General features: G+C 46.0%; 6 protein-coding genes, 1 long non-coding RNA gene and 1 other non-coding gene across 9 annotated transcripts in view; 5 read left to right on the top strand and 3 right to left on the bottom strand.

The window, feature by feature from the left end:
* ZHX1 (zinc fingers and homeoboxes 1) overlaps window positions 1–12,280 on the top strand; it is a 17,355-nt gene extending 5,075 nt beyond the window's left edge. For both annotated transcript variants that reach the window (XM_088533302.1, XM_088533303.1), the window contains exon 2: window positions 9,413–12,280. In XM_088533302.1, the coding sequence (XP_088389428.1) occupies window positions 9,630–12,245 (2,616 nt within the window). In that variant the 5' untranslated portion in view covers window positions 9,413–9,629 and the 3' untranslated portion in view covers window positions 12,246–12,280. The remainder of the gene's footprint in view (window positions 1–9,412) is intronic.
* Window positions 12,281–12,401: 121 nt separating this feature from the next.
* LOC104574344 (uncharacterized) lies at window positions 12,402–18,955 on the top strand. Its single transcript, XR_728955.2, has 2 exons — window positions 12,402–12,745; window positions 17,477–18,955. It is a non-coding gene; the product is annotated as an uncharacterized LOC104574344 (long non-coding RNA).
* Window positions 18,956–23,289: 4,334 nt separating this feature from the next.
* On the top strand, window positions 23,290–29,961 carry CUNH8orf76 (chromosome unknown C8orf76 homolog). The gene is made up of 6 exons (XM_088533341.1): window positions 23,290–23,406; window positions 23,707–23,802; window positions 25,731–25,874; window positions 26,653–27,167; window positions 28,736–28,868; window positions 29,674–29,961. Exons 1-6 carry the CDS (start codon window positions 23,290–23,292, stop codon window positions 29,878–29,880), a joined length of 1,212 nt encoding a protein of 403 aa, XP_088389467.1. The 3' UTR covers window positions 29,881–29,961.
* Window positions 29,962–32,946: 2,985 nt separating this feature from the next.
* Window positions 32,947–39,783, bottom strand: SACK1A (scaffolding CK1 anchoring protein A). The gene is made up of 4 exons (XM_010221607.2): window positions 39,211–39,783; window positions 37,119–37,286; window positions 36,216–36,340; window positions 32,947–33,472 (listed from the first exon to the last, which is right to left on the bottom strand). Exons 1-4 carry the CDS (start codon window positions 39,781–39,783, stop codon window positions 32,947–32,949), a joined length of 1,392 nt encoding a protein of 463 aa, XP_010219909.2.
* Window positions 39,784–42,129: 2,346 nt separating this feature from the next.
* Window positions 42,130–42,202, top strand: TRNAM-CAU (transfer RNA methionine (anticodon CAU)). The gene has a single exon. It is a non-coding gene; the product is annotated as a tRNA-Met (tRNA).
* Window positions 42,203–43,854: 1,652 nt separating this feature from the next.
* TBC1D31 (TBC1 domain family member 31) lies at window positions 43,855–64,747 on the bottom strand. The gene is given in 22 exon segments (XM_088533301.1): window positions 43,855–44,007; window positions 44,709–44,825; window positions 45,948–46,098; window positions 46,653–46,847; window positions 47,870–48,010; window positions 49,769–49,861; window positions 50,566–50,701; window positions 51,702–51,854; window positions 52,435–52,667; window positions 53,605–53,784; window positions 54,338–54,471; window positions 54,911–55,044; window positions 55,267–55,413; window positions 55,516–55,595; window positions 56,347–56,523; window positions 57,719–57,919; window positions 58,154–58,313; window positions 58,737–58,888; window positions 61,891–62,069; window positions 63,887–64,002; window positions 64,552–64,711; window positions 64,714–64,747. Coding segments are annotated over 22 exon segments (3,198 nt in total). The 5' UTR covers window positions 64,727–64,747; the 3' UTR covers window positions 43,855–43,861.
* Window positions 64,748–66,627: 1,880 nt separating this feature from the next.
* DERL1 (derlin 1) lies at window positions 66,628–81,690 on the top strand. Its single transcript, XM_010221605.2, has 8 exons — window positions 66,628–66,867; window positions 67,737–67,848; window positions 71,203–71,267; window positions 72,853–72,879; window positions 76,770–76,865; window positions 77,576–77,628; window positions 78,754–78,864; window positions 80,638–81,690. Exons 1-8 carry the CDS (start codon window positions 66,715–66,717, stop codon window positions 80,774–80,776), a joined length of 756 nt encoding a protein of 251 aa, XP_010219907.2. The 5' UTR covers window positions 66,628–66,714; the 3' UTR covers window positions 80,777–81,690.
* A 13,516-nt stretch (window positions 81,691–95,206) lies between these two features.
* ZHX2 (zinc fingers and homeoboxes 2) lies at window positions 95,207–101,761 on the bottom strand. The gene is made up of 2 exons (XM_010215855.2): window positions 99,176–101,761; window positions 95,207–95,287 (listed from the first exon to the last, which is right to left on the bottom strand). The coding sequence occupies exon 1, from the start codon at window positions 101,664–101,666 to the stop codon at window positions 99,180–99,182; it is 2,487 nt and encodes an 828-aa protein (XP_010214157.2). The 5' UTR covers window positions 101,667–101,761; the 3' UTR covers window positions 95,207–95,287; window positions 99,176–99,179.
* Between the last annotated feature and the right edge of the window lie 39,742 nt (window positions 101,762–141,503).

Here is a 141,503-nt window from a genome sequence, read left to right as displayed (position 1 = left end):
CTGAGTCTTGACAAGTGGCTTTTTTCTTTTAATTCTCTGGTTCTTGGATTCCTCCAGGGGGAAAAGAAAAGGCCTGCTTAATATTAGTTGTTTGTTTCTTTTGGGGGAAGGAGGAGACATGAGGGAAAAAGAGTAATACAAAGTAAAATAAACCTACTGCGCACATACTAAAGAAAGATATGTGTGCAAATGCCTGGAATTATATGTTATATACATATGATGAGTGAGAAGTTTTATGTTATTGAATAAACTAAAATTTCACTTTAGAAACGCTTGCTTCTAAGCTTTCTGCAGCCCAGGTGCGTGTGGCACGAGCGTGTCCGGGGGGATATCTGAGGAGATGTGGGGAATATCGTTCCTCTGGATCCGATGCGGGTGAGGAATCGGTGCGCGCGGGCGCTGCCCCGGCCTGGATGCTGGGAGAGCAGCGCTGGGGGCAGCCGAGCTGGGCCGGGGGTGCAGGGGTTGGTCCTTCCCGCCCAACGCGGCGCAATGAGAGCGCAGCCGCAGCCGTTCCGTGTTGGGGTACCCTCTGTGGCAAATACTAAAACAAAACATCAGCTTGGGTCCTTGCTTATCCTGCTGATTTCCACCGGAGAAGCCGATGCTTCTAATCAGGGTCCTGAGAGGCCGTGTTTTTGCAAAATGCAAAACCTTTCAGGAGAGGAAGTTTTAAGATTTATATAATCCCTTTGGATATTTAATTTAACCCCATAACTACTTGGGAAGCAAGGAGTCTATTTTGGTTACCTTTGTCCTGGATTCGGCTCTAATATCTAACGTTTAAGTGAAGGGGGGGCTGATCTTTCTTCTTAATGATTCATGCTGCCTCAAAGCACAGTGGTTTCTAGTTGTGTGCTGCCTTTCCCACTGGGGGTTGCAAACAAAAGAACAATAATTCCAGACTCCTCCTTCAGTTTCCAAGAGAACCTTAGCAGCTCAGGGATAGCTTTGAATTTTAAAAGCATTTTTTTCTTCCGAATTATGTATTGATTGCCCACAAAATAGCAGTGCCATCATATGCAGTTTAAAACAAATGCATGATAGTGCTCGTTTGCTTTTTGTGCTATTATTTTTTTTTCCTAGCAGCAAACAAAAAGTAGAGTCTGTTCCCATAAACTGGTCTTGCAAAATCTTTGCAAACATTTGTTAGTCTAGACACCAAATATTCTCACCCGGCCTCAGCTTGATGATGGGAGGGGAAAAAAAAATCAAGCTAATATTGTATTTGGCTGTCAAAAAAAAAAAAAAGAAAAATAAATAAATAAATAAAGGAGAGGGGGAAGGGTGTGGGAAAGGGGGTGAAGGAAAAATCCTCGCCCCAGGCTCGGGAACCAGTAACGTTTTGCAAGGTCTGCCCGCAACAGCAGATGCATCTTATTCCCACGGGCTTCCCGGGCCTGCCTGTTCTCTCCTGCCGAACTTGGACACTCTGATGAGCAGTCTCGTTGTGCACCACACCCTCAGCCCTCCCCGCGCTGCTTCACTTCGCTCCTCTCCACGATCACGCTGGACTTGCTGGTCTTGCCTCCCCTTGTCCCTCTTCCTGTTCCCCTCCGCAAACCCTTTGCCGACCGCGTTAACTCGGGAGCGTTTGCGGATGTGAATGGGAGTAGCTGACAGAAATCAAAGTGGTTTAAAACAGGGATTTAACCACAGCTTAAATCTGCAAGCAAGGAACCTTGATTTAAATACTGCGTTTTAATCTCAATTCACATTTACGTTTGGGATAGCTTTCTTAAATGGCACACATCTTCATTGTTCGATATCGTGGTTTGCAGAATCTTATTTACTAAAGAGGTAAATTATATCCGTGCTTACCAGTCCTTTGTCTTAACATATGCTTACTCAGACTCTTTAATTTTAAAATTTGTCATTTTTGTGTCAAATGGTGAATTATGCAAATCTTATTTTTCAGTTAATGATTAGTTCCTGTTACTCACAATTTATGTCAGACTGCTTTCAGTTTGAAATTAAATTTTAATTAACAATTCCCCTAAACAGCATAACATGGCTGCATTATTAATTAAGCTACTGTAAATGTGTAGAATACCTAAGGATTCATTTCTTCAAGCATGGCTTTGTTTTAAAGCCTGCTGATACATGAGACAAAATATGACACTTATTCATACTTATTAAGCTGATGGTTTCTGTGATAACATATCCAAGTCCATTAAGATTTTTTAGGCCTGGTAAACCTTGGGCCCAAACATGAAAGGAGGCTGCTCATTGATTGCCACCCACACAGCCTTTTCACTAGGAATTGTCTATTTAAATAAGGCGAAAAAAAATGTGTATAAATCAAAACTGTCCTTTTTTAGTATTTTTTTTTCTCATTACTCTTATCCTGTTAATGAAAACCTAAGAGCTTACAGTGAGAGCAGTACCTCAGTTATTCAAAACCACTCAGCAGTGCTCTTAATGAGGGTAACTGTTTTAGTGTTGATAAGTTAGATAATACTCATATGAAGGAATATGTGTAGTATATATTTGAAATGTTAGTGTAAATTAAAATTCACAAAATGTTTCGGATTCCAACTGATTTTTTGTTTTTTTTGCTTTGCTTTTTAGGGGCTTTTAAGTTGCTTCTTGGATGTATTTTTAAATACACAGTGTGTTTATTTATAGAATTTCAGTGTCCATCCTCATTCAAAGCAGTAAGAACATGATTTTGACCCGAGGCTACCTATGCAGCTTTAAACTACCTATGCATTTCAAAACAGAACAAACTGGATTTTTTGATTCAGTGTTTAAATTTAAAGGGCCTCATAGCTGTTCATCTTAATAGCAGTGTTTTAATTAACTAGTTATTTTTTACTTAAACTCTGTTGTGAAAATGTTGTGGGGTTAATCTAGTCCATGAAAAACAAAAAGTGAAACCGAGTGGTCTGTTTTTTGTGATCTTCTTATTTACTTTTGCTGTCGCGTCAGGGCCCTGTGCGGCTCCTGCAAGAGCTGCTCCTTTAGCCCTTCCCGACTCTCTATTGCTCGAGTGTAACTCGAGCACGGAGCCATCGCTTGGCGACTTCCGAACGTGCCCTCATTTCCAGATTCAGCTCACTATTCCCATTCTCACACTGGCAATGCTACGAATTCCTCTGTGCTTTCCCTTGTCGCTGGCCCCGTTGGCAGGAGGCAGCGTTTATCCACGTTGGGAATGCGGGAAGGAGGGGGACCAGTGTGTGTCGCACGTGGAATAACATGCTGTCTCCCACAGAAATCAGCAGCAGGACCCGCCAAGGAAAGGACAGGGCTCAGCAGGGGCCTGGAGTCCAGTCGTGGTTGCAAATAGAAGTGCTTTTGCTTTTGGCAAAGGTCAGCTTGGTGCACGGTGGCATTTTAGTAGGTAGTTGGGTCCCGCAGAGTGTGTTTATGCAGGCAGCTTGCTCTGCTAGTCACAAGCTGAAACATCCCCAAGTCCTAGAAACAAGTAGGAGGGGACTTCTGAGGATCACCTAGTCCAGCTCCCTGCTTGAAGCCCGGTTGCCTTTGAAGTTAGGGTTGCTCAGGGCTTTGTCCAGACAAGCTTTGAAACCTTCCAAGGATAGAAATTCTTTTAAATCTCCCTGCAGATCTCCACAACCTGTGCAGGCAGCCAGAGTCTGTCCAAGCCAGCACTGAGGTGCTGTGATGCTCTCATTACTTTGTCCCCAAAAGGATGTTCATCCCGAGGAAACACGGAATGGAGAGCACCTGCTTTGTTACTTGCACCATGCCGTAACATTCACGTGCAGCATCCCAGGAATGTGCTGGGATTGCTGTAGTCCTCGCAGTAATTTGGGGCTGCCCTGGGAATACTCGCTTACTGTAAGTGATTGCCTGCACACGGAGAGGGAAACTTAACCCTTGGGCTTGTGTTGTGAAAAGTGCTGCTACGTGCATGGAGTTGGCTGGGTCAGGGTGGGGAGTATAACATTAAAATACTTCAGAGCCACATAAACCATCCCCAAACTCTTCCCAAAATATCAGCTTGTGTTTTGGGCTTTCCCAAGCCTCCCTTTGGCTTTCAGGAAGACTCGGGATGGGGAGCGGGTGGGTGTGAGGCTTGTGGGCGATGTTTGGAGAAGCCTGTGTGAGTGGTTGAGGTGTCTGGAGAACAGTTGCTGATGCATTTTAAGCACTAATCTTCACCTTGAAGAGTGTTAAACAGATCCATACTGTGGAATCATGGTGTTTTGCTTTTCAAGATCCTTTCCTTGGGATCCTTTGCAGGTTACTTACATCTTGGGTCTCTCTCCTGAGTAATTTTTCCACCCGTGTGTACATAGGGAGTGTGTAGCTGTGCACATCACCTATTGCAAGTCCTATTTTCACCTTCTTATAATCTTTTAGATGAGAATTTCCTGCACATTGTTCCCATTTAGAGCCTGGTTTTGTTCTGATCTTTGAATTCTGGGGGGGGACATTCAGCTTTTTCAAAGCTAGCAGAGAATGTGAAGGGGAGCAAGGAAGGGAAAAGAGGCATCCTCAATGTTAAAAACTTCCCCTTTTCCTGAACAGCTCTGCACCTCAGGGATTTGCCATAGGGAACTTGAAACTTGGCAAGGATCTAGCCCTGAGGCCTGAGAAATGCCTTTCTCCTTAGGGATTTTTTTTAAGGCAGCATTGTGGGCTATAAGGCATCACCTCCTTTGGCTTCCAAGAAGGAATTGCAGGACACTTTGCCACGCTCTCTCCGTGGTGCTTTTCTGCCTGGCGCGCACAGGTGCCGGCTGCTTTAAACCAGCTGCATTTGATGAATCCTCCTCCACCAGAGGCTGTTATTTTGGCTGTAATTTTTGGTAGCTCATTTGGAGGGCAGAGAGCTCCAAGGCCCATGGGGAGAAGATGTCCCATTGCTGCGGGGAGGGCAAACACGGAGAGCGGCCGCGGGACAGGAGCTCCGGGGCGCCGGGAAGGCCGGGCACCTCCAGCGCTTCCACGCGAGGGCCTGGGAAAACTGAGCTCCCTAAGAGCTTTTCAGCTAAAAAAAAATATGCAGATATGTTGAAAGGAACATTTTGTGAAGTTGTGTCTACGCCAGATTGTTTCATTTTAAAGAAGGAAATCCCGAGAGAACAAAACCTTTTGTTTTGATGTTTTGACATTTCCAGAAGAAACTTTTTTTGATAAACAATTTTTAAAAGAAGGAGTTTTCCTCTGTTCAGTTGCTTTCGAAGCCAGTATGAAATAAACATTTGGGGGTTGGATTAAATGTTTATTCAACCCCAAACATTCTTTTAAATATTCTCAGATTAATATATGTTTTTTAATATATGTAACAGTACAGAAAACAAAACAAAGCAGAGCTGTAACTATGCAAAAAAAGGGAACTCGGCTGTGCTGCTGTGTATGGGATATGGTAAGTGTCTGCATTAAGCGGTGTTGGTCAGGTGTGAGGTTCCCCTTCCAGAAGAGCGGCCCCGAGACACGCGGCGGCCGCGCGCGGTGTGAGCGGGGCCGCTGCGGACGCCGGCGCGCCGGGCTGGCCGCGCGCAGGAGCTGCGGAGGGCAGCGGCGGAGCGGAGCCGCGGCCGTGGCGGGCGGTCCGGCAGCGCGGCTTTGCCTGGGGCTTCTCCCGCTCCATCCGTAGCATCCGCAGGGGCAGGCGTAAAGCGCAGTTATGTTTTCACGTGTCAAGAACAGTAGCACAAACGACCGTGCTCGTTGTAGGGGCACCTTGTTCGTGTTCTTGCAATCACATTATTTGGGTTTGATTGTTTTTCCCCCTTTGCCTGCCTGCTGAATAAAAGGGTCATGCAGCAAGCAAATAAAAACAACCCTTTCTGTAATCTCATTTATCCCTCGTTGCATTAGCTACCTCTTGCTGGGCGGGGGAGAAGAGGTAGGTAAAAGTTTGTGTGAGAAGCAGCTTTTTTTATGTACATCTCCTACTTCAACCCTTCAGCTTATCCCTCTCTGAGCTCTGAGGCAGCAGGTTTCTCTCTGCATTTAGAAAATGTTTATTTAAAGCTTTATCCAAACCTGACAGAGAGAGAACTTTGGGTGTTGAATTTCACTCTGGAGAACAAACCTCTGCTGAAATAACAGTTAATGAATTGGGATCGTTAACGGTTTCTGTTCCATTTGTGAACAGCAGCTTCCTGAGTGACTGCCTGTTCAAAGACATGACTGAGGCTTCAGAAGCGTGTGCTTGTACCTAGATTTTTGTACTGCTGGGAATGGTCTGTTCTGTGGATTTGTTTTGCTGGGAATGTAGCCCACAGGAAACCTGAGGTAAAATCCCCAAAGGGAATTGCAATAACAAGTAATATTTGGAGGCTAAAAGTGGAACTAATTAAAATTTCTTTTCTCCAAATTCTTTCAATACTCAAAAATGCCGCTGTTGACACACTACCACCACCCAAAGCATGTCGTGACAAACCGAATGGCACAGTGTGACTTCAATATTAACACTAAGGGATACAACTCAGGGCTCAACAGGAAGAGGAAAGCTGAAATGATACCGAATCGTGATGCAGACCTTATGTCACTGGCCCTCAAGTATTTAAGGGACCAGCCAAAGCACCTCTGAGCTGTTAGTGGTGGCCTTTAAGAATTCATGAAGGCTGGGATGGTCCCAGGGGGCTGGAGCAAGCGTGATACCTGCTCTTAAATGAGAGGCACGAGCAGGAGAGGAGTGGAGAACACTGGGGGATATACAGATCAATCAACTAGATGTTTCTCCACAGAGAGAATTTACCAAAAAACACTCTGGAGCACCTAGACAACAAAAAAGTTCATTTAAAAAAAAAAAAAGTGGATTGACAGAAACAGATTTTGTTAAGACAAAGGCTTGTTTTTTGTTTGTTTGTGTTTGCCAGAGTAATTTGCCTACTGAAATCAGCTAACAGGGATGCTGCAACGCTTGCTAAGCCAAGATACCTGGGTCAGGATCCTGTGGGGAGGTGACTTGGATGAAGTGACACATAAGGGTGGCTCGTAGTCAGCTCGATAAACGACTCAGCTTTGGGGTTTTGGAATCCCCCAGTAAACTGAGGGAGCGTGTGAAGCAGACGCTGCAGATGGAATAATCCTGCCAGCAGCAAGAAGAAGGGGGACTGGGGTTTGCAGAGGACAGAAGGCTGCAGGGGTCGCAGGCACGTCGCTGCGCTGAGATTGTAGCGAAGGCCGTTGTAGCTCTTCATAGCCCTGTGTTGACATAAACACAGGTTTTTGGAAATTCAACATCCTCTTGGGGAAAAAAAAAAGCCTTGGGAGAGTGTGAACGAACCTTTCTTCATCTGAAACCTGCTCGCAGCAAAGAAACGTGTTGCTTGGTTGGGAAACGTCAGAGGGTCAGGATCATCTGCCTGTGCGCGGGAGCCACACTTAGCCACAGCAAATCAAAATAGGGATGTGTTACAGAGATTCAGCTTATATCTATTATATATGTATATGTATCTTGAGCGTCCTCAGCGCTGCGTGCCCGGTTGGTGATGCCTTCCCTTAGCTCCCGTCAGCTCTGAGCCACGCGGGCTGCCGGGGCCAAGACCCAGCGTCGCGCAGCGCGGATGAGGCCCTGCAGCTGGAGTCGGGAGCCCTCCGATAGCTTCGGACAATGGGCATTTCTGGCATTTCTGAAATTTTACTCAAGATGGCCGAGGGATTAGGTAATACCACCCAGCTCTGCCCCGGGAGAGTTACTCAACACTCGGTCTTGGCAAGTGCTGTCCTTTGTGAAGAGCCGCGAGGCCGTGTGGCCAGCGGCTCCCCCATCCCGCAGGACGGGGACACGACGGGATCCGGTTCCTTCGGCCTCCCGCTTCTCTCGCTGCCAAGGTAAACGGCAGGGCTTGCAGGATGTGCTTTTATGTACGTTGAAATAAATGTCTTTCAGGCTTGCGCACAGTTTTACAGACTGCCAGCGCTCCGGCTTGGGGGAGAAGGGACCTTTCAAGCCCGCTGCTATTAAATACTTGTTGTTCTGGGGTGAGGATTCCTGCAGGAACTCAGCGTGAAGAGCCTATCAGAGCAGGCTGTGCTTTTGCAGGGAGGCACAGAGCTGGTGCAGGTAAACTCGGAGGGTCACTGTTTAAAAACATGGAGGGGGATTATCATGAAACAAGTGAGGGGCAACCCACACCTTTGAAAAGAGTTTACAGAACAGCTCTGTGTGGCAGCAACACTATGTGGATGAACATTTTTTTTTCTAAACAAAATGTGAAGCTAAGAATTATTCATTTCTTTCCCATCCGCAGCCTCTGCCATCCTCATAATCAAAAATAATGAATCATATTACCATGCTGTAGAAAACAGTATTTCTTGAGTCTGCCTTTCTTCCTTCTGCCCTCTTCTTTTCCTTTAAAACTGTGTCACGAGCCAAACCAGCCTTGGGTTTTTAACCTGTTAAAGCATCTGAGACAGCCAACAGAGGTGGCTACCAAGTGTTTTTCTCTCACTTGAGCATGCAGCCACCTCGAGAAGCAGATGATGTTGCACTGCCTAAAAAATGACATATCTTAGGGCTTTCTGCTCTGAGAGATCAGTGTGTGATTTTATTTCAAGAAGAAAATTATTGCAGGGTTTACAACCCTCTGTGGTAGTTTCTGTGTTATTTCCAAGACGCTGACTGTGGCCCCTGTGGGATAAAATGCACTCCAGTCTATGCTATTTAAGAATATACTTATTCTCTGAGTTTGTTCGGGTCTCCGTTTTATTTGGTATCTATTTTTCTAACAGAAAATACAGAATTTCGTTTGGCTTCTGCTTACTATTTCAGTCTTAATGCGTTTTTCTGGTACAGTTCTCTCAATCATGTCCCCGTTAATGCACAGAGCCATGAAAATAGATTTTAGTTAATTGCCATGTGCCAGCAATCAAATTTTATTGGTCTGGCTTGGTGGTGAAAGGGTGAGTGACATTTGGGCAGAAAGAAAGGATCTTCTGCCTTCAAGCAGCATCGGTTTGTCTGTTCTGGGGCCGGGGAGAGAAGCCCCCCTGCACTTGCACGTACCCACTTCGTGCAGCAGAAAAACCCTCTTAACCTGCCTTTTCACAAGCTCTGGCATGAAAACACGAGCAGGGGGTGGCAGAGGGGGGGCTTTGGGGAGGGCTGTGGGGCTGGTGCCCACAGGGCAGTTGGGAGAAGCAGCTCAGACAAGGCCGCCCGCAGGCAAAAGCACGAGTGACCTCAGCGCTGTGCCAGGCTGACGGCTGCTGAGGAAAGGGAAACGAGACCCAGCTCCTCAGTTTATACCATCCCAGATTTTGCACCTTTTACTACATTAGCGTGAACTTAAAACAAATTTCAGACTATTTTACCTTACCTTATCTTTGAGCGTCTCTTCTTGGAATGGGGGCGCTGGTTTCAGGAGACACGCGGTGACAGGTTGAACCCCTAAGGGCTGAATTACTTGTAGCCGTAGTCTGTAGTAGAATAGAAATTAGTTATTTAAATTGAACTAATCACGCTGTCTCTATTTTGCTACAGGTGGTGGATGTGGACTTTAAAACAGTGTGTCTCAACATTTCATCCTCAACTATCTATTCTTAATCCGATTGCACTATAAAAGAAAAGCTGCTAATGGGATAAATGTTGAGACGTCGCAAGAACTGACTTGAAGTACCCAAAGCCATTACTATAACCCAAGAAGAGCTCGGAGCCGAGTGTGCGTCCGACTGCTCAGTGCCGTTGTCGCGCAACAGGCATGGCAAGCAAGCGGAAGTCAACCACCCCGTGCATGGTCCTGGCCAGCGAGCAGGACCCGGATCTGGAGGCGGCGGCGGGCCCGGAGGGAGCAGCCCCCGCGCTGGCGCCGGCCGAGCAGCCCCCGGCGGAGAGCGCCGCGAGCGACGAGGACGTCCCCGACGGGGGGGATCCCGACAATCAGAAGAATTTGAAAGTAGAAGGAGGCTATGAATGTAAATACTGTACTTTCCAAACGCCAGATCTCAATATGTTTACTTTTCACGTGGATTCGGAGCATCCCAACGTAGTATTAAATTCATCCTACGTTTGTGTAGAATGCAATTTCCTTACCAAAAGATATGATGCGCTCTCAGAGCATAATGTGAAGTACCACCCTGGCGAGGAGAATTTTAAATTGACCATGGTGAAACGTAATAATCAGACAATCTTTGAGCAAACAGTAAACGATCTCACTTTTGATGGGAGTTTTGTTAGAGAAGAGAATGCCGAGCAGGCTGACCCTTCTGAGACCCCCTCCTCAGGCATCTCGATTAGCAAAACGCCTATTATGAAGATGATGAAGAACAAGACGGAGACTAAGCGCATTGCTGTTTTCCACAGTGTAGTCGATGACATTCCTGGGGAGGAGAAGGGAGCTGAGGAGGAGCCGCACGCGGAGGAGGTGGCAGGACAGCCGCCCGCGGCGCTCCCCGAGGCCAAGGGCAGCCCCGCGGCCGCCGGCAGCGCCGCCGAGGTGGCTCGCGCCGTGGTGACACCGGCCGCCGTGATGCCGCCCGGGGTGGCCCAGGTCATCACCGCCGTCGCCGCGCCGCAGAATCCCAGCCTGATTCCCAAAGTCTTAATACCTGTAAATAGCATTCCAGCCTATAATACTGCTTTGGATAACAATCCTCTTTTGCTTAACACCTACAACAAATTCCCTTACCCAACCATGTCAGAAATCACTGTTCTTTCCACCCAAGCTAAGTACACAGAGGAGCAGATTAAAATCTGGTTTTCTGCCCAACGCCTGAAGCACGGCGTGAGCTGGACCCCGGAGGAAGTGGAGGAGGCGAGGAGGAAGCAGTTCAACGGCACGGTGCACACCGTGCCCCAGACGATCACGGTGATTCCAGCGCACATCTCGGCCAGCAACGGCCTGCCCTCCATTCTGCAGACGTGCCAAATAGTCGGTCAGCCAGGACTCGTTCTCACCCAGGTCGCGGGTGCGAACACGCTGCCGGTAACAGCCCCGATAGCTCTGACCGTGGCGGGAGTCCCCAGCCAAACGCAGCTGCAGAAGGGTCAGGTTCATGCTGCCCAGCCCAGCGCGGAGACCAAGCAAGTAGCTGCTGTTCCGGCCCCCCAGCCTGTCAAAAATGAAGCCACGCTGCTGAATCCCGACTCTTTCAGCATCCGAGCAAAAAAAACGAAGGAGCAACTGGCAGAATTAAAGGTCAGCTACCTTAAAAACCACTTTCCTCAAGATTCAGAAATCATTAGGCTGATGAAGATAACAGGCCTGACTAAAGGAGAGATCAAGAAGTGGTTCAGCGATACCCGCTACAACCAGAGGAACTCCAAGAATAACCATGGGATTCATCTCAACAGCGATTCATGTGCCCCCATTGTCATCGACTCAAGCGATGAAATGAACGAGTCCCCAACGGGAGTCACCGCACAGAGCAAGGCTTCGTGGAGTGCCTTCCCCGACTTCACCCCGCAGAAATTCAAAGAAAAGACGGCCGAGCAGCTGCAGGTCCTGCAAGCAAGCTTCCTGAATAACCCCGTGCTAACAGATGAGGAAATGAATAGGTTAAGAGCCCAAACCAAACTTACCAGGAGAGAGATTGATGCCTGGTTCACAGAAAGAAGGAAGTCTGACGTCTTGAAGGAAGAGGGAGCTGACCTGAATGACAGCAACGCCAGCAGCTCGAAAGAGGAGGCTGGAGAAACGTCTGCAGGAGATGGAGCAGGGCCAAAATCAGGGGGTTCCTCTGCAAGCAAAGTTGTCAAAAAATCACCGGAGCAGCTGCACCTCCTTAAAAGTTCCTTTGTCCGCACACAGTGGCCGTCTCCACAGGAATACAACAAGCTGGCAGAGGAAACGGGGCTCCCAAGGTCAGAAATCGTGAGCTGGTTTGGAGATACTCGCTATGCCTGGAAAAACGGTGGCTTGAAGTGGTATTATTACTACCAGAGCGCCAATGCAAACAGTCTGAATGGACAGGGCTTTGTGAGGAAGAGAGGGAGAGGAAGACCAAAAGGGAGGGGGAGAGGAAGGCCTCGGGGGAGGCCTCGGGGAAGCAAGAGGTTAAATAGCTGGGACAGAGGAGTGTCTGTCATAAAGTTCAAAACTGGAGCAGCAATCCTGAAGGACTACTACATGAAGCACAAATTCCTCAATGAGCAAGACCTTGATGAACTTGTAGCCAAATCTCACATGGGATACGAGCAGGTCAGAGAGTGGTTTGCAGAAAGGCAAAGAAGATTAGAGCTGGGAATAGAGCTCTTTGAGGAGAACGAGGAGGAGGATGAAACGCTAGAAGAACAGGAAGAGGAGGAAGAAACGGATGACAGTGACACGTGGGAGCCTCCGCGGCACGTTAAGCGCAAGCTCTCCAAGTTGGATTGATGTGCAATTTGGGGGCCAAATACCCATGGACTGGGTTCAACGTCAATGAAGAGCCAAACAGTTGGCAGTGGCCTTCTGGTTTAGCAAGCACTTGCTTCGTAGCTTCCTTCGGCCCAGGCAGGGCGCCCGTAGCGGCCTCCCTGCGCCAGGGCTGGACGCGCTCAGGCCTAGCCTAGGACACGGAGGTGCCAGTCGGCTCCCGCTCAGCTCCTCCTCTTCTGCGTCGCTGACGGGAAGCTTCAGCACTCACGGGACTGCTTCTCAATATTTAATTGCCTTATGTTGTTTAATTCCAAAAAAAAAAAAAAAGACACATTTTTCCAGTGTTGTAGGAGGCCGTTGCTCACTCACGAAGGAGGAAAACACAAAAAACCTAAGATGTCTTTGTGCAAACGTCACTTCACCTGAAAGGTTTCAAGGCCTGGGTTTGTTTCTTGAGGAAAGAATTCAAAGGAAAAGAGAAGGGGAAAAGTGTGACAAAGGAATCAATGAACCTAGGGGTGAGGATTGCTTGGTTTGAGAAAATGAGGTGATATTGGCACCTCTCGTGTATATTCAGAGTGTTTGGGGTTTACAGAGCTTGTGCTGAAATGTTTCTTGTTGATAATTATGAGCTAACCGGATGGGTTTAGAACCAGAAGATGCTTTTCGTTAAAGCCAGTCAGTGTAACCTACATCAATTTAGTTTAAACGCCTGACAGACTTGATGTAGTTGATAGCAAGATTTCTCTTTAGCTTGTACATTCATTCCTTTGTTGGAAAATGTTGGGAAAAGCATTTTTGTAGCCAAAAAAAAAGTAATTCTTTGAAATATTACACTGCAGTTTTATGGTAAATATGGAGGTGGGGAGGAATTGCCTAAAAGCTGTTCAGAGTTGTTTAGGGTTTTGTAAGAATACACAGATAGAGAGACAAAAAGTGTCTTTGGATGCTAGTAGGAGCAGTCTTCACGCAAGTTAGGCAATACTCTGATTTTTAGTTCTCAAGGAAAGTTAAGTGATAGGGGTTTTGGATGCTTAGGAATGATGAACAGTATTATTTAATTGTTCTTATTCAGTAGCAGCCCAGTTAAATAATTTGTGTGCAAGTGTAACCAAAATTCATCCTAACGGGTTCCGCTCACCACTGCGCTGGTTGCTTGTAGGGCTGTTGAGTGAACGCACTTATTTTTAGAGATGAAGCTTGAGCTATGTGAATTGAACTCCAGAAATAGCTTAATCCGATGGAGAATATATTCTGCATCTTAAATAAGTGTCTTAAAAATAAATAAATAACACTTGGTGATCCCAGGACTATAAAATGGACTAGATGATCTCTAGAGGTCCTTTCCAACCTTAACGACTCTATGAAAATAGTAGTCCCAAGACTATAAAATAGTAGTAGGGCTTGTATAGCCACCTTAAAAACAGTGGAGCAGATTCCCAAGAGGAATGGTGAGCAGTGGTTGTCCAAGGAAGAGCAGTGTGTGCCCTGGCTTCTGCCTGCCTTTCTTAGGGATAGGTAATGTTAGATTGAGGTGTCCAAAGAGGGAGCTGAGCTGGTGCTGCTGCTGCCAGCATTTCTGCTTTTCCATTGGCAGCAGTAGAAAGTGTTCCAGCAGCTTCCACGTGCTCATCTCTCAACATCTTTGTCAGCTTAAGTTTCTGTTGACCACTGAGAGATCAGCTTAGAGAAAATGGGTCCCAATATTTCCATATTTCCAAGAACCTAATCTAGAATTGCTCTTTTTTTCTCACTGTAATAAGCAATTGTCAAAAGCCCAGGACAGCCCTTTCAGTCATGATTTTCTGAAGCAGAGAAGCCTGCATTGGATCATCTTTTTCTTGCTGCTTATGGGTGAAACCCAGGTCAGAACAAGAAGGGGGAAAAAATGTCTGACAAAAAACTCTGTCATCCTTCCCGAGTGCTGCTCTCACTGGGGACATGTGTGGTTGCGGGAGGATGCTCTGCACTGTGGCTCTTGGTTTGGTGTCACGAGGTCGGGCTGTGAAACCCTGGCTTCAAGACTGGAGAAGGGAGGGACAAAGTGGCCTTTTCCCTTGGTGCTGATCCCTGCGAGGAGGAGCCTGGCAGCCCTTGGTTTAACATCAGGGCCAGGCAAGAAGCACGACTGTTTGGTCCGTGTGTTTGACGGGGGTCCCATGAGTCTGGATGTAAGTGGTAGAGGAGGGAAAATCCGCCCTTCTCAGCATCAGCTGCTAAAAGCAGTGAGGAAATATCCCTGTTTGGCACGTAATTGTGTGGATGAGGCTGTTGCAGATGCTAGCAAGGAAAAAGTCATGTTAGCTTCAAGCTCTGCTGGGGATACAGGGTCAAAATTCAGGGCTTGCTGAGTGGGAAAGGACAAAACGTGGAGGGAAAGACATGCTGGTTTTAATTTTTGTAAAAATATTAAATCCCTTATCTTCTTGGAAACATGCCTCTAGCAAGCAAAATCTGGAGTCGGCTTAATTCTTATGGAGCGCAAGATTTAATTTTCCCCTCCCTTTTTGTTAGCAGAGACCACATTTAGCTGAGCATTGAATCTAACCTTCTTTAAAAAAGAGGGGGAAAAAGTAAATATCTGAGTTAATTATATAATTAAACTGGGACATTTTCCATTTTGGCAGTGTTCTGTGAAATAACACTCAAATACAATGGTAGGTCTTAGCATGTCTGGTCTGGAAAACACAGGAAGAGGAAACACATTGTTTATCAGACTAAATATAGTTGGCTGGAAGTCTCCTTCCATTAAAATGATCAGAGAGGATGGCTGCTCGTAGCCTGGGTCACATTTTAGCTGCTGTGAATGTTCTAGTTCTGCATAACAGTAGTTGCAGGGATGCCATCCTTTTGCAGAGTGCAGAATTTCCATGAAATAACATGCCGGGGGTCAGTTCCTGAGGGATGCAGATACCTGCATTTCCTTCAGGCTGGATGCAGGCTGGAAGCCTGTGTTTTCTGTAAGTGGATCCAGCTAGGAGCTAGGCTCTGGGGAGCAGCATTGGGAGTGAGGTGGGGAAGCCGCTTGGCTTTGCTCAGGTCTCCCCTCGGGGCCGCGGGGGTTCTCGGGCTTCGCTGGCCGCTCCGCTCTGGAGCGTGAACAAGGGCTGCCCCGGGGCTCACCCGGGGCTTCCTCCTCCGTGCACCTTCCTGCCAAGGGCACCGCGTCCCACTGGGCCACTTACTGCTTCCCTGCATTCAGCTCGTGTGGGAATAAAGATAATCCTGAGCCAGGTGCAGGGAGGGAGAGGAGGAGACAGTGGTGTCAGAACGAGGGGAGGCATCTGCAAGTGAGGGTTGCATCAGCTTCAGAGGGCAATGAGAGAGCACGAATCCATCTACGTAGTGCTCTCCCCTCAGTATCAACCTGCCAGTGACCCCCAAAACCAGAGTTAGTCGTGGAAAGAAAGTCAGACCTGTCCCTGCTGGAAGGTTTGAATGAACTGACACGGGCTTGTAAGAAGTGGAAAGGAAGGATGCTCTGGATGCACTGACTTTGGCTTGCCCTGCAAAATGCACTTGCCTAAAAGCAGCCAAAACAAGTCGTACTCTTGCTGTTCAGACAGAGTAAGTAACTTAAGTTCTGCAGTCACTCATTTTTAGCACCCAGAAAGCTCTGCTTTGTTTTGAAGGCAAAGAGAGGAAAGGTATCTGGTACCTCATGATTAGAATTTAGTGGATTTTCTCTAATGCACTACAGTAAATGAGGCCATTCCATTTTTGAACTATGTCCAGGACCATTTTTAAACGTGTTCTTTCACAACACTATCCTTCCCAGCTGTAACTTGGATTATTGGGAAGGAAGCTCACTGCGGACACATAACATTAAATAGTGTTTTCAGTGCATGATTTACTGACTTGGGGCAAAAGCCTTTTTTTCTTCCTACTCACCAAGGAACTCTGAGTCAGGCAAGAGCACTTCCTTTTCCTCACGGATTAGAGAAGGGATTTTCTGGAGCTCGTACAAGGTGATTCACAGCCGAGTGCAGCCCTGCAGGCCAGGAAGCCCAAAGACGGCGGCATCCAGCTCCTCCGGCTCCCTCCGGATGGGAGCACAGCAGAATCTGGCACCGAGTCACGGGCTGCGGAGTGACCAGGCTGCAGTCGAAGCAGGGGACATTTTCCCTTGTGCACTTGGAGAGGGCTCCACGTTCACGTCGGGTGGCAGCGCTGCCTTCTGTAAATGGGGCAGTTATCAGTTTGTGCTGCCCATCTCAGTCCCCTGACTGTACTCGTATCTCCTGAGGAGAAAAGATAAAACATTAAGTGTCTGTAATATTAAATATCCAGGCCCTAGCCTGAATGCGTAGAGTGCAAGAAAATACAGCTATTTTATTTGATTTAATTTCCTATTTCTTGGAGGAATCACTTTGCCTACCTTATATACTATTGGAAGGAGGTTATCGGTGATCAGAGAGAAAACAAGTTGTTCACAATGACTGTGATAATTGTATTAATTAGAAATGGGAAAGACTAGTAAAGGGCTCAGTTGCCCATGAAGACCAGTGCTGGGTCACTCCAAGGTTTTGATATCCTGGGACAAGCAGATTTAGCAAGTGGCATGACACAAACCTCTTGGGTCAAGTTGCTTGTGCTTATGTATTAAAACACTGTAGGGAAAGACTTGATAATGAAATAAGTTGTAAAAGAAGATGAAAAAATCCCCTTAACGGCTATTTATAAACACCCAATAGCTCAAATTTCTTTATTATTTTCTCACTTCTAGAAAAGGGAGAGTTCTGGAGCACAGAAGATGTACTGCCAATATTTTCAAGTTAATGGCTTGAGCTGCTGTTTTTTTTTTTCTTTTTTTCCTTCTGCTTTGTAGAGAATCTGCACTTTCCCCCTCAATACTCCCTGCAAAAAGTGACTTTCAGAGCCCTGCAGAACGTAGCGTAGCTGAGGGCCTGGTGATGCTTTCCGTGGCCTGCAGCAGGGTTTGTGAGGAAGACTCCGTGCAGGGATGAAGGGCCGGTGCCCGCAGCGCTGGGCGGCCCTGCCGGGGCTGTCGCCCCCACTTCCCACCCGATGCCTTCTGGGGACTGTGATTTGAGCAGTGGCGGGTAGAGCAGCTGATCCTTGTTTGTAATACACGGCTTAAAGAGGACTCGGGGTTTCTGAGGTATTACAGAAGATTTCTAGATAAGCACTGGACTTTGCATAACTTAGAATGTGTTAAGATACGTAATATTTGCGTAATGTTTGTATCCAATTGATCAAAGTATTTCCTTATGCTTATTCAATACTAGATACCTATCATGAAAGTTCCCCTAAAGAATCTGCTAGAGTGAGAGAAGAGCTCAAGTTGCCACGACTCCGTCTGTGATACGAAAAGAGGAACCACAAGAGCTTCATTTTGATTTTGAAATGTTCCTCTCCCCTTCGGTTCCAGCTTACAAAAGTGTTTGCGGTTTTGCTCGGTTGATTTTCTGCATGTGTACTTATAGTTTGTATGGAAATGCACTAAAAATGAGTTGCCCTACCCGGGAAGGCTTTATATTGTATAGAAAATGTGGCACTAGGTACTGCTCTTCACGTGCACAGGAGAGTTAACAGGTGTCAGTCTCGTTTACAGAAATGATGGAGCTTTGCAATTCCTATAATATATTGCAATATATTTAAATGTCCTGTTTGACATGTGAAATGAAATTAAGTTAATGCGTTGTAATGTATTTGAAGTACGAGGAAGACGATTCACTAACAACCAGCAAGGTTTTCAGAAGGTGTCTGGTATGTAGCAGTCTGTGTGATCTGTCTGGTGTACCTGATGCTGAAGGAAGCGACAAAACTGTTACCGTTCAGATGAAGAGTTTCTCTCGGCTGATGCAATAGCTTACAGTGTCTTTCCTTCGTAGCTGCCCACAGGGGCGAAGGGGAAGCAATTCTTGAAACAGTTCAAGATAACTGGTTAACTGTGAATGGGCCTAATCTTTGGTGAAACCAAGAACATTTTTGGACACACACAGGACTTGAATACTCAAAAGGATTGGAACTTAGTGTTGTGCCAAAGTTAAACTACTGCAGTTGGCAGAAGTTCTGCACTGTAAATACAAGACTGATTAAAAGACAGCTTGTAAAAAAAATCAAATTTTAATACAGTACGTTTTTATTCTCATACACGATGGAAACATTCTGTTTTAGACCTTTTTTGAAGAGGCTTCCGTGACCACTAGATTTTGTCCTCCTATATTTTGTTTGGCCTATTACTATATGTTCTAGTAAGATGGGCTTTATTGCCTGTGTTCTTTGATATGTGATTAAGCTTATAGCTTTGAGTGACCAAACATTTTACAGAGTAAAAGTTCTTAGAAACAGTATAACGTAACTGATATTTCTGTGTCTTATTTATCAGGCTCTGCACAAACCTGGAAGGTTGTGCCGGACTTGTACAACTCATATATGGGAACGCAGCATACTTCTGACATTACAAACCTAAGCCTTTGTGGCAGTAAGGATCTTGTCTTTGGATTTATTTTTATTATTTTGGGGGGGTAAAGAAACAAATGCTGCTGTAAAATATTTGTAATATTGCCATTATTGCTTTCTGTAGCAATTACTGCTTTTGCTTCAACAGATAAAACAAATCAGAGAGAGAAAAGAAAAAAACAACAAAAAAGAAACCCTGAAAGATGCTGGTGGAAGCAGGCATCCTGGGAGAACTTCTGAAAATAAACTTTGTACCAAAAATTTGAAAGCAGAAATAATGGAATAAATTTCTCCTTACTGCGTGTGTGTGTTTTTAAAAGACCGTGTGGAAAGCGGGAGGAAGCACGACCGTACGGAAACGTCCTGATTCGCACCGTTTCCCCCTCTTGCGCAAAACCGGCGCTCCCGGCTCCTTGGGGTGCTGGTCACGTTTGGGGACCGGCCGGATGCAGCTGCCGGCGCAGCGGGGCTCGCTCACCGTGTCCGCAGCCTGGGGCTGCTCAGGGCCGCGTTCCAAACCCTGGGGACGGGGGGCAGTGACGGAGCGCTCTGCCCCACAGCCTCGAGCGCCGGGGCCGCTCTTCAGAGCGCCCGCGGTCCCTGCGGCCGTGGGGCTCCGCTCGCTTCACTGCGTGAGGAAGGAGCGAGCGGCGGCTTCGCGCGAGCCCCGTCCCCGGCCTCGGGGCAGGCGGGAAGCGGCAGCCGGAGGGAACCGCGAGCTGCCCGCGCTTGCGCTCGGTGCCAGCCTTGGTCTTTGCCTGGTTTCACTCAGTTCAGCAAAGAAAATAGGAAAAATCTTTACCCAAGGAGCTGCCAGCGCAGGAGGGAGTTGCTGAGAAGCGCCGGATTATGCATTTTTATACAGTTCCCTTTTTTATTTAGTGCTTTATTAGCGATTCTGGAATGCTGCAATTTAGACTGTTTTTCCCAGCTGGCTTGTGGGCGGCTTCCCCTCTCCAAGTCCTCCCTTCCCAGCCCCTTCCGTCTTCCCTTCGCTTTCATACAAGCATCGAACAGCGTTTTTAAGGATTTTAAATACAAAGCCACTTTGTGCACTGCCTTATTTTTCTTGTTTTTTTGCGCCATTCACTGATCTCTCCAGTGGTGTTAAACTGCTCCCTGCAGGGTTGCATTGCAACCCGGCTGGTGGTGGCCTCCGTCTGCTCCACAGCGGTTTCTAACATTTTGGGTTGTTAAATGACTTGTTGCACTTCCCATCTTGTAAAATGAAACCTTTGAATATATTTATATGTTTCACTTTTGACTATATTCATATGTTTCTACTGCAATAATGTTGAACTGTTGGTATTGTGAATGATTCCTTTCCCATGTGTGTTTCCTTCCAGGCTCGGGGCTGAGCCCATGTTTATTATTTTGAAATATTTATTTGGTAGACAGGGAGAAGAAAAAAAGGAGACAGAAAAAGGGAGGGAAATTGTTTGTCTCACATAGCTGATTTGTGTCTTTGGGTGAAAATAAAGGTCAGCGTTTGGCAGTAATTCTCTTTTTCAGTGATTTTCAGTTTCCTAAATGAACTCCAGCACCAGAGCAAGACCTGCCCAGAGGGACTCTGCAGAGGAGCCTCCGGTGCCGACGTGTCCTGCGCCGGAGGCGGCGACGCCGCAGATCCCGGCGCGAGGGCGGCTGCTCCCGCCTGGAGGAGGCCGGACGTTCTCCCGCCGGCAGCGGGGTGCTCAGAACTGCGCTCGCCAACGTATGTTTTTCACCGCTTTATTCCCCCTTCTCCCGATTACTGGAAGCGAAACCAGTTTCAAGCAAAAGCCTTTTCTGCGTTTCGTGCTTGCTCGTGCAGCGGGGCCTGCCCCGTTGCCTTTGCAAGCGTGAAGCCAGGCAAGCTGCATTTAATAGCTGTTTCCACGGGACCTTTCCAGCAGGGCAGAAGCTGCCTGGGAAACCAGGCACTGGAGCACCAAAAAGACGACGTTTGTTTCCCTTGTAGAGTAGCCCCCGTCAGCCTCCATATGGAAAAAGAGACTGAGACTGGAGAAGATCACCACTTGTGAGGATCGTTCTGGGGCACTCTGGGACCCTGGATCTATTTTAGGAGTAAGAAGCTGTTTCAGTTCCTCTGCCCTCGCTCAGCACTGGGCTGACCTTCCTTTATGGTAAGGCTGCAGGCCTCGGGGCTGCTTGGTCACACAGGGCTCAACTGGCTTCTCACCCAGCTGAAGGTTCATCACCTCCCTTCATCATGAAGGGAGGTTCATCCTACTGCAACCAGCACCATGTAAGGCGAGTCGGAGAGACACGGGGGCAGGAAGACGATGTCTGAAAATAAAGAGCCGCGTCTCGCTCTTCATGACCGTGTCTAGGGAGGAGCCTCCCTTGTGGCTGTCAAGAAATAAAGCTAATCCTCCCCCAAGGTGTGAATATTTCACAGCATCTGGAAGAACCCAGCTACGGCTTTGGGAACCGCTCCTGCTTTGAGGATCTCCCCGATGGGCCTTACTGCTCTCCTCACTGCAGGCAACGCTCTTGCGTGGAGGAGGGACCAAGGCTCTTTTCCTTTCTTCCAAGGGCAGCTCCCTTCCAGCGTATTTTATTGAAACCACAAACCCTGTGAGAGCTGGACTGCTCCTCCAGTGACACGCGTGGGCAGCGTCTGCCCAAACGGGGCCCTCGCTGCTGATGGGGGTTTCTGGTTTCTGCACGTTTGATGGTTGCGAAGCCCTTGCTGTGTTTCCCTTCCTGGCACAAGGGGTCTGGCTGCGGGGAGGACCCAGGGGGCTCTCACAGTACCAATAAAAACATCAGTAACTAACGACCCGCTGGGGGAGAATTCCTGCAAACTCACTCCGCCTCGGAACAGTCGGGAAGGCTGGGAGAGGAAGGGCTGCCAGGATTTGGACAGGCTCTGCGTGTTTTCATTTCCTAGCCCAAAGGTGCAGGCTCCAAAGCAGCACCACAAGCCACTGCCTATGGCCGGGGCTGTCCCTGCTGCCCGGGCTCTTCCTGCGCTCGCCCTGATGCCGCAGGATGAAGCACGGCGGGTGAGGCCGCCCGCAGCAGCCGCTGCCCACGCTCTGTGAGCGGCTACAAAAGCTTTGCTGATGCACGGGAACTCGTTAGGCAGCTGCCGCTTATGGAGCCCTCATGTTTTATCCGTGTGATTTCCACACGCCGAGATGGTGGTTCAGGGCGGGCAGTGAGACCTCGGCTGCCTTTACAGGGAGGTTCTCCTGTGTCTTGTTTTTATCCCTGAAATCAGGTCCACATGGAGCAGCGGCGGCAGCGTAGGCTCTCAAAGGGCTGAGATATTCCCAGACCCTTCCAAGGTGCCTTTTCCAGGGATGTTGCTCTCCCCTCCGCAAAGCCAGAGCTAAGGGCACCGCTGCAAATCACACTGTGCACATTGAGGCGAACAGCACAGCGGGAGCTCGTGTTCTGGCAGCTGCACCGACGACTTGGGTCCTGTGGGAGAAACGGAGCTCCTCGGCAGTGCTGATGAGGCACAGGAATTTCCTAAAGTTGCACTTTTGCATTTCTATAGCTAATATACAAGGAGCCGTTTAAATGGCTGAGGGGAGGCAGGGAAAGGAAAGAAGCAGGAAAGGAAGAAGAGAAGAAATCTCCTGCCCAGGACTTATGACTCAGACGCTGCAGTCAGCAGCTGGGCCCGCATGTGGGCTCGCAAATTGCTTTACCAAAGTCATTCCCTGCACTGCAATACAGAGCCTCCACAGCCCGCGCCGGCGTCCTCGGAGGCCTCCGCAATCCCAGCCACATCCAGGCAGCTCCGGGATGCGCCCCTGGGCGCGCTGCTTTGAGGGCTTTGCCGGGGGTTTCCCTCCTTCCCTTTGCCTTGCTCCCGGGGCTCGTGCTGCACTGGGGAGCTTGGCGTGCCGGGGTGCTCCCATCGTCGCAGCGCCCCGTGCTCAGGGGCGTTTATTTGCCCGGCGTAACAGCAAACTCCAAGAACACCTCAGTGCCCTTCTCCGATCAGATCTACCTGCTGAAGTTTACTTTCTACCCCAAGGACTTAGGTCAGCTGAGGCCAGAAGCAGTCACAGCTATGCTGGCATGGAGAAGTATGTTGAGCATATAGCCAGTCAGAAAGAGAAAAAAACATCAATCTAAAAGCAGGTCTTTCAAATTTACCCTGCAAGGAGAGCCTTGGCTGAGGCAAATTCATCACTCCCTTTTTCAGCTGACCCTCCCCAAATGTGCACAGCAACCAGAGGTGCCAAAGCAGGCCTGTCTGGAGGGAAGGCCTGGCAGAGCGGTGGGACCAAACGCAGAGCGTGGGACCAAAGCACAACCCACTGAGCGCGCGGCAGGGTGCGGGGAACGCCCGGGAACGGCTTCAGCTTGGTGCCGTTGACCTGCTACAGCCCGAGGAAGCGCCAGGAGCGGCCTTACGTCCCCTCTTCCCACAGCGGGGCCGCGTGGGCGCCGGGCGCCCCTCGCCCGAGCGGGGCTCGCAGGGCGGCCCTCAGCCCCGGCCGCGCCGCCGCCGCCCTCGCGGCGCTGCCCTCACCCAAGATGGCGCTGCCAGCACCGCCCCTCAGCTCGCGGCCTCCTCTCGGCGCCCGCGCCGCGGCCCAGCAGGGGGCGCGCTATCCCGCAGGGCGGGGCCGCTCTAGGCGGCACTCTATGGTGCGGGCGGGCCGCGGCGATGGAGCTGCCGCTCGGCTGCGAGTTCGAGGACTCCGTGTTCGCGCAGAGCAAGGAGCGGGGCGCGGGCGGCGGCGCCGCGGGGCCGCCCTACAGCGCCAAGCGCTGCGAGCCGCGGGTGAGCAGCGCCGGCCGCGGCGGCGCCCGCCACCGGCCCTGGCACCGGCCCCGGCCCGGGGGGACCGCGAGGAGCGGGGCGGGGCCTGGTGGGCGGAGCGTGTCGCGATTGGTGGGGCGGGGGCGGCGCGGTGCCCGCGGCCGTGCCGGGCCGGCGCGATCCGGTGCAATCCGGCCCGGTCCGGTCCGGTCCGACCCGACCCGGTGCGGGCGGCGGGGGCTTCACGGGCGCCGCGCTCAGGACGATGGTTGTGATTTTTAAACGCCCCCCTCCCTTGCCCGTTTCCCGGTGTTTTCGCAGTGGTTTTGCAGCGCGGCGGGCGGCGCCGAGGACACCGAGCTGCTCACGGCCCATAAGTTCCGGGGCGACCTGGCGTTCCGCGAGCGCCGGTTCGAGGTACTTCCATGGCGCCCTGCGGCCCGGGGCGAGCGCGGCGCCGCGCAGGAGGGGCCGTGGGAGGCTGCATGCAGGAGACCGGGCGGCCTCCCCGTGAGGAGCCCGCGGCCTCCCCGTGGGGATCACCCCGCGGGTTAAAATGCATCGGAGCTGCAGCAGATAACGTGGTTCTGCCCAGCTCTCACAGCCAGGTATTCCCCTTCCTTGGAGTCTGCCAGGGGTTGACATTAGCCAGCGCAGCAGGAACCGCTCTGCGTACCCAGAGCAGGGCTGGCCGCACGTGTCCGTCCGAGCGCTCCGTGGTGCTCGGAGCTGGTGTTGGTGATGGCAGCGTTTGTGACCGCGATCACAAACGGGGGGCAGCCGGTGTCTCGGCACGGCCCCGTCACGTCCTGCTGACGCTCTCGGTCGCAGCAGCCCCCGGCTGTGCTGAGCCCCCCGGCCGCTGCAGCGCAGCCGATGGTCGCGATCCACAGAGACTGACGGGTGGTTTGAGGGCCCCGCCGTCGCTTGTCCCGTTTCCCTGTTGCCTCAGCGTGCCCTGGGTGATACCTTGTGCCTTTGGGGCCGGCCGTGTTCCCCTTTGCTGCTCCTGCCTGCTGTGCTCCTAGCCCTGTCCTCACTGCTCTCTGAGCTCTGCAGCCTCTGCAGTCCTAATTCCAGGGTCCAGTTCACACAAGCTGCAAATCGGCCTCTCCTGCTCATTTCAACTCTGAGAGCTTCTGGTTCCAGATAATGCTTTGCATTGCAGGCTCCCTAATGTCATGTCCCTCAGGTCAGCTTCTGGACTTGTGGGTTTGTTTTCACCTCGGTTTGCACTGGCTCCTGTTTCTTGCTGTTATTTCAGTCTTGCTGCCACCGTGGCTATGCGTGACAAATCTGTTTCCCATGTCCCCACTGAGGTCCCTTGTACTGGTGATGCAGGATCTACCTGCAGGTCTTTTTGCCAGTTCACTGCCAGGGTTAGATCCCTGGCTTGTAACAAGGCAAACGGGAATGTCCTGCAAACTTCCTCACATACCTTTGCCCCAGGGCTACTGCACTTACTGGGCAAAGGAAATCTCTTGCTTTTGCTTGAGAAGGAATGTGAGCTTTGTGTTTGCCAAGGAAAAAAATAGGTTCCAGCCATTATGCTGGGAGGTGCCTAGGGTGTATTGCCTGTAAGTTGCCTCTTAGAACCATTCAAGTTTGCAAGAAATAATTAAACATTCATTTGGAGAGATGAGAGAAGGAGCCCTGCTCTTTAGTTGTCTTGTCTGAGCACTCACACAGAGGGAGAAGAACCAAGACTCCATTCTTACCTTCACTAAATACTTAATATAATGTATTCAAATGTTAATTGGAGCCCTGCCGTGTGCCCTGAGCATTAAGCCATGGAGTATTGCTCATTCTTGTCTTTTTCCTTGGCCCAATTAATATTTAAATATTTCATGCAAATTAGAACCACCTTACAGGAGTGATGGAGAGTCACCATCCCTCTGCCTTGCAGGTTATTCATGTGAGGGACACAGAGTTTCAGACCTTCTCCCTGAGAATATTGGAAACCAGGTGCCCCAGATTTGGGATGAGCACTCTGATTGCCAGCCAGGAGAGAGGTGCCTTGGCTCAGGATCTGCAGGTGAACTCCTGGAGCCCCTTCTGGATCCAGCCTGGTGGGGGAAAAGTGTCTGGGCTTAAACATGAGCTGGGCCCGAGGTTGCTGTTCCCCGCCCAGACATGGGTGGTCCCTTTGGTGTCATCCTGGCCTCGTTGCTGCCAGCTGGGGGTAGCTCAGTCTGGAGGAAGGAAACGGGGGCTTCAGCTCTGGAATTGTCCTTGTAAGTCTTTTAGCTTATAGCTCTGAACAAAACATACTGTCAGGCTTGCCTTTAAGTAAATAAATATGTCTTTTGCTTGTTTTGCTTTTCGTTTTGTCACCACCTTCCTAGAGAGCCTTGTGTGAGTACTCGAGCTGCCTGCTGCTCCTGCCCCACAGTAATGTTGCAATGAGAAGAGATGTCCAAGAGGGCCAGGCCCGGTGTCTGGCTCGCCTAGGAAGGCACAAGGAGGCTCTGGATATTGCAGAAAAACTGGTAACGAAGCTTTCCTTTATACTTCTAACCTAGAAATATTGCTAGTAATTTTTTTATGTGCAGCATTTTCTGGAAAAAGAGGCTTTGCGTGGAAAATCCTGCAGGATGTTCAGTGCTCGGAGTGTTTGGTAAACAGAGGGTAACTGTCACTGCAGATATAATCACTCTTTAGAAATCAGAACACCCTGTACCACAATGAGCTGCCTGTGCAAGGAGGCTGGCAGTCCTGGAAGGAATTAAATATCATGCTCTGCTAGGCAGAATTAATGTAATGTAATTGGAATTATAAGAAAGGGGATAAACGGGTGCTTAAATCTTTCCACTATAAAAGTGACAGGTCAGAATTTCCTTTTATTTCCGAGCATACCCTGCCAACCTGCCACCAAGAAGAGTATCTAACCACAAGCAGAGTTTTCCCCCCTAAAGGAAAATGTCCAGATGCTTGGCAATCTGCTGAGATTTTGCTGTTTATTGTATATAGAAGGTGTTCATGCTGCAAAGAAAGGCAGCTGTACAAAGCTCTACATGCAAATGATAATATTCAGGGACCTTTTTGTCTTTCGGCCTTGGACAGGGCAGCTAGGAGAGTGCTGTCAACTTGATCATGCATGACCTGTGCCATGTTGTGTTATTTAAAATATTTAGCAGAGTTGACACGGTCCTGTGTGATTAAAAAATTACCTTTAGAGATACTTGTGTGTCCTTATTCAAAGAGGCATTTTTGTAGGCAATGATGTGGTCCTACGGCTGGTTCTAATTTATTTTCTTTTGTTTGTAGAGAAGTGGTGCTACTAATACAGATCACCTAACGACTGTTCTCAACCTGCAATTTGCCATTTATCAGGGCGTGGAGAATGTAGGAAAAGAGATTACGTGTCTGCAGCAACTGATCTGCTTGCACCCCTTCAACCCCTGGTACTGGAAGTCTCTTGCTGAAGCCTACACGAGCCTTTTGCAGAACCTGCCTCCATCATTCACTCCAGAAACGAAACTAAGTCACTCCGAAGAGGTTGGAATAAGTGACAGTAAATTCAAAGCAGCGACTGGAGGAGGGGGTAGTTTGCAGTCTCTCAGATCAGAGAGCCAGAAGGAATGGTTTTGGCCCAGCCTTGCTGTAGAAACTAACAATCAGAATCCAGTAACTTGTAGCAACAGGCAAATAATAAAGGAATTCTGCACTTCCGAAGAAGCTGAAAGAAGGGACCAAGGGAAACGAAAAGCATCTGAGCCCTGGGAGCAGGACATTTTGAAGAAAGCTGGGGTAAAGGCCTGTGCCTCGTTTATTAGAGCAAGGTAACTAAATATTTTCTTAAGATGGTGTGGGTGTTTTTTCTCAACCCAAAAAACAATTTTAAGCATTTTATTTCCAGCCTTAATACTGCGATTTTACATTTTCAGTTTAAATATTTGTTTCTTTATCAGCAGCACGAACAGAACCCCCCTATTGCTAGAGACCTAAGGAATAAAGGCCACCAACGTGGTAGTTGTGAACAACTTACACTTCAGTGGCAAGGGTAGACTCTAATGTCACATGGAGTTAATAAAGTGTTTTTTAAATGATTTTAAGATATGAATCTTTCAAATCATTATATATGAAAGTATTTGTTCTCCAGCAAATACCCCTATTAGAGCATGACTACTTTCTGCTCTGATATTAAAAACACAGCAACTGAGTTCTCCAAAAGGGAAGACTGGCCAGTCTGCCTTGTAGGAGAGAATATTTGAGAGAAAAAGGGTTATTTTAATAATTCCTCCTAGTTTGCATGTGGATGAGTTGGAAAAGTGAGCTCTGTGACAGCAGACTGACAAGAGTGCATTAAAATGCTCTTACTTTTTCTTCTGTTGCTTGCTAATATTCTTGCACAAATCAAATGAGCTCAAACATAATCTTTCAAAGAGATAATTAGGAACCATATTTTATTTTTTATTTTCATTTGTTTATTTATTTTGGTAAAATAATCTTGCTTCTAGATAATGTATTAATCATTGCAAATGTTAAAGGCATTTTATGAACTTCTGCAAATATTTACACTGAGCACCTTGAAACTGTCCTATGAACGTGAATTTTAAGAAATTTAAAACCATCTAAAATTACTTCTGACTGTGCTGTGACTGAGAGGATCCCTGAACTGTTGAGAAGTTCAGTGGATTTTACACTGATACAGGACAGTGAAACCCCTGCCCAGGGCTTATGCATTAAATAGGTTTTCTAATATACTCAAGTTTACTGAGTTTAAGTGAGATGTAAGTGTTGCATAAACTAATGAACAGGGTAAATTTCATCTGAAAAATATTTTTATTTAATATTTATTTATTTTTATTTACTATTTATGTAGTTAATAGGATTCTGTGTTAAAACACTGTGAGTAATTTAATCTTTCAGTTTTGCCAACAAAATAAAAAAGAGAAATGCTTTATTTTGAGATTTCATTCTTTTTATATTGAATGGCTGCAAATTTTGAAGCAAACGTGTGCAGGAAAAATCCTTTCCATTTTTATTGCTTATTTCCAAATCAAAAGTTCACAAATGGCTTGTTGGCTCAGACTTGTGATTTTTGATATACATAACGCTCAAATTAAGACTTGTGTTGAAGACTTGAGTCTTCTGTTATACAAATACACATCTGTATTTTAACATCTGCTTCATTTAACTTCAATAAACGTGGTAACGGTGGTTGTACTTTTATCACAGCAGTCGTGTAGCACAACCCTGGTGGATTCATACACGTGTATTGGTTTGCCTGCAGTTTTGGCAGTCAGGGGGAAACACTGTTTTCAAGTGTTACGTTTTAGTCCTTTGGGGGGTTGCTGCCTTGCCCTGTTGCCAGCGGTGCCTTTTCTAACTGTCTGTCTCATTCCAGGCTTTTACTTCAGCTCGCCCAGTTGCAACAGGCGTCCTTTGTTCTGGAGAAAAACACCAGGAGTCAGAAAGAGATTGAGGACAGAGTGAAACACTTGGGTTTCACAGCGAGCTCCATGCAGGCCATGACCCAGGTAAGGGCAGGTCTCGTCACGGGGCCGCGTCCTGCCGAGGCGCCCGAGGCAGCTCCCATTCCAGCTCCTTCGCTCTGGAATGGGAAGGAGGCCTCAGTGAGGGCTGAGGATCACTAAACACTCCCTTCTTTCAGCAGATCCCCCCAAAACAGGGACATTCTCATATATATATATGTATATATTTAATTCATTCTGTCCAGGGCATGGGTTCTAGTTTTACAGAACTACAGAAGAGCAGAGTAATATTGCATAGCTTTATTCATAAAAATTAAACATTTGTGGGGCCATTTATGGAATTTCTGACACTCAAAGGGGCAGAAGGGAGTCAGTGAGATTCTCACTTTCCTGTCACAATTAGGGCTTTAAGTCACTAAAAGCCAAGTCACTGCCAAATTGACAGGCAGTCTTTGGGATTTCATCCATGAGAGGGCAGTAGCACGCAGAGGATCTCTGATTTTGAAAAGATTGGGAAAAGAAACTCCTTGCCCTGGTCTGACGGGGTGGTACTGGAGGGGAGCTGGTGCTGGGGCTTCTGCCTCTGCTGGGGAAGCAGGATCCCCACCCTGGGGCAGAGCCAGGGGCTGCCAGGGGCTGTGGGAGCCTCAGGCTCCCAGTTTGCAGTATTTATCGCAGGAGGCAGCACACGAACAACTGGATCAGGACACGGGAACTTCCCCTCGCTGCTTCCCCTAGCTTTTCATGTGAAGAGACTTTTCATGTACAGACCTTTTACTAATGTAATACTGCCTGTTTTCCCTACAAGTTATTTTCTCATTTCCCATCTCCTTCCATACCCTGTTGGCAGGTTATGGGTGCGGATCTTCTACCAGAAAACATAAAAGAGGAGTTTCAGGGAGAGGTCAGGTGCATGGACTCCTCAGCGCTGTCGTCACTGGTTGCCGCGTCTGCTACAGAATTTGAAGCAAAATGGTTCAGAAATCTCCAAGATGATTTATGTCACTCTGACACACAATTTTATTCAGATTCATGTAGCCCATCTTCAGTAATTTAAAGGTTTTATTTTATTTATTCTCTTAGCTTCAGGTGATGATGGAGTGATATATGCAATAAAGTTCATATTGTATTTTTTAAGTATTCTTATTCTGTGTGTTTTTATCTTTTCAGAAAATATATATAGTGTATATTTTTATTTATATGTATATATATATACACACACAAATACACACACACACATATAAATCTCTGTCTCTACAGTCTTCAGGTCCTAACAATTTCTTCCTCCTCCTTTAGACATAATTTGCTGTGATTTCATGTTTTCCTTGTTGTTTTGCTTGCAGTACCAAAGGGTGCAGAGAGAAATAACTGGCAATGGAAAGGTAATTCAGTGTACGCAGCACTTCGTAGCTGCTGCTTCTACACAGACCCCAAAGCCTGGAGATGCTGGTTAGGAAGTCTTGGGGCAGCACCTGGTACAGACAAGCTTCATGCTAAGCTGCCTGCACAACCTCTCCAGAAGAGCGGGATGTTGCCCTGGGCTGTGTCGAGCTCCCTTTGATGGCGCGGTGACTCAGTGCCATTAAACCACATCCTGGGCAGCCTGTTACGCAGGGCGCCCCGGCGAGCTCACCCGGGCGAGCGCTGGTGCACTGAGCGCCTGCCGGAGCGCTCGCCCTGCTCACACGTGTGCCCTCCTGGGCACAAGTCATCCTCTGTATTGGCTGTTAATCTTCCTCATGATTTGGCTCCCCAAAAGGAGGCAGGATTTGCAGCGAGCTGTTGGAGCAGCAGAGGAAGCACCGAACGCTGCCACCCGCTGCCTGGGATGTCCAGAACCCTCTTCCTTCCATGCCTGGGCAGATGCTTTGGCTTGCGGCTGCCCCTTGGGCTGGCAGCACAGACTCCGTCCGCGCCTGAGTGTGTCACGGAGAGCAAGGCCAGCTCCTCGGAACGGGCAGGATTCTCTCAAGCAGAACAGTCAGCTAAGACGTTGCTGTTAATCCTCCAAGAAAACCACGTGGAGCTCGTTCTCAGTGTGTTGCACAGTTACTGTCCCAAATAGGCCGGGCTGGTTGCATCAGGACTAGCAAGTAGTCGCTCATGCCGTTTGCTTGTGTGTGTCTCATCTGAGCTACTTGGGTTCCTCTGCATTTGATCGGCTCGCTCTCTTCACCCCACCTTTTCACCCCACCTTTTCACAGGTAGTTTCTGCAGCTGCCTGGACCCGCACGGCTCCGTGACCGCTTAGCGATGGAGCCTGTGGGAGCTTGTCAGGATTTTTTGGCACAGTTCCCTGCTGAAATTGTAAACTCTGCTTGTTTTGCATCAAAACTGAAATTCCATTCATTTGGCGTTCCAGTTCAGCTGTCGTCTGAACTAGCACAAGCTGTACCCTTGCTCCAGGGTTGAAACGAGCTGTTTTTAACTCACTGCGCTCCTCGGCGGTGACGAGCCGGTCCCCTCCGTGCTCCCGCTCAGCTGCGTCCTGCACAGCTGCTGCTGTGGGCAACGGTCCAGGAGCTCCCGTGGGCGTTCGGTGGGTCCCGAGCAGAGGAAATGGAGGTTTTGGAGGTGTCTGCAAACCTCTCCCCTCCCTCACCATCCCAGTTGGCCGCCCCAGCAACAGCACTGGGGAGCTGAACCAAATCGAGAAGAAACATCTTACCCGGGCTGGAGGCATGTGGATGTTTTACTCTGTTCCTGTTGATTTCAGAAGCAGCAAAATGTGTTTCCTGCCAAGTTGAGTCACTTAGCTTTGGGAAGAGGAGATGCTACGGTGTGCGAGGGAAGAGAAGACGAAGGAAAAAATGATTCTCAAGGGGCATTTAATGAGAGTCACTTTTCTTTTTCTACAGGAGTGGTTGCCATGTTTGGGAAACAAAATAAGATTGTCATAGGAATGAAAAAGTCAAATCTTTTACCCCAGGAATCCTAAAAACGATGCTATGTACAGAGATTTACAATTATATGCAACAGCTTATTGTTCATTCTGGACTCCAAAATGAGATTCCACAAGTGGAAAAAAAGCCCTCCCTGCAGCTTGTGCTTAGGTTTCTGTTTCCACTTGGATTTGGATGAAATCTTGATACAATGCTGGTATAAGGAGTTACTGATAAATTAAGCATCTAATAACTTTCTGATTGGTATAGAAATCCTTTATTTCTGCTCATTAATTTTCTTGTAAATATTTCATGGCTCCCACCAAAGTTCGTGTCATTTTCCAGGTTGTCAGTGAGTTTTTCTGCTTTGCAGGTGCTCCAATTCAAGTTGCCGGTCCTCCGGAATTCCCATTTATTCAATGGGAACTACAGCTACCCAGTTTCTCTTAAAAAGAAAAACATCAGAACCTGGAGGACCTCTAGAGTAGAGCATCGGTGTCTCTAAGGTGATGTCCAGTGCCCACGAGCAGCGTTTCTAAGATGCAGAAAGCCCTCAGGTGGATCTCAGTCCCAGCAAGGGTTGTCAGCAGCGCTTCGCTTCTCCATGAGGCTTCGCTTTCCAGGCTGACTCCGTGGGAGGTTTTGGAGTAGGGAAGAGTGGCCCAGGTTGGGTGCCTGGGTCACTGCTGAGCGTGACCCTGTTGGCAGTCACTGGCCGGTGCCCTGCGTCACCCGGGCTCTTGGTCATGGTCCTTTTGGTGCCTCACAGGCCGGGGGAGCGTGTGATGGTGACGACAACACGTTGGTTCTGCCACCATGGTGGCTCTTCGGCGAGGAGATCAGACACTTGAGTCTGCTGCACCGGCGCCTTGCACAACTGTGAAAAATCTGCAATAATAAACTGAGACTTAACCCTCTTTCAGGTGCCTGGCTGCATGAAAGAGTTGACCACCCGTGTCACTGAGTTACAAACACACTTCCTAGAGCAGGGGCTGGGTGGCAGCAGCTTTACATTGTCAGCAGCCTTGTGTATGTGCGTTCTTAACCGGGGTCACGCTACACCCAAGGTTTAACTGAGCTTTTTAATTAGTGGAAGAAGCCTCCCTAAGGACCGGAACAAAACAAGAGCCTTGAAATCATCCTCCTTTGACATCGTACAGGATTTCTATATTCCTCCGTGCCCAAGCAATTGCCACACAGGTCCTCGCGGCGCTCGCTCGCGCTGCGGAGCCGGGCGGATGTTACACAAACAGGTTGGCTTTGTGAAGGCACCTCCAGGGCGAGTTCAGCCCTGTCCTGTTGGGCTCCTCCTGCCGGAGCCGGATGGGTCTGTAGATGTTCATGTTGTTGTACAGAGCGGGGGCCGAGTCGTAGTGGGGCTGGTAGTAGTTGGCCGGGAGGGCCGGCGGCGGCGGCGGCGTGAAGGACACGTAGCTGTGGAAGGAGTTGACCCTGCGCAGCGGGGACTGGGGGGCGAAGCTGCTGCTGAGCAAGGGCAGCGGCGGCCGCCTGGGGCTGCCGGCCGAGAGGCTGCTGAAGGGATCCGAGAGGGTGTTGGCGCTTCCCGGGCTGCTGTCGGAGGGGCTGCGCCGCGCGGCCCAGGCCGTGCCGAGCAGGAAGGGCCTGGAGCGCGGCGGCGACTTGGGGCCCCTCACGGGCTTGGAGAGCGCGTAGAGGTGGCGAAACTCCTCGTCGAAGAGCTCCACCACCTGGCCCGTGAACTTGGAGAGGAGGTTGCGGTGGACCTGGCCGCAGAGCCACGTGAAGCTGCAGGGAGGGAGGGCAGAGGGTTAGTGTCAGCGAGGGTCCCGCGGGAGGAGCCGGAGCTCCGTGTCCGTGCGAGGATGGGGATGGTGTCGCAGCTGCGATTTGGGCCAGCTCCTGTCAGCACTCTCGGACCCGGATCACGCTTTGCTATTGCAGCTGCCTCTATGGCTGTCAAGGAACCTTGGAGCGTCGAATAACCTCCTGGAGGGAGGGTGAAAAGCAGCACCCAGAGCCCCCTAGCGCTGTGGGGCCCATTGCCTGCAAGGGAGCTCGGACCCCTGTGTTAGGTGCTTATCCCCACGTGCCATGCCGAAACTGAGAGCTTCCCATGCAAACACATAGGTTGCCCCTTCTCTGCAGGCTGCCATACCTGTTTGGAAGTAAATCCCACCCAGTACACTAGAAAAACGGCAAAAATCCTGTGCCTGTTTTCCCTGAGTTGCTGAAGAGAGGCCTACAGAAAGCTCCCCGTCTCTGTAATTTCCCACCCCTCACAGCAACCCCCCGGCCTGGTTTTGCACTGTGAACACGGCTGCCGTTGCCCCAGGGTTGCTGAGAGCCGCCCTGGCTGGCGGGGCGCTCTGCAGAGCTCCTTCCTGGTGGCTTTGACCAGGCTGTGGGCACCGGCGGGCCTGACGGGCGCCCGGAACAGAGGCACGAGGGGGATCTGCCCGTGCAGGGCCCTTTTGTCGAGGGATTGGTTTGGACAGAGGTTTTTGCACTGCTGAATCACTGCTTCGGGAGCGGGGAGGGGAGCCATGTAGAACAGAGTCCATGGAGAAATCAAAAACCACCACCAAGAAAACCCCACAACAAACCAACCAGGGAATGAACAACCCCCTTGGCCCCGCGCTGGCGGTTGGATCCCGCGCGTCCCTGCAGGGATGGATTCGTGGCCGAGCCGCCCTGCCCAAGCCCTCGCACGGGCCAAGGGCAGAGTTGATCCGTACCCCGAGTTCCTGGGAGTTTCCCCATGGGCTGCTGGAAACGGGTTGGCCCCGGTTTACCCCACGCCGCCCCAGCCCTGGTGGGCCGCGTGGGGCACAACCAAGCGCTCGCTCACACTCACACTCACCCGAGCAATGGCTCTGTAGCAGGTTTTTAGAAACAGCTCCCGAGCGGGAGATGCCGTGGATCTGCTGGAGGGTCCTTTGCCCCTAACAGTCACTCACAGCCAGTGTCAGCCCTCTCTGCTGTCCATAAGACAAATGGATTTTGTCCCCACATGCTTCGGCTGCAACCAGTGAATCATGGATGGATGGAAAGGCTGCTTGATTTCCCCAGCCCGCTCCCCTCGTCGACATTATAGACCCAGCTAAGGTGGAATATGCCTTTGTAGTCATGCCGAGAGCTATTCGAATACCATTGCTAATAATTACAGTGCAGAGGGGTCCCTTTTCCTCCAAGTTAAAATCACTCTTGTTTCTACCTGCAGAAGCCGGTCAGGAAGATTTCAGGTGTAAAAGAAAACTTGCAACTGAATAAAGTGAGAGCCAGCAAGCCCATAAAAAGCCACGTGGCAAGAGGCAGCTCTAACCCAGAGGAACCCCCAGACCAGTGCTGAGCTTGCTGAGCTTAAATGGTGCAGAGATCTTTTTCTCAATGTCCCCTCTGCCTGCTTGCTGAATAGGAGCTTATGTTGTTGGGTAAGTCCCCTGGGGTTAGGAGATCCTGCAATAGCACTGGAGAATGACAGGAGTGACTGCACAGGGCTTTGAGGGTTGTGTTGTTTTTACAGGAATGAAAAGAGATGGCAAAAGGAAGCCTCTTGGTAGAGAGAACGTCTTGTTCTGTCCCTCTCCTTTCACACATCCTGTCCTTCCCTTCTTCCACTCGTATATAAATCTGCTGTTGCATTTTGGTGGAGGTTTAGAAAAAAACTGAAAGCTGAGAGAACAACACAAAACAGAGTGGCCAGTAGAACCTACCCTGTGTGTTCCCTCGTTTGTGTCTGATGGTTCATTTGGGGTCTGAGTTTGAGCTTCCGAAGGACACAGCTCAGGCATTTGTTAAGCTCATCTGGGTAGCCTTGAGACTCAGGAATTTTATTTATTTGATCCAGGCTCAGAGCCTCAAGTCTGACAACTTTTGAATCATAATTAAAATCCCAACTGTTGAGTTTCTACATTTTGTATCTGGAAGAACCAGAGCAGCACAGAAATGGAGAGTGTATCTGATACTACAGATCCAGCTCGCAAAGAAAAAGTTACAACGATTACATAGAAACTTTCTGTCTGTGAAAGAAACACAAGAAAAAAAACAGGATGTCTCCAAAGTATCTGTTTTCCCTTTAGTCACTATACTTGTCATATGAAGAACAAACCTTTAGATAAGCTGAGTGACATATGCTGCATTAAGGGATCCTGAGGGAGATGGGAATGTGTCTCAGCTTGTGAGAGCCTTTCATGACCCAAACGGTGAGGAAAGCCTAATATTAACATGCACATCGGTGCCAAACTGCACTGGCAAAGTCGTTTGCATCAGTCTTGAACATTTAAATCAAATGCCATGTTCTGTAAGGATCTCACATAAGCTTTAAAGCAAGTTAGAAATCATGTTAAATGGATTGTTGAATATTATATAAAGAATGGGAGGTTTTTTATTAACCTCCCCGCCCCCGCCCAAACTCAGCTGTACAATAGCTTTCCTTGGCACTTTCTTTGTGAAGTAATACATTTAAAAAAGATTAAATAAGCAAACAATAAAAGGTCCCACAGACATGAGCCGCAATGGTTGGTCTCACCTGTAAGAGCCAGAGAGCACGTATCTCCAGTCAGAAATAAGAAACTTTTCTTGTATTTGTCCTGCAAATTTCCTGCCTGATTTGGCACAGTAAACCTCTCCAGTAACGCTGCGGACTGAAATATTCTAGTAAAGAAAAAAATAATGCAGAATTAATTAAAAATACTAACAGAATTATTTTTAAAAATTAATTTTTAATTAAAAAACAGAAGGAGAGGGCCCTTTTTCCCCTAGTCTCTAGCTCCTCACGTCTTCATACTGTCATGAGATCCTCATGATTTTTCTAAGGTTACATTTGAAGGTTTGGGGACAGCAGAACCCTTGTCAAGCCTTCTCTCCTGCTCATATTATTTATCTCACGCAGGAGATAAAGCTGCCTGGAAACCTGCACAGCCGGAGCTGCAGTGTCAGCTGGAGACCAACGCTGCCCCTGCCGACGTGAGACACGTGTCCAACACCAGGACCTCTCTGTCACTCCACTGACAGCAGCAGCTGGCACAAGAAGTGACCTGATAGTTTTATGCTGCCTGCAGTACATGGCAGCAGGGCAAAAACCTCTGCTCCCCTCATCCCGCATGGATGGTCTGCACTTCTGCTCATATCCATAGGGATCCGATGTAGGAGCCAAGGCCCTGCAGGAGCAGCACCAAGGAGTCAACTCATACATCTTGGAAACCTCCTTATTGTAGCAGCCCACCTGCACCAAGCAGCACAGCACCGGGACAGCCTCAGGCTACTCCAGGGGACTGTTCCTAAAGTCCCAACTTCCTTCAGTTTCTTCTGGCACAGATGAAGAAGGACTGAGCTAACAGCCAGACACTGGCTAGATATGGGGCATTATCCTCAAGAAAAAGCTTTAAAAACCTCGTTCTATCACACTTCAAACACCCGAGGGAGTCAGTACCTTGAAGAGCTCCTCAGCGACCTGCAGCTTGTCACACATCTCGGAGAAGAGCTTGATGTTGCCGTGGTCCAGCAGCAGGTAGACAAACACCATGCGCTTGTTGGCCGCCTCCAGGAGGTCGCAGAGGATCTCGGTGTCCGTGAACACGTCCATGACGATCGCGAGCACCTGCGGAGAGCCGAGGCCTCAGCAAAGGGGCTCACACAGCTCCAGCTTGCCCCTGGAAGGTCCTGGGTCTTTATTCATTTGTATATATGTGTATATATATATTGAGCAAACACAAGCCTTAGAATGCGTATGTGCATATTTCTGTTTCTCTCCCTAAGTGCCTGATTCAGTAAGATTTGTTGCTTCACTCTGTTCATCGTATAGCTCCTATATAACATTCATGCTTTAGTGAGGTTATTTTAATGAAAAAACACAGCAAAACCCGGGAACTTGCAGGCGAGATTTCAGCGCTTGGGCGCGCGTGGAAGCCGTAAGCAGAGGACAGGGCCACAAAGGTCCTCCATGGACCAGGGTGGGCAACCCAGACAATCTCACTCATGCTGTGAACAGCTTCGAAAGTCAACCAGATACCCACAGTTACTGTGAAAGCCTTTTGCAATAATATGTACAACTGCTGCCTCCCTTTAGTCACCAGAGCCCTGGACCAAGCCCTTCAGCACCGCTAGACACCACAGTGTCTAGGCTGGCCCCTTGGGAGATGCTGTTTAATAAAGGCTGCCACTGAGACACGCTACTCGAAGAGCAGTTGTCAGAGGTTTCCTGCCTGTCAGTGCTATTCTAGCAAGCTCTTGCAGTGTAAATTAGTTTGCTAAGAAGGCCATGTAAGACTGGGTAGAGAAGTGTAGGTTTATGTTACGCTTTTCATTTTTTTCCCCTACAGATGTTCTCTCAGGATGAAAAATGGGACCGGATTGAAGTATCAGCTGATGCTTATCCTGCTTTTCCCCTGCTACTTCTTTTGTCATTGCATCTTGGTGAGGCTTTGAGCTGACCTGTAATTCCCGTGACATGCTGAGCAAGCAGAGCACGTGAGAGGGGGCCTGCGAAAGGGGCATCTCCCCTCTGCTCCCCCTTTAGCACCATCAGTCCCAGCGCTTGCAGGAGGATGAAGCCAAGACACAGAGTCTGGGGGACTCCGGAGCTTGTGCCAGAGAGTGGCTGCTCCAGAGGTCTCCTGCTCTCACCCCTTGCATTTCCCCAGACAGCTGAGATTTGAAATGGAGCTTTGGAAAAAAAAAGGAGTAATAAAACGGTTTGGTGTGACTGAGATAAAACAAACAGGTGCTACGAGTGATGACAACGTTTGAGAGCAAAGTTGTGAGGAAATCCAGCAAGAAGGCAGAACCTCTTCCCAGAAATGTAACCTTGTCCCTGGTGTCACTGGGGGGCTCTCTCCCCGCCCTGGGCTGAGGCTCTGCTCTCGTAGGTGCCTTTACTTGCAGAAAGAAATCCCTGAAAGCCGCCCTCCGCTTCAGATGTGCTCCCACTTTGACCCTGTAAAAACTCCGTGGGGGCTCCACAGCCACCACTGCCCAATCAGGAATCCTGAACTTCCCTGCTCGGCTGTGAGCTGAGCCTCACATTTATGCAAGGGCGAAACTCCCCGATGCTGATGAGCAGAGCCCTGAAATGTCTAATTATTGTTTTTTTTTTTTTTTTTTCCATAAGGAAGGGGAAGTAAAAACTAGAGAGTTGTTGCTCCCACACCTGAATGTCTGTGACAAAAGCGTTTTGTCACCCAGCAGCTCTCGGCCAGCAGTGTGACCCTCACGGGACCCTTTCCCTGATGCCTTTGCTGCTTCTCACTGCCGTTTACACACCAACAACAGTAGTTGTATAACACAGCAGCGGCCTCCGAGCATGCGTTCAGGGGAGAAAAAGGGATTTCTGCTCTTTTCTAAAGTCATCGTCGCAAGAAGAGCTGCTACGAGGGTGAGGAAGCACCATATCAGCTCTGAAACGACCCCTGAATGTCGCTGTCCCCGTGCGGGACCGGGTGCACTTTGGCCTGACACCGTTCTCCCCCCTTGCTGAAACGGGGAGGTGAAGGAGCACGGCGGGAGAGGGGTTTTTCTCTCCATACCTGCGTGGTCTTGTTGATGTAGCGGCGGATGATGTCCCTGATGTTGCTGTTCTTCTCCGTCTGGAAGTACACGGTGGCCGTGGACTTCTCCTTGAGGTAGGGCTTCTCGGCGGCGCTCCACGTGTGCAGCAGCGGTGGCTCGCTGCTCTCCGACGCCGTGGGGAAGTAGGTGCCCGACGGCAGCGACGCCGCCTCGCTCTGCTGCCTGGCGCCGGCCGCCCCGTCGGCCGCGGGCTCGCTCGCGTAGTACGACTCCTTGGCGTGCTCCCTGATGTACTGCGCTTCCACGGAGGACAGGAAATCCACCTCGCCTTCCTTGCCCAGGGTCTCCAGGTAGGAGTCCGTCCCCCCGTCCAGGAAGGCATCCGTGGCCAGCCTGATGCTCTCGTTGTGGCTGAAATCCGCTTTGGCCAGCTTAAGGGACTGGTTCTTGATGTCCTCCAGCCTCTTCCTGATCTTGCCCGTGTGCCTGGAGTGGCTCATGGTCCGGTGGCGGAGCAGCCGCTCGGCAGGGTAGCCCGCGTGCGTGTGCACCACGCAGGCCGCCCAGCCCTTCTCGTCCGGAGCCTGCATCCCGGCGCGCGCGCGCTCCGCCGAAGGGATTAATGATGAACAAAAACAAAGAGATCTTGGTACCTCGGGCAAGTTCACGCTCTCCGATCTTGTTGGTACAATTATCTTCAAAAAAGAAAAAAAAGAAAAAAAAAAAAAAAAAAAAGATCTCGCTGGCTTCTCCGAGGTACTTCAGCAACAAATCTGTTTCCAGATGGGACACAAGCACAAAGCTGATTAGATTGCTTATCTGAGAGGCACCCACCTTTCCCCACGGGCATGCGGAGGATTCAAGTCCAATTAGCAGGGCTGTCTGATTCGGTTCGTTCTGCCTCCCTGGCGCATTCTGGGGAAGGCGCGAGCGAGGAGAGCGCTCAACCAAAAGCAGGGTGGCTTCCAAGCATCCTTGCACAATCTTCAAAACAGCTCCAGGCTCCTCGGGCTTCCCATAGGGTTCATTGCAGAGCGAAAACAATTCCGATGGGCAGCTGGGACAGAGGCACCAGCCATGGTCAGAGCTTCAGAACAGCAGAGGGTGAGGGACTCCTGTCCAGACCTACATGCTGCCAGGCAAGCGTAAAAATAGCCTGAAATTTGTCACTGTGTCCCGTCCGTAGCACGTTGCTATTACCATGGACGATGCACTAATTTATTTCTTTAAAGCTTTGTGACTACTCCGTCCTATTAAAAGAAATAAATACCCTTTCCCAAACATCCTGAATATTATGTGGAGGGAGGGCTGTGAGCCAGCCTCAAAGCATCAGCAATACAAACACTCATCATCTGATTGTGCACATTTTGTTTCTTTTCCTTTTTTTTTTTTTCCCTTAAGTTGCAGCTTCTGGAGTCACGTTGTCATACTGGAAGCTCAGCTGCTGTGTCATTATAAAGACTAAGACGTTTCTCAGCGGGGGCAAGGAGCAAAATACCTTTGGGGAGCCAGGCTAACTGGTACGACCGCACGGAGATGAGGTAAGACAGGGTGTGAGAGCAGCACGCATTAGGTATTCCATAAATACCTGTGTGCATGCTTTGACACCGAGGCACGTGTGACACACTTCTGTCACGCAGGCAGCGCTCACCCTGGGCTCTGCGAGTCTGCTCCGCGCTGGGGAGGGCACCGAGGTGCTGCAGCTGGAGCATCCACGCTCGTCCTGCTGCTCACATGGGGCGAAGGGACCTAAGTGCAGTCTGAGCCGGGGCTGGTGTCCCTTGCATCAAGGTGCTCCAGAGCAAAGATGTTTCCAGGGCTGTGTAATCTGTTTTTTTTTCAGGAGAGCTACAAGCCCAGATTCTACACCAAATGGGGCTGCCTGATGGGAAAAAAGTAATTGTGTATTAGCATGACATAAAGATATATATATTAAAATAGAGAGGGATAAGATGTAGTTCTGGTTTTTAAGCTGGGGGCAATGAAAGCCAAGAGAGAGGTAAGAGCTGGAGTTCCCCTCACTGCTGACCATGAGGCTTCAAAACCTCCCCCCTGCCCTTCCCCCAGCCCGGCACCTGCCCGCGGCTGTGTCAGGCACAGCAAAAAGTCATTAATTACCTAGTGACCTGCTAAGCGCAATTATGCTGGAGACGAGGCCGCGTAATTAACGTGACGTGCGCGATCGCGCCCCGCCAGCGCCGCGGCGGCCTCCCGTGCCCAGCCGCGCTCTCACGGAGCCCTCCGCACCCAACCCCGCGCGGGGTCCCACGCTGGGGTCCCGCACTGGGGTCCTTCCCTGGGGTCCCACGCTGTCACCTGGGGTCCCACATCCTGGGGTCTCCACCAGCACCCGGAGGTCCCCCACATTCAGCCCAGGGCCCCACAGTTTCACCCTGGGGTCCCGGACAGTCACCCAGGAGCTCACACTTCACCAGGGGTCCTAAGCTGTGACCTTGGGGTCCCACAGTGTCACCCTGCGACCCCACCGTATTACATGATGGTGCCACAGTGTCACCTGGAGTCCTACACCATCACCATGGGGCCTCACAGTTGTTCTGGGGTCACACACAGTCACACACAGAAGCACAATGGGGCCCTATACTGTCCTCGGGACTCCACATGGTCACCTCGGGTGTCCCAGAGTGTCACTTGGGGTCCCGCCCATCACCTCAGGGTCCCAGAGCGCCACCTGAGGTCCCCCCACCATCACCTCAGGGTCCCAGAGTGTCACCTGGGGTCCGTCACCATCACGCCGGGGCCTCGCGGTCGCTCTGGGCTCCCACACGGCCACCTCGGGGGCCGCAGGGGCAGTGTCGCCCCCAGGTCCCCGCCGAGGAGCCCGCGGCCGCCGAGGGGACCCGGCGCGGCCCGGTCGCCTCCGCAACGGCCCGGGCGGCGCCGCCTCCATGGGCGGCGCGCGGGAATCGCCACCAGCCGCCTCGTTAGCGCAGTAGGTAGCGCGTCAGTCTCATAATCTGAAGGTCGTGAGTTCGATCCTCACACGGGGCAAAGGCGGGTGACTCTTTTTCTCTTCTTCTCGCCCAAACTGGAGGCAGGGCGGCCTCCGCACCACGGATGGTAAATCCGAGCTCCCAAACGCGCCGATACAGCGCGAACCACCGCAGAACCGCGTTATTTATTGATTATTTTTTGATGTGTGGTCTATGAAGAGGCAGTTCCAGCTCACAGGCCTTTGCTTCCTGCGTTCCAGAGGGCTACTGAGTGAAAACCAAGTGTCCCGGCAGGTCAGAGGTGCAGTCTGGCCACGTTAACTAACAGGGCAGGCCAGTACAAACTGCTGCAGAAGCACAAAAAAGCAGCGGTTTCCTCCAGGAAAAGCGCTCTGGTTTGTGCACCCCGACACCTGCACGTTTCAGCAGTACCTATGGCCCAAGGTGCTGGCCAAGGAATTTGTTTTTCAAAAATATACATAAATAACCACACATCAAGTCCAAGCAGCTGCAGGCCTTGGAAAATAGGCACTTTTTTGCATCAGTTACTCACTATAATCTCCAGCAAAGATCTTTGCCTAGAGTTTTTCTGCTCTTTGGGAAAATGCGTCTTCCCCAGATTCTACCAAGATTTTTCCCAAAGGATCCTGCCTGCCCTTCCTGTGGTTTCCCTTAACTACCACTGGCTGCCGACTCCAGCAGTGAGGACACTAATAATGATATCGATCTGTGGAAATCCAGGATCCCGTTTCTCGAAATGAAGGGAAAAGCTAGTCAGGTTCGAAGGAGCGGGACAGCATGGAGACGCACTGAGAAGTTTAGTGCATCAGACTGAAAGGCCCGAGTCCTTGTACCGCTTCACACGGTGGATCTTCTCCCGCATCAGTGTTGTGGGTGGTGATCCTGAACGATTCCTTTTATTTTACTGTGCCTTTCCAGACGGAGTTGTGTGGCCTTTCCTGACACAGCCCGAGCACCCCCGAGGTCCCACCAACAGCCACCACCAGGCCCCCTCTCGCCCACTTGTGAGGTGACACAGAAAGATGGGTGAGAAGGGAGTTGATAGCAACATGGGTGAGAAGATTCTGGAAGAAGATGGATTGATCAGGGCAAGGCTCCGTCAGGCAGCCCGGGATCAGCCCCTCTAAAACCTCTCTTCTCTGCTCACCTCACTGCTCCTCCCCAAATCCACTTCCCTGGAACATTTTGTCTTCCTTATGTAAAAGAATCCTTGTGTCCACCTTGTTTCCTCCTTTACAAAGCCCAGGTTGGCAAGTTTCCTATAGCCAAACAAGGCCCCTTTTCAGTACCTGACCACTCTCTCTGTGAAGGCTTTTCAAGGCTTTTCTCTAGCAGTAAACTTCCTTGCTGCAGCTCATAGATTCCAGTTAAACATCACTAGCAAATGCAATAGTTTAAGTGCCTTTTATTTTTTTGGGGGGGCACTGTTTTGACCTGAACAGATTGTGTACACAAATACCATTAACAATTTAATAGTAAAAAATGAATTTATTTTAGAGGAAAAAAATTGTAATTACAATTATTTAAAAAAAAAAAACAGAAGGCTGCAAACACCACACGTTTTTCTACCTTGCATTTTATTTTCATATAAAAATATTTCCAAAAACCTTCATAACAAACAATCTATGATTAGACCTTGATCGCACTATACATGTTTAGAGTTTCACTGATTGATTTGAATGTAGAGCAAACCATCTCAGGGAGTCCACTCTGTAGCTGCTAAACAAGCTGGGGAGCGTCTAGTTCGAGCCTGCAAAGTCAGCCTTTCTCTGAGCTGCCTCACTTCTAACATCAGCTCCCTCTCTTTGCACGCCAGCTCTTCTCGCCTTCTACCTAAAGGCACTAAGTGCAAATGACACAGAGTTAGTATTTCAGCTAGCAGTTTTGCAAAACTATCATGAACTCTTGCTGGAAAACAAACAACCTCTGCATGGAAACACTGTGTTTTCTCCCTTGGTGCAGTTGTATTCAGAGCTGCAAAGGGAAGAGTAATTCTCCCTAAGTGTTTTGGAAGTGGTATCGTGGCTGCTCTGTTTATTGTCACAGGAAGGTCAGATCTTGAGGAGATGCTGTGACAGGTCAAAAGATACATGTTTCCCCTTGCAAAGAGCTTCGTACATAAAATACATATGATTTTAAAATGCACATTCGCCCTAATGGCAAGGACAACCTGGCTCTAGAATCATTTAATTCTAGACTAGTTCCTGACTATAACTCTCAGTAAGATGCAAGACAGTTCTCCATCTTCTCAACATCCCCAAATCACAGACAATTATTAAAAGAAAAAAAGCATCATGTAAAATGACCAGGACAGGGACTAACCTAGCGTGAGGATATTCCCATAATGGGACACACTTCAGGCACTTCCTACCTGTTCTGTTCCTGGCAGCACACAGATTGTTTTCAGGTGTGGAACAGAAAACAGCAATAAATTGTTCAGAGTCCACTAAACACCCCGCGGTTAATAATGACTCAGTCAGCCACCTAGGTGTTCAGGACACTTTCGACACGAGAAGAAGGAAGGTCCTAACTTAGAAACTTACCACGTGACGATGACTCTGAGGCGGATACATCATTGAGACAGACGTTTCCAGACCCTGGCACCTGCTGCAATCCTAAACCTGTCTCTGTAGGTCCGGCCGTTAAATCACACTGTCTCTCTGTGACAAATGCAGAGAAGGCTTCTATGTAAATTGTGTTCTTTTTTCTAATATATTTTCTAGCTTGCGGTGAAGCATTTCTTTTCCAGGAAACAAAGCTGGAACAATCACTTGCTTCAGCTAATGGCAAGTCCAATTTGCTCAGAATCCAAAGTCAACTACTTTAGTCTATGGACCAAAACCATACATCACTGTATTTCATTTTAAGAAATTACAGCTCTATATTACTGTTTCTTCCTATATAATTAATCAACCTTCTAACAGATGGTCACTAACTTCAAGCAGAATATGGCTACTCATACTTGGAGTTTTAATAGGAGACACCCTTTTTAATAAGGCAGCTGCAATTTACTCCATATTAAAGTATTAGGCAAATTAGGGCAATGTCTGAATAACTTTGCCCAAAGCAATACTAATCATTTCACACAGTCCTGTGTGTGCCTTTGAGAGATGGGGAAATGGGAAAAATCTTTATAAAACCACGCAAAGAAGAATGCCATTCAAAAAGAATGTACCGGCCAGTCCTGGAAGTGAATGCTTTAAATTCTGCAAACACACACAGCAAATTTGCTTGCTGGTAGTGAGCTTGCTTTTCTATGGAAAATTGTTGTACATCTATCATGGGAAGCCCAAACTGTAGCTATTTTCAAGTTGAAAACAGAGTTACAGCTTGAGATTTCTGTTTTGATTTAAATAAAAAATAGTGCAAACTACTGTACATCCTCTGTTCTTTTGTGTACCCAGAAAATATTACAAAACAGCAAACTGGGAGAAAAATTATCTTAAGTTTTGGAGATGCATGAAGGAATCACTGGCAACCAGAATCAAAACACTATACAGAAGTGTTATAGCTATACAGAATGGTCAGCTAATTTTCCAGACACGATCATTTATATGGCTGCATCTCATGGGTACCAAACTGAGACTCCTTTACAAGTCTGCCCTCCTATATTGGGTTCATGAAAGGATAGTCCCAAAAAGTACCTATAAAAGTAAAGGAGTTAGACCTGAGTTTACCCCTAACCTTAGACACCTAATTTGTCTTCAGTTCATAAATCTGGGTCTTCACATCAATGTCCAGTATGCTGAAACACAGGAAACCTGCACTCTCTATATGCTTACCAAGACAGCCATCTTCTTCCTGCAGCTTTCCAGACAATTCTAATGCACTCTTCATTTCATCTTCTAAAAACTGCTTCCTGTGTTCATCTGCAGCAGCAGCTGCCTTCTGCTCTGCCTCCAGCTGAGCCTTCTTCTGCCTAACTTCTTGCCTCTGCAAGAGAGATATTCAGCATATATTCAATAGATGTATTACATGGAAAAAGCAACAAGTAAATCCACCTGAGTTATCATAGGTTAGATTTCATTCTTAAATCAAAATGTATACTATAACACTGAGTGAATGCTTTCTTTCTTTCCTTTTTTTTTTTTTTAACTTTTCAATTCAAACAGCTAGAGAAGGGTAAAAGGCTTGGATTAGGAAAAAAAAAAAAAAAAAAAAGAGGAGCAAAGACTTAAGAAAATGCTACCAGATCCTCACTGATTTTCTCTGGCGCTTCTAGAAACTTCCATCAGGAATACAAAAGAAGAGTCCTTACAACAAAATAGCTCTGGTAAACTCCTTTCACAGCATGCGATGGGCAAAGTGTGGTTACACTTTGACTGTCCCATTTAAGAAAATAAATAAGAATATTGGAGATCTTCCAAACCCGCCTGGATGCCACCCTGTGCCATGTGCTCCAGGTGTCCCTGCTGGAGCAGGGGGTTGGATTGGATGATCTCTAGAGGTCCCTCCCAACGTCAGCCGTTGTGTGACTCTGTGACCACCTTTTTCTCCTCGGCCTCCCTCAGCGCCCTCAGCAGCTGGGCTTCCTTCACTCGGTTGTCATGGAGCAGCTGGGCGATCTCCCTGTAGCCCTCCTCCCGCTCCTCATCCTCGCGCCGCAGCCTGCGCGACGCCTGCGCCCGCCAGTCCGTGTCAACGCATTGCTGCTCCGCTTTGGCTAAATCTTCCTCAGCTACCTAACAAAACATGTTTCTCATGAGGAATGCATTTATTTCAAGCACACAGCCTTACCTATACACGAGTGAATATCTTTTCCTGCCAAAAGGAGTTGTCCCTCTGTCACCACTTCAGCTGTCCCCACTAGAAGACTGAACTGCACTGACACTCCTCCATTCATCACAGCACGTTGGCTTCTCGAGAAGTAGTTTTTTTTTCTGCTTCTTTTCCATCCTTCTTATCCTTTCCTTTACTGAGGGTGCTTTTTTTTTCTCTCTCTCTCTTGAAATGAAGCAAAAATCCCCTCCATAATTTGGGGGATTTTGCTTTGCTGGCAGGGACTTTATCTGACTTTCAGGTGCAATTAGCATCAGATTTGTACCTGAATGCCAATACTTCCGCCCACACCCATCTGCTTCCATAAATTGCAGGCTGCTTACAAAAATTCAGACCCATATGCTTATTTCTAGACAAAATATAAATGCAGATGCCAAGCATATGGGCAGTGGGCTAGCTACAACTATTTTTCCAACTGTGCAGTTAGAAGTTCTGAGCTTGAAAATCTGAACAATTCCTAATGTGAAGCTATACCCAGTCATTATTGTGATCTCTAGGAGACAGCTTCTACAGCTGAGTTTCCTGCCAGCTACTGCCAACTGCAAGTTCCCTTGAGGACTTACTTCTGTTTTGTTATGGTTACAAATAAAACATGCTCCTTAACAGGAAAATAACTTATTACGAAGAGCACTCGAATCTCATTTGCCATCCTAACTGCTGGAAACTAAAGAGAAATTTAATATTTGAGACAAGACTATAGAAATTCTCTATTATATACAGCTGTTTGAACACTCTAGTCAGATTTTTGAAAAGCTCGAGTGCAAGACAAACCCAAAACTTTAAACACACCAGCATTACCTATTAATATAGGAAATATTGGGAAATAAGTTTAAAGGAACATTCTCACAATTTTATCAAATTAGTAAATATTGCTAATTAGTACACTAACTTCCAAAAAATACATGTTAAGTCCCAACTTTTTTACCATCTGAGCTTTCTGCTTTTCTTCTCGATCTACTTCCACCAATTTCTGAACAAGATGATCTTCCAGATCAGCCTTTCTTCGACTCGCATCTATCTCTCCTTTCACTTCCTGCATTACTGTCTCTTGATCTTTGATAAGATGCTACCAAACACACAAACACAAATTAGAGTCACTGAACTATTACTTCATATTTGTAATTCTGGTTCATTAACATTTAGTAAAACTGCAATAAGCTGTATTTTTAATATATACACACACATCTCATCCCACTGTATATATAACCTACTGCAGATGTTCAAAAAAATGATATTCCCTGCTGTTTTATCCACTCGAAATTACACTGTGCTGGAGTCAGCACAGTGTTCTCCCAGGTTTATATGGATGTAATTCCACCCAGGGGAGCGTAGTAGAGCCTAAGAGCAAAACTCACCATAAATGAGTCAGATTAATCACAAAAATATTCTGTACTTTGACAGTGTATTTTAGCCAAAACCTCAAAACACTTCACAAATATAAAACATGATTCACGGTACAGGGACTTGTCACAGACACGTGTGTAGCTTGAATGAGGAGCTGATCCTGCCAAAGCAGGATGGATCAGCAGCAGATCAAGAAATAGAATTTTAACTCTCACCACCTTCCCTTGGCATTGATCTGGGAACATCTATACACTTTTTTTTTGCAGACATGATCCCTTTCTGGTCCCAGTGGAGGCAGCTGTGCCAGGTTGGATACAGCCCCTCATGATAGCAGTAAAGCAGCTTCCAGGCACGTCAGGGCATGGACAGAGAAGCCCAGTCTACAAAGTCCCTTATGGACAGACACATATCCTCAGTTGGTCAAATAACTGCTCCCTTTCTAGCCTAAAGAGGATGATCATTGTAGCATTAATTTTCTTAAACAGCTGACTTCACATATACTGTTGAGTATAAATAAGCTCAGCCTGGTTTGCATTATGTAGCCACAATACAGCTGGCTGTGTGTTTAATAAACAAGATGAAATTTAGCCCAGATTGTAAAGAGCCATATGGACAAAAGCTTTAAAAAGTCAAATATAAGAAGAAACATACTTTAGAGTAGGAGGTAAGGTATTTTGGAAGACTAGTTCTGATGCAGTTGGATCTACATGTATGCAAGATGGGCATAGACAGCTGTAATTTCTAGACGTTTAAGCTACCATTTCTAATTAAAATCAATGTTATTAAAGCCTTCTATTGGCAGCCCTGCTTTTCAACCATTTACAGCAATTAACTAATATTTAACTATATATTTAAGCAATATTTATTGATTTAAAAATCTTTATTACTAAACTGATCTCTCTGAATCATTAAAAACATCATTACACACAGAAAAAAAAGGAATTTTCTTTAGGGACATGATTAACAAAGATGTTTGAGGAAAGAACTACATCTTCCCCTCAATACAGCCATTCCTTTTTGCTTAATTATGTTGTTGGCAAATAGATATTCTTTGACCAGCTACACTGATCCATTATACTGATTTCTCCAGAAAATGCAGATATACCTGGTTATCACGGAGTTTATGGAATGATGAGCATATTGTTACAGGCTTATTTGGAATTTAAGTGTTCCTCACTTCTCTTTACTAGATGAGCACAAATATATACAGATTGCAGCAATAAAATGACTGCTGTGAATAGAAGAACAAAATGGGGAAGATAAGGGTATTTTCTCCCAGAAAAATGCATAACAGTAAGTTCTTCTAATTCTATTATTAACACAAGGTTTATTCTAAAAATGGTAGCAGAGGAAAAAAAAAGAGAAAAAAATCCACTTTTTTTTTTTCCCACAGTGGCTGATTGAACAAATGCAACTAAATCTGAGAACTGCACAGGAATAGCCATTAAATATAAATATCTGCATAGTTTCCTGTGCTTACCTGTTCGAAAAGCTGTCTTTGAGACTCAAGTTCCATTTGCCTAACTTCAATATCTTGAGCAACAGCAGCTGTTTCCTGCTCTCTTATAGATGCCTTGAGAAGAAAAATAACCCATGAAAACACCGTACAGGAAAAATACTTAACCTTAAAAAAAACCCCAAAAAACAAAACCAAAAAACCCCAAAAAACAAAAGCCATGTCCTACCTCTAAGTTGACTTTCTAACATGCCATGAATACTGAAAAATAACTGATATAAAAAGTACAAGGCTAATGAATCTTACAGTCCCCTGACGGTGCTCTGAAAAGTGTGGTGCTGAGACACTGCAAAGGGCCTGCAGAAGATCAGTTTGGGCCCTCAGGCCTCAAAGGCTCTGGCTCCATCCAGTGCATCCTGGTGCCGGAGCCGGGAGCCCAGCAGGAGCAGAGTCAGGTCTCAGCAGTGGCAAGTGGTGCCTCCCAATCAACAGCAGAGCTCATTTGCAGTCTGGATCTACTGCCCGCAGACGACTGAGAACTGGCTGGTCCTTTAACGGGCTCACAACTCAGCACTGCCAACATATGGATGAATTTGGCTTTTCTCAGGAATTTGGCAATTAAATCAATCCAGTGGAGCATAGCAAGTGCCAAAGACGACTGTTAAATGTGCACTTGCTACATAAAGCCATCCATCTCATGCTAAATACATCTCCATGCTCACAAATCACAGTATCTCAGCTGGAACTTGAGTTGTGTATTTTTGATTGTTTACTTTTCTTGATAAACCTTCAAGAAAAGAATTGCTTGAGCAATACTGAACCTTTCTTGCAATTTCATCTTCAAGTCGTTTGAGCTCCATCTGCCGCTGATCTTGTTGATATTTCAGAAAACGTCGCCTTGCAGCATCCAGCAACTGCAACTCCTTTACTTTCAGTTCTCTTTTCACAGCAGCTAGTCTTGAAAGCCAAAATAAACACAAACAAGGAAACCTGTATGTCTAAAATGTCAACGTCAAAGAGTGTAAGTTTGCACTGGAGTCACCCACTAGCTCCTATGAGCTAATCTCTAACTTGTAATGCTTAGGACAGATGCTTTCCTTCTGTAACTGTCCAGTTTTCATTTACAAGACAAAATTAAAATCATAGATAAACAGAGGTCCTTTAATGGCAGCCCCTCCCAATTAACCTTTGAAAACCTGTGTTCTGCTACCATCACATTTTAATAAGCAATAATTTAGTACTGCAGGGATCCAGAACTGGATACTATACCTTAGTGCCAGTGTCTTGGTACCTTTTTCTGCACAAAAACCTATGTTTATTTGTAAAATATCTAACTGCTTTCAGGAATAGGTACACAATCTTGTGAACTAGTTGCAATGAAAGGTCACTGCCCTCTTAAAAAAACACCCAACTGAAAGAAAACAGAAGCTCAAGAAAAATACTACTTGTGGTTGATCTATGGAGATGTAGAATCTCTCTTCACAACTGCAGAATGCAGGGACTACTGCATTAATTTCAGTACTATGGCAACTCCTTACTCCGCAACTGAGATGGTTAAAAGTCTTTTTTCTAACTCCATTAACCATGGAGGAATATGTACAGGTCACTGACACTGTCGAGGACTGTTACATTCGCAGTCTTAGTCTGGAGTCAGCATGCAAAAAGTCAGCAGTTGGTGGCCCAAGAGCAGTCACAGTCTGAAGAGAACGGACAAAAGCTGGGAGCTGAGACAAAAATACCAAGTGACTTGGCCTCTGCTCTGCTGTATTTCTTTGGGCAAGGCAGTAATACAAACCAGATCACTTTATTCCCACACCAAAATCCAATCTACCAGACCACACACTTTTCCCATATTATAATTTATACAAATTAGTGGTGATTTCTCCTTCACTCGTGGTTAAAAATATAATAGCAGGATATTGTAGCTGAGCCCCTAATACTTAATATGTAGTAGTACCTCTGCCTCTGTTCTGCCAGCTTCTCTTCTTCTTCCAGCAGCATTTTTCTCCTCTGTTCCTCAGCTTCTTGAAGCAGTTCCTGCCTCCGATACCAGGCTTCATCTTCTGCCTTCCGTTCCTGCACTTTAGCTTCCAATTCATGCACCAACTGTCTAAATGAAAGATCACACACATAAAGCCAGACATTAAGAACTGATGACTTTACAAGCAAAGAACTGCTGAAATATGATATCATGAAAGAGCATGGCATCCCCGCTATGTGCTGATAAAAGCATAAAGGAGAGCTATGGTACCAGCCGGTACAAACAGGGCCTTGCAGCCCAGTGCAGAAATGAAGCTTCTTCTCATGTTCTTAAGGCAAACTGACTTGTAACGGTGCCAAGGTAATCAAGGTAATTTCAGTGGTAAGCTGGTAACTCCTGGCCCTTTGACAAAGCTACACATTACAAGGCTAACGCAGATTTAGGTTCTGAATTCCAAGTTTTCAAGCATGAAGACTTTAGGCCAAATATTTTCTGGGAATTTACAAATACTTTTGGTTTAAGATATGACTGGCAATTTAACTTAAAAACACAGCAGGGCAAATTACTCATTTTTTGTAGTTATTTAAATCATTGTCCCCATTTTTTTCTTTATTATTTTCTTCCTTCTCAAGCATACACATTAAAATAGAAAAATGGCACTACATCATATCTATCAATTTGCCATGGTCTTCAGTTTTCCCATTAATACCTCTCTCGTAAGTACGTGATCTCATCCTGTCTGATCCTCTCTCGTTCCTGAGTTTGATAATCCACAATGAACTTGGGATATTTATTAAATACAGGGTACTGCCCTTTTGTGAGCGGCATGAAGTCATCCAGCATACGCTGTGGATGGATGTCCACTGGGGTAGACTCCATCAGGTGATAAGCTTCTTTAATCACGACATTAATGTCCAAGTTGTTCCGATGATGAAAGAAATACTGCAAGAGACATGGTTCTATTTGCATTCTACAAAACATTACGCAAACTTTTCATATGCCTTACAGGAACAGTTAAATAAATTGGAAAAGCCTATATTCCAAATGTGGATGATAAAGAGGTTATTAAGTTAGCCCATTAGTTAAAACCATTAGCTAAAAACTACTGTCTCAACTGACTTAATCTAAAACTTTTCAAGTTTGAAAAGCATCCTCTGGCTCTTTTTCTTCTCTCCAAACTACATTTACACAAAAGATGTGGAAGTCTAGGATGTGATTTTTAGAGTATTCCAACTGCCTAGACAGACACTTTTACCACTGGGTAAATCTCAATGACTTTTGACGTTTAAAAGAAAATCTGTCTATCGATTATTGAAATAATATGACAATAATGTTTTCCATGTGATGTCTGAAAAACTGATTGCTGAAAAGCATTTTTTTCAAATTTCATTTTTTTCTTTGCCTATAAAGATATCATCATACAAAAAATGCTCTTTCTCTCATGTAAAAGCAAAATGTAAGTTCTTGCTTCAAGGAAAGTCAAGTAATATTGTTAACTCTGCAAATCAGAAGGGAAAATAATGAAATAAGACAGAACTATAGTCTTTTATCTCCAAAGTCAGTTCTAGATTCCCAAGCAAGACACATAATAATTTTGTGGTTGATAAACTTCCCACATTTACAAAATGACTTCTAGTGGCTTTAGAAACCTCGTGAAAGCTTAAAGACAGTCATATTATATGAAACTGCAGAAAACTGCTCAATAGTTTTAATTTATAGCACATTGGCCAGGTAGTAAATGACATTGTTCAGACATGCAATAATATTTTAGTATGGAATTGAAACATTTCTAGTTAACTTCCACAAAACCAGATGTGATGGCTTACACCTTTCTGTAGCTACAATTTCAGATGACTGTCTTGAACTGCAAGATGCTTACCTCAAAATCCTCTATTTGATTACAGTGAAGCAATGCAGCTCTGGAGCATGTAACGTAGGCAACAACAATCATTAGAAAGTATGAAGGATGGTTGGAGAAGATATTATCAAAGACTTTCAGCCATTCCTCTCTGGTTAGAACCTCAGAGAACAGTGTTTCTAGAAGAGGCCAGGCATAAACCTATATTATTTGGGAAAATCAACAAAATAACCTGTTAGTGGTATTTCATTATTCCTTTAGCTGGAATTATATGAAATGTTGTTGTCTTATAATACAAATTTATTTATGAAAGACAAACTGGAACTAAGCCAGAAGATTTGAATAGAGGAGGTGTAAATCTTCCACTTATATTTGCAAAGCTAAAATCATCCCTAATGATAAACATATATAATTGTGGCATTGCCTCATTTACTAAATTCATTCACCACACCTATGTCCACCTTCCAAAAAAAGAAAAATAAAATGCGTTTGTAATTCAACCAGTAATGTTTCAAACAATGTGCACTTGAAAACAAAGCACTTCTATGAACTACAGTAGCAGGTACATGAGGATTTATCTTCATGCAAAAGGAAAAGGTGCTGGAAAGTGGTGAGATATTTGTCACACACACATGACCATTAACTATTACTCAACAAAAACACCCTTGAAAGGAAGCACATCAAAATAGAAAACTAGTGCACTAATCATTCACTGCAATGACATTTCGTATACAAAATTTGGCTAGAATTTTACCTGCGAAGTCACACTGTATTTTACCAAATGCTGAAGTAGCTCTTTGTCATGATGTGCCAAAATATTCTCCACCATACTAAGGACATTAACTGGAGGATTGGGAAAATACTCAAACCAGTGCTGGCAAAAATTAACTACAAGAGAAATAACACAATCCATTATAATCCAGAGTGACAGACTCCTGACAATGCTTTAGGTTTGATTGCAACAGCTGCGAATTTTTAAGAGAGAGTCTTTGGCAGCAAAGCCTGTTCAAAATGCTCCCATTCCTCCTCTTCTTTACAATATATTCCTAACCCATTGCTACATTTTACTGAATAGACTTTAAAAATACTGTTACACTGCTAAGTTCTTGCTGGAAGCAGTGCAGAGGCAGTCTAATATCTTGTTTTGATTTACGAACAGGTTTTGGTTTTCAAACACACAGCCACTATATATTAATTCCTGGTGAGCATATTTAAGAGGGAACCTCTGGTGACTTGTCAGGAAAACACCTTATTCAGTTTATCAAGAAAAGCTTATTTGCACAAAAATATTTTTCAGCAAATTGGATTTTTAAACATCTTTGCTTACCTATTACAGTAGCAACAACTTCAAAGCAGATCAGCTGGTTGTTCTGAAACAATTTTACAAATGGGAATGCTAGCAAAGGAATATAAGGTGTCTCACCAAAGATAGCAGACCAGTGAGCTAGAGCAGATAAGGTCCTATATATATAAACAAGAAAAAGAGTAGAAGATATTAGGAGTAGAAAAGAAAAATATTACATACATATTATAACTGTATAGAGGACTAAACTTTAAATACATAGATGCTGTATATACAAGTAAAAGTACATTAAGGCACTACTATTTCACTTTACTCTTTCATTACAACTGCTTCCAGCTGGGGGGTATACTTCAAATCAATCCATGAAAATATATGTTTACCTCTGTAAAACTCTCAGCAGTTTCCTACTTTTAATGGGATACTCGTTCTGAATATGCACGAAGGCACTGTGGGTGCCTTTATCTATCAGGCTGCTGAACGCTACGTGGTTTTCAGGAAGCTGCAATAAGGAACGCCAAACAAACATCCTGCAATTAAAATAAGGACTTGGTTGAGCCACTTCTCTTTCATAGGCCAGGGAGCACAAGCAATTTGCTTTTATGCAAGGACAGACATGCACACAGACCTACCTGTATTTCTCTGGATATTCTCCAAATCCTTTCAACAAAGCCTGCAGACGTTTCTTGTTTAATCCACCTGGCAACTCATTCTAAAAAACAGGAAATTAACAATCAGTGTATGTACGTATTTCTGCTCATAATCTTTTTTCTTTCTTGTGTTTTAATTGATGATATTATCTAAACATTGAAGGTCCATGTTAAAAAAAAAAAAGTTAGGTATATTGCTGTTGCATCATTTTAGATATTTTAACAGCAACATTTGCTTTCTACTGTAGTCACAAAGCAGCAGCCACCGATTTCAGTCAGAAACAGATGAGACCCCAAATGACTAAACTCTATAATAGCTATAGCCAAACTATATTAACATAAGGAACGGATCATTTTGTGATGAATGCTTCTGTAAGGAGAATGTATATAACACTCAGGATAAAGAACCAGAGAGAAAATAGTGCAGTGATGAGAAAAGGGAAAGAAATGGAACAATAATGTACCCCTAAATAATATCAAAAATCATGTGGTTTCTAGACAGAAGTTTTAGGAGTGTAGTTTGCTAGCAGAGAAGCAGAGCAGTTTTAACAAACATCCACACGTGGTTCTAGTAACTTCAGATACCCCTAGCTGGCGCAGCAGAAGCTCCACAGCCCTGGCTCTGCCACGTGATGCAGCAGTATGTGCTAAGACAGCGGAAGAAAGAGCTAAAACTCCCCTAATCCCCTCTCTGTTCAAGCGTTAACAGTCAGCCAGTGCTTGAACTTGCTTCCCAAAGCAAGCAGATAGTTTTCTGCAATGTAATTCAAATGCTGCCGGCTGGAGAACACAATATTTGCAACTTTTTCCTACCTCTTTATTTTCAAGCGATGCGTTTGCTTGTGGTTTCAGTGTTCTGGTTTCAATTTTGCTTCCTCTGGATTTCCAAGGGCGCTCTGACCTTCCCGAAGCCACCCTCATTGTAAGTTTATTTGCCCCTAACTTGCTCTTGGACCAATCTTCCACTACTTTGAACAGGGGTGGTGGAGGCTAGTATTAAATGAAAATAACTCAGTTAACATCTGTGAGAAAGCCTAAAGGTCATTCTAATATGATATTTACTCTATTTTACATGCAATGTTCTTGAGCCCAATAGCCGCAGCAGGAACAATAGATAAATATTTATAACAGAAAGAAAAATATATGGACTGCAAAATCCAGAGTAAGTACTCAAGTGAATAAATGTGCTGTAATAACCTAGAAAGACTATGAGAAGGTTTACGTAGCTTCCAAACTCCTGCTCAGTCATCACATATATTCTTGTTTCGCAAACACTAAAACACAATTGGGATAGCACAAGTGTATCATGTATTCGGCTAATTTACTTTCGTGTGTTTCTCAGTGTTACAGAAAGATCTTTCTATAGCACCAGTTAAAAGAGAATACAAAAGACCTTTACAAACTTTAATTAACCTTCACTGTCAGGTAGGTATTAATTGAATTGTGGAGATTGGGAAAGCAAGTTACAATCCCAAATCATGTCAGCCCAGCAGCAAAAGTGCAAATGAAATGTATGCCTGACCTGCAACCTCGTACACACTCTTCCTCAGTGCAAACTCTTTTGTTGTACAAAGCTGGTTACTTCAAAGACATGGTGATTAAAGATACATGGAATTCTGGATTTAGAAGCTAGGCTCTCATTAATAAGTTACTTTAATAAAATAAGAACTGGTATTTAAAATGTTTGTTATTTAGGAAGGATTAGGAAGATGATTGTGCCATAATGACGTATTCTAGTATCTAATAATGCATTAAAAATAACAAAATCATAGCTAATAAATAAATAAATAAATAAAGACCAGACAGCTTGTACCAGAAAATAAAAAAGCATCAGTTGCAAACTACTTCTGGAAGAAAATGGAATAGAAGCAGCACAATCCTCTCATCTCCACCCCTGCTCCCCTCAATAACATCATTACAAAGAATAAAAATGGTCCACATAAACTGCTGTAGAAAGAAATCCCTCCTGAAAACAGAATTACAGGGATGTACTCTAAAAGCATCACATTACTTGCCACTACTTGGCAACACGATGGGAACTCTGCCTATCTTTGTAGTTTTAAACACAGCCCTCCAAGACTTTTAAGCCAATGATATTAGCAAACTCTTTCTGAAATGAAAATCTTGCAGACAAGTATGATATTTAATGGCATTTCCTATTGTTACAAGAAATGTAAAACACTACCTTATTTACTTCTTGAGTCAAAGCTTGGACACTGTATAGGTTAAGGCTTCCATTTTCCATTACTGCTGCAATATAACGTCCATTGGGGCTAATTGCTGCTGCACTAATTCCCTCCTCGTAACTCCCAATTTCAAAAAGAAGTTTGCATGTCTCTATATTGATAAACCTCATAATATTGTCTTGACTCAACACTCCAAGGACCTACAAGATAAAAGGATCCAACAATGAGTATTGACAATGCAAAGCAAAGAGGAATATCAAAATCTGAAATTCCATTCAAATAAGCTAAAAGGTGGGTGAGCAAATATTTAAGGTAGTGAGGTTTTTTTCTATAGCATATTGCCCAGCCCCTTACTGTCCCCAAAACCCCCTCACAGTGCACGTGCTGAATCAAATAAACAAATATTCCTGTCTTAAGCTCTGCAAAAAACTGACCTGATTAGAGCCCCCATCAAAACTATCAGGGAGGAATTCCAGATGACGGACAGCCCGAACTTTTGTAGGCATCTGGATTATTCTCACCAACTGCTTTGATTCTAAACACCATAAGTGAAGATGATTGGATTTTCCGCCAGCTACAAAAATCCGGCCATCTCTGGATCACAAACAAGGCAAAGTTTCCATCAGAATACTATATTACCAAAATAAGAGAAATCATGCATTTCATTCTATGACGTTTGATTACTTTTAAATCCATCACTATTCCTCTCATACTGTGTTGAAAGAACAAAACAGTTCCTAAATAATAAAACTTGCTTTTGTAATGGAGAATTTAAAGTTTATTTTAGTAGTAATAAAAATAATTTCCTTTATTTCAAGGGACTGTGAATGCTAAGGGATTGTACTATATAAACTGATGTGATTTGTTGCCAAAAGGATCAGTCATAGCACAGTTCAAAGGCTTATATTGAGCATATAGCTCAATACCTCCATTGCAAATAAGCAGTAAAGCTTTTTTAAAAAAATTACAACTTTTGTCATTTCTATAGCCTCCTGAATGTTTAAGATTGCACCTTACCTGGTGACTGCAAAGACCTTATAAAGCAATACAGAACCTTCTACTGGAGTTGGCAGCTGGTATTTACACTGAAGAGTATCGAATTCCCACGCAAAAACAGAGTTATCTTTAAAACAGCTGAGGATGGTGTTACTCAGTGGAAGAAAGAAAACCTGAAAGAACACGAAGAAAAATAAATGGAATAAAGTTGTTCATAATGTACCTTTTAAACTGGACAAAACTGAACGACGGAATAAAACACAGCAAGAAACCACCACAGTGGGGATCTTAACCTCCTGTAACTGGAGAATGAGGGCTGAGATCGCAGGGAGGGCAGGTCCCCTTCCCCTGCTCAGTGCTCCCTTGCACTGGTTCAGAACTTGCACCCTTTGGTAAGCCAGTTCAGCCTGCTGAAAGCACAAAGAATTACCTGTCTATTCTGGGTTATTTTTTTTTGACTGTTAAATTGGCTTGTGCAGGATTCTGATGAGTGGCAGGCAGGGCATGATATAAAGAGTGTCAATAACTACCTGAGAACAGGAAGAAAACGGCGCTCTCTCTGCACTGGTGGGTTTTGAATTGCTCACTGCATCTGAAATGTAGCTTCAGTTTCCAAACAGCACCAATAGCCTGAAGATGAACTCCATGGAGCACTTTATATTTAGACTTGAGTTCTTAGGTTTACATATAGGTATTTAATGGAGTAAAAAAAACATTATGGACAGTTTAGCAATGCAGTCTTCATCTATGAAATGCATTTTTTTGCTGCCACGTTGAAAGAAAACAATAACAAAAAGGTTTTAGATATGCATTTTAATTATTCTGAACATGCTTACTGTATATACGTAATTTCATTCCATTAAAAAAAATGAATTATTTAAATGTTCAGATTTCATCAGACACATTCTTGTTGGATGACAAATTACCGCTCTAGATCAGAGGTTCTATTTGGGCAACAGCACATGCAGCTCCTACAGAATCACTCTATCCACAACTTTGAAGGTTAAAGTCAAAACATAGTTCCTGGTACCTGAGCACTGAGGGTCTGCCTGAAGGATTCACAGGGTGAGATACACAGTCAGTGCTAGGAAGAGCACAGTTCTGTTCTGATATCTTTGGGCCTTGAAGCAAATTGTAAATCTAGATATGCGGGATGGGATTCATCCTGCCTAATGTTAGCGACTACAAGTCTGATATTCAGCCCAAATTAGTCACTTGGCAGTGAACGAGAAAAAGTTGCCTGTGAGAGGGAGAGTCACCTCATCTATCATGTTCATTCCTATTCAGATGGGCTGAGTTGCCCTGTGGAGATACCTGTCCTTCTTCAGGGAATCTGAGGAAGTTTGGAGAAGGAATTTTATCTATACAGATGGATGAAGTTAGGCAAGATGATTCCTACCTTTTCTTAATTCCTGTGCTCAAAAAAAAAAAAAAAAAAAAAAAAAAAAGTCTGTAGGTTGTTTCGAGAGTAAGTTATTTTAATTTTTGACAAGCTGGAGTACAGAACAGTTATTTTAGAAAGATAAGACTCTAGCTGCTGTTGAGTAGTAGTGATGCTTTGGAAATCATCATTACAAATGTCCTCTCTTTGGCTCTTCTTTTTCATCTGTCTTTTTTCATCTTTGTCTTTTCTAATCAGCTCTGCCCCTGTACTGACTGTACAGAAGGTGTATGTTGGACTGCCAACTGGGGTCACGTGAAGAGACCACCCAAAGTTCACTGTGGGAAACTACCAGGAAGGCTCCTAGAGCAAGTGAGAATGGCACTTTGGACATTGGGTGTCACTGTCACCAGCTACAGCCTGATAATAAATCTCATCTTTGATTTGGCACTTATCTGCATGTCTTAAATCAAGGCATGGGAGTAAACATCATTATCTCTGTTTTAAGGACTGTAAAACGAGATCCAGATAAGCTGCAAAAGGTCACACCAGGGATGAGAGAGACAAAAGAAAACCACAGGCTTTTGATTCCCTACACAGTGATTTATTCACTGAACCACAGCCATTATTGTTTTGTTTTAAAAGTTGTTTCTATATTGAAACATCCTGATCCTACCAAATTTCAAGAGCCAACAAGAACCAACCCCACACACACCTAGTCTACACAAAGATATACGTATGGAGTGTCAGAAAAATTTATCCGCCAAATAAATGCATCCATCTCTGAAGGGAAATGTGATAATTATTTTAGTGACCTGCCTGCACTACAGAACAACTTTAATAAAGCAACAACAGCAAACAGTAAACAAAATATCCCACGGAAATTGCTTGGTGACTATTTCAGGTTGACAGAATTTCTGTTTGACCTAGAACATGAAGACACTCAAATGACACCCTGGTCCTCTGCAAAACCAGCATGGGAATTTTACTGACCCATTTGAGGAATTCTCCAGTTTGAAGTGGTGTCTGTAAGACTACTCCCTGCAGTGCAGCACGTGTAAGCAATGCTCGGGGACAGCTTTGGTACTTTCTGTACTGCTTATGCCAAGGTTTGACATTTGGTGGCACAGGCAGACCCATTAAAATCAGCATAATGCTATGGCAGACCTACATAAACCACTCCTCAACATAAACATATTCTTTCTGACTCCTTGAGTTGTTCTGGCATGTCTTTCAGCAAACTGAACCAAAGTAGTCACTAGCAGTAATTTCTTTCTGCTGAGTTATTTTTCAGCTTTGTTAGCTCCCACATTCAGTGCTGGCATGATCAGAGCACACAGGAAGGGGAGAAGCTTTAAAATAAGATGCAAGTAAATTGTAGTGACTCCTTAAACTAACATTATTGAAAAAAAAAAAAACACCTCTGTTGAATATCCCTAGGTTGGAAAGGATTTCTAGAGGTCCTCTGAGGCTCCCCTGCCCCCAGTTCAAAGCAGGACCAATCTAGAAGGTGACACCAACTTCCAGAGTAGATTGACTTGGTTAGGGTCAAACCCAGCCTAGTTTTCAGTATCGCCAAAAATGGAGGTTCCTTAAATGTTCCCAGCAGACCCGTTTGACTAGTGTGTTGTGATTCCAGGAGTCTGGGCAATGAGATGGGAGCTATGTTCAAGGAACACAGAAAAGATTCAGCAGTATTTTAAAAAGCATTTTCAAGTACTGAGATTTTAAAACGCAGCATTTTTCCCACCCGGTTGTGCTTGTTTTGTGCTTTAGCAATGGCTCTTTACTCACCTTCTGTATACCCACAGACTGACGAACGTTGAGCTTCCTTTTCCTTTGAAAGGTGTCCAGGTCCCAGAGCTGTGCTGTATCAGGGGACGTGGTGATTGCATACCTGCCTGAGCCATGGACAGACATGGAAGACACTGAAGATTCATGTCCTCTCATCCAGCTAACGAGTTCTTTGGTTTCTGTAGGAGTGGATGAAAAAAAAATGAAAGAATCTGAAAGTCATGCAAAGCAAATCAGCTAGTGCTTTACTCCTTATTGCCAACATTATGCAATGAAAGAGACTTAGGCATACCTAGTACACCTTTGTTCACCACCACAATTCATGAAACAAGAAACAAAGATAGCAATCTTCATATAGTTATTACACCTTACAGAAACAGAACCTTCATCTCTAAATAACAGATTTTGTAAGTTTTTCCTTATACAACTTGCACGGACTTGTTTAATTTAGCCTACGAATCAATCTTAAGAAGCCATGAACATTGAGATTAGATAAATTCAGTATGTTTTGTAGGCAGATTATCCAATGTGAACACCAGCAGTAATCTCTAAATGTTGAGACTGAATGTTCTAGTTAGAGTTCTCCACTTGTTTTTACTTGCAATAAGCATGAATGATTACACAGCTATTCACGGATGCAAAGGAGGAAGGCTGAATGACAACAGGTTATGACTACAGAAAAGCAGAGTCAGAAAGCAACAGCTCATTAATTCTTTTAGAGTGCAAAACATTTTTATGCAGCGTATTGCATATTAAGGAAATGGTTTCTCTGACTGCATTCTCTCGCACTTGTGACTGCATGACCACTAATCTTTCCTCAGCAACTCAACAATATTTGTGGCAATTATACTATTTACATTGGGTAGTTTGCCTGGCAGCCCACAGGGTGGTTCCATCTGACCTACTGCTGCGGCATCAAAGATGGGAAATGGCTTTTGAGCAGCTCATTAGGGCTGTTATCACATGGGAGGAGGACATGGGATTACAGGGTATAGTTTCCAGGACAGTTGATGGAGCCCTCCAACTGAGCATTTCCTAACACCCTCTGAGGATAGTTTGCCCAATTCTGACGTGGGTGGGAAGTATTTATAGTATTTTAAAACATTCCTCAGTATGATCTGGGAAAAAAAACACCATATAAACATGCAGATCTCTGTGGAGTGATCAATAGGATTTCTCTAAATGGATACAAAAACTAAATTTGGTCTTCCTGCGAGGAAGTAAGGGTGAAAAAAAGTGCAGAGGATTTCAGACCATATATCCTACTCTTCCGCTATTTTGGGAAAGAGTGTTGGTTAAAATCTCCAGCAATATTATCAGACTCAGTCCTTCAAACTGTCAATGACTTATTTCTACTGCCTTTTTTTTTCCCTAAAGATTTAAGTCCACATGATAGGAGGCACTACAAGTTAATTTTTTGATAAGATTAATTTATCTAAGAATGAACTGCCAATGCCTTTCACCATTTAGTCTGTAATCAAGTCAAAAACAAACATGTAACGTGTGAAATTAATTACAGATGTCACTTTTGAATAAGAATACAGATTTACTTGCATGCTCAAAAGTATTGACAGTTCTGTTAGTATATTTGTCTTCTTGTTTATTTTCTTTTCTGTAAATAAAGTTTAAAGCTGGTTCACTTGCAAACTCTAATACACTGACAACTGATTTTGTTTTGTTTTCACACAGTCTGGTATAGAGGCAGCATACAGTGATCTGCTTTAGAAAAGCTAACACATAATCTTGGTCCAATGCTATACTTAAGCAGAAACCTGTGTGACTCAGTGGAAACAAGAAGCTGTGATGAAGCAAAGGGTTCTTTACCCATAAAAGACAGGACTATAATCTTTTCTGTTGTTGTTTCAGAAGAACATGTGGCATGTAGTGATTAATAAGGCTTTCATCAAAAATCTTACAAATTTGAGGTTGAAACTAAACCTATATATGTTTTCACAGCAATCCAGATTTTTCAGGAAGGCTTTAAATTTCTCCCTACCTATATCAAAACACTTTATGGAATAATCTGCCAAAGCCACAAGGAATTCTGTCTTCCTACGAAGATTAAATGCTAAAGCAGTACAAGCCTGCGTTGTTCGCTGGACAAGGTTGAACCTATTAAAAAAAAAAGAAAGAAAAAGAAAAAAGTTGTTTGTATTGTGTTAGCAAACTCTGGTGCAAAATGTAACATAAAGTAATAATCACTTTCAATATATTTCACCAAAATAAAAATAAATTAATGTTAAAGAAGGGAGCAAAGAAATATAAAAAATGCTCACTTTTAAAACTGCATAGTATAAAACTGAAAAGACTAATTCAAATATTTCTGCAAAAGATCTTAATAGGTCTAGTTTACTGTAATTCATAGCTTGTTATTAACTCATCAGTACTATTCACGGAATAACCTATTTCATGTGGTAACATTTAATTGATCACTGAAGATTTGTGATATTGATATCTGTTCAGTTTAGAGTTACAATCTTCTGATTTTTTTGGAGCAGCTAAATCAATAAAACAGTATGTAGGGAGCCTATGTGAGAGACTGATCTGCAATTTCAGTTTTGAAACCACTACCTCACCCAGCATGAAAAACATTACAGATGTAAAGATGGTGAAAATTATTTATATCAACTGATCAGGGCTATTTTTAATAACAAATCTTACCTGTTTCCATTCAAATCAAAAACATATATATTTCCTTGGTGATCTCCTGCAAGCAGAGAATCTCCAGAACTGTCAAAAGCCACATTCAGAAAACGTATTGTTTTTGAATTATATCCTGTGGTACTATGGGTTATGTTTACTGTAACTCTGTGAAGAAAGAAAGCAAAATGAACATGTTGTGAATTATTTCCTTACCATGTATTTTTCTAAGATGTAGGATTAAAGTATTCCTATAAGAGGATTTTACAGTTCTAATCAGTGGCACCTTAAAAAAATCTTGCTCTGTGAAAGAGCACATATTTCTATTGGGAAGTACTGACTTTATTGGAAGGTAGTTAGGAGATAATATGGAAAGTAGAAGGGGAAAATTCACCATTCCTGGCCATTTTATGAGTTACTATAAGAAATCGCATCAATCAGATGGGGAGCAATTCAGTTTCATACCATTTCTTTACAAGTGGAACAAGCCATTTTTTATCATTTTCATCTGGGATACTACGGAACAAAAGTTGCTCCCTGACAGTTTTTAACCCTGCAAACTTGTATCACTGTTAGCAGAGGGTGGAGCCAGGTGCCCAACAGGAGCCCCCAGGCAGAGCGAGTCACCAGTAAGAGGCTCCTCCAGGAAGCAGGAATGACATCTGCTCTTCCTGGGTTTCTTGGATAACGTAAGTCAAACGACGTAGTTTCTAAAATTACTCGAATGTAAATTCGGAGTTACAGTAAATACCTAAAAAATGTACAGGATATTGGGATGCAGATTAAGGACTACGAGGCACCTGCAGGCACTGAGCAGAACGTGCAGCCCAGCAGCTGCAAAGAGCCGTGTGTGAACAAGTATCCCGTGAAGACCAGCCTCATCCTGCTACCATTTTCTGGGGTAAAAGGTCATAAAAAAGTAAGATTAGATGGGATTAGATTAGTTAATTTGCTGTATTAGAATCACGTGATAATAGGTGGTATCTTTAACGCCCCTAAAAACAAAGTATGACTTTTAATTAAAAAGCTGACAGGACAGCACTTAGTCTAGGCACCGCATCTCATCAGTTATCCCTTACAGCATCTCCCAATACCTCGGAGTACTTCAAAAGATCCTTTGCTACTAAATTAATTTAGAAGAATAAAATATATCATCCAGGGTTTCCATGCCAAGCACTATACAAGTACATTAAAATGCATTTATAGAGTTCTTTAGCTTGGGCTGGATCGTGTTTTGAGGTTTTGTCATGCACTCCTGTATCGGGAACATTGCAAATAAAATCTCCAGGGAACTTGCTCATGGCAATTTAATTAAAATAAATAAGTAAATAAGTAAGTAAAAAGGATCGTGATGATTTCGACGTTCACAAGCCCTAAGCAGGCAGCCGTGGCGCCGCTCAGCTGCGGAAGCTCCGTCTCTGGCTGGCGGGCACAGCCCCGGCGCGACAGCCCCGAGCTCCGCGGTGACAGAGCCGAGGGTTGAGGCGGCGGGAAGGGACGCGGGCGCCCCCGGCCCCCGCCCGCTCCCCCGCGGCCGTTCCGTTACCCGCGCCGCGCCGCCGCGCGGGGCTCGCGCGACCAGACGGGGCCCTGCGCGCGGCCGCGCAGCTCGCAGCGCTGCATCCTGCCCTCCGCGCCGCTCCAACGGCCGCGCCGCGCGCGACCCCGCGGCGGAGCCGGCGGCGGGGGGTGGGCGCGCATGGTACGTCCCGCTGCCGCGTCCTCAATGCGGGGCGGCGGGACGGAGAGGGAGGAACCTCCCCCTCTTCTCGGCCGGAATGGAACAGCCCAAACCGTCGGACACCGCGCAGCCTGCCGGGAGTTGTAGGAAATAACGACGGAAACGGCGGTGCGGCGGAGGTGTTATCAAAAATAAGAGCAAAACCCGCGAGGCGCGCTAGGACTAGGGCTATGCTCAGCACTTTATTGGAAACAACAACCCCTCAAGGCAGCCAGCGCTCCGCCTCTGCCGGCGGCGACGCAGCCCCCTCCGCCCGGTACGCGCCGCCACCTCGTCCCCACCCTCCCGGCCTGCCCGCCCCGGGAGGCGGGACTTCCGCCGCCGCCGTCGCGGCGGGGGAGGCGGGGCCGGAAGCGGGTGCGGCGGGGCCGAGTTTGGCGGCGCCACGTCTGGCGCTGCGGGCCGCGCTCTCCCTGCTCGCTTCGCGGGGCGGTGGCGGCGCCATGTCGGACCTGGGCGACTGGTTCCGGAGCATCCCGCTGATCACGCGCTACTGGTTTGCGGGCTCCATCGCGGTGCCACTCATCGGCAAGTTGGGCCTCGTCAGCCCCGTCTACCTTTTCCTTTGGCCCGACGCCTTCATCAACCGCTTCCAGGTAGGCGCCGCACTGCAACTCCCAGCGTGCCTCGCGGCGTCCGGGCCGCGGCGGGCCCCATGCGTGACGCGCAGGGCACGCTGGGAGTTGTAGTGCGCGGGCGGGCGGCCGCGCGGAGTCCTGCTTTTCTTATGTTGGAAGTTAAAATCCCTCAATTTTGGTTGGCACATGGCTAGGGTGTAGGGTGCTGTGCTGGATCAGAGTGGAAAGTGAAGAGAAAGATTGTGCTCCTTACGCAAGCAGTGGAAAGAGATATGCAAAAAAGACAAACAAGCAACTTTTTCTGCAGTCTGTTTTATGACAGACCCCTGGATGTACTGGCTTAAATGACTGTTTCTTTCTGTAGTTCTGTTAATTTTTCTTGGGCTGTGGTGTTTGGGATCGCAATACGTTATTCTGAAATGGGACCCTTTGAACTGGCTCTTTCATAAATAGATATTGCTGCCTCGCTGATGACTGTACCTGATACCGATAGCTGAGGGCGTTTCTGGAGCGAGTGCAAAGTGCTCGGAATAGTATGTTTTGCTATCTGGAAATGTATTTTAAGGCTACTGTTTGAACTCCTTGCTGAAGGTTTGTGTCTGTATAAGTTTGAACAAATGCTCAGTGGACACCTGTAAAACTTGGGTAGATAATGGCAAGACAACAGGTCTTCCTGTTCTACAGCAAGAATCTTTCTTGTGTTGCAAAATTGTTCAGTGCTGTGAGGATGTGATGGGAATGATCTTAAAAATTGTGTGTGTGTTCTGTCACAATCTGGATAATTTTGCTGATGGGTCCATGAAAGGAAAAGCTTGTAAAAGGTGCTGAAGCAGCAGGATTGGATACACAGACCGGTTATCTCTAATCTGCTCCTTAATCTTCCACAGATCTGGCGGCCAATAACTGCAACTTTCTTCTTCCCAGTGGGACCTGGAACAGGATTTCTTTATTTGGTGAATTTATACTTCTTGTATCAATATTCATCACGGCTAGAAACAGGTATGTTGTCCGCTAAGTTGTAAACACTGCCCAGAATTAATTTTGACTTACATCTTACGGAGTAATGACTTAGCGTTGTCAGTTAGAGCTTCTCTTGCTCGTGGCACAGGCAGAGACAGGCATGTGGCTGAGTTGGGCAGAAATATGAGGAAATTGGCTTGTCTCTGCGCCCACTTGTTCTGGTCAATGGGTAGCTGCTCTGGAAACTGAGTGGTGTGAGCAGCCCTTTACCTTTGGAAGGGAGCTTATTCATTTGGGGTCTAAATGTGACACTTCTCCTGTAGATACAGCCTGGGGCTTCCAGCTGTTGGAATTCAGGGTGTGAGGATAAAAACCAACTTTACATCTCTCTTGCTGTGTTTGATCGCTTTTACATGAAAGTTTGCTAAAACACATATAACAGCAGGTATATTCCTTTTGGGAAAATAGCAGTCTTGTATTCCCTGTGTTCCTCTGTAGTTTGACTTGACTTGAAAGAGATCTCGTATGGATGAAATGCACCTTTCTGTCAAATAGAAATGTCAAAAGCTTAGGAACTTAGGAAAGGTTGGACTTCAATCTAGAGGGGAAAAAAAAGGGAGCAGAGAAAAAGAGATCAGGTTATGGAAAAAAGCACATTTTATGAAAAAAAGCATCATTTTGATGGTCTCAAAAGAGAGATTGTCATTAGAAGGTAGCTTCGAAATTGTTTTCATTCTGTTGTACTTTCAATTAGAACTTGACATAAATTATTTTAGAGGAGATAATTAAGCTAAAGTATCCTCCTGAAAGCCCTTGGCAAGAAGAATTTGTGTAGTTTTAATGAAGTCTTAGAGCTGATGGTATATGTGGCAATGTGTAGTAAGATGATGTTTGTATAGGCAGAGGAAGAGGTCTCCAGTAAGTCTGTCTTCCAGGGAGCATTGTAAAATTCCACCTTTTTTTTTTTTTGTCTTAAGAATAGTAGTAGTAGTCCCCCTTTTCTCTTATAGTGTCTTACAGACATGCATGCAGGAGTGTGGTGTTTATGATATTCTATTGTGCAAAGCTATGTGTAGAAAGAGTTCCTTTTTTAATGCGTTGTAAGGCATCAGCTATCTAGGTGGCTATGCTGTAGCACAAGGTCAGGAAAGGCACTGGAATAGATTTGCACTGTTGCTGTATGCATCTGGAGTTTGAAACTGGGAAATCTGCTTATTTGATGTGTTTTTGTTGGATCTGATACATGTCATCTCTTCGTTAATGGTCATTTTTCATGGTATAAAGTTTTTAATTGGGTTGGTCCTTCCCTTTCTTCAAAAAAAGAGAAATGTAGTTATTACAGTGGGAGGTGTTGTTGGTTGGAGGGGAAAGGTGCTGTTAATGTATTTACAGGTTGGAATCAGCAGAGATCTGTCTCCCTTTGCCAGTGAAAATAAGGAAGTCAGTGTCTTTATTTTCAGGGCTGTGCCTGGCTTTTGAGCATACACCACTGTTACATGTTAACTTCAAGTTTATGTGGGGAGGAGATTTAGCTGTAAAAATACCCATATGGTTGTGTACCAGGCTTGTTGTGTTTCCCTAATAAGCTGAGCTCTGCCTTCCTGAAGCAAATGGGATTGATGTGTTTTGTCTTGCTTCGCTTGTGAAGAACATAATGAATATCAGCAGAGCAAATGGGCATGTGCAGAGACTGCTGTAGGAGTGAAGAGGGGATGAGGAGAAAGGAGGGATGAACCTGCAGCAATTCCAGGATGACTGCACTGTATTTTGGGCACCACCGATGGGTCCAGAGGCCACCTCATCCCTATGCTGGACGAACTCATTACAGCAAAGGGCTTTCACACCTTCGGTATCTGTCACTTTTCATGAGTCTGTAGCTTAATTTTGTCAGATATTAAATAGAAAAATCAACTTAAGCACTCTAGGAGATTATTAGCAAGAATTTGAAAAATGAAAAGTGGAAAAGTTGAAAGGAAAAGTGTTTCCTTTGCTTCCTATAGCGTTGGCTTCCTCCCTTTATTTGTCGACATTCGTTGTATGGCAGCAATAAGGAGAAAACACCAATTCAGATAGTTTTCCAAACTCGAAACTTTCTAAAGTGTATTTTTGAAGTGATTTTTCTCCCCCTGCTTCATCCCCAACTTGTGTGGTTAAACTTAAATAATGAAATGACTGAAATAGCAGTTTTGCTTCACATAGGCTGAGCTATTCTAGTAATTTTTGTTGTTGTTTGTTTGTTTTTTGAGTTCGTACTGAGATGATGTTGTTGTTTTTAATTTTGGGGGACATGTGAAGTAGCTGCAGTTTATTTTAATGCCCATTTTTTCAGCTTGCCTTTTTTGGTAGTGGAAATTCCTGGGTATTTTCGTGTTTAATGTGGTGCAATTCAGCTTGCTTCTTGTGCATGATGTTTGTTACTGCATGTTTTGAGTGCACGTCACTAGTATTCTTGGGCTTTTCATGCCTATTTGGGGTTATATTAGACTTGATAGGGATCCCACTCAGAAGCTGAGGGCTTTTATAAGAGACTTACCAGAATCCCCCAAAGTGGGAGCTTAGGATTTCCATGATTATGAAGGGTGGTTAGTTTTGTTTGTTTGTTCATTTTTGTGGGTTTTTTGTTTGTTTGTTTTTTAACACAAATCTCATAAAATTAAAAATGCTGTTCCCAGTTCTGAACATGCATCAAGCTTGTAAGAAGGAACAGTGCATGCATGCATGCATATCCATGCACGTGTGTGCTCTTCTACCACATTTGTTAACTTTTCTGGAGTCTAAAAATAGTCATATCTCTTGAGTCTGACCAGATGATGCAAGAAAAATGCAAGTTGGGTAAGAAAGGACTAACTTTCCTATGACTTCATAGTTAAACTCTGTCTCTCTACTTTTATTGCATAACTGTGTTTCCTTGCTGTGTGCTTTTGAGTGGTAACTCCTTAGATGGGACTGGATCTGACTCCCATTACATTGTATGAAGCTAAATCCACTTGCCTTCAACAGAGTTAGTATGATGGTGTGTGTATGGGTGTCTTTTGAGCTGTTTTTGTTTTTAATGAAGAGCTGATGTGTGCATGTCCTGTGCAATAGGCTGAATGTCTTAATTTTTAGCCCTGCAGGTTGTTCTGTTATAAGGAATAAATACCAAACCCATAAGCTACAGGCTGTATTTAGGGTAACGATTAGTACCTGAGGCTTTCTTAAACTTCTAAAAGTAAAGAAGTTAAGGAAGGTGATTCACAAATGCTAGCTTGCCATATTGTGGCCTTTGCTTAGTGTTGGTTGCCTTCATCAACTGTCTTAAGTTAATTCCAATCAACATAGTGTCTTGATACTTTTTTCATCAAGTTTTCAGTACCTTGCAAGGGTTTTTCTAATGATTCTTCTTATTTACAGGTGCTTTTGATGGACGACCAGCAGATTATATGTTCATGCTTCTATTTAATTGGATCTGCATTGTTGTATCCTTCTGCTCATTAAATTTCTGGAGTATTATGTTCAAAGACCAGGTTTTATCAATGATTTTATAAATGGTGTTAAAAATGTAGTGAGAAGGAGCAGCAAGTGACCCAGAAGGAGATTCCTTATAAATATACTAAGAAAGGTGTGTTATCTGGGGATTAGAGATCTGCTTCTATAATGCTCTGTTTGTGCTTCATGGATTTTTGTCATGTTCACTGTGTTGCCTCGACTAACCACTTCTGTGACCACCTCTGGGCTAGGAGCCCTTGTGTTAGTACATTTAGTATGTTTAAGATGGCAGGGGCAAACAGGTCTAATCTTTGCTCTTTGCTGAGTTGGAAATTCAAGGGTGCCTCATGGCAGGACATGTCACCTGCTGGTCACAAGTTGGCTGTGGAAACTGTGTCACTTTTTTTTAATGTTACAAGACAGGAAATTTTATTTAAATGTTTTAAAACAAGAAAAAAAGTAGCAACATTACTAAATACTGAGTAAGGCTGGAGTGGAATGAAAAATTTTCATCTGGAAAACTTGCTTTAGATGGGGAGCCCTGGATGATTCCAGGCCTCACTACAGAGTGAGTTTATTGCTTGAGCAAAACCGCTCTGAACAATTCTCAATAGTACTTCTTTATTCTTTTTTACCATACCCCATTAGAAAAAAAATCTCTGTTCCTGTTCAGTTCTTGCTGTTCTTAGCCTGCTTTATAGCAATTTGCAGTAGCACAAAAAGCAGGCAAAAAAGGGAGCTGTGACTTCAGCATGAACCAGATAAGCCAGAAGAGTGACTGTGTAGAAATCTGCTGCTTTATTAATAGATTGATTATCTGCAGTCACATTCCACTGCGTGGAGGGAATTGTTACCATCAATCCTGCTAATCTCGTTGAACTACATAGTGACTAGGAAAACAGCCTAGGTTTAGTCACGTTGTTAAGAAAACCATCAGCTTAATTCTCCTTGCAGGCAGTTGAGCTGTGAGCAGGTGGAGGAATCTGATTATGACTTGACTTTCAAAATGATCATTTGAAAGTTTCCAGTTGCTTGTTCTGTACACGATGTAAGGAGTAACCTGAATCCATATTCTGGGAAAAAGCTTGGTACCATCTTATACTCATTCCTGAACTACTAAAAGCATTCTGATCATAGCAGGATTCGTCAGTAATTGTTTCTCTCCAGCAGTCACCACAGCAAGCGGTCCTTCATTTTCCAAGTTAGGAAAATGCTATTAAAAGCTTGCTTTGAGAGACTTCAAGAAGTTATTCATTTTCTATGACCTATTGGTGAAAGTAGATGTTTTTTTTTCTGATTTATTATCTTTATAAAAAAGAGCGCTTTTATGTTTAAAAAGACTAATGAAAGAATCAACTCCTGGCCCCCCACATGATTTTCTGCAAAGACTGGGTTTGGTAGGTACATCAACCCTGTGCATTGGTCCGTACATCGTAGAAGGCTTCTCATTTTCCAAAGCTTCTCATGATTCTGTACATTTAAAGGCCTTTCTGTGTGTTCGGTGTTTGTGTAGCTTCTTTTTGTCATTCTTATCTATCAAGTTCTGTTGCATTTTCCTTAGTGATGCAATGACAGATAACTGGCTTGGCAATGGACATGCAGGTAAGTGAAGTGCAGTTTTTTTTAATTAATCTTTTGCAACTTTGTGGCTATTTAATGACTTTATAGACAGTAGCATAACAACACAGCATGAGTTAAGCGAGGCTGCTTTAGTTTATATCAAAATAGACTAGTTAGGTGTGTACTGTTAGATTTTGGCTTTCAAAGTAGCTTGTGTTAGCCTCAGGTAGCCTGATCAAAAGCTCATGGCCCTACGTAGTGTCAACAGAAAATCAAGGAATGAAAATCTGATCTTCTAGTTAGGAAGTGTTCTGCCTTTTACTAAAACAAGCCCAGGATTACACCTGCGTACTGTTTTCTCTCATGGGTACAGAGTAAGATCTGTAGATGTGCGTTCTTAATCCTTCTAGCTAAAAACAATTCTTGGGCTCGTTAGATTTCCGAAATTCATTTCACAGCGTTCCTTTATTTTGCTTACTGACAGAAGAGCTTTTTGTGAAGAACGCAGCTTGAGATTCGTACCAAACATGCAAAGTGCGAAGTCCTCTTAAGAGTGATTAAAATGTCAGTCTCAATAAGGCAGTTCTTACCTGCCCAAATTCTAAGGAGGAAAGTGGAAAAGCATTTGCTGGGCGCAAGAGAGTATCTAATCGGATAACTTTAGTTTTCAGCCTGCCTCTGGTGTTCATTCTTTATCTAATTTCTGGCCCTGTCACCCAAAGCCTAAAGCAATAGCTCCAGTATTTTGTATAGGGTTATTTTAGTATTTATTAGATCACGTACAAGTTTCCTCTGTAGATACAAAGAGTGATTGTGCATCTGCAGTCAGGATTGAGTTCAGTGATGGACTGTCCCTAATTTGGCATTTGAAACTTTCTAGCTGAGAGAGGTAGATCCTACAGAATTATTTCTTAAAAATGTTGCAGTTGCATGTGTACTTTCTGAAGTGAGGCTGAACCACAGATTTGTGTCATCCTCATAAAAGGGAAATTAAAATGGCTTAAGAATTACGTTTGGAGTATTACTTGAAAGAGGAGTGGTTCTTTGGTGTAAAAACTGTGCGTTTTGTGTGTTTTTGTGGTTTTTTTTTTTTTTGCTCGTGTTGAATGGCTTGTGTGCAAAGTGAGAAGAGTGTTACCTCAGCTGGGCCTTTATCTCCATGTCCAATACTTCCAGAGTCTGGACCTGGCTCCATTTCCCAGGAAGCGAGTGTGTGCCCAGTGAACAGCTCTGTGGCGCTCGGGGAAGCGCTGAGGCGCCGTGGGGCTCGCGCAGGGCCGTGTTGACCCGCGTGTGCCAGCGCTGACGAGCTGCGCCTCGAACTGCAAAATCACAGAGTCACAGAATGGCTGAGGTTGGCAGGGATCTCTAGAGATCATCTAGTCCAACCCCCTGCTCCAGCAGGGACACCCAGAGCACGTGGCACAGGGTGGCATCCAGGCGGGTTTGGAAGATCTCTAGAGAAGGAGACTCCACAACCTCTCTGGGCAGCCTGTTCCAGGGTTTTTGCACCCTCACAGGAAAGAAGTTCTTCCTCACATGGAGGTGGAACTTCCTGGGTTTCAACTTGTACCCATTACCCCTTGTCCTGTCAGTGGCCACCACAGAGAAGAGTTTGGCCCCATACTGTTTACATTCTCTCCTCAGGTACTTGTACATATTGATCAGATCTCCTCTCAGTTTTCTCTAGGGTAAACAGGCCTAGCTCGCTTAGCCTTTCCTCATACGATAGATGCTGCTGTCCTTCAATCATCTTTGTCACTCTACACGGGACCCTCTCTACAAGCTCCACATCCCTCTTATACTGGGCCACCCCTGAGCGGATATATTTTAATTTCAGTTCCAACTAGCCAGGCTGCTTGGTGGTTTTTAGGCCAGTTACAGGAATGTGGTTATCAGTGTCTCTCCTCAGTGTAGAAACAGTCAGAGAGCTTGCCTGCTGCTTTGTATTTGCTTTGCTGCTCATAGCTGTGATTGCATGGAGCTGGGGAATGTTAGCAACAATCTCACCTCTCAGGAAGAAGGTTGAATTGAGGCTCTACCCGAACCAATTACCACGTCTGGCTGTGGTACTTGGAGCTGGTGATGCTGACACAGCGGTACAGCTCCTTTTGGCCGTGGTGGCTCCCCAGAGAGGCATAATGGGCAAATAGATGCTTCGTCTGGCATCTTAGCTTAGCTGCAGGAGAGGGTTAGTGACCTGGCTCCCGAATGGAAGTGACTGAGGCACAAGGATGTTCTTCTCTGCTGGCTCTGGGAGGAGGGGTAGGTACCAAGCAGACAGGGCAGTCACTCCCAGTCAGAGTGGGAACCCAGCGACTGTTTCTCAGATACTTTTTTGTGTCTCAGCTGCGCTGCGCTGAAACACCAGCGTGTTTGCGTTGAGAATGAGGCGAGTCTAATGGTATAATGATCAGAAAAATCTGTGTGTTTTATATGTGAATTAATCATAGAATCATAGAATGTTTAGGGTTGGAAGGGACCTCTAGAGATCATCTAGTCCAACCCCCCTGCACACGCAGGGTCACCTACAGCACGTGGCACAGGACTGTGTCCAAGCGGGTTTTGAAGATCTCCAGAGAAGGAGACTCCACAACCTCTCTGGGCAGCCTGTTCCAGTGCTCTGTCACCCTCACTGTTAAGAAATTTTTCCTTAAGTTCCTGTGGAACTTTTGGTGTTTCAGTTTCCGGCCATTTCCTCTAGTCCTATCAGTGGCCACCACTGAAAAGAGGCCAGCTCCATCCTCCTCACTGCCTCCCTTGAGGTACTTATATACACTGATTAGATCCCCTCTCAGCCTTCTCTTCTCCAGGCTGAACAGGCCCAGCTCCCTCAGCCTCTCCTCATAGGGCAGATGTTCCAGGCCCCGATCATCCTTGTGGCCCTGCGCTGGACTCTCTCCAGCAGCTCCACATCCCTCTTGTACTGTGGGGCCCTGAACTGGACACAATACTCCAGATGCAGCCTCACCAGGGCTGAGTAGAGGGGCAGGATCACCTCCCTCGACCTGCTGGAGACGCTCTTCTTAATGCACCCCAGGATCCCATTGGCCTTTTTGGCCACGAGGGCACACTGCTGCCTCATGGTCAACTTGTCGTCCTCCATGACACCCAGGTCCCTCTCTGCAGAGCTGCTCTCCAGAAGGTCAGTCCCCAGCCTGTACTGGTGTCTGGGGTTATTCCTCTCCAGGTGCAGGACCTTGCACTTGGCCTTGTTGAATTGCATGAGGTTTTTCACCGCCCAGTTGTCCAGTCTGTCCAGGTCCCTCTGGATGGCAGCGCAGCCCTCTGGGGTATCAGCTACTCCTCCCAGTTTGGTATCATCAGCAAACTTGCTGAGGGAGCACTCTGTGCCTTCATCCAGGTCATTGATGAATAAATTGAACAGGACCGGACCAAGGCCTGACCCCTGAAGGACACCACTAGCTACAGGCCTCCAACTGGACTCTGCACTGCTGATCACCACTCTCTGGGCCCTGCCATCCAGCCAGTTCCTAATCCACCTCACTGTGCACTCATCTCTCCCACACTTCCGGAGCTTGCCCAGGAGGATGTTGTGAGGGACGGTGTCAAAAGCCTTGGTGAAGTTGAGATATCATTTGATATCTCTACTAGGAAGTAAACAGCTAGTGATAGCTTAGGTAAGCACAGAAGCCCAAATACTTTAGGCTGAGACTGTTTTCATTAACTGAGAAGGCATTTTCCAGCCCAGCAATATAGAATGACCAGGTTGGTTCTCTTTGTTAACTTTCTCATTAGATTGTGGACAGATCATGACTTTTGGCAAAGTCTCTGGGGTAAACTTTAAGGCTTTTGGTGATGTATCATGCCTGCAGATAATTTCTGAGACTTGTAGTTCCTACTGCCTATTTAAGTTTCTCAGGTGTCTATGAAAGTGATGGTAACTTCTTTTTCTCTTTTTAACATTGCAGTTGCTGATGATTCCTCTCATCATGTCTGTACTTTATGTTTGGGCCCAGCTGAACAGGGACATGATTGTATCATTTTGGTTTGGGACAAGATTTAAGGTAATGCCAAACAGGATATTGGAAAAGATACTGTGCTTAAGGTTCACGTGAAGGGGGTGCTTGGTGCTGCTGGACTTGATCGTTTCTGTATAAACTAGAAGGCAAAATACAAACATTTTCTCGTATTAAACATATCCTATGCTTACACAAAGCTACAGACTCGCTGAGAGGCAGTGAGGACAAATTTCTCCACTGTCTTCCATATGCTGTTATCCATCATGGCTTTACTGAAAAGCCATCCTGACATCTGAAATTTGTTGGCCTGAAAAAAGAGGAAAACTTTTCCTGATCATCACTAACATCAATAAAAACTTAACGACAGTGGCAGAAAACGTTGGTATATTAAATTTCTCTTTAGTTTGCAACTCAGCTTGTTTCTGACAGATCTTGTAGAGAAAACTCATTTAGTACTTCTTTCCAGTTGTCTTCAAGTTTTGAAATATTAGACTTTTCAGGCTTAAGCTTATCATGGAAGATAGTGCAGCAGACGTCGGATTGTAATGTTTGAATGAGAATGATTGGTCTGAAAATTATAGTTATTGTTCAGTTTAGAGTATCCTGCCTGTTAGAATCTATTTAACTTAATTAGATTTGTATCGTGTTGAAAATACTGGTATAATCATACTTCCAAAAAGTACATTGGATCATATGCAGGTTTATGTCCTCTGCTCTACTTGCAACTTCTTTATCTCCATTTAATTCTTTTTTAGGCCTGTTACCTGCCATGGGTTATTCTGGGATTCAACTACATCATTGGTGGATCGTATGTATTTACTAATATGGCTTTACTAATATGGCTTTCATAACTGTGTATCTTATCACTAAATTTAACAACCATATTAAGAGGAGAGGCTTAAAGCAGTAGTAATGCAAGTGGTAATGCTCACGGTGTCATACACTGACCATTTCATATAAAAGCTATAGAGAAGAATTGTGGATGAGAGAACTAGATAATGTAGGGAAGGGGAATAAAAATTATTTTCTAATAGGTTTATACATTAGACTTCTAGTGAAAAAAGATTTCGTCCTGTATGATCAATCATTATTACTAGTTTTAGGAACAAACTCAGCTTGATGCTGGTAGTATTGTTACTTCTTCCCCTCAAAATCTTAACTGGCAGGCTGTTTTTCCTCTGCTTGTGAACGGAAATACAGCAGTCAACAGCTTGCAGAGTACCTGCCAGCGCTTTCAGCATCCTGTGGTCTGTCTTGCCTCTCTCTGACCAAACTGTGATGCAGAAATCCCCTCTTTGTGCCTCATCTTTCACACCGGTGCCCTGTGTCGGTGGGAGCCTCTTGGTGCCGCTGTAACACAATTAGTGACGATAACAAGTTATGTGGGTGATTTATAAGAAGAAATGGGAGTGCAGCAGTTCCACGTCCCTTCCCTGCCTGTGCCTCCTACTGACTCGTGTGTCACTTAAGGAAACTGCTTGCTGTTAGATGCCTGCTGCTTCAGTGCATGACAGAAAACGCTCAAGGGCCTCCCTTTAGCAGTGTTTTTACAAAGTTGGGAACAAAACTGTTGAGTACAAGCTGTCCTGTGGAAACAGCATTAACTTCTCAAATTAGGTAGGCTGTTATTTTAGACACTAATAGCTGTATGGTCTAATTCATTAATGTAAACAAGCATTTAATTGCATTTTCAATGCAATTGAAAGGCTTGGAAGGGAGGGTGAAGGAGCCTGCTGATGTGCTAGCACTGAAGCTTGGCTCTCCAAAAGATGCAAATGCAAAATGCTGAAGGAAGGGGAGATTTTTATGACCCGTGGCCATAGGGATGCAGCCTGTGGCAGGTAAATGGCGTTAAACTGTGACCATCAGAAGATGGTCACTCTTTTCCCCAAAAGAGCGTGTGAACCAATTTTGTTTTTCTTTTGCCTTGCAGGGTCATCAATGAGCTGATAGGAAATCTGGTCGGACACCTGTATTTTTTCTTAATGTTTAAATATCCAATGGATTTAGGAGGAAGGACTTTTCTGTCCACACCTCAGTTCTTGTAAGCTGGCTTTATTGTTTATGTGGGGCAATCTTCTATGTAACGCATACTTGTTGGGACAGCAGAGTGAAAATTTTTTTCCTAAATCAGGCTGGTGCAGTTTCTCAGCTGTTGCATGCATAGAAAGTCATACTGGATTTTACTGACTCATCAAAGAAAACAGTTTTCTGTTACCAGAGTTTCTTGTTAACTGCTAAGGTAGAAATGCTACCCTTGTGGATGGCTTTTTGCCTGTTCCTAAGAGGGAGATAAGAGTCATGTTTCTGCAAGCGTATCCAACTATAATGGAGCCTCCCTGGCAATTAGCAGGCAATATCTGTTTTTGTGTGGTGTTTTTTAATCACATTTTCTGCTAGAATGGTGCATGAAAATACTGATACAGGCTAGCAACCTGCAGCAACAACAGAACAGAAGTCTGTTGCAGATCTGTGCAGTACTATAAGACATATTTTGCTCTATATTTGATATGAGGGACCTTGACTAAAACTGCTAATTTCTGAGGTGCTTTTTCTTACAATCTGTTCATTGTTTTGGCATTGAAACACTGAGATCAGAAACCAAAAATAATCTCTTATATCTCTTATGTCTCCTGTTGTCATTATCCTTTCGGGTTGTAAATCTTTCTCTGCTAAGATTTAGCAACTGAATTAACCCTTTTTAATAGCCTAAAGCGTTAACTAAAACATGCAAAGTTGAATTACAGTTATATTTTGTGTACAACTTTTAATCTGAATAGAGGAGGCTGTGCACTCTAGCTTTGTCTTTGCAAATCCACCTGCATTCTCTATAAAGTTTAGAAGAGAAAATGTTATCTTTAAAATGTCTTTCAAAGTAATAACAACCACCAATCTTATTATGTGCAATTCTCTTGATTCCTGTTACAGGTATTTAATTATTTTTTGTATTTGAGAATCAAGAATGAAGTACTACAGTCATCTCTACAGAGGGATAAATTCTGTGTCTGTGTTGCTGTAACATTTTATTTAATAGATTCTGTGATGAATTACTGATAACCTTTAATATAGTAATGAGCTTTTCTATACAAGATTACTTTCCTTGTATAAAGGAATTCTTATTGTTGCTTTTTGTTTTCCCCTCTTTCTTCCTTGGATCTTAGCAAAATTCAGCAACAGGAGCATGATATCTGTGTACTATAAAGCTCAGGTGACTCCGAATTGATAGCATCACTAACACAATACACAAGCTGTGTTTTTAGATCACTGCCTGTTCAAATGGTAGCCTACCCTGGATGGAGAGGTTTCACTGGCCTGGTTAAACTCTGCTTTCAGGCAGGTTAGGGGTACCTGAACCTGTGTTTCCTTTAGCCTCTTTGGTGCTTAGTTCCTCAGGAATCCTCACTTTATGGATGCTAGAGCTTTGTAAGTATTAAAGAGAAAGATGCTCAGCAGTGACTTGGATTTTCCTTTATGTTTTTTTTTTTAATTCCCTGTGAAAACAGGGAGAGAATAGTGTTTGTTATCAATGAGACTTCCTTACCTGATACTTTTTTTTTCCCCCCTCTGTTTGAGTTATTGTGTATAATCTTATCACAGAGTCTGAAGTTGCCCAGAATTCCTGTGTTTATTTGTTGATTCTCAACATGCTGAGGACTTGATATTTGGAAATAATTCTGTGAGGTGTCGTTATCAGAAGCCAATTTTATTGCCAAGTCTAGCAGTTAAAAGGAAGCGTGTGGAGAGGCAGCTTGGTAGCTTGCAGTGTGCAAGTTCCTTCCTCAAACTCTCTTTCTCTCTTCCCCATGGCCTGTCCTAGGTACCGCTGGCTGCCCAATAGAAGAGGAGGAGTGTCAGGGTTTGGTGTTCCCCCTGCAAGCATGAGAAGAGCTGCTGAGGATCAGCAAGGTGGTGGAAGACACAACTGGGGCCAAGGCTTCCGGCTAGGTGACCAGTGAAGACCTCCTGCCACCGTCAGACAGCAATTCTTTGGTTTCAATAGCACGTAGGACCGATCCTCCCTGGTACAGAGCGTGCTTAAGAATGAGCTCTTTGTAGTATTGTTGGATTTAGCACGATTTTTTTTTTCTGGTGCAAGACAAAATTAAAAATTCCAGAAGGGAAAAATGTAGATCTTGCTCCAGGTTAGCAGGTAGTATTCAATTTGATTCTGCCATTAAAAAAGCCTTCTTTGTACAGTATTGTCTTTCTGTAACAAGGGGTGTCCATTGGGGCATCTGCGTCTGTGATGTGATGGAACCAGCTCGTGGTGTCTGTCTCAGCCCGTGTGCTCACAGTTTTGTTGGCTGTGGTAAGGTAAGAACCCAGCGTGTGGCAGAGGGATCAACCTAACCCCTGTGATTAGGAAGCTGATTTTTCCTGTAGCTGTGCTTAACGTCTGAGGTCTTTGGAAACACTGTTGAAGTGATAGATCTCGGCTGCCTTTGTAAACCAAAGTGCAAGTGTGTCATTTCCATTATTAAGCTGTATTTTGAGAGCAGGTTTTTCCTGCCACACAGGATTTGTGCTATCTACTGCAGTGTGGCATGGGTAAGGCTAAGACTAAGAGGGTTTTCGTTTGAAATTGCAATAACAAATATTTCCAGAATTGAAATTTCTGAATTCTTCATGGCATGTACAAGGCTTGCTCTGTTTAAACTGAGGTTGCCTGGCTTGTGTGGGTTTTGTTTTGTTTTGCTTTTTTTGAGATCTGTGAGTTCTCGGTGTCAGGGTTTCTCTTTTGATTGCAAAATTGGGCAGCACAAATACTAATCTACAACTTCATAACATATTGTTGTATCTGATGCGAAGGGTATTGACCGCAGCATTGTTTAACTGAATTTACATCTTTCTCTTAAAAGCTTTAATGTGTCAAAGAATCAAAGCTAGGGGGGAAAAAAAACCCTTCCAAATTCAAAGTACCATAGGATAGATTGCTTCACTAAAGGACTCTTCCACTTTTGAGTAAAGAACTACATGAAGTATCTACTACTATCTTTTTTTTTTTTTTCCTTGCTCGAACTTTTTTTGATGGGGAATGATTCTGCACAGAGGGTTCTTGCGGGCAGGGCATGGGGCTAGGAGCCAGGAAGCTGTGATGCCAGCTAGTACTTGGCTCACTGTGTGGACTTGGGCAAACTTCTTGCTTATCTCCATGTGTGAGGAGGGCTCGTGTGTCTCATCATCTGAAAACGTAGTTGTCCCTGCTAGTGAGAGAGCCAAGTCCTGGGCTGAGGGAAATGACAGCCCTGGAGCTGGCAGTGCTGCTGCCCTAGGTTTAACTGAGATTTCGAGCTGGAGTTTAGTTGCCCTTTTCTACTTATATAGTTGGAGGAAAAAGAGCACCGCTTGCGTGAGGTTCAGATCTTGGACCGAGTTTTCCTCTAGCATTTGTCTGGCTTTTTACTGTGTGGTTACACCACCCAGGGCAGTTTTGCCCCAGCATACATGTATTGGGCGCTGATAACTAAGTGAAGTGAATCTGCGCCAAAACATCTCTTTACTACTGTTTCTCCTTCACTAAACCCAAGTTACAAAGACATAAAAAGTGTAATACTGAAAGTGTAATAGTGAAATTACTATTTCACTAATGTGAAATATTAAAATTAAGCAGTCAGCCTGGGTTTTCACCGTCTCATCTGAGAAAAGATGCATGCTCCATTTCCTTATTGCCACAGGATTTTGTTGATCTGGCTTACGGACAGGTGTAACAAACCAGTCATGATCATATTATGTGTTTAGACTTTACCAGAATGTGGAGGTCAGAAGTCGCCTGCAGTTCTTGTCCATGCAGTGGTAAGTTTTATAGACGATCTTGTGCCGATGTAAAGTGGTAGGAGGGAAATAGGACTGCACTGTTGCCCGACAGCTGCTATTGATGCAACTTGGAAAGTTTGAGAATGGTTGTTTTTGGTGGGCACCATCATGCAGCTGCTCTTTTAGTCATGGCAATATCACTGGCACCAAAGCATTTGTCTTTATATTGGGTGAGGACCTAACTGTTAAGTGAAGATGCAGTAGCTTGTGACTCAGTCTAAACTCTGGCACCCTCAAACAGCAGAACCTCTTTGCCCAGAAAAGGCCAACGTGGGGGCACGATGGGGACAAAGGGTGGCAGGAGTCATTGCCTTGGCCCTGGGCACCAAGCGGGATCTCCCTTTGCTGGGTATCCTCCTTCTATAAACCAAGAGGAAAGGGTTTGCAAGAAAAATAGGCTTCTGCTAAGTCTTGATTTGCTTTTGGGAAAATTCAATTTATTTTCTTTTATGAAAGATTCACTTTAGAATTTCCTATTACAGAATATTCATATTACAATTTAGTTTGTGTGTTTCTGTCTTGCCATTTGGCCTGAAGCGCCACTTGTGTGTCCTTCACCAATGCTGGCAAGGGCAGTCTCTTGTTAAATGAGTACCTCTTTCCTTACTTTGTACAGATAACTTCCCTTTTTGTAATCAATTTTTTTTTGTTGGCAAAGTTTTAAATTAAAGTTTTAATCACTGTTTTTGTCTCTGTTTCCCTAAGTCATATTTCAGCTTAAGACCCGCATTCTGATGTTCGTGTCTCCAGGGATTGTGTGAGCCCTGTGGTGTTGCACCACCTCCTGCCGTTGATCAAAAATACTGAAGAAAACGATGTGTTTTTTGAGAGGGGATGGAGGGAGAGTCTTGTCCTCTCTGAAATCTCTGTTCAGTTGCAATATTTAAAGTTATTCGCCTCTGTTTATCAGCATGAATTTTTATTCTGTGTCCTTCCTGAGCTGTTATTTTCTTAGAGCTTTCTGTTTTCTTTTTATTCCTGATTTTTTTCATCCTTTTATTGACATCTAGGAGGAAAGACTGCTCACCCTCAATGAACCAGCTTGTACTTTATGTCATATAGTGGGACACTAATGTCAGTGAAGATACTCTACTGCTTGAAATGACAATGCTAAGTAAATAGCTTTTTTTCTCCTTAAACTTTTATTTTGCCATGGATTTTAGTAACAGTATAATTCGAAGTTCAAGATTGAACCTCCATTTTAAATCTGTGCATTTTAAGCACAAATGTCTATTCTTCTATCTAAAAGGTGCAAATGTGGGGTTTTTTTAGGAATGAAAAGAGGAAAAGACTCATTTTCTCAGTTTAGGGTTGTTTGAGAGTTAGGGTTATTGGTGGATATAGTAGTGAAGTCTAATAAAGCACTAATATGGGGGAGGAAAAAAAAGAAAGAATTTTAAAGTACCTAGGAGGTGGCAAATGGATTTTAACGGGACTTTAGAATGAAAAAAGGGGAGGGGGGGGCTGTATTCATAGGCTGATGAAAGAATTTTTTTTTTCAATGTGCTTTTTTGTTTTCACAATATGGGCTCAGAAAGGAGGATCTGCTTTCAGATTGCAAGTTAAAAAACACCTGTCCTTATCTCTGTCTGCTGAATCCTTAACTCTGTGAAGGGGGAGAGATGAAACCCTTATTTGTACTGTATCAGGACTAAGCAGGTAAGTCTTTCATTGGAAAAGATAGACAAGTCTTTCACTAGAAGAAAGTCTTGAATTTGTCTTGTAATGTCCCCCCAATCTTTTTAAACAGATGCTCATTCAGTCTGAATTGTCTGTATTTGTTACTGCTAATTTCAGCAGTTGTGAAAAGGAAATGGAAATGTGTGTGCCTTGGGTGTTGGCCTCATATTTTGGGAAGGCTCATTCATATCTGAAGGATTTTATTGAAACATAACATTAATTTTGTGTTTAAAAAAAAAATCCTAGAAAGTTTCCTAGAAAGTCAATTAGCAGCTTAGACATTAGAAGGTTTAGATTTAATGTGTGTAAATGAGAGGAAAACTGCAGTTCTGTTCTCCTCTTGTTCTTCCCCAGGGTATGGAGCTTGAGATAAAAATCCAATCAATGCTTTAAAAAAAAAGTACAGCAAGGATTCTGGGAGAGCAATAAGAAGGCTGAACATCCCAAAGCTGCATGCAGCTGGTGGCAGAAAGACCTTTTGGTTCTTTCTGCCCTAGTGTTGTGTAAATTCAGAACGTGGTGGTTGAACCTTGCAGGATTTGGAAGAGATCCTGGACATACCTATGAGCAGGAGAGCAAGAATTTTGGAACAAGCCAAACTTTAGCCAAAATTCAAAATGCTCTGGATGGTACAGTACAGTTAGACTCATTTTCTACCCGCATCTCTTTTAACAATATCCCAGAGCGTAATCTTCACTTGTAGGGGGCAAGATTCACTCCTTTCTAGTTGTGTCGAGGTCTGTTTTGGCTGTAGTTGCAAGAGCAGCACACCTGGATGCAAAAACTGCGGAGTGAGTGAAGGAAGAAGCATCTGGCATGACTTGGCACCTGCATTTCTTTTGCTGGCCCAAAGGCAGCGGTGCTAAACGGGTGAGGTTGTCCAGCCCTGGAGCTGTAGGTGCACAAGGCTAAAGATGTTCCCAAATAACCTCTGGAGGCTGCAGTTTGACCCCACTAGTGTGCGGCCTGTTCTGGGGAGGCCTCGCAGGCTGGAAGCTGCTCTTGCTGAGGTGAATGCACAGAGGGGAATTTAGATCCTAATATGAAAGGGAAGGTGTGTGTATATATGGGAATATAAATGGCAGGTCCCTGGCTGAAGAGCAGGCTTGAGCTTGCTTGCAGCCTGTGTTGGCTTCACTGAAATAACCTCGGAAAGAAATTAACGTTTGCAGGAGGGAGTTTTCCAACATGAGACTGTTTCATGTGGGAAACAGTCCCATGATTGGGATAAAATGCTTCAAGGCTTTACTTCTGAAGTGACTTTTTGGTTAGATTAGAACATATAGGGAATTTTGTGCCCTTTTTTTGAACTCGAAACTAAAATTTGGTCCAGGTTAATATTCTGTGCTGCTCCCTGTGCTTGCTCTGAGGCAGAGTCCTGCAGAGAAGGGAAAGCTTCATGCAGAACTTGCAGCATAATCTCCCCTCAGCTTGCAAAGCCTGAGCAGGTTGGTACAGGGCCTCTCATGACAGCCATCGTATATAGAGAAGAGCTTCAAACCATTTCTGAATGTAGTCTTGATACTTAAAATCATAGGCCCAGTAGCAATTTTTAATCTTTTCTTGCCCCCATTGCCTGTCTGATAGGCAGTAATTTACAAGTCACTCTTTTTTTGACCTATAGGGGATAACCAGTTAATACCTTTTTCCTTGATCACATCTCTATTTCCAGGGTATTTTCCTGTTGAATTTTCCTCTCATTAAATGGGGCTTCGTTGCCCCTTGCCTGGGCTCTGCTGCAGCCCCATGTCTGGCAGCTGCAGCCCCATGTCTGGCAGCAGGGGGTTTCCTCTGCGTGAGGAGTCCTTGGATGGAGCGCGGCCTCCAAGAGATGGATTTGGGGTTTTGCAAAGCTGTCAACTAGGAAACAATTTTCCCATCTCTTGTGTGGCATTTCCTTTTCTCTTGGTCACCCTGTCCTTTTCAGCCAAGTGATTCTTTTCTGCAGTTCGTAATTATAAGGAAAAAGCAAAAGAAATGTGGAAACTAGCTCCAAAATCCTTCCCTGGAAAGTGATGCTGTTTAACCTTCCTGAGCGTGATTGGAGCATTGAAGGGTAAAACTCCTCCATCAGTAGTGTCTATGGTGTGGCAACACAGCACTTGAAGGGCTAGTAAATCTCTAAGAACAGTGTCATAGTGTGATTTTGTGGAAGAGGCTGGTTTTTTGGTTGAGTAACTAAGTGGAGATGGGGGACGTTTCAGCTGGATGCAATCCCTGTTCCGCAGGGTTGTGGATTTCCCTGCAGCTGCTCTCAGGACAGCTCACCAGAACCAAATAATTGGTTCTAGGGCAATGGCAGTGCAGACAACCTAAGCTTATGTGTTTGCTCCTCGTACAGACATGCTTTGTCCTCTAAATCTGCTCCTGCCCATTCCTCAAAGTCACTGTGCGGCTCTTCTGGTCCCCTCATGCACCTTAAATGGGATCGATAGCTTCCCAGGATGGCTATGGCTCTGGGAGGTGCCTTGCTCCCCAGAGCTGCTTTCTGAAGCTGAAAGCAATGTGATCTGGAGGAAACCCTGCCGAATAAGGCGAGTTTCTGTTAACGTGTAATCGAGTCCTGATAAGACCAGCTAATAAAGATAAGGTTCTCGCCAAGCAGCACGGGACAATGAGCAGGAAAATTGAGTATGGGAAACAGCGTAATTAGTAATGACCTCTAGCTGCAGGTAAAAAGAAAAGTGTGGGAATGTTACTGAAGGGGAGGGAAAGCAGGAGTTTTGTCTAGGGGAGACAAAAGTAGCAGAAAGAAGGCAGAAAATTGTTCATCTTCTACCAAGAGGGTAGCCCCTAGGGAAGGGTGTCTGAGAACAGTTTGGTCTTGATGCCTGCACTGACGAAAGGCCAGGAAACTTGTTCTGTTTTTACGGCTTTTTGTTGCATGTAGACATGTGCTTATTGCCAGCACTCGCCATGGGGGCTAACGTGGGATAAAAGGCAGGAGGAGCCCCCGCCACAGGGTGCCCTCAGGGCTGGGCTGAAGCTGTGGGTCAGGACTGGGCATCCCCCGGTGCTGTTGCCACGTCAAGGGCACTCGGAGGTTACCTACCTTTCTGGTATTGCTAATATTTTTTGGATTTGAGTGAAATCCACTTCTGTGCAAAGCCCTGCATAACTGGCACTCCCAGGGCACCAGCTGTGGTGCTCGCAGGGCTTCGATCTTTTCTCTTTCGGAGGAGTATCTCAAAGTTCAAGCTGTGCTCAAGTGGGCATTAAGAGGTAAGCTGCCTTCCTCCTAGCTGCTCCCCGCTGGGCAGCCCGTGCCTTGCCCAGAGGAGGGGAAGGCAGTTTGTTTCTGCATTTATTTCTGCCTGTGCCGCTGTGTGTCAGGCTTCTGCTTTGCTAGCACAGCCCAGAGAACAGCCACTGATGGGTGATGCCACCCTTCATCTTTCTTAGGTGTAAGAGGTTGTTTCTTGGCTTGCTTAGGTCCTGAGGAGTGCAAATGGCCATCTTTTTAAAAATCCTTATTTATTTATATACTACATCACTGTTATTCAGGGGTAATAAATCAAAAGCAGCTGCCCAAAGTAAGGGGTTCTAGTCCACATCAACGGTGGAAGCCTGCTAAGATCTGACTGTTGCTTATATTTAATCCTATGTTTCATTTTCATACTTTTGGTGAGGCTTTGATGTGCAGGATGCTAAGGAGATGTCTCTTTCTCTACTATCTTCAGAAAACTGTTGAGTACTGTTGAGAGAGGCAAACACCAAGTTATCAGGAGCTGTGCATGTAACAACTGCAGAAGAATTAAGGACACAGGTGCAGGGTGACTCTTTAGGTGAATCAGCAGCTTGCGCCAAGAACATGATGTTAGGAAGAGCTGTAGGAGTTACTGCTCCGAAGCTGCGGGTGGCCACAAAGAGGGGCTTTGGGAGAGATGCAAACTGCTGCTTACCAGAAAAAATGCAATGAAAACTTAAATGCTGTGTGATTTTGTTTGTGGAAGGTCAGCGTGGCAGCATCTGCAGCTCTCCTGGATCGGTGGGTGGCGGTTTTATTGAGTGAAACAGTTTCCCTCCTGCCAAGGGACACCTGGAAGTTATTTGTGAGCAGAGAGCGAAAGCTTCAGAAATCTCTGACTTCAGGTCTCAAGTCACTTTTATATAAAAAATAACAACAAAAAAATGCTAAATGAATAATGGAGTAAGAGACCTGGCGAAGCAGTTCAGAGCTCGTAAAGGCCAAGCCCAGCATCAATAGCCAGTTCTGGAGCAAGAATTGCTGCTGAGCAGCTGAGGCCGGAGCGCTGAAGGCATCCGTCAGTGCCACCACCCTGCCGTGTGCTCCCCCAGAGACACAGATTTCATCTCGGGTTAGATGCTAAAATGCCCTTGAAAGCAAAATCCACAGCGTAGGCATCTGGGAGATAGATTTGTTTGTCAAAAACCTGTCTCCATCACGCTGCTCCTCTCCGCCAGTGTGACAGTAGTGAGCTCCCTAGGCCGCTGCTTAATGCAATTACACCGCAGCATGTCACCGTGAGGGCTGGTGTGCAGACAAATTTATTTTCCGTGAATCTGAGGGAAAAGTGGGGCTCCCAGGTTTGAGCTTAGACCGAGTATGAGGAAACTCCCCCTCTCTCTGGGGGAAGGTTATGGTACTTGAGACTGGTGCAGCAGCACAGAGCAGCACACGCTTCAGCAAGTGAAGCGATGAATTCTCATTGCTTCCAGCTGCAGCAGCCTCCGTTGTGCAACCCTGCACCACCACTGGGCACAGGGGAACTTTCTAAGCAAAAGAAGAATTCATTGGTTGCCTGGTCACTGCAGGGTTGGTCGTTCTCTTAATATTGCTGAAGACAATGGCTGCTCGTCCTCCCTGTGACCTTCAGAGCATTGCTTTGGGTTCACTTTCCCATCCCCTGTATTTGAAATGCTTTTAGTAATGTCATATATATGTGTGTGTGTGTATGTATATGTGTATATATATATATATGTATATATATATATACTTAAATTCCTGATAGCATTGATTCAAGATGATGAAGAGAGGCTGGGGTAGGCGCTTACCTTTTCATGTGGGGCTGCTCCCCTGAGCTGTATCCATATACTGGAGTGTGGGTTTTGAGAGGTTGACCCAGGCCTCTTGCCCGAGCTCCTGGCTGCTTGCCCACGTGCTCTTCAAGCTGGCTGCACCCACAGTGTGTGGGGAGGGCACAAGTGTGCCCAAGATCCTGCTCAGGATGCTTCTTTCCAGCCAGCTGTGCAGCATGGGCGACCACTGTAGTGAGGATAGTAGCTGCATCTGGCCTGAAGACCATGGTTGGAGCCATGGGTGGTTGGTCTGGGGCATTTTGGTTCCCCTTCTCTGTAACGGTGCTAATATTGCCAATAACATTTACATCTTCCTGCTTGTGTGGCAGAGCCCCTCGCTCGGAGCGCAGGAAGTGCCTCGTTTGAGCACCGCCTCCGTTCAGTCCCCATCTGCGAGTGCGTCACAGATAACATCCTCCCCGCATCCATTTTGCTGAGGGTTTAAATCCCCAGGGGCAGTGAGACTAGCAGCGAGTTTTGGGGGAGCTGTGCACACACCTCGGAGGCAGAACGTGACCCCTGCAGGAAGCCAGCAGATGAGGCAGATTGAAGATTGCACCTCCAGCCCATGCAACACAGGTGATCGCTCAGGAGTACCTTGGGAACCTGGAGCAGAGCTGGAGACAACAGGCTGCCCGAGGCCGTTCAAATAGACTGGAATTCACGTGGAAGCAATTAATGGGCGCTGGGGAAGATAACTTTTGGAAGAGGCAATAAGCTGTGACTGCTGCTCAATGCACGTCCGGGGCGCGGGCTGAGCTAGGAGGCAAAGCCCAGAGTTTCTGAGGCGCTGGAGAGCTGCACGGCCGTTAATCAGCACTAGCCGGCAGCGAGGCAAGGGGGCTGCCGCCATTAGAGAAAGAAAAAGGCAAAATATTTTATATTGGAACATTTAGACACAGATATATATTAAATGCCACCACATGGCAAAGGCCAGGCGAGGTTTTGGGCAAGACAGCCCTGGGCTGAGCTTTAGCCTGTCCTTCCTGCCTCATGCGTCCTCTTAGAAGACAAAATACCTTGTGTGAAAGACTAAGAAATGCAGATAGAACAGCATAACGGCTGCTGTGTGCAATATATAAAATACGCAAATATAAAGCTTTGCTTCAGGATTTAGAACAAGGCGGACCTGAACTTTGGACTTGCCCTCCAGTCTTGTGGAAAAGGGCATGGCCATCTCTGAGCTTCTCTATCCATAAACTGGAGCTAGTGGTATTATTGCTTTAACTGCTTTGTAGATGTCCTGTAACATCATGCATTTTGAAACTGTGAAGCTATATTTTTACCTGGTACCCTGCACTGGGGTTGTATATAGTTTAAAGCAAGAAAGAGCAGGGAAGGCAGCATTTTGTGCCCTGAAGAAGCTTCATAGAAACACCATTGACTTTGTTACAACCAAGGCACTTGCTGTGTGGTTTCCATTGTGTAGTTAAATGATAAGAATGATGATATGATTAAAGTTACTGTTCTGGAGCACTGGGCCTGTCAGAGATGTGATGGCAAAAGTGCCCCATTTGTGATCACATCCAACAAATCGCCAGTCACTCAGTTCTTGCCTCTGCTGTTACCTGAGCTTGCATCAGTCTGATCAGGACACGATTCTACTATGCAGCACCCCCCAGAAATGTGTTTTGGGGTTTTTGTTTTGCTTTTTCTTTCATTCCTTTGGCGCAGATAGTGTTTTCTGCACCCAAAGTCCCTTTTCCTGCTGTACTGTGAATCCAGAGCTCCAGGCCCCATTCCAGCATCTTCCTCTTACTTAGTGATCCAATGACCATGGAAGTCATCGCTTTTGCTGGCCTAAAATGTCTTTGGTCTCCCTCTTCAGGATATGATTAAAATCCTGTGAGGATTCACACTTCACTGCTGTGCTCTTCCCTTGTTGTCAAGGTGCTTTCCCAGAGTGTTACCTCAAGTGCCTTTATAATTAATTAATTAGTTAATTAATAACTATTTCTTCCTTCTGTCAACACTTTAGGACTGGGTCTCTTCACTAGTGAAGGGTGTGTGAGGACTGGAAGGTGGCCAGGGAAGTTTCACCAAGGAAATTCAAGGGCTTTTGAAGCATCCCCTTAAAGGTGGTTCTCCAAGGTCTCCTCGAGGAGGGTTGAGGTTGGAAATGGCACCTCGGCTTTTAGGAAGCTCTAGAACCTCCCATTTTGGGGAAAGTAATTCAGCAAGGAAAAGGCCTGTGGCACCTCTGCTTTTCACTCTCCATAGGAAAATGCACCCGAATTTGGGCACCTACCTACTCCCACTGCCTTTGTGCTGCAGAAGAAGGCTGCTCCACAGCCAAGCCATGCACCTTACCTTGCTGTAGGAGATCAGCACTTGGGGGCCCATCACGAGGTAACCTGGGGATGCTACAGGGCAGTCTTGGTCACCACCACCATGGCCTATGGTCCTCCCAAGCCCATGGGAGCTCGGGTATCTGGTTAGATGAGCCATGACCTCCCTCGAGCAGCAGGAGAGGCCTCACACCAACCCTGGTGCCCGCAGCACTGCTCTGTGGAGGCTGTGGGGCCTGATGGACCCTTCCTGGGAACAGTGGTGCCTTGAACCTCGTCAGGTGGTCACTGCAAATGCTGTTACCATATACTGGGGATGAAAGTCAAGTATTTTTAGCCCTCCTGAGCCTACCTTGAACAACATAGCAAAGAAGTGCCAAGGTCCCCTTGCAAAGAAATACTGAGAAGGACAAGGGCGGACTTTAATCTTCTCACTTTCTGTATGGGTCTGGGAGGGTGATAACAGCAGAACAGCCTCAAATGTGGGGTGGCTGAGCCTTGAGTGATGTGTGCAGGACAAGAACACCTGGGCTTTGTTTCATAGGCAAGATGCCTGCATGAATTGCAACCCTGCTAGTTTGCACCTGAAGGAAAAACCTGGAAAATGCCCACCACGCAGAAAAACAAGCCTGTGGCACTTGGCTTCAACCATGCTCTTGGATTAGTAGAACCTCAGCGTTGCTTTTGGTTCAGCTTCCCGTCTGTAAGATGGAGATGCTATTGAGACACCCTGTCACAAGTTAGGGTGGGAACTGACTGTGTATGTTGGTGGGGTGCTGAGATGCAGTAGCATGAGCTGCAGAAAAACCTAAAAAAATAATAAAGTATAAATCTGTTTTCAAAGCAGAGCCTGAATAACTGTGCTGCAAGAAGCCAGCAGGTGCTCAGTTACTGAACAGCATCCATCCCCTCATCATATGAACAAGGCAGGAAAATAGCATCTGTATATAGTGAAAAAATATCCTCTTGTCAGGACACAAATAGAGAAAATGAAAGAGGCAGAGGCCACTAGATTTGAGCAGTTCCTGGCTTTGAAGTGGTGGACTTTTCTAATGACTGTAGAAGGTGACGCACAAGTGCAAAAACTTTATTTTTTGGGGTATGTGCATTAACTAAATATCTTCTGATTTCAAAAAAAAAAAAAAAAAAAAGAGGGACTAGTTATGCTAAAAGCATTGTGAAAGATGTCCATCAAAACCCGGCCATCAGGAAACCCTGGTCCTAGGAAGGCGCGCAGGGTGTTAGTGAACCTGTGGAGCAGCCGGGCATCCCACCAAGGAAGGAGATCCCATCCCACGAAGGAAGATCCCCAGCCGTCTCTTCACTTTCAAGGCTTAGCTGGCAGGAGGACACTGCTCTCAAAAATGAAGCGTGGAGAACGTGCCCGGCGCTGGCACTGGATGAGACAAGCTCATGAATGACAAAAACCTCTTTTCAGCAGCAGGCAACGTAACCCCAGACCCAAATACCTCCGTAATTGCAGGTGAGTAGGAGCGCTGTTGTGATTGTGCTGCCCTCACAACTGTTACTGGAGGCGCTGGCAAAGCCCAGATAATTCTTTTGCAAACGAGTTTCTTCAGGGGAGAGATTCAACATTATTTTCTATGCAATAACAACCTCCACGGCTACTGCTGTTCACTTGCAGCAATCCAAAAGCATCCCGGCCATAATCTCACTGTGTGTGGGGTGGTACAAGTACAGAAAACCCAGGTGCATCTTGTTCTTCTGAAAATTTCCACCGAGATCCCCAGGAAAGCTGCTAGTTAAGTGAAGTAGGTCAGTGCTCCAGACGCACATACATAAGCGCACACCGAACAAGACGAGCTGCAAACTGGAATATTAAGCTGCCAAGTGGTTGTTAACAACTGTGCACGAGAGCAATTAAATGATTATCATTTTTTTCATGTTTGCAGAGCAGGCAGAAGCAGCAATTAGTTCCCGTTACAACTTTCCAGGCCTGGTGGAGACCCCATCAGGGTGTTTATCTTTGTGCCGTGTGATGCTTCCACCTATGGATGTGGCAGACTGCACGGGGACAGATGTACTGAGCTCCACGTATGGAAGAGGAGGAGGTTGAATGAGGTGCCTCGAAGCACCGAGCATGACCCCTTGTCCCGCTGGTCCTGTGGGAGTGGAGACCTTGTGGAGAGCCCATGGATGTGCGGGAAGGGGGTCCCCCATTCCCAGCTACTACCTAACCGCTAGGAGAGGAACCACCTGCTAACCTGAGGGGGAAAAAACAGGTCACCAAGTTCATTTTAATCCTGTTAGTGTTTCCCAAGACAATTACTGCAAAGCCAGTTAGAGCCCCAGTAGCAGCTAGAAAGATGCTGAGCGCCTGTGCACAACACAGAGCTGGTGGGGGCTGATCTCTGGTATAATTTAAAAAAAAAAAAAAAAGCCGAGAAAAGAGGTTACCAAAATGTTTAGCCTTTATTGAGTTACAACAAATGAGCAACAAGTTAGAAAAGTTGGATTTATTCAAAGTCCCTAGCATTATATTTGTGCAGTGTACTGAAAGATGGGTAAGTTTTCCAAACAAACGAACAGGCTCCTGGGCGCAGCGCGTCCCGCAGCCCTCGCACGCGCTCCTCGCACACAAACGGATGCACTCGCTCCTCTCTCCTTCTTCACACGCGCACAGACACCCCCACACAGAAAATTAGCAGTATCTGAAAAAAAAAAGTGCACTCAGGAATCTAGAACTGATCTAAAAATTTAGTGGTGAGGGTTAATTAGGAATTTCTGTTGTGCGCTACCTAAAGCTGGAGGGCAGCCCTCAAGTTACACTGTCTGTCTTTGTACCCAACAAAGAATCACCAACAAGTTTGGAGTATGAAGCATCTTCATTTCCTCACTGCAGCCCCTCTGGAGGTTGTACTGCATGGTTAAACAAAAAGTGCTAAAAAATAAAAAGGCGTTCTAGCAAGATCTTCAGAGAACCATGGCCTGTGCTGCTCTGTGAAAAGTGAAGTACAGGAGCTGGAAAAGCCTTGCTTCATAGGAGCACAGAAAAGCAGAGATTTAAATACTGCAACCAGTAGCAGATGGCCATAAAACAAAACAAAAGCCTTGAAACATCCCCCTACCCCCAGCTAAGCCAGAGGAGCCCCTTGGCTGGGGCGGGAACCTGGGACTAGGCGCTGATCTGCACCCAAACGATTCCAAATGTTCCTGAAAACACTTCCAAAAAAAGCTTTCTCTCCCCTGCCCTCCCCACAAAAATCATCTCCCTCCCCCAACCAACCCCACATTTCTGCAAAGGCAGGATAGGCAAGAATAACTTGCACTGATTAAAAAGTTAACAAAATTTCCACATTATACAAATCTGTTCCAGTATAGGAAGAGGCTGGGCAAGAAAGTGGGTGGGAGAGGAAGCAAAGGAGAGACCTATATACAGGGATCCTTTTTTTTCTCTCTCTCTCTCTCGTTTTGTGTTTTGATGCAGCAGTAGGACTTTGGCACTAGGAACTATCCCGTGATGCTGCTCCACCGGCGGATCTCTCGCTGTGCCTCTGCAAGCGCGGTTCGAGACTTGGCCTTGCAACACACTCAGCCCGGGCAGGAAAATAGATTTTTTCCTTCTATTTCCAAACAGCGTTGAAAACCCCTTCGTTGTCAGGACAGCGCAGCTGACCAGAACCCCTGCAAACATGAAAAACAGAAACATGAGGTTTAAAGGAACAACGTGGAACAACTATTCAAGCTGCTCACTGACAGCGTTACCTGCACACGTGATGGCCCTTAATTTCTATTAATCATACTCTCTGCTGGTTCATTATTACCCTATAAATTGCACAGGTCCGCATGGTTGTTCAAAGACTGGTTTGTGTACACGGGCTGGAAGCAGCTACTTTAGAAGAGGAACGGATAGTGCTAAAGGCTGGAAGACTACAAGTCTTTTTTTGTTTTTTCCCCCGTAAGTCCCCATAAATAATTTTTCACTTGGTTTTAAGATTTAATTACACAAAGCTCAAGAAAATGGAATGAAGTCACCTGCATGTGTCTTTGCAGAACGGCTCAAGGGCTCTCTGGCGATTCCTGCACCCAAGCAAAGGCTACGCAGGGGACCAGTGATTTCAAGAACAGCCCTCGCACCCTCTCCTGCCTGCACGTGCCGCTGGTTCTCCCGAGGCCGACGGAAAGCTGGGCTGACCGAGCGTCCCACAGCTGCCGTCGCTCGTAGGCACTGCGGCTGGCTCCGAGGATGAAACCCCAAACCACGAGGAAAGCTGGGGCAACGAGGGAGGGAAAGCCTGGGCTTGTTGCAGCCTTGATCAGCTTCAGACGCCGAGGAAGGTGCAAGGCCACACGAGCAGCTGAGCGATCGCAGTCCCGCCACAGTGCGGAAGGAGCAGAAGACACCAGGAGCGCCCAGACAACCTTCAACGCCCAGTATGACACTTACATAAGCAGTAAGGAGTGGGGGGCTTTTGCACAACTCCCAGATTAGGTTTTGGGTTTTTTTTTTGTCCTTTATTGTTATTTTTATTGTTATTTTTCCCCCTTGGCAGCTCCCAGAGCAGCAGGCGCGAGCCGGGGCGCACGCGGCTTCGCAGGCACCAGGGCCCCGGCCGGCACCGGGAGCGAGGCGCCTCTGGGCCCAAGAGGGAAGGTCAGGGACCCAATGCGAAAACTGACAGTTTCTGTGGGCGAGGAGGGGACATTTCTGAGCAAATGAAAGCGCTGTGCTCTGGAGAACCCCCAGGAGACAGGGCCAGAAAGAAACGCAGCAGGAAGCGCCAACCGCTGCGGCCTGCACCGCCTCCCGGCTCTCACAGCCAAGCTGCAATTTGCTGATTTTAGTTTTGGACCATTTTTTTCAGCTGTAAGGCTTGTGAGACAGTGACAACAGACCTGATTCTGGCCATGGCTGGTGAAGGCAGCACTACTGCTGTTGGTGGCAATGGAGATACAACGTGGTATCGATTAAACATGAAAGATGGAAGGCTTTGGTGTGAGCGCACAGAGCGTTTTTAGCAACAACTCCACAGCACCTTACAGGAGTCACCCCGCTTGAAGATCTTGGCACCTTAGGGAGGCAGATCTTGCAGCCCCCCCTTTAAGGAACACAATCCTACTCTGGGGAGTTAATCTGATTTTGCCAATACCTTCCAACAGGCAGAAGTTTGGCAGCACTCCAGGTCTCCCAGAAGCTGCACATGAACTCAGCCCATGACGGACCAAGGCTCAAAGGAGAACAACACTCAAGTTAAAGCCTGTGTGTCATGCTAAGAAGTACAACATGGGTACCAAAGGCTGTGTTTGATACCTGTTTGACATCAAGTGGAGCAAGGAAAGCTCCACATAATGACTAGAACTAGGTGGAAGCAGAGATGAGGAAGGGCCCGCTTAGCTCTTCAGCATGGGGTAGTTCCTAGTTAGAGCCAGGATAGCAGTGTGGGCCCTCTGAGGCACAGAGAGCTCCAGTATGAGAAAGATCACTTTTATGTGAGAATATAACACATGCAACGGTGCCAAGTTAACACAGACAAGCTCTCCTTTGGGTGCCAGCAGAGGACACAGCGAGGCCCCAGTCTCAACCTGTGTCAGGCGAGATGTGCCCCAGGGCATCTCCTCTCCAGAGGGGTGTTTTATTATCAGCTGCTTGAAAGCTCCTCACCCAAAAGATCAAGTGGTGAAAGTTTAACTGAGATCAAAGCTTTTATTGAAATTCCTCTCTGATGGTGCCCAAACACCCACACAGCAGTGGAGCTTTATGGCTGGTTCCTGTGCTAGGGAGGGCTAAAGGCAGAGGTTTCTGACCACAGCATGTCCTACGCTGCTCACAGGCACTAAAAACGCAGCCACTGAGCCCACACTGCTGGGAAAGGGCTGCAGCAGAGCTTGGCGTCATGGTACAGAGTGTTTGCCAAAAATAATGGTTTAATAAAGTAATCCTGCACTCTTCTAGCCTACTACCCTCATTTCCTCCATTACAGCTGCACAAAAATTCATACCTGGAATAAGGAACTGATTTGGCATAACACCCTGGGGGAAAAAATCATACACTACACATTTATATTTATGTATATTTGTATATTTTCTCATTTGCCTTTAAAAGACAGACCAATTCCCTGCTCTAATTTTAAACATAGCTTCAGAAACTATAGAAACTGTAGTGGCACCCAAAGAGAACCACACGCTACAGAGGCCAGAGGAAGATCCTCCTCACTGCCCTTCCCAAGTTCTCCTTCCTTTAACATCAGTGCTAGCTTTAATATGTTTTGCAGTACAGATGCTGTGACACTTCTCAAAATTAAAGGCTATACAAGTTGTAGTTCAAAAATAAACTGGAGTGTTTCTCTTTCAAACTTAGAGCAAATGTTCAGGAGGCTTTTGGATAAGTGGTTTGCAAGAAGAAACTGGAGAGCTCTAGGCTAGCCAGCATGGCTTGCAAGGAAAAGCTGCACTGACACATTTAATAGTTCAACTCAAGTACTGCAAAACTGCAATACCAAAAGCCTTTAGGAGTAGACGAACTTCTGTCAGCCCTGGCTTTATTTTTTGTGTGTGTTCTAAGTATAATACACTTCACTATTTCTGCTAATTAGATATCAGAGAGCTATTAATGATCCTAAAATAAGTGTTCTCTGTTTTTGTTAATGCATTGTGTGGCATTTGCTGTTGGATAATTCCTAGCTTCAGTAGATTCCTGCCTGGAAGAGGCAGATTCAGATCTCAGTTACATCAAGCATAAAATATTAAAGGCTTGAAATGGAGAAACAAAACAAAAATAAACAAACAAAGAAAAAACTGATAGCACTTGCTGTGAATTTATACCTGCCTAACTGCAGTTACAAACAGGCTACAGGTCTCCAAATAAATCCCCTTCAGAAAAGCCCTGGAGCCTGTTTTTAAATCCAGCCTCCTGTGAAGAGGTGCTAAAACCCCCAGGGCTTCATATGGGGCATTTCCTAAACCTCCACCAGGAGCGAGCAGAACAAAGCAAGGCTGGAGAGCTTCGCACCTGCAAGAGGAAGAGAGCACATTTGCATGAGCCCCTGCAGTTCCCCACAACGTTTTTGTTTTGGCTTGCAACAGCATAAAGAAAGTCTTCACCTTGGGCCCTTCCCCCAGCAACCTTTTTATCTGAGCAACTCAGGATGCTGCAAAGGCTCAACCTAGGATGCAAAAAATAGCTACAACTATTCACAGGAGATCGATAATCTGCTAGCAAGATGGACATTAGTCACTGGCGTTACCTACTGTTTCTTTGCATGGCTTAACCTGCGTATTTTAATTCCAGCTCTGCAGAAGTTTCACAGGTCATTTAAAGGCAGAACACTCAGAATTAACTGAAGTTCTGCCTTAACCAGGACCCAACCCACGAGAAGAGAATCAAATCAAACACTGCTCTTTGCTCCCCTGCTGCATGGTCAGCTAAATTTGCAACAGGGAGGGTGCCCCTTGTGTTCGAGCATCCAGCAGGCACGTGCTCGGGGCAGGGATGAGCTCCGTGACCGACCCTGGAAAGCAGCTGCTGGGGACTGGAAGCACAAGGAGCCTGAGGGTGGCTCAGAGCAACGTTACCTGTCTACGCGTGGGAATTGTCTCCAGACACACTTTCAGAATCAAAGTCTGCCAGCTCTGCCTGGCCTTCGGGCGCTGCTTGACTCCAGCTATCGGTACAGTCCGATGCAGCATCGTCCTCGCCCACCGTCACCTCCACCCAGTTCCCCTCCGTCGGCTCCTCGTTCTCCTCGCTGCCGTGGCTGTTGCACTCCGACCTGTCCGGACCCTCCGCTTGATTGCCCAACAAAGAGTCTTTCAGTGGCTCGCAGTCTCTTTTTGACCTCACAACTACTTTTCCCCCATTCTCTTCATTCAGTTTTTTATGCTCCTGGTAATGCTGCCGAGACACCTCACTACCATTCTTTGGGCTCTCGGTGCGTTTTGCTCCCTTTTTCTGGTTTTGCTCGTTATGACCATCAACAACATACTGCTGTTGATACTGATCAATCCATTTAAGCGACCCCGCTCTCAGCGATGACCGGTTCTCCTTGAACCAGCGAACAATTTCAGTTCTTGTGAGCCCTGTCTGAGATGCTAACTGGTCATACTCCTGGGGGGATGGCCACTGTGTTCTTGCAAATGTGCTTTTCAGTAAATGAACCTGCTCTTGGGTTTTTATATTAAACACTGCAGAGGACCCAGATAAAGAGCCAGGTAGCTGGGAGCTGTTCAGCAGTTCTGGCTGGCTTATTGCACCATTGTGGGTTCCTTGATCTTTAGTTTTTCTGTATGATCCCATTGAGTCCAAGACTGCTTGTTCCATGCTGTCCCTTATCTTTCTCCGCTCAGAGAACCACGAATCAATCTCCCTCCTACTCAGTTTAGTCTCCACTCGAAGCCTGTCCAATTCTCCTTGGGTTGGAAAAGAACATCTTAGAAAACTCTCTTCAAGGGCTCTAAGCTGCTCTTGGGTTTTCTCTTTGAATCTCTGGGGTGTAAAATCTGCATAAGGGTGGAATGAACGGCTATATCGACCAGTGGGAGTTATTATTTGATCTTTTGCTAACGAGTCACTCACTTGCACGATGCCCCGCTGACTTCTATACCTGTGGTCACTGAACCACTTCTTGATCTCGCTCCTGGAGAGACCCGTCATCTCGATCAGCCGGTAGATTTCTGCGTCATCAGGAAACTGGCTTGCTGTAAAACTGGCCTTCAGTTCTGCTATCTGCTCCTTCGTCTTCTTCCGCTCGCTTGCTGGAGTCAGTGCAGCAGTCAGCTTGGCAGGAATCTCTGGCACCTGAACAACATGTGGACGCTTGGCCTCCGGGATATTTGCTAGGGTCTGTATCGTTCTCTTTTGCCCCTGGTTAGGGGCAACAGCTAGAGTAATAGGTGAACAGGAAACCGCTGAGCCATTTGACACGGGAGTCAACACCAGACCAGTCTGGCCCAGTATCTGACAAGGCAGAGCTGTCTGGATGATGGGCTGGGGAATTTTTGCAGTTGTCAAAGGAGCTGGTAGGACAGTGATGGTTTGGGGGACTGCCTGGATAGTACCATTAAACATCTTCTTTCTTGCCTCCTCCACTTCCTCTGGAGACCAACTTATACCATGTTTCAAGCGCTGAGTAGCGAACCAGATTCGGATTTGCTCCTCTGGGTGCTTTGATGCTGCTGTCAACCACGACAACTCTGCTTGGGTTGGGTAAGGGAATTTATTAAAGGAGTTGATCATAGTTGCATTAGTGTCCAGTGCAGAGTTATATTTGGTACTGTTCAGAGGTACTGGGACCTTGGGGAGAAGGTTAATATTTGGTGGCAGCTGTACCGAGGGCATAACGTGAGCTAACACATCATGGAGAAGGTCTCCATTTATACAAGCAATAGCTTCAGTGGCTTCAGTTATGATGCGGGGGAGAGTCCCATCCACATGATTTTCCATAAGTCCCTCTTCTGGCTTCTTGGGACCTTTCTTGGTGTCCACTTTAGGCTTTCCCAGTTTCATCATTGGAGTTTTACTTGCACTAATCCCCCCATGAAGCGGGTCGTCACACTCAGCACTTTCCGGGCCACTGCTAGCAATGGTGACGTTGTTAGGGGTAGCCTCAATGGACTGCTCTAAAACAGTCTGATTATTGCGTTTAATCAATTTCAACTTGAAATTATTCTCTCCTGGGTGGTGTTTTGTGTTGTGATCAGATAGGGAATCATATTTTTTGGTTGTGAAGTTACATTCAGCACAAACATACAGAGGGTTGAGAATGACATTTGGATGCTGAGTGTCAACGTGCTCCGTAAATTCATTTAAGTTCTGTGTTGAGTAAGGGCAGTATTTGCATTCGTAGCCACCCTGGGGTTTCTTGGACTGATTTTCAGGTGGTGGCTTTGCCTCCACCACTTCACAGTCTTTCACGGAGCTTTCTGCAGGCCAGGTTTTCTTTGTGTCCTGCTGCGGGGCGGCAGCCCCCTTTTCCTTAGGGGTTTCTACACCCTCAGTGGCTTCCTGCTCCACCACTTCAGAAGTCCGCACCATACACGGAGTCGTCGACTTTCTTTTGCTAGCCATGGCAGCCTTTGCAGGGAGCTAGTGTCCCAGACAGGGGCTTTCTGCCAAGGGGAGCAGTAAACTTGGAAGTTCTCTCCAATGGCTCCAACCTCCTGGGATTAGTCTATTTTGTTAATACAGCATTTCTGCACCAGCAGCACCCATCAGCCTCAACAGCAAACCCATCGACTGCATGACACCTGTGAAACAAAGCATAGGGCGTTAGACTCCTCTGTAAAGCACATATCCAGCAGAGCTGCAGCTCAAGATGGGGACTTTTACAGCACCAGTCTGTATGCTTAACTTCCCCCCACCCATAATGAGCTTAAGCAGAAAAACTCCAAGCTTAAGCTTAAGCTTTCCTCTTAAGCTTGGAGTTTTTCCTCTTAAGCTTGAAGAGGAAAAACTCCGCCAAAGCCTAAAAACAGTGGAGAACTTGCTGTGTGCCACAGGCAGAAAATGGCTTTGAAACAAATAAGATGACGGAACACTGGATTTTAATCCTTACTAGCCAGTCATAACATTTACTTGGGAAAGAGACACTGCTATAAATACTGTAACTGCAGTTTCTATTAATTATTAGTTTGGAGCATGCAGAGCACGCAGATTTGGAATTGGGTGTGATTTATAGCAAATAATTACTTCCCACTGTCACTTACGTTGTAAATATGCCTACTAAGTGACTATGGTTACTAATGATGGAAGATTTCTAAATAAAGCTATAGTGCCCTGCTTCAGTTGTAACTCTAAAGGCAGAAAAAAAATAAAAAGAGTTAAAATAAATCAACAGTTTCAAAGCTCTGTCTTGAGGTGGGTTCAAGGAGATGACAGTCAGTTATGACAGACCAGTAAGTCTCTTCAGGAAGAAAAAAAAAAGTTTTAGCTTCCTAAAAGCACCACTTCTCACTGAATACTGGTAAAAATAGACAGCAGAAGCCTCCAGGTCCCTTCTAAATGGGCCCCCTTTTTGTGTCCTGCCAATACTCTAATATAAAGTCCTATTCTGCGCACTTGCCTCTCTATAGAATTAAAACAAACAAGCCACACCACCACCACCACAATCAGTTTTAAAGTGTGATTCACATGTTGAAGCAGAATTGGAGGCTCTCAAACTTTATCTTTTTCTCTCCAAAAAAATGCTTACATGTTTTAAAGATGACCACTTGAATGCCAGTCAACACAACAACGGGAACTGTGTAAGCTGTGATTGAATCATGCTCATTGGACAGTGGTTTTATCTATCAAAAAAAAAAAAAAAAAAAGATGTTGCTAAATTTCAACTTCAAAAAAACCAGGAATTGTTAAAATGGAAATTGTCTTATACTTGGCAATACTGGTTAGTTTTTAGAGATGCTGAAGAACTGAACCGCTCTTGAAACCGAGAGGAGCTGCAGATGTCCAGCACTGCCTGGAAGTGAGGTCAACTTGAAGAAAAACAAACAAAACCCAGCCAAAGAAAAACCAAACACAAGCACAAAGCAAGCAGAGATAATCAAAAAGCAACCTCCAAGTTTTGGTCTTGCTTTCTCACATATCAGGTTAGACCGGCCTCCACTCACCAGTTGGCTCCAGTGGGTTCTCACTGACATAAGATATGGAAGACTTAAAAGCTCTATTTAAATTTGAGAAAAAAAAAAAAAACCCAAACATACACAAACAAAAACCAACCAAACAAAAAACCCATACCACCTTTCTTTAATGCTTGTTTATGGATTAAGAAACAGCATTGAAACAGCTTCTAAATGCTGTTATGCTTCCACTGGCTCAGCTAACAAATACTGCGACAGCACCAGTCACCCAAGCAGGGCCATTTCCCTCGTTTCCCACCAAAACTGTCTCCAGGTGTTTGGGCCATACAGGAGTTTAAATCAGTGCAGAACGAAGCTATCCAGCTGGGGGAGCAGGACATCCTGCAGAGCATCCAGCACAGCAGTCCTTAGCAAGCTACTTTCCCTAGAAGTGCTGATTTTAACCCATAAATCAAGCTTTCAGCACCACGGCAGAAGGGAGAACTTCGCTCCCTATCAGAGCAGATGTACCAGCTGTCCCAAACCAGCTGATCCAGTGCAGCCCCTGCAACAGAGGTGCTCACTGAAGTCCTTGGGACACATCAAGTCTGCTCCACGCTGCCAGGCAGCGAGTCCCCCTGCCCCGGGTTCACGGCACAGGTACTGCAGCACCCACCCGAGCAGGCACCAGCTGTTGCCCAAGGTTTACTGGAACCTCAAGTCTGGCTAAGCAGTAGCCGAGAGCTCAAAGTTGCCAACTGCTGCAAAAATAGTAAATGGTGCCTTTACTGGTGGAGTGCTGAGAGGAGAAAGGGAGTTAAATTGGAGGAGGATGGAAAGTACAGATATTGCAGTAAGGGCATAAGCTCTGCATTCATAAACACCATTCAATTTGTATATATGAAATAGAGATTCATCTGATTGAACATAGATTTCCTCACTGCCAAGTTTGTAGGTGATAAGCTGCATCCAGTGCCCATGAGAGCCACCATCCCCCTCCAAAACAAACAAAATCCACCATCACAAACTAAGAGTAAAATTCCCGTTCGCTGAACATTCATCAGTGGATGATTTAAAACACCTCACTGCTGTCCCTGAATCTACTCCTTTGCATGTGTTCCTAGCATGACAGCTAGGAACAACGTCAAAAGCAGAAGCTAACTCAGTAGCTCGAGGTGCAATTCACGAATACTTCGTAGATATCTAGAAAATGTTTCTGCTACATCAGCCCATCCCTGTATGTCCTGAAGAACAGACCAATATACTAACAGCAAAAACAGCTTCAGCTGGAAATTAGAACCAGGGTGCCAGCTTCCAAACACACATCATCACACGGCCAGTTGCCGTATGATCACATCCCCTTCCAGCACAGGTCGCCTCCATGAGCTTTGGGGAATCCCTGGGAGCAAGCTGGAGCTGCAGCCTGTGCTGGGAAGTTGGAGGAAAAGAGCTGGGGAAGGTGGAGCGCAGGTGGGACTCCTCTCCATCCTCTCAAGCAAGGGGTGCGCTCGGATCCGTGCTCGCTTGGCATTGCTTACAAGCAGCCTGCAGAAGCACGGCACACTTCAGTTGGCATTACGGGCACACTAGTTTTAAAACTGCATATTACAAACAAAAAAATGTAGTCTTGGGTTTCCACCATCTCCATTTCTGTTGTAATAAGCAAGGGGGTGAGGGGAATGAACAGAAAACCAGGCTCTATGGATTTGCACTGCTTGACCTTTAAACTGCATTATGCCAAATATTCTCCATTATTTCCACATATCCCTTCAAAATTCCCCTCAATTTCCCTGTCAAAAGTGGACAAAAGGTGAGAGAAGGGGACAGAAGTAGGCTGCATCACTCTTGCTGAGGTAAGGAAGTGAAGTTGCCCAAATCTACCTTGCAGATCACTAAGTGCTTGTGATTTTTAAGATGAGGGAAAGGAGGCATGAGGCAGTGCTCAGGGAAGGGCTGTTGGAGATGGGAGCAGAGCTGCCGCTCCCCTTGCGGCTCGACCAGGCCACATGGCGGCTGCGCTTGCGCGGAGGGTCTGCCCTCCTGTGAGGCACCACCTCGCCCGAGAGGCGAGGGCACTTCAGCAAAGGGAAGGGAATCAAAGGACATGAGAGCAAGAGCAAAGTGTATTGATATCTCACTGGATCTGCCCCCCCTTGGGAATAAAATAAAGAGAGAGAAAGAGAGACCTAAGAACTCAAAGATAAAGAAATGACCTGAAAGAGGAGGAGTAGAAGAAAGAAGCTTACTTTAGATCAAAGCTTTCTTAGAAGTCAAACCAAGGTTTTCAAGTCCACCTGAATTCCTCATTTTCTGGGACCTCACTGAGCTTCTTGGCCAAGCTGAGCTCTGCTGAACTCCTGCCCCTTGTGTGGATGGGCTGCCCGGCCAGCCCCACACGAGGGTGCCCTGGCGAGACCAAGAGGCTGCCACAGAGCTGCGAGATAAAATGGTGGATGGAGGCGAGACAAGGACTTCTAGCTGTTTTCTAGCAGGAAATGGCACCAATTACCACTTGTGTCCATTCTGTTTCAGACAGAAAACGACCTATTTCCATTTTTGCTAGCTCACTATTTTTCACAGTCTTTCTGCTATACAAAAACTGTCACCCACCACACAAATGAAACTCAATAGTCAAAACACTTCTTTTTGGAGACCAGTAACAAAAGAAAAGGCCCTCTATCCAAAGCAGGAAATTTTGGGTAGGGAAGTGAGAAGAGAAAGGTCATGGAGAACCAGAAACCATCCACATATCTTCGACCTTGGTGGAAGGCAGCATCCTGAAAGAGGACAGAAGCTAAGGCCCAACATGGCTCCATTTGCTGTGGGAGAAAGCCCTCTTGATGCCTGCTTGAGCAGGGAGCCGGTGGCTACTGGGATGGCAAAATCACTGCCCCTCCAGGACCTCAGCAGGCAGCTCATTGCAGATGCATTTTTACCAGAGTTGCTAAGAAGTCTTTTTTGCCCTGGATCTTTGAGTCAGTTCTCATAACAAACAGGGACCACGTACACAGTGTCTCCGGAAGCGGCACCTTACGTGTTCAGAGGGGCTGCCATGTAGCATCTAGGAGCTGTTACGGAGAACATTGGAGGAAGCAGAAGCACCTCAGAGCTTTCAAAGGAGAGCAGCTTCCAGCAGCATCAGAGCCACCAAGACAGCGCTGGGCACACAGGACTCCCTGTGACAGCTCCACTAAACGGTGCTGCTTTCGCTCCTCCGATACAGATGTGAAGCGACGCTCCCAAGTGGAATTAGTAGGAGTTCAGGAGGAACAAAATACTGCCATGACTTCCCAAATTGTCAGGCTTGGAGCAATTTCTCCTGGCATGTTTAGATCCCCCTCAGCTAAAACCCAGTTCGTTTCCTTATTGGTATTTCACTGCTGATGGGAACCTGGGTGACTGACCACCTGCCCCCGCAACACATATAAAATATGTATATATATTTTAATGAGCAGACGCACAAAGCAGCGAAAAGCACACCGGTTAAAAACCGAAAGCACTTGTCTGCAAGCACACAGCTGCGCTTGTGAACTGGGTCCAAACCAAACCACAGCGAGCGCCTGTGCGGCCGTGAGAGCTTTTGATTTGCTTTGCTTCAGAAGAGTGATCTGGGATGGGAGCACACGGGTCAGAAGCAACGTGTTCTTCCAAATGCATCTCCTCACAAACACAGTGCAGCAGCCCTGAGAGAGGCCCTAGTCTGCTTTTATTTAACTTCCAAGACCTAACAAAACAGCCCAACCACAGTCCTATGATCTTTACAACCCCTCTTAAAATGGTCCCAGAGCATCAGACACAGAACAAACTGGCAACTAATTTGGCGACTCTGTGCACCAACAGCAAAACACGAGATCTCCTAGCTGGGCCCTGTCCTCCCAGTCGGAGGGCAAACGGAGGAAACTGCAGAGAACCAGAGTGATGCACAAAAGAATAAACCATGTTTTAGGTCTTCTTGCACAGCAATGCCATCTTTCAGCAGCAAAGGGTAATTTCTGCTTCTATAAATTTCTCAAGTGAACCAAATCTGGCTGGTAAAAATAGTTTTACCACTACAAAAGTATCTGCACTAGTACATTTGCCACTTTAGAGCTGTTTGAAAAAAGAGAAAGAAGAAATATCCTATGTAATCTGTGCCAGCAGTGCTAAGCCAACCGGAGCTGCGAGCATGGACTGAAGTTACAAACAGGGCAAGCAGAGGGTTGAAGAGTCAAGAGTCAGAGCTTTCTCTTGCTCAGCTTGGGGATCTTTTTGCTCTCTCCCACCTTTTCTCTGTGCCCCCTTGCAGTTTTATCCAGCCCCACAAAAAGCTTTTGTGTGGAGGCTGAGCTCTTTCCCACAGGGCTATATTCCCACACTGGCTTCTTGGGGCTGGTGGAAGCTTTCCATAGTGCCTGGGATAGTGCCCATTTGCACAAAGCATAACCCAAAACTCCAACAGAATACCCTGGGAAACTGGTCGGGCAGTGGAGACAGAGAGAGCTGAGGAGATTAAGATGCTGTCTTCTATCCAGGGGATAGGAGAGTGTGCCTGGAAAGGGGCATCCAAAGATTATCCCAAATGTGCAGAGGAGTCAAAGGAGGAGATGGGAAAACCCTGCCTTGCTCTCGCACAAGGGGAACGGCATGCCAGGAATAGCTCCACTTCACACCACAGCTTTGCTTCCAGCTCAGAGGTGGCCAGGGCTGAAAAAGTAATAGAACAAAGACTGAAACAGGTTGAAACTCCCACCCAATGCAAATGATTGTTATTTTTCCACAGATATGCCCTGCACTGTTTTTAAAATATATATTTTAGCAACACTTGTGTGATTTGCCAATAAAACCTCTTTTTTCCCCCCTACTTTTCCTCTTGGGGAATCGTTTGCCACATGCCAGCAGAGAGCTCCCAGCACCTGGCCTGATGCTGGAAACAGCAGGAAAAGCAACTACGCAACGATACCCACAAACAAACAGCAAAATAGAGGGAATGCTGCTCGCCAGGGCCAGCTGAAGTTTGAAGAGGATGGCAGATTTTATTATTTTACTGCTCAGGAGCTCATTTTTCACCAACAGGGCAGCTGCAATAATGACCAACAGTCATTTACTGACAGGGTAAAACTCATCTCCTGCTCCCCATCAGAGAGGCTCAATTCATCTCCACTAATGCTGTGGCAATCCTGCTCTATAAATCCAAGCCTGAGAGGTGGCAGATGCATTTCATGGTCTGAAAAGGAAAACACCTAGCATGAGGTTTCTCCTTCCTTACAAATGTTGTAAAAGCATGCAGCTGCTACTGTAATAATCAAAAATCCTATCAGCAAAAGTGCCACTGCTCTCCAGTGCAATAACACAGTTAAAACAGGGTTTAATTACACACAGGAGTATAACCAAAAGCTTCTTCCTATAGTCCCATTATAACTCCTGTAAAGTACATCAGGACAGCAATGATTTACACAGGAAAGAAACAGAAAGAAGGGAAGATGATGTAAACCACAGACTAGCACTTCTAAAACAGCATTTACTTTGGATCAGCCTGAAGATCCAACACCATTACAATTCTCAGAATGCTGAATAAAAAGGAGTTAACAGGGAAGGATACAGACCACCATATTCATCCTTTCTGGGGTACCTGTGAAGAAATAAAATTTGAAACTGCTGCATGTTTTCAGTTCACAAATGTTCATATAGACATACCCAATGGGAGGAAAATTAAAAAAATCCAAGCACATAGATGCGCCTGATGATGGCAGGTTGCTATGGCCGTGAATTTGATGCCTGAATAGAAGCAGCAATTATCGTTTTTATTTCTTTTAAGTACCACAGGCTCAAAATTGCTAGTGAAGCAAGATGCCTGCAGGACTCCTGAATCTTCTGGCACCTAAACCACCAAAGCAGGTGCTCAACACTCATGTGCAGCACGGACCTGCGCTTCTGCCCTGCACGAGCCCAGAGATGCCATGGAAATATGGGCAAACATGGAGGTCCTGGACATGGGATGAGATAGGGTTTTCCAAACAGATAGATGCACCCAAGTATCCTGCTTACAGCATATTAAACTAAAATGCCCCCATTCAAATTGCTGTAAAGCCAAAGCTGTGGCAAAACAGTAGGTTTTCTGTGTTGCTCATTGTGTGAGCCCAAGGGGCCAACTTCTTTCTGAAAAGAGGAAGCTAAATAATGCCTGCTGTGAATTTTCTATCTTAAATACATATCTGTGATTTCTATTTTTTTTTTTTAAATGCAAGGTTACACTTCATTATTCGTATCTGGAAGAGGCCTGATTTTAGCATTTTTGCTCCTGGAAAAACAACAGAATAACCTACCCAGAAAGAAAAAACATTGGCTTGTGCTCCAGTTCATGCCCTGAAACAGTATCTATATTGCAGCGAAGTCCACTTACTCCACTCAGGAATGGCCCGGATCTATGGCACAGCAGATGACAGGGCCCTGCAGAAGGTCTCCTGGTGCCCGTGGGCAGCGCCAGTGAAGAGCCAGAGGAGAAGCAGAGAGTTGTGCCAGCCCAGGGACAAAGCTGGGGACAAACTCCAGGTTTTCTTGCTTCCCAGGGGGTACTTTCTCTGCTGTAATAAGGCTTGGGGGACCAATATCTTGCACACCAGACAGGGCCCTTGTGACCAGCACAGCAGGGCTGCAGCTACTGCACATTTCTGACCTTGGTGCAGCCTGAGAGATGCCCCTCCTTATCTACTGGGGCTGGATGCTCCTTTGAACAGAAGCATAAACTGATCTCTGTTCTGGCTCCTGTTTTTACAAGCAGGATGCATTAACTCCTCATCACCCCCTTAAAACATTGCCCAAGACAGCAGCAAATGCCCTTAACGTCTGTAGGAGGGTTTAAACCTGTTGCAAACACTCTGCATCTACCGTTTCCAGGGGCAGCAGGTCCCAGAGGCTAGTCACGTACCATGCCAAAATTACCTCCCTCAATCAGGGATATCTTTATTCCTACGAAAGAAATTTGCATGTTCATAAGAGAAAAATAAAGAAGAACAGATTTCTCAGGAGAGAAATAGAAATGCTATAAAAGCATTCATTCCAACTAGTTTAATTACTTGTCTGTGCAGCTCATTGAATCTTCATCACTGAATTGGATTAAAATCACTAGCTCCAAGTAATTCTTCACCCTGAGTTTATGCAGGGCCACGTAGAAGGGCAAGAGATTCACGGATGCAAAACAAAAGTTATCTGTAGGCATATGATATCTTCAGCTGCATAGGTAGCATTAGGATGTATTCACATTTAATTTTACAAAGGACAAATAAATTATTCCACTCATATTTGGCTTCATTCCTTTTTCTAGTATGCCTGCTTATCAAGAACAAATTATTGGAGTGGACAGATATTTTAAGAGAACTCTTTGCTTAAGCAGCTTTGAGAACTAGTTTCCCATTTGCTAAAGTCAAACATCTGAACAGCGGAGTGTATGGACCCTTTCTCCTTCCTGCGATCCCTCTCACGGCACTGACAACTAGACAGAGTCTATCTACACAGAAATAATCTCTCTCTCTCTCGAGATTGTTATCACAGGGATACTCTCACTTAAATAACTCCTAACCCTGAATGAAGTGGGCTACACGTGCAGCCTTGCAGAACGTTTGGCCAGCATGTTCTTGCTCGATACGGGAAGCACTCCTTGTGTCTGCCTTTTCCAACAAAGCAACAGCACTGAAGTCAAGGATGTTTACAAAAAAAAGAGGAAGGAGCAAATAATGAACACTAAGCATTAGTAGCTTAGGTGCTGCACTCGTGTGTTATAAAAATGTGTTATAAAAATGCAGATGGTTTGCAGTATGAGATGCTGATGAGTCACTCTACGTCTGTCTGTCCCCCTAGGGGTTTTCCTGGGCATCTTCACACACTGAAAAGACAAGCACAGTCTGGAGGATGAGACACTACGACAGGCCAGTGCAACACCTTCCTTTCATGGGATTTCATCTGCTCCCCAAAACACGACTCTTGTCCTCTCAGACCCCCTTTTCCCTCTGCATCCTTGAGCTCTGGGTTGGAGTCAATGGCCATGTGCATCAGGCAGTGGGGCTGACACCCCTCATGCAGTGCAGACTTCAGCACAACTATGACGTCCCTCCTGCAAGTCCATGCTGTCCCCAGAAGCTGCCAGCCAGATTTTCCTAAGGACTCAACACTCCTTTAAGCCAGCACACAAACAAACAAACTTGAGTTCAAAGACACTTGGGGGCAACTCTAATTTTAAGCACACAGACAGGCAGCCTTTGGCCTGTCCAGTATAGACAAATATCCTGATGAAATTGGCCAACCAGCCACATCCAAGTGTCCAAGACCACATATCTGCCGCCCTGGCACACGAGGACCTCTCCTAAAGCAGCAGTAGCCTCTTTTAAGGACCAAGATTGGCACTGGCCTGGGAAGTGCTCTCCACTGCTCAGCCTCCTTCCTTTGAGGATCCCCATCACTCAGACAGGCAAGTAAGGGGCAAAGACACCGTAGTCTTGCCCAGCACCACACTGCGAGTCTGACAGAGCTACAAGTTAAACCCAGGTTTTCCATGCCCAGGCTACTGCTCTGTCTTCTGATGATTAACATCATCCTCTTGAGCAAGGAGTTAAAAATAGCTAAGAGCCCTGCAAAAGGGGATGAGAGTCCAACTTGGATGCCAGAGAACCAATGCCAGTGTCATGAACCCTGCCATCACAACTCATGCTCACCAGTCATCTCAGAAGATGAAATAAAGGTCTGGAGATCCAAGGGCTGAGCTGGCTGCCTTCCTGCAGAGGCAATGCATCAGGCCAGGCGCACATGCACAGCGGGGCAGCCCCATGGCCTCCCCCAGCTGTCCCTCTGTCCTCCCCCAGCTGGAAGGGACCATCCTCAACAGCTGCAAGAAGATCGGGCCACTAGTAAAGCAGTGCCACATCCTCCTGATCATCCTCTGCATGAAGGCCACAACTCCAGAACATCTCCACTTCCCTGAATTCTGAAAAGTCCAGTATTCTAGGCCAAAAGAAACGGAAGATCCCTGTGAAAGCCACCTTCTAGTGGTTACATCCAGTTCACCTCAATTAGAGTCTGTAAATACACTTCTCTCCTCTTCCCAGCTCTGAAGGCCTTAGAAGTCCTACACCACACAGAGCTGATCCATGCACCTTTCCACCAAGGGCATTTTTTTTCCTGCTTTTGATAACACGAGCCAAGAGCTCCTAGCAAGCATCTCATTATCCCTTCATCTGTCCCTCAGTCACCTCAGAGGTCACATACCAGAAGAGGGCCCTTCTAAGCGATGCTTACTACGCTGCTTTCCATCACCCTAACCGTACATTTAGGTCCTGCCTGCTGAAGTTGTTTCATTACATCCCCTCTTCACCTCCTGCAGTTCCCATTTGCATCACCTCTGCATGTCTTTTTGCCCTTACTAGCTTCAAATTTTACTTCAGCTCTTTGTTTTATATGGATAGAAGGCCTGGACACTTACTAAGCCAAGCAGAGAGAGTCGAATACACTTTGAAAACACTTGGCTTCAGTATAATCTCACATACACTGAGGGCCTATGGTTTGTTTAGTGGAACAGGCAAGGACGACTCCTGCAAGTATCCCCATCATGGCAGGGCACGTGGTGTTTCTCCCTCCCAGCTTACTGGGTATTTCAGACATCTAACGAGAGACCAAGAGCCACCACTGCGTTGTGGCATCGGCAGTGAGCAGGCAAGAGCCAACGTGTCACTGCTGCTACCAATCCCCGGGTCCTCTCTACATGCAGCTTAAAAGTGATAGTTGGAGCTAAAATTATTTCAAAAACACCACATCCACGCTCTGTACCAAGGCTCTAGCTTCTTCTTTCATCCCATTAACATGCTCCCAATCCAATACTCAGCTTCCTTACAATAATTGCATGTTACATAAACATACAGATCTAGAAAGATTTTCTAAGCAGTGCCAGCGCGTGGAGGACAGTCCCACCTTGCTACATGGCACACGGGAGTTTTGGGTGGCCGCATACAGTTTTTAAGTGTTATTCCTAGTCATCCATGTGGCCGAAAGGCCAAACGCACTTGCCGGTCGAGATCACGGGACCGGAGGAGCTTCCTTTTCCTCTCAGCAGCGTCTTTGCCGCCCGGCTCAGCGCGGAGCCGCTGCCCGGGGGCACAGTCACGGCTTGGCCGCCGGCAGGACTTGGCTCGGCCACAAAGGACCTTTGTGCGGAGCAGGACGCGGGCGCCCGGCGCCGCAGCCTGTCCTGCCCCCTTGTCACGCAGGGCCGCGTTCCCAGGGCTCGCTTAGGAACAGCCCTCCCGCCCCAGCGCAACCTAAAGGAGGAGGAAACAGAACAAAAACAAAACACATCCAACAAAACCCCACCACACACCAAGCCACACCAATAAAAGGCTCCCTTGCTCAGACATGCTCCAGTTTCCTGGGTTATTCCTGCCCCCAGGAGGCAGCATTTCCCTGGACTGCCCATGCAATGAGGGTCCCTGGGTGGGAGCTGCCAGCACCCGTGGGCTCTGCTGCGAGGACACCAGCACCCCGAGCAGGGGACCGGGTGCACGCACGAACCTCAGCACGACATGGCAGGATGCAGCAGGCTGGGATGCCTTTGGTGTGAACCGCACGGGTGGAAAAAAAATGATAGGAAAAAAATGCAGAAGTGACTGTCGGATCACTCGCAAACTATTTATGCCCCAGTTTGAGAGAAAAGGTACTTCTGTTTGAAGTGAGAAGCGGAAGGGAATGAATAGCCCTTGCAAGCAAGGGAGGTTTCATAAAAGTAGATTACGGAAAGAATTAAGTGACACACCAGTAAAACACGCTCAGGCTTGCACAGTCGGTCCCTCAGCAGGATTTCCCTGGAGCGCCTCAAAGGGGGAGAACTTTTGCCCCTTCCCTTTCTCATTTTGAGCATCCCAGGGCACAGAACAGAGCGGCTCCTAATTCCAGGGTTTGCCTCCGAGCCCTTGGATGTGCTGGCGCATGCGGGGACTGCCCCTCTCGGGCAGCCTTTCACCCCACTGCCCTCTCAGCACCCTGAGCCGACAGCAACAGAAGTCGATCTGGCAAAACTGCCCATTCAGTATATTCCCCCAGTGTATTTGCAATCAGAGCACCTTAAAAAGGCAACAAAGTGCACTCAACAGCTACCTCCTCCTGCCTCCTCCCATCCGTTTTAATTTAGGTGTACTCACTATTCCCTGTGCAAAAGAAAAAGAAAAAAAGAAAAAAGAAACAACAACAACCACCACCACAACAAGAAAGAGTCATTACAGGCACTGGCCGCTTTGTCCCTCTGGAGCGGGTTCCCCTCGGGCTGCTTCACAGCGTGTCCAGATGAACAAATTGTAGCAATGCTTCTTGAGCAACACTTCAGAAATGCAGAAAAAGGGGAACTGCTTATTACAACCACTTCTTGCTGAGGAATATTTGTCCAAAGCCCTTTTTTTTCCTCCCCTCTCTCCTTTTTTTGAAGCTGGGTTTTCTCCTCCTGGTCAGGAGGAGTGGGAGGGATCTCCTTTTCAAAAGCAAAGGCTGGTTTATCCACATAAAGAAAAAAATGTCCCTAGGGAAACGCGTCTTGATCAACTCTTACAAGGTCAACTGATTATTTTGGATTGCCTTTTGGTATGTCAGAAATCTGTCACTGAGCAATTTCACTCCCTTAAAAAGGCAGCCAAAGGAATTAATTTTGAATAATTTCCTAGGCATAATCGATCCTCCCCCAAAAGGAGAGTCCCAAGAGCTCCCCGCTCTCCAAAGAGCTCATGCCCGAGCCAAACACTACAATTAAAGAAACTCTCAGCAGGCAGCAGGACAAAAACTGGAATTAATTCAATCAACAGCTAATCTTGCCTCTATCTAGGTCAAGGGAGGGAAAGCAGGACCTGAGCTAAAGTCTGCAGCCTTCTATAAGCCTCATTAGGTCAGTTTTCCTCTTTGGTGATCCATGTTCCTCTCAACTTGCCTGCCCCTCAGCTCCGCATGTCCAAGCTCTCCCCCAGCTGCTGGATCAGGGAGCATCTGCTCACTGAACTCTTCAAAAATGGCCAAAGGGAGGAGAAAGGGAAGCGCTGACCTCTTCCCGCCCGGCTCTGCGGGATGCTGCACCGTTCGCTTGCCTGCGAGGCCTCAAGTTCCGTGAGGGAAGGTGCTACCCAGGCGCTAGGTCTCGTTGCTTCCAAATCCAACCCCTGGCACGCAGTGAGGGTCTCCAGCCAGGCTGAGCATCGCCGACACCGCAGGAGGTGACCGGGGACGTCAGCGAAACCTTTGTGTATGGAGGGTTCCCAGATCCGAGATCAGTCATGGGGCGACGACATCGAAACCATCTGGCTGTGCCTGGAGGTGTCAACAGCTGATGTTGGCAGAAGTTAAGGTGTCTCCTCCAACACAACGTGTTAATAATCCGCAACACGGTCTGCCAGGACCACGCGTGGGAAACACAGGAATATGGCCGGAGAGAGGTCTGAGACGCAGGGAGATGAACAGTCCCTCGGCCCTCCCTCACTTCAGCTCTCACTCCTCCCCCTGCTTCCCCCTTGCTCCAAAACAGGCTCTGACCAACCAGCTCTGAAAACCCAAACGTGACACTGATACACAGTGCTTGTCTGCCAAAAAAACATGTGTGCTCCTTCCGAGGGAAGGGAAGGGAAGGGGGGAAATCCCCAATTTCCTACACTGATTTTCAGGGCTGGCTTGGGCCAATTTGGGTCATCTTCCTGCTCTGTTTGTGAGATTTCTCCTCCCTTTTCTTTAAAGGAAACAGGCACCACCAAGCCAGCACAAACTCAGTTCACTGTGACAGCTCTTTCCATGGCAACCCACTAGCGCACTGGTGCATTTTTTTGTATGGACCTAACTGCAGAGAAAGGAAGAGGGGCAGGGAAAAAAGCGTGCTAAAACGCTCCAGCTTCCAGCCAAGAGCACTGCCACGCCAGGACACTGAAGATATCACAGAAAGGCAGCACTTTTTGCAGCTGCTCAGTCATTCGCAGGCTGGTTGCCCTTTCTTGATGCACAGTCAATATGTACAATATAATTTTTGCTCTTTTGGAGATGTCCTAGCACTGGCGGGACCAGCTCACTGCTGCTGAGGACTCTTCGCAAGCTCCCCCTCTGCCTCCGATATCCATCGCCGGCTGCTGCACCTGATGCTCTGCCAGCACCAACCTGCAGTTGCTTCAGCGTCAATTAAACACGGGCTACGCTTTCAAGCCTGCCTCTGCAACCACACATTTTTCTCTAACATCCCCTCTGCCCTGCCCTCCGATGAATACTTTAGAAATTCCACATCCCCAGACATGTGTGGGAGCTAAGGCCTCCAGGCACATCTTGTCTTTGGCTATTCTTCAATCCAGGCATGCAGCTAAATCCTTTATGCAACTCTTCAGGATCCAGAGCTGACAAGGCAGCTCCCAAGGAGTTTTTTCCACCCCGACAGCAATCTCTCTCCTGCAAGGTCCTGCCTAAGTGCTTCAATTACCCATCCTGCAGCAGTCCAGGTTATTCTTCCTGAGGCTTTATGTGAAAGTTTGATTTCACAACAGCTTCTGAGGTTTAGAAAAAAAACGTGTTCCACTAGCTGAATAAAAGTGAGAGCCGATTTCCCCCCTCACCCTCGCACCTCACTGTAAACCCAAACGAAAAGGGGAAGGACAACAGTCCGGCAGCAAAGGCTGGAGATGGCAAAGATCCAAGGTCCAGCTCTCTACTCTTCAGGCTGGAGCAGGAACTCAAAGCCATGTCTCTGAGGAACATTCAAACCATATTCCCTCAAACCCATTTGAGGCTTTAGGCATCTTTCCTGTCAAAAGCTTCAGCAAAGCACATTTTTGTAAAGAGTTTTCAGTAATTCAGCTTCCTTCTGATGGACAAACTATCGGTCAAAAACATTCCCTGAAGCAGCTCCAGTCTCAAAACCGTTCTGTGATGCTCAGTAAATTAGATCAAGACTTTGTTCCTTACCTGAAAGAGCAATGCCCTTCCCAAACAAACCCTAATTCTCAAGTCACCCACTTCTCTTCTTCCAAGGATTCCTTTGTCTTCATGACTTGTCTTGTGGAATTGACCTGCTTCCCCTCTGATACCTTTTGCCTTCTCAGGGGGCAAACAAGGAGCTCCTAAAATCCCTTTCTTCTCATGTGGGCCAGGCACAGGGTGATTTGTGTCTCCATTTTCCTTTTGAAAGATTCCCTTCTAAAGCAGAGTTATGCCTTGTGAGGTACTGCAATAGGAGGGAAAGGAGCTAGGGAGTTTGAAAAGGCTGAAGAAACTCTAATGGAAAAGTCATCACTAAATCAAAGAGCTCTCTCTGAACAGAGAATTAAAGTGAATATGATGAAATCCAACACAATTGCACACAGCACTGCTGAGAAACTGGATCAAGCTGAAGTCGGCTCCCAGACCTCCCTCCTCTCAAAACGCTGGTGGCTTGCACAGGTTAACTACATCCAGACCATCCTTGGCTGCAAGAAGGGGTGGAACAGGTGAGACAGCTCAGCTGCAGTTGATTCTTCTCCCGAATGGGGCCACATTTTCTTTGTTAGCCCCTTTTGTCACCTGCCAATGCTCTGAAGCAGCATCTCCAGCTGTTTTGTAATGATGGAAGGTGACACTAAAAGAGTTTCAGGGACTAACTATGTCCATGGGACATCTTAAGCTGTTGTTTTACTAAGAGTGAGAAAAGAACCATTAGTATTAGGCCTACCAAGACAAGTAGCAAAGGGCTTCCCTGCCCCCCCGCCCATTTGTTTATAATTCCAGATTTTACTCTTGCAAAATCAAATTTAAACAAGAGAAGAACTAATTTTACTCCTTTTCTAAGTCAGCCTAGCTCTGCTGAGGTCAGTGGCTTTAGACCAAACTATAAAAGCAGGGGACCTGGCCCAGGATATTTAGTGCAGCCTAGTTCATCCTTTCAAAAGGACGGAGAGCAGCCATCCTGACAAAAAATTTGCTCATTCAAAGGTGAAAATTTCATGGGACAGCAGGAACTGAGAAACTCCCCTTTCCAGACTGCCTGAGGATGTCTCTAGCACTTCAAAAGCCGAACAATAGGATGGCTCATGCGGTACGCTCAGTATGCGACGAATCCGGGCGTTGCGAAAGAGGCCCTTCCCAACCCACTTATCAGCACAGGGCTGCGGGAATGCGGCCGACCTCGCGGGGCCTGTCCTGGACACGCGGAACGGCCAGCTACAACACGGACTGGGGCACAAAACCTGCAGAACCACAAATTTAACCCACCAAAAGGAGCCTTGGGTGGGATCCGAGCCTCACATTTGAGAGGAACCAAAGCACTCAAGTCTGAGGCTTTTCATGACAAACACATACTGGGGGAGGAAGGAGGAAATAAAATCGAGATGAGATTTTTACCAGATCCAGAGTAAGAAAACAAGAGGGTGTTAGTTTAAAAGCTTCTTTCCTCCTTGGGTATCATCCGTTCAACACACGCACACAATTTATATTGAGCTCTGAAATAGCAGCACACGCCACGGCCGTTTCTTTTGGGCGCAGGTAATGCCAGGGAAGGAGCATCTTTGATCCCAGCCCTCCCTTTGCTCTCGTTCCCCAAGTGAGACAAAAAAAAAAAAAAAAAAAAAAAAAAAAAGCAGCCCTCTGAAGATGCACAGGAGTAGGTCAATCTTCCCCAGCAGGTAGGAGAATAACTCAATTGCTTTAAAAAAGTGCCCCCAGAGGCTTGCTAGGAAGAAATAAAATTGGGGGGAAAAAGGTACAGATGAAAAGCACCTATAATCTCTTTAATGCAGCACTGAAGTTCTTATGAAGAAAGAGCACAAAAGTGATAGGAAGAAAGAAAAAAGAAAAAGGCATCCCATTGACACCAGCTACAGAAGTGTTTTTTTTCTTTTTTTTTTTTTTTTTTTTTTTTAAATGGGCATTAGGTCAGCAGGGCATTTTCTGTCTCCCCTGCTTACACCAAAGCTTTGATTATGTTACACGTGCAATGTTAATACAGCATTTTTCCTGGTGGGGCCACCAGTTTTTTAGGCTTGTTTCACCACATGCATTATAGCACAGGGTTTCTCAGCCGGGGAGAGGGAGAAGCTGGAGTGAGGGGGAAAGGAGCAATCTGTAGGTAGATGATGCTGGTGGCAGATGCTGGGCTGCAACTTATCTGGCTGCCAGGCTGTTGACAGGTGAAGGCAAGAAAACTGAGGAGGTAGAAGCAAGGGGTCACAAAGGCTGGTAGAAAAGGGAAAAGGAGAATAAATAAGAAGCCCTCAGCTACCTATCATCTCTCCTCCCAAATTCAATGCCACCAGCATGCTCTTGTCTGCTCCCAAAGCTCAGGCAAGGAAAAAAAGAAATCCCCATTCTGCTTTACTTTCCGATTCTGGCATAGCGCTTCTCCAATCAAGTCCAATCCAGACCGGATAAACAGGGTGAATCCCCTAAGTAGCTAATTTACTTAGAACTCTTTACTCAAATGCAGCTGAAGTTAAAGAAGATTTGCTAGTAGCTGAAGTCAATATTTAAAAGATTGACTGCAGATTTGGGAGCCAACTTGCAGAAAATCCTACCCTGCAAACTCAGCAATTGCATAATTAAGGCAGTTTTATGCTCAGTTACAATAATTATACACCCTGAAAGAAAATATAGTGCAAAATCCCTGGACGATGCCACGTTGCTTGTGCCAGCACTGGCTCACTACATCTTTAGCGCCATGCAATGCACTTCAGTTGAACATGCAACCAAAACAAGCCGAGAGAGTCTATTTTTCTTTTTTTTTTTGTATCTGCTTTGCTCCATGAGGAGCATACACTGGTGGAACCCAAGGTGATCCCTGTTTCAGAAGAACACAGTTGAATATTCATTAAGTATGACCCAGATAAGGTCCATAACTATGTGGGGAACCTTCACTATTCACCATACAGACATAGTGACAACAACAATGGATAGCACATAGATTTATTTTGCTCTTGAGCAGGTCAAATTGAGGTATGAAAGAGGCACTTGAGACCCAAGAAGAAATCTCACACTTCTGTCTCGCTGAGTGGGTGACCAAGGAGTTAACACCTCATCATGGTCGTACTTCACAAGTGACAAGATAGAAGTGAGGATACTTTTTCAATTTTCCTTTTACACTCCCTGCAGATTTTATTCCAGGAAATCACTGTTACGTGAATACTATTACTAAATGACATTTTGGTCCCATTATCTCAGACTTTCTGGCATGTATGTCAAATGATTCACTATATGTTTAATGACATGCAACACATTAGTTCAAATACTCTCTAGTAATGCAACACGCCAGGAAAACCTTTTTTTTTTTTTTTTTTTTTTTTTCAGATGCTGCAAGTTACAACTCAACTCAGAAATGCCTCGCTTAGTCACACAGCCCTCATCCAATTTTAAGATCTCTGATGTAGATTAGTCCTAACAACAAAAGAAAAGCTCTCGAGACAGATAAAACTTCTTTGCATGCATTTGAGAAAGGCAGACCAACCACTCTCCTAGATACTATATGAGATCGTGTTCACCTTGAGCTAACCCCTGCTGTGCTGGTGCAGTTTGACACCAGTCCTCTGTCCAAGAGGGTCTCTGACAAGGAGGAGCAGAGAAATACCAGATATCCTCAGTAATCAAATGGCAAAGGGATGCAGAGGCCACCACTGTGTCCATGTAGCCATGCATTATCAATTATCCTTTTTTTTTTTTTTTTTTGCGAGGGGGAACAGAGCAGAACAAAAAGACAAGTTCACTCAGAAAAATGCAACATCATCCTTTGTAGAACTTCCAGTTGCTTGGATTAAAAATCGGCTGTCCTACAGCAGCCACTGCTGCTTTCAATTTGAAGTTGTCAAATGAGTTCCGTATGCAAGTCTCCCAAACAAATTAATAGGGCCCCAGGAGCTTCGTGTCCTGGAAAAATAGTCTTAAGCATTTCGTACAGGTGTACGACACGGCCCTGGAATTACATGCTGGCAAATGCACCAGCTACGATGGTTATCTGGGTCTGCGCCATCCATGCCAAAGCTCCCACGAGTGGGAAGAGCAAGGGAAAAGGCCAGCACACACCAAGATCTTTATGTAACACTCGACTTGCCTTGCTGAGGTGAGCAGGATGACCACAGCTATCACCGAGTGTGAGCACATGGGAGCCATCAGCTCGCACAAGGAGCCTTCCCACGAGCAGGCACCGAGCCAGGCACAGGCCGCAGAAAGACAATGCAAGGGGTAAGAATTGAGGTATTTTGAAATCAGCATTTGTTGTGAAATTTTTAGGTTGGAAAGCTTCACGAGAAGCGGCATGCTTTAAGGGAGGATTTCAATAGCCAGAAGATGGCTGATGAGCATTAGGGGATGCAGTGAGACGTGAAGTCTCGGAACAAGAGCCAGGACAACAGACTCCCTTGCACTGATGTCCCACCATCGCGCAGCCGTACCAAGCCTGAGAAAAGCTCCTGCCTTTGAGTCTCCTGGGAGAAGTAACATTTTAAATACATGTGTATTACTGTCCAGATACTTGACGGACACACTGTATTAGCTAAGAGATAAGAGACATTAAAAAATCATGAGCCAGAAACAAGCAGAGAGCGATTCTGCTTTGCGGCATAATTTCCTAAGTCTATTAGGGTTTTTATCGGCCATGAAGACTTCCAATTAAAAATGACAGACTGAGGAAGCGATGAAGTCACGAATTGCAGGACAAAAGGGCAGTTTGAGGGAATCATGAGCGCAGCAGCGCATCGTGCCGTGGCCGCAGCGAAGCAGAAGGAAATCTGCAAACTAGGCCATGGCCCGCGCTGTGACTTGAGGAGCAGCTGATCGATGCTGACAGAGGCCGCGGGTGGGAAGGGGCAGTGCCACGAGTGCAACCCATCGTCCCCCCGGCCCTGTAGCGCCTGGCTAGCCGGGAGAAGCCAACATCCCCATGGGAATGTTGGGCCGTCCCGCTGTCTCCACCAAGCTCTCTGCGCTCAGCCATGGAGCTCTCACAGCGTAAGGGAAACCTGCTTGTGTATGGGTGTACAGATTCTCATCCTTGTAAGTGAGATTTATCAAAATACCCACTCTCAGCCTGAGCTTGCTGCTTAAATGCTGCTTTGGCATCATCTGCCTCCCCAAAGCTGACTGCAGCCGATGCGCTGAACGCTTTGCCCTTATCCCCTGTCGGAGAATGCGGCCCTGCTGCATCACTATCGCGGCGTTTCATGAGGCCATCGACAGGGCCGAGCACGCTCCTTTTGCCTTGCCGGCCTCAGAGTGTTACAGCCAGTTCTGCGTTAGGAAATGCACGCGACTGCCCTCCCTGTCGCCACCAGACAGGGATGGGAGCCCTGTTCAGACACGGGAGCAAACACTAACACCACTCGCCACCTTCCCCAGCATCCCTCAGACCTCTGAGGGCAGGATATAGCGTTACAGACTCTAGCAGCTTTAAACTACTTTACACGGCTTAACCCCTGTTTCTCTGCCCTGCCAGTCAGGACTAGCGCAAGCAATCAGCAGCTAGCCCAGAGGGCACAACTGCAAGTGACACAGCAGGAAGATGGCCTTGGAGATCCTTACGACAGATTTCAAGTTTTCACAGACAGTGAAGCAAGTTGCCTTCTTATGTGGACAAGTGATGTTATTTCTATAGTAACAGGCCAAAACACAACTTATCACAACAGCAGGCAGCAGCACATGGTAGACAGCTGCAAAAGGCTGAAGTTCCCATCCTTTTGATAATACTCACCAAGAGGGAAGTGTTTATTACAAAATAACCCTCATTAATGGTGCATTCCCTTCCCCCTACTTCAGGGGCATACTGTGGTCATCTCAACTCCTCCGAAGTGCTTTCTTTTCCCCTTTAGTGCCCTGCAAATATTTTTGAAGGGGCTGATCCTGGCTCATTCAAGCCCTCTGAAATTTGGTCCCAACTTCCACATAAGATTATTAAGGAAAGCGGATGCTTTTCTGTACACTCCTCTAGTGTCACAGCAATGGCCTGTTCGTGGTCACTCAGCAGGTTCTTTGAGATATGAGAAAGCCCTCAGAAAAGAAGGTCACATCAGGAATAAGAATTTGCCGAATTGCTTTAAAAGAGAAGGAAGGAAAACCTATCCCTTTGCGGTAAAAAATTGCTATTCCTCCTCATATGCGAGTGTGGTTTGGAAAGCACAAGAAATACAACAGAACTCCTGAACGCTGCTGGAGCTTCAGGCTCCTTCTGCAGTAGATCATGAACACCAGCTGCACTCGCCTATCCTACATATGCTCAGCACAGTGCCCAAAACGCAGCCACTCTGAGCACCCCTGGGTCTGGTGCACCCCGAGCTGGGCTTTGGCGAACATGCTTGCAGCAAGGTGGACACACATAAGCTGCCCTCCTCAAAGTGCAGGCAGGAGACGTGCCAGATCCGCTTACACCCAGGGGCAGAGCCGCCAGGAAAATCCCTCGTGATCTCTCCTTTGCAATTTACCTGCTGCTTTCTGCTGGCTGCGTCAATGCAGCGTGTTGCATCGCAGGAGCCCCATGCTGACAAGGAGGTTGACTGAGCAGCAGAGGCCCAACTAGGGACCTGGCCTGGAAACACTTTCTAACCTGCTTATGTCTGTGGCGATGCTTTTATTTCCCTCGTATACCACATTTCAGCTCAACACAGCTTCTTCAGTGAAACTCTAGCCTACCTGAACAAAAACACAGGTCCATGCCTCTACTTTTTCTCCTAAGGAAATTCTAATTTCTTTCTAGTAATTTCCTTTTCACTACAATCTCCTTTTTAGCTTCTTCACCCCCCATCACACCACAGTAAGCTTAAAAATCACTAATAAGAATCACTACCCACGCTAATCACCATCACTAACCGCTGCTAGAAACCTCATGCCACCCTAAGCCACCCCAGGAGACAAAATTCAGGCTACAACTATTACGGACACTTTGAAGGACCATCTAGAACACCTCCCACTTGCAGTATGACAGTGTCAATGACATTACCACCATCATCACCATGGTCTCAGTATTATGGCTTTAGCATAAACAGGGAGGAAAGCCCCGTTTCTCCTCCTGACTGGCTTGAAGAGTTTTGGCAAGTCTTTTGTACCTTAGTTAACATGTCTAGAGAGTGGGCTTGCACATCCCTCTAGGGTATTTAAGCCTTAACACCCATGTGTGAACAGTGTGAGAGAGTAATTGTGCTGCTTTGGAAGGGGAACTCAAAAACCCCTGCGACCACAGCAGCAGAAAGAGCGTGAATACCCTCCAGCCTGGGACACCATTGTAGACCACATGTAAAATGGGAAAAAAAAAAACTGCAGGCTTTCATGTAGGGGGGCACTTCTCTTACCTAACTTTTGCCATCCAACACATTGCCTCATTTGTGGGCAATCATCCACTGAGACTTGTCTGCTGCCTGTGTTGAACATCCATCTTCAGGCAGGATGTAACATCTCTAGAAATGGAATGGCCTCGGCTGATCAGAGGTGGCATAGACAGCTACTGCACAACTTCCCACAGCTAGTTAGCTGAGGGGAGAAGCTCTGTCTGTCTGCCTCTGGGTCTACCTCCACTTGTGCAAGAGCTGGGATAACAGCCCCATCCCAGCCTTTGGGAGCACAGGGGCTCAAAAACAAGGACCTCACAAGATATCACGGTGGTATGTGATGGCACTATCTAGAATAGCATTAAACTCTTCCAAAGAAGTCAAAACACTAAGGGGCCTTCCCCCCCCTTGAAGGAATGAAGGTGTTGTTTCTAAGTAATGCATCTAAGGGATGTGATTCAGAGAGATTCAAAGTGTGCAATATTATGTTAATCATGGAAAATGAGGGCTGGGAGAGAATCCCATGAGATCAAGACATTTATTTCATTATTGTATCACAAATGACATTAAGTATCCACTAAGTCCCTTAAGGTAGGATTCTTGCATAAAAGCATCCACATTTACCAAGCACGATAGAACCTATAAGTGTTCTATAAATAAAAGGTATTTACAGGGAAAGCTGTTAAATATTTATTTTTCTCTTGAGACAGAGTTCTCTGTTCATTTGCCTCCACTGCAGACTCTCTCAGTATTAGGGAGCAAAGGAGCTCACCTAAAAAAAGACTAGGACTCATTCCAGAGCCCAATCTGGACCCAGCACCAGCCTCCTCTACAAGCTGCCGAGGGGAAAGCATCCAACCTGACACAGAGGGAGAGCAAAGTGAACAAAACGAGAATGATCTCATCAGGCAGGCAAAGGTAGAGCAAGGGACTCCAGTGACAGAGAAGAGTTTAATAAACTCTATCACACCCCTCTGTCCTTATATAGCAAGCTTGGCATTATACATTAAAGAAGTGACAACCTTCAATTGCTGAGTAACTACAGATTTGCATTACATTTGCTTTGTGTCTTGGGAACAGGCATATATTTCTTACAACTAATGAATTACAGTGATTTATTTATTTATTTTAAAAGGGAGCTAACGGTTCCAGGCAGGGAGGAGGCAGGGGGTAGAAAAAAGAACAAAAGCAACCAAAAATTGTGGCTCTGAAATACACTTCTTTGCTGACCCTTTGTAGTAGCAATTGTAATAGCTCTTACTCCAGCATGCCAAGAGCAGAATTTTAATTAAATATTAAAAAGCTATTTGTTAAAATAATGTTACCATAGCAACTAGAGAAAGCTAAAATACCCCGATGCTTCTGACTCACAGCGTATTAATCAAGCACTAGCTATTACATAATGAGCACCCCCCTGCACGGGCCCGTTGTGGCGGCCACGGCAGCCGCACGGTGCTGGACTCTGCCCTCCTGCTGCAGCAGGCGCCTCTTGCCCACCCCACTTTGGGCACCATCGGCCAGTGATGGGGATAAGCCAGGAAATGTGTGTCCGAGTACTTTTGGGTAGCGTGGTGGAGCGCTCCAGGTCTGCAGGGTCCTGCTTGAGCAGGGGGCTTGGAGCAGAGCATTTCCAGAGGTGCCTTCCCACCTTAACCCTCCCGAGGAAGGTGCTGGCAAGGGCAGCTCGACCAATGGCTCCCCTCGTGCCAGCAGCACACAGAGGGTCACAGAGCTTGTTCTCAGGAGGTCCTGGTCACCCACTTTCTTGCCACACAGACAACTGGCACTAGATTTCTGTAAAGTCCTTTTTATTGTTATTTGATTTTTTCTTGCAGCAGGTGCCTTCCTACTAGCAGGCCACCTGTGCAAAAACTCAGGAGAGGTGACTAAGCCTCGCAAGCATAAAATAGCTCTGCGGCTTGCCCAGAAGAGATTATTTTACGGGGAGGTTTTGGGAACCCGCCTCCATCCTTCAGCTGAAAAGCCCTTCCACTCCCCCAGCTCACGTGGTCCCCGTGCGCCACAAGACGGTGGCTTCGGCTGTCATGGAGCCTGTTCAGTTGGTGCCAGGTCCTTCTGCCACTGGGGAAAGGAGCTCGGCCCTCCTGGACCCCCAGGAAGCCCAAGTGCCCAAAATAACACTAACTTGGGAGAGGGGTACAAGAGGGAGGAGTGAAACCTCGCTGTTCAAGGCAAGACAGGGACATCCTTCCTCCCCTCTCAATTCTGTTCTGCTCATTCTGTTCTGCCCAGCACTTCTCAGAGGAAAATAAGTCCCTCACCATGTATTATTAATCAAGAGGAATGCGATGAATATTACAGCATTTGTATGCCAGCTTTGGTTGCCTGCTGCTTTGTTTGGGTGTCACAGGCTGTGACTATGACAACCACAAGCGGTTATTGGACTGATGTTATTTGTGACATCATGCGCAATGGAAAAGAAAGGGAAGAAGAGACACTTCCAAAAAGAAAAAAAAAATCCCCACGGAACAAACACGGCTTTCTATCCATCAAGCTCTGCCAACTCCCGTCTACCAAGCAAGGTCCTGAGGGTCCCCGGTGGTGGGTGCTGCTGGATAATCAGACAGGATCAGCCCCCAAGTTGTCCAAGTCAGGCTGGCACTGAGCTTTCTGGAAAAGCTGCGTTTTTCCCCCCCGCTCTCCAACTTGCATGGTCCTGAGTGCAGGTTCACGCTTACGTGGAAGGAAGCTCTTCACCCTCTCCTAGCTGAGGAACCACCCTGTGATCTGCTAGGGGTGCTCCATCTCCACTTAAGCAGAGGTTAGAAGAGGAACAAAGGGGTTTAGCTAAGCCTAGCTTCCCCTGACTAAATTTGTCACGCTCTCCAACAAGTTTATCCTCCCTCCCTGTGTTCTTCAGGTACAGGAGTACTTCCTCTTCTTTTTAAAAAAGAGATACAGTCTGCCCAAAGCAACAGGGCAACCAAGTCCAGGGGAAACATGCCACGGATTCGCAATGAGCACACTGTGGAGAGGTAGGTTTTCTGGTGAAGGGCACAAGTGACCTCCAGATGGGCTGTGCCTAGAGCCGAAGCCGTTGCCTCCACAGGAGGAGGTGGCAGCGCTGCTGCCTCATTGTGCACAGTCATCACGGCGCGCAGTGCCAGCGCTGCGAGGACACAGCGCCGCCGGAGACGCTCTGTGCTTCGCCTTTGCTTTGTCAGAAGCAGTTTGCGAATGCAGTGCTCAGACTTCAAATATAAGACCAAAAAAAAGTCTCCAAACCCCAAAGCCACTCAAATGAGCATCTCCTTTGCAGTCACGCATCCAAGACAGCACATGGTGTGACACCCACGCAAGCTTCCCAGCCAGGTATTGGGGTGATTTGGTTCAAGCCTGCATCATGAGAATGCAGGTCAGCCACAATAAAAATAAAACCCAGCTGTTTACAGAAAACAGTTGGCAAATTTTCTACGTTACTCATGAGAAACACTGACTACACACAGTATGAAACATGCCCATTTCTGCTGACCTCTCCTGCTTCAGCAGCCTAGTGCCATAGTGTGGCCCCAGGACACCTCGCTACTGGCAGCCCCAACAGAGAACCAGCCCACGAGCTCTTCCTCACACACAGTGTCCCAGGGAGAAGACAGGAGTGAGATGGAGAGGGCAGAACAGCAAAGGAAGTCTCCTTTCTCCATCAAGTCTCTTTAACTTGAATCACACATCCCTGAATGCTTGGTCCCAAAACATTTTAAAGGATCACAATAAAGAGTAATGCAGACAGCAGATACAGAGCAACCAAACTTCCCCAGCTTCAGTTTCTCCGCTACTTTTGAGCGGCACAACTTTTCAGCCAGCATCACCCTGCTCCAACAGTAGATATTTCGCATGCCCCAGCTCTTCATTCAAGCTGCTGACAAACACCATTTCACATGCCACAGAGCTAGGAGAGAGGTAAATGGGAATTTACAATCTCCTTCCACTGCTGAGCAATGACTACAACACACTGCAATCATTCCAGAGCCACCTGAGAACATTCACAAGTTACTGGGGCAGTTTCCAAGAAGCACACTACTCGCTTTTTATCTTTCACCCTCGTAACACAGCTATGAAATAGCCAGGGCAGACTGCCCACCTCAGCCAGCATCACAGCTTTGTTTAGACTTAGCACACTGGGCTAAGTCTACTACAACTTCTACTGGGCACTGCCCGGCTGCCTCTGGAGAGCAGAGCACCCAATTAAAACGAGTCCCTTGTTTATTCCGCTTAGGGCAGCGAAGAGCACGTGTGTTCATTAGGACACCAGGATGCAATAGGACAACAGATTAGGAAATGCAAAGCAGAACTGTGCCAAGTTGCATCACTGCCTGCTTAAAAATATATATACATATAAATATATAAAGCAAACTTCAACTTGAAAGACAAGTGAGCAGCATTTCTAACATATGGATATATTCAGATTTAGTATGTAAACATGGCACCTTTCTAACAGATACACCTGAGACAGTTGTCGGTACATCTGCTCAATTTATTCTCTTACCCAGTTTCTCCTCCTCCCATCACGGCTGTAGAAAGAAGCCACAGCCAGTTCTGCACAAGGCATCAAAAGCAACTGAGGTAAGTGGAAACCCACAGCTTGATTAGCAAGCCTCACGTGGCAGTTTAAACACAAGGAGTTGGGAGAAAACATTTTTGATTCAAAAAGAAAAGCATGAGCCATGAAACTCAAGGGAAAAAATAAATACAGAAGATGATGAATTATGGTAACTTCACATCCCTTTTCTCCCTGCTACCAGGCTCATTTCTACTATCCTTCACAAAAGGTTCAAAATAGGATTCCCTATCCCTTTTTTTTTTCCCCCTTAACAATTTCTGAATGCCTGCTAGGTATTTGTTTTTCAGTTTTTAAGCACTTTTAAGAAGATTGCTAGACTCAGTTTCTTTGTTTCTTTCCTTTTAACAAAACACAGATTTCTTTTTTTTAAGTCTTATTTCAGTTTGGAGTTTTATTCTGCTTTGTCCCAAATAGATTTGTGTTGGTGTAATAGAAAACAGGCTGTATGCTACCAAAATAAAAATGGCAACAAAGTTCTGGTGATTTCCAAGTTACCATAGATTTCCATCACCACAGAGCACACATGAAAATGAGATAGGAATTTAACTGATTTTAAAACTCAAAAAAAAGTCTATTTAACTATTCTACTGAAAGAAAAAAAAAAAAACAACAAACAAAAAAACACATACACTTCCTTTTGCTCTTCATGTAGCTTTTCTTTAGCCAGGCACAACATCATTATTAAATCCCAGGTCTAATGCTCTGAACCAGCACATTCCTTGCCTGTTTCCTACTGCTTCCTTACACCTCAAGTCAGCACAAACAACTTACAGAAAAACAAAACCAGATCAGCAGCACCCAAACATCCACTATGGTTTTTAGCCCTCTTCTTCCTCAGCACCTACCTCCAAGTCCAAAAGCACCCACCTAGGACCTATGGCCAACCTTCCTTAAGAGGTTGGTCCTAGTGCAGCCCAGGCTCTCCCACCTGGCCATCCTGCAAACCACCCACAGCTGGTAGAGCAGCCACAGCCCTGGTTCCTTCAGCAGCATGGGGAAGAAGCCCATGGTGCCCATGCTCTTTAACCACATGAGACATAATCCCCACCACTTTAGGGCAAGCAGAGAGACTCAGGCATTCAGGTGTGTCTCACCTTGTGCAAAAACTCCTCTAAAGTTCCTCTGCCTCACCAGGCAGGAGCACCAATACTGCTTCCTACCAGCACTGCTACTTGGCTACTTTTCTGTTTTGGTAACAGCCTGGGCTGCTTTACAGGTACAACAAAAACCCTTGTGGCAACCTATGTTCCTTTCCCTTTTCACAGTATGCAAGCTTTCTTCCAAGGAACAACCCCCTGTCTCAAGACTCCAACAAGATTTTTGTCTTTCAATGGCTGGTAGTGCTTGAAAACAGCAAACAAGCTTCAGATGGGGCTAATGGTCCATTCTGTGGACCATGTTCTCAGTTAAATACATTCATGTGGTTCCTATCTGCAGTGAGGTAATTATCCAGCCTATGTGGTAATACAGTGCTGACTTTTTTTTGTGGGTTGCAAATAGGTGCCAAAGACATGCAGCTGGTTCCAAAATACTAGATTTGCTTGCTGAAAACATTTCTTAAATTCTCCTTAAAGGCCAAAAAAAAAAAAAAACTTTTTTTTTTTGGCACAAGCCTGGTTTTCTCACTTAAAAGTGAAATAGGAAAAAAAAAAGCTACTCACAGTAATATATTTCTCACATCCTGGGAATCTCAATGTTTATACTTTGAAGGGGAGCAGAAATTCAGGTACCTGCAAAAGAGGAGATAAATCTGTGTAAGTCAGGAAAAGAAATGGTCGAGGAGAAAATAATGTGCATCCATTCCACTCTGACCGGTAATTTAGTGTTTTAAGGAGCACATGGGAATGCTGATGGGGAGGAATTCCCACACTCCCATTTTCACTGACCACCATGAGGACGGGAGCGGAGTTTCCAAAGCTCAGAGCCCCAGTCCTGCTGCAGTAACACACACAGCTTAGAGCCTCACAGGGAAAAGAAACACATGTGCCTTAGGCCAGAGGAGAAAACTCATCCACTGATGCCCTAAGATACTGCCGATGCAACCCAGATAGAAGGAGAGAATAAGGTTTGTCATCAGCAGCTCTAGTAGCAGAATTTGATATAAAAACCTTTCCACTTTGGCAGCCACTGTGCACATGTGAACCTACACACAGGTGAGAACCTGCTTGCCCAAGGGCCAGCAAGAAATAGGTGAGGCCTGAGAGAAAAGAAATGACCATGGGACTTCTCCAAGGAAAAGAAACAGATCCAGCAGAAACTCCTGCTTGTGCCTTAAGAAAGGAGGCAGGTGCTTATTGATCGCTTCAGCACAACCTTCATTTTCGACTCAAACCAAAGAATTTGAGGTTGAAGCTTCACACCCGCCTTGTTATCTGGCTACAGAAGGGTTCGCTGGGAAATCAGAAAGAAATCAGAGCCTTCTGCTCCTTCTCAAGAGGTTAGGAAGGTATTTGTTGGCTCTTTTCTAAAGGAACATACAAATTACTTTCCTGAAAGAACACTGTAGCTATACAAGTAACTGGGAGGCCAGGAGCTGTTATACAACCAAAATCACTTTTAAAGGCTTAGAATAGAAAAAGCTGCATGTTTATTCATAGATGAAGAGGAAAACGCTTCTCATTTTGCTCCATCTCAAAAGTAAGGAAAATGCTAGTTTCCCTGAATTGCAGGAGAGAACAAACACAAAAAGCTGTAGATTTTGTGCTATTTGCATCTCTGCCACTTTTTGGGTCTCAACAGGTGACTTCTGACTTCCCCTTCCCTCTTTTGGGGCAGAATCCCTCATTTTACTATACTAGGTTATGCTGAGGTAGAGTATTTCTGTACTTTAGGTGCCTCAGTCTTCTGCTGAGTTCACTATCTGGAATCCTACCGTTTCAGCACTGTCACCAATCCGCAAAGTTGGCCAGTCTTGCCAGCAGGATCAAACCTGTCCCTATGAATAAAACACATTGAAGAACAACAAAATCACCTCTAATGCTAAATAGTCCTGTCTTTCCCCTGGCCTCCAACCTCTTGGAAACCAGGTCTCTATCTCTTCCTGTCTGTCCCCAAGCCTAATCAGGGCCTGTCTTTGCAATCTGGCAATCTTGTTCTTGGCTATCTGGATCCCCCATGGTTCTGCTGCCCCATCCCACCTCAGGCAGCTCAGCACAGCCTCAATGCTAAAACTTGGAACTACAGAGCTCTTGCCTCTTTGCCAATTAACTCTGTGTTCTCATATCCCACCCCCCTTTTCTACCCTTGGCCCCAAAACATTGCAGAATATCCACTTATTGCCAGAAGTGATTCCAATCTACCACACTTCTGCTATGAGGCCATTCTCCTGTAAAATGCTTTGATTTGGGAACTTGGCCTCGAGAAAAGCCCTTGTCACCCAACTCTTTCTAAAGAAGGTTAATTAAAAAAATACATGTATATGGCTTTGCTGCTATTTAGGATTGTATAATGAGCCTCACAATCTTTGGTGCTTTTCCTGAAGGCCAAGATGTTGAAGGCAGCAGTTTCTGCTATGATCTCAGAAAAGAAAAGCAGGAAGAAATCCCCAGCGTTATTAAATCCAGTCCCTTGCTGTTGCGCTCTCATCACACAGTTTTTCAGAACTTCAGAATTTATGTAAAAAGTTTATAGGCCTTGTGGCTGGGAGAATATGATTTGAGTATCACGTAACAACTCAGAAACAAGTTTCTCATATTTATACCTTAGGGATCTCTTAAGCAGTGTCATGGTTTTTGGAGATCTGCTGCTGCCTTTGAAAAATATTGAGTTGGGCAATATTGAAATTAAATAGAAGATAAGTAATCACAAACACATTTCACCCAGAAATGTCAACATTTTTGCAATAGGTCAGTAATTGGCTATGAAAAGAAAACAGTTCTTGCCCAGGTTCGCTCATCTTGAGTTTGCCTGCCTAGGCAGCTATATCCCCAAGGGCTCTTCTGGAACAAGCTCCCAGGTGGGCACCCTGCCTCTAAATCATCTTAAATCAGGGAAGCTGCACACTTTGCCATGGAAACATCACTTTCCTCAGGTGTGTCCTGGCTGCGGGATGAACTCGGGAGTACAAGCTCTCCGCTCCATAGCGGAGCACTCGCTTGCTGGCACACCATAGCAAACGCGTGTCCCAAATGGGTTGGTGTGAGCCATGTGTGGGCGCTCACCACCTCACTCACGGGCACTGCCTCCGCCTGTGCGCGTGCAGACGGGCACGTAATCCCAGGCCGCAGCCTACGGAGAATTATCCAAATTAACAGAGCTCTCCTTCCATTCCTGCAGGCCGAGCAAGTTTGCTCAGGCGTGATGGCCGCAGCGACTCAACCATGAGCCCAAATCCTGCCTTGTCACCCTAGATGCAAATAAGCTGCAGCTCGTGACACGGTGAAAAATAAAAACAAAACAGTCAATCATAAAGGTTGTAGGAAGCATTTCGCTTGAGAAAGGTGTGCGCCCTGCGTGGTTTTGGCAATCCTGATGCCGCAGCACCAGACACTTGGAAATGGGATTATTCTCCATTGTTCATAACGCCAGTTCCCAAATAACGTGACTGTTAAGAGCTATTTGGTGAGACAAAGTGCAAATCTGGGGCTGCTGTTAGGGCGGCAAAGAGAAATAGCTGTGCTTTTTAGCAGCTTGACAGTGACATCCCTTTGAGACGCTCTCAACTGAGGCAAACTATCAATTTTGCAAAAGAGCGTTTTGCAAAGAGAAACAGAGCCGGGAGTCCTGAAAGCGACGCTTTCCCCAACTGTGCTTGAGTGAAAGGAAAAATTATCTTGGTGTTTATCAGGTGCCAGCCACTCGCGGGACATCATGGCCCTCTGTCTGCCCTGCAGCCCTCGGCTCCCACCTGATAAACACAAGATACGGGGGCTGCCACGTTGGCTGCCTTCGCTGCCACCATCCTCGTGCTGCCACTGTCCCCTCGGTGTTTGTGTCTTGGTGTTAACATTCCAACCTTGCTCACGCCTGGATTCCTCTACAAATTTTCATGCTATAAATTACAACCTTCTTCTTGTGAAGCATTATTTAGCGTTATTTCTTAATGCTAAAATAGGAATGTTTTCTATAAAATTAAATTTTTACAACTGTGTAGGAAACGTGGTTTAAGGCCTGGAGCTCACATACTGTTACTGGGGTATGATGAGCAGACACGAGCTTTTCTGAAAGTCACCTGTATCGACAGGCTGCAAATTCCAATTATCCCGGCAGATCCTGAGTTCCCCAGCAGATCTTAAGCGTTATCAGGTGGTCCTTCCTTGCCAAAGATCCTCTTTGAACCTTTACTGAAGCCTCACAAACTTTGGTGTAGCACAGTAACATGCTGAGCAGAAGCCTTAACCTCCAGACCGTTTCAGCGAGCTAGCTCATTTGCTTGAAAATGTGGCCAGAAAGTTGTTTAAAAACCCAGAAATGCCTCGAGGTCCCTCTGGACGCAGTGTGCCACGCACCAGCCATGCTCTCCGAGAGGCCGGGACGTGCTCCTCCTCCCCTCTCCATACCCAGCGCCGCCGTCCGTACCCTGTTTGGCATCAAACTGGCTCTCTGCTGCGCTGCATAGAATCTCAGAATGCTTAAGGTTGGAAGGGACCTCTAGAGATCATCTAGTCCAACCCCCCTGCACACGCAGGGTCACCTAGAGCACGTGGCACAGGATTGCATCGAAGTGGGTTTGGAAGATCTCCAGAGAAGGAGACTCCACAACCTCTCTGGGCAGCCTGTTCCAGTGCTCTGTCACCCTCACTGTTAAGAAATTTTTCCTTAAGTTCCTGTGGAACTTTTGGTGCTTCAGTTTGTGGCCATTACCTCTAGTTCTGTCGGTGGCCACCAGTGAAAAGAGGCCAGCACCATCCTCCTCACTGCCTCCCTTGAGGTACTTATAGACACTGATCAGATCCCCTCTCAGCCTTCTCTTCTCCAGGCTGAACAGGCCCAGCCCCCTCAGCCTCTCCTCATAGGGCAGATGTTCCAGGCCCCTGATCATCCTTGTGGCCCTGCGCTGGACTCTCTCCAGCAGCTCCACATCTCTCTTGTACTGTGGAGCCCAGAACTGGACACAATACTCCAGATGTGGCCTCACCAGGGCTGAGTAGAGGGGCAGGATCACCTCCCTCGACCTGCTGGAGACGCTCTTCTTAATGCACCCCAGGATCCCATTGGCCTTCTTGGCCACGAGGGCACACTGCTGCCTCATGGTCAACTTGTGGTCCACCGTGACACCCAGGTCCTTCTCTGCAGAGCTGCTCTCCAGAAGGTCGATCCCCAGCCTGTACTGGTGTCTGGGGTTATTCCTCCCCAGGTGCAGGACCTTGCACTTGGCCTTGTTGAATTGCATGAGGTTTTTCACTGCCCAGTTGTCCAGTCTGTCCAGGTCCCTCTGGATGGCAGCACAGCCCTCTGGGGTATCGGCTACTCCTCCCAGTTTCGTGTCATCAGCAAACTTGCTGAGGGAGCACTCTGTGCCTTCAGCCAGGTCACTGATGAGTAAATTGAACAGGACTGGACCAAGGATTGACCCCTGGGGGACACTGCTAGCTACAGGCCTCCAACTAGACTCAGCACCGCTGATCACCACTCTCTGGGCCCTGCCATCCAGCCAGTTCCTAATCCATCTCACTGTGCACTCATCTATCCCACACTTCCAGAGCTTGCTCAGGAGGATGTTGTGAGGGACGGTGTCAAAAGCCTGGGTGAAGTCGAGATAGATGATATCCACCACTCTCCCCTCATCTATCCAGCTGGTCATTCCATCACTGACGTCATGGAAAAGCCCAAACCAGATGCCCCAAAGCTGCAGGAAGCTGTCCCAAACAGAGGAGCAGGAGCGCCGTGATGAAACGTCACCTCTGCCCGAGCCAGACCACGGGACCGAGCTGGGGCTGAGGCTTCCCTGGGAAGTGAGCTCCCAGTTCCCTTGGGGTGCGGTGGGGAGGAAGTGTCGGGATCTATCCTGGCTACTCCACGCAGGTTGTGCATCATTAAAGCATGTTAGTCAGGAACCAAGGAGTTGAGCTGAAATGAAGAAGGGAAGGCGTTGCTCAAAGCAACACGTGTTTGCTTGCCAGCACATCCCCAGGCTCCCTTCTCAGCACATGAGAATGGTATATTATGTTCTCCATTTTCTTAACTGTTCCTAGTTTTGTTCAGCAAATCAAAGTGTTTCCTTGAAGGAGTAAGGCTCAATTTCATATACTACTTCAAACTGACAGCAAAGGCTTTGAGGCAAGGTCAGGAATATCTGATCGCATAAGGAATTTCAGCTGGAGAGAGAGGGAGAGGGAGAGAGCAAATGTCCTGCAGGGCTTTGCCCAGGGGAAAGTTCATTGCTAATTTGCTTGGCTTTAAGTAGACTGAAGTATTCCAAATTATTCCTCTTTATCCCTTGTGTTTCGGCCTGTTCTGTCTGGATAGTTACCTACAACATGGGGCACTGAAGGCTTGCCCAGAGTCACAAACGTGTTGGAAAACAGTTGTCAGAGGCTCTTCTGCCAGCACTGTGATTGATAGCTATTTTCCAATGTCGTTGTTGCTACTGTAGTGCTGATTACAGGACACTTCTGCTGCCCAGCACACATGCAGCAATGTATTTCTTTTTATTTTTAAATGACTAAGCTGCAGATTATTCACCCACTGATGAATTTTCAACTACAAGGGACATCCAACTTAGGTATTGCGAGACAGGATGTTAAAAGAGCCCGTGGGATGAACTGCAGCTACAACCCTTGCACCCAGCGGCCTTGGCCAAGAATCACACCCTCCTGTTTCTCCTCCAGAAACACTTAAGCTTGTAACAACGACAGGGCTAAAGACCAATGGAGACAAATAACGGAACAGGTTGCAAAAATAACCCAACCCAAAGGAGTCCCATGGATTACAGTGAGTGGACCAACCTGCCAAGGACAGGGGGCGAATACTGGAGATTGCCTCCAAGAGGCATCATGCACGGTCCATGGTAGATGACGTGCATGGCAGTCCAGACTGTTGGGCTTCATTTTGTGTGTGCACAGGTCTGCCCAAATTAGGCTGCAGCCAGAAACGTCCCCATCTCTTTTTCAGGACTCCTGTCTACTGCTCAAGGGACACACTCCAATGCACCCCAGCATCACTCTTGGAATTGGCCGTCTCTCTCCAGTTATAGCCATAATAATAATTTTCTAACCAAATTATACACTCAGCAGCCCCGAAGACCCTCTCTCCTGATCTCTTAGTTAATTTCCTCCCTTGTTTCCCTCAACATCACAGCTGACCACCCTCTTCCGCAACTCAGAAAAAATAAAAAGGGAAAAAATGGCTGACCAAGGAAAGCCAATATCTACATTTTGTTACTATAAAAATAAATAAGAGAGGACGGGGTATCTCTTTTCCGGCCATGCTGACCGCTCCTAGTCTTGGCTGCGAGCGCTGATGTGTTTGCGGCTGCCTGCCAAATGCAGCAGCCATTGGTGCAAAAGTGGTAAAAGCAGCAAAATAAGCAGAGGGTGTAAAAAAAGAGCAAGAAAAGACTTTGCTCCTCCATCTGAGTACTTGAGCCGGTGCTTCCTCTGCTCTTGCAGACAAGTGGGCATTACTGAGCCCCTCACTTATGCTGGAGTAAATCTGTAGCAACAGATGCTTGTTACAGCTTTCCACTTATTAAGAATCTAGGGCATAATTAGACTTTTTGAGAGTAAACCCAGCTACCGTTTAGACTGGGCTTTGCCATTCACAGCAGCAGGAGCCAGTTAGAACCCAAGGAAGATGCAGAACAATTCGCATCCCACTGTGAACAGCCATCCAGCAGAAACGCACTTTTGCGGTTTAAAAGTTGGGCAGAAATGATTTCAAACAAAATTTATCCTGCCCTTAGACATAACCTGCAACTTGACACTAATTTCTTCCTTCCCACAATGCATTTAATAAGGGCAAAAAAGAGAAAAGCGCGTGTGCACACCCCTTCCTCCAGCAATCCTTGTTATTCCTCCAGAACAATTCTTCAAAGCTGCCAGGATCACTGTATGTTACCTCCTTTTTGAAGGATCAGATACACTGCATCAAAAAGCACACAGGAGAAGTTCCAGGGCATGAAACCAATTTTTGCACACTTTTATCTGGGTCAGCTTTTCTATTGATTCTGCAAATACTGTATGATTTTTTTTAAGCTAAGATTTTTTTAGTTCAAAAAGAAGAGAAAGGGAGCACTAGCACTTAAGTCAAACATCCACCTGAGCCAAGGATTGGTTTTGCTGGGCGACTCCAAATCAAAAGGGTAAACTTTTTTCTTTGTCCTAATGCAGAATAACTCACAGTGAAAAAGCACATGGTTTGATTCCTAATTCCAATAAATTTAGCAAATTCAGTAAATTTCTAAATTCAGTAAATGCTCTCTTCTCATGTTCCATCTGTTTTTATTAAAGACTGTTTAACAACTGTGTCGTGAGGTATGCAAAACTTTGACAGCTGACAGTGTCTAGGAAGGCTAATATAGAGACAAGCATAGTAAAAATTCTCGTGCACATGTTTTACCATCAGTTCATCTTTCCTTCTCTCTGCCCCCTGCCAATTTTCACTACGTGGTTAAGGAAAGAGCCTCCAGCTTTGGTCGATGTTGTTTCATCAACACTTGCCTATGCCTTGAGTGTCTCTTAAATAGAAATGATAAATAAGAACTGGCCTTCGATGACAGAAGCTGGAGTCCTGTCCTAGGAAGGGGTGACCTGTTGTGGACAGCTTGATTTGTCACATCAATGTCACACCAGGTGGGAGATGGAGAAGTGACACCTCTAGGAAAATGCCTACACACAGCCAACAACTTGTAGCAGTTGCAACTCAGCGAATTCACTTGCAATTCTAGATGACAGCAGAAAAGAAGTGGCAGGGAGGCCTAATTACCTTTATCTGGTGAAAAGGAAGAGCTAGTGAACTGGCTCTAAAGTGTTTCTTCCTTTTTGTTCTGAGAGATCTTTTGCAGGTTTTGTCGCTGGCGCAGCCCAATGACTAAATGCTGCCCGAGAACCTGATGGGCATGTTTGTTTCTTGGATGCCCATCCAACATGCTTGAGGCCTACAGGATCATCAGCGTGGACCTCTGTGCTGTGGAAGAGCTTCATTTTCCTATTCCACTTTCCCAGCCTGGAGAGCTCACAGCTAGACTTGGAAGATGGGTCTGCACCAAATTGGTCGTGTAATGCAAACAGATATCCCAGTCCCACTGGAATGAAGGGTTTAATAGTTTTTGATATCCAAATGATTAAACCTCAGCATCTTTTCCTGCGCATTCTTGCCAAATTAAGCCTCATCTTTGCTATGGAAATTTATGCCTGTAGACTTTGGTCATGAAGACCATGAGCAGAAAGATGACGTCCAGCCATGGGCAAGCGCCTTTCACAGGGACCCAAGAGTTTGTTGCCCAGAGCAGCCACCAGCTCTTCCTCCAGTCTCATCCTCGCCAGCACCTGGTGCATGAGAAGTCACTTGCTGTCACTTTGGCCACCTTGGTGCTTTGCCCTCTCTCCTCTGTCTGCAAAGGTGAGTTGACTCCAACAGCTGTATGAGAAGGCTCCATCCTGCCTATGTCATTAGGGGACTGAGTAAGGCATGACCGGTGCCTGACCTGGCCTCCCTGCCTCCCTCCCACGCCACGCCACACTTCCACGTTTACAATGTATGTGGAGATGTGTATTTAAAATACACTTCTAATCGCGGCATGGCTGGGGCATCACACCCCAACTGTTCTCTGCCGTCGTATGTTGATTGCTTGGAGCCCTGCGATCCATCACAGAAAACCCTTTGGAAAATAAGATTAGACAGAGCCATACTAAAGAGGGAAATGAAAACATAGTACGAGCTGTGCTGAAGAAACTAGGCCAGATTTGCTCTACCAAGTCTCCAGGTATCTCTGAAACAGCAATGGGGACCATGAGTCTTAAAATACGTGTGCACTGTTGCACTGCTTGCCCATTAAAGCCTGGCTTAAGGCACTTAGGAAACTTAAAGCATTAGCAGTGAATTTTAGAGCCAGCCAGGCATTAGGGTTTTGGAAGAGACTTTGCTCTAAACCCAGCAATGTTTAATTCCTTTCCTAGCCAGCTCCTTCGCTTTGTACAAAACACGTGCCATGATCATGGGAAAAATGGATTCGTGAGCCGTGGGCTGTTGGTTCCTGTGGGGCATCCTGCCCCAGAGCACCTCGCTGCCTGCATGGCTTTAACACAGCAAAGATTTTCACCTCCTTACTGTAGGTGGGGAGAAGAGATGTACTGAATGACCCAGGCCACAGGTCAAAGCTTGAGCAGGTTGTCTTGAGCATTACTCAGATGTGACTGCAACAAATTCAGTTCGAGGACACTGGAGAAAGGGGCTGGTAACACTCTGATTTACATGCAATGCCAAAGCCAGGGGGAAAAAGTAGATTTGAAGCATTTTATGTAAAGTAAGTTAAGTAAACGGCTTTAAATAAAGCTCAGCAGCCCTCCAAATCCACCCCGGGTAGTTAGAGCTCTCTTCAGCATGTCCTCTGGGTTATCTTCAAGTGGTTGGGGAAATCAGCTGTAACTTTGCCAATTTGTTTCCTTTGCGACATTTTATGACATCTTCCCTAATAACCACGAAGCAACACGGTGACATGAACTGAGGGGAATTCCCTGGCACATCCTCTGCTCTCCAAATGGAAATAGAACAGCTTAGATTTAATTCAGGCTTCAATTTATTTCTATTTATATAGCACTTTTCCATATCAAATAGAGCATCTAAACGAAAACCTCAGTCAGCATCTCCACTGCCTTCACTCTCTCTAGGCCACAAGCTCTCACATGTCCCTCCAAAATGACTAAGACCCAACTTGGACACAGAAATATCACTGTACTAAGAGCAGTCTGAGCTGCAAAGGGCTCTGTAAAGCTCTCTCCTCGGTTTGCAGCAGAAGGTAACTAGAAATCTGCCAAGTGTCTAGTCTGAACCTTGAAAAGCTCTGTCAAGTCATATGATCTGTAAGAAGAAACTAAGGTAGGGCTTTATTGTTGGGGAATGTAAACAAATAGCAGGCAGTGTTGCTCATCTACCTCAGGTTACTGCATATAATTTTAATTAAAGCATTTATGTAAATACAGATGCAAGTTTTGTTCAGCATAGCATCTGGCAAATTACTCTCTGAGCCCCGCGGCTATTGCAGATTACCAGCATGAGTGTCCGTGTTGTGAAGATACCAGATCCAGTCTTGGTCAAGAGGCTGTACATTTTATTTGGTTTAAACTGATGGTAAAAAAACACACATAAGAAGTCAAATAGTCTTCTACCGAAAAACAGCTCTTAGGAGGTAAACCAACTTGATTAAAATCTAAGCCTCACAAAGTCTGTGTCTAGCAAGGCAGGCACAACCTTGTGTGTTTCTGCAACACCTATCAAAGGAACTCAAGGCACCTCTGAAATGTTAATTAATCTGCGCTCTCCCCAGGCGAGATGTACTTCTCTATTTTAAAGATGGTCATATGGAATCCGCATTACTCCCTCCTTTGCCCAAGGCTCCCAGGAAGGAAAACCATAGATTGAATCTGGACCTATGAGT

The sequence above is a fragment of the Tinamus guttatus genome, unplaced genomic scaffold (genome assembly GCF_059628265.1).
Source record: "Tinamus guttatus ecotype Peru unplaced genomic scaffold, ASM5962826v1 Tinamus_guttatus_pri_ptg000492l, whole genome shotgun sequence".
In the NCBI taxonomy this organism is placed as follows: domain Eukaryota; kingdom Metazoa; phylum Chordata; class Aves; order Tinamiformes; family Tinamidae; genus Tinamus; species Tinamus guttatus.
This window is presented reverse-complemented; position numbering and strand designations above follow the sequence as displayed.

Bases quoted from the DNA above. Each gene is read 5' to 3' on its own strand.
- CUNH8orf76 (XM_088533341.1), top strand. From the start codon at position 23,290: ATGGAGCTGCCGCTCGGCTGCGAGTTCGAGGACTCCGTGTTCGCGCAG. The intron at 23,803-25,730 runs GTACTTCCATGG...CCACCTTCCTAG, and splicing joins TCCGCGAGCGCCGGTTCGAG to AGAGCCTTGTGTGAGTACTC. The intron at 27,168-28,735 runs GTAACTAAATAT...GTCTCATTCCAG, and splicing joins GCCTCGTTTATTAGAGCAAG to GCTTTTACTTCAGCTCGCCC.
- SACK1A (XM_010221607.2), bottom strand. From the start codon at position 39,783: ATGCAGGCTCCGGACGAGAAGGGCTGGGCGGCCTGCGTGGTGCACACG. The intron at 37,287-39,210 runs GTATGGAGAGAA...GGCTCTCCGCAG, and splicing joins ACATCAACAAGACCACGCAG to GTGCTCGCGATCGTCATGGA. The intron at 33,473-36,215 runs GTGAGACCAACC...CCCTCCCTGCAG, and splicing joins GTGCTCTCTGGCTCTTACAG to CTTCACGTGGCTCTGCGGCC.
- DERL1 (XM_010221605.2), top strand. From the start codon at position 66,715: ATGTCGGACCTGGGCGACTGGTTCCGGAGCATCCCGCTGATCACGCGC. The intron at 72,880-76,769 runs GTAAGTGAAGTG...TTAACATTGCAG, and splicing joins GCTTGGCAATGGACATGCAG to TTGCTGATGATTCCTCTCAT. The intron at 76,866-77,575 runs GTAATGCCAAAC...ATTCTTTTTTAG, and splicing joins GGTTTGGGACAAGATTTAAG to GCCTGTTACCTGCCATGGGT.
- ZHX2 (XM_010215855.2), bottom strand. From the start codon at position 101,666: ATGGCTAGCAAAAGAAAGTCGACGACTCCGTGTATGGTGCGGACTTCT.